The following is a 121,896-nucleotide window of genomic DNA, read 5'->3' on the forward strand; positions in this document are numbered from 1 at the left end:
GCGGCCCGCCGGGCTAGGCCTCTAGGAGAGGTAGCGGGTGGCCGCTGACGTGGCCGACTGCTGGGAAGACCTCCTAGTAGAAGGAACTCGCCGGCGCTGGGGAGCGCGCGACGAGCGAGGACGTACGCCTGCCGCTACGGACGGTAGCGGGCGCAGGCGAAGGTGCTCGGAGGCAGCGAAGCTGGCGCGACGGAGCGAGGCGCGACGATATCGCGGGAGGCGAGCAGGGACACATCCGCACATCTCGGAGGTGAAATTGTGGTCAATGGCAGAGGCCTGACGCGAGGTTGCTTGGTTGATGCTGTGTTCCTACGTGTGACCATGAGAGCTGGAGAGAGAAGACGGAGGCAAGCAAGAAGCGAGAGAAGCGAATAGAGTGAAGGATCTGATTATTTAAGTAAATATGATGGATTTACAAATGAGCAGCTCACACAGGGCAGCAAAATCTTTACAATGAAACAACCGCATATCGCTCTCGACGCTCGATTCCTGAAGCACGTACCTCACAAAAGCATTTACTTAGGCTACAGTGCATGTGTACCCTTTCATTGTGGCGCCTCTACATTGTAATCGGACTTTGGCTAATTAGCAATTTGGTTATCATAGTTGTGAAAATGTTCAGACGCCGAACTTCACATACTCGACTGCAAGCGAGGTTCTTGAATCCCGCAGCCGCCAGGGGTCTTGTAGCCTTCTGTTTATGGCTGGTTCTAGGGATTGCGTGGCCACCACTGTCTGCGTCGGGTTTGCAGTTGGTGGCCAAAGGGAAGAGTCTAAGATTTTTACAGCCAATATGTTGCTCAGCTCTTCTTCTGTTCTTTTTATTGCGAATCATAATCGCTTTGAAATGTGTTTTATAAAGTGTTTCGAAGAAAGAGCATGAATTGAGAGAAATCTAACAGTTATTTTATGCCAAAGCTAAACAAACATAGGCAAAATGTGTGGATCCCGGTACAAGAATAAACCAATAATGCCCATAGCCAAGCTTAGAAGCGTGGCTATGGAAATAGAAGCGTCGTTTCGATGTTCCACGTTTCGAGAAACACAAGGGCATGGTATAAAAATAAAATTAGGCATTATGTTTTAGCCCATTAATAGACTAAGTGCGAGCTTTCGGAGATGCGAGCTTTATATTTTTCGCTTTCATCTTTTCTGCCATATTCTTCAGGCACTCCAAGCGCCATGTCAAGTGCACCTAGTTTTTGAGCGATACCGCTAAAAACGCAATCATATTGTTACGTGGTTTATTTACAGTGCGGGTGTTAGATGCGCTGTTCGTTAGCACATCCAGATCGAGCCAAACCAGCTTCCTCTTCCTCTTCAGCTTCTCCTGCCACCCCTCATCTTCCTCCAATACAGGACCACCGCAGGACATGCGTGACACTGCCCCCTTCGCAGACGAAGCCCGCCGGGCGAGTCAAGGTTCGTCACGCTGATAGCAGTGCTTCATGTGGGCCACGTGAATAAATTTTGTAAACTCAAACTACGCTCAAAGAGTCTAAATAGCATTAAGCACACACAGGGAAGAGATGAAATGAGTCAATAAATCATCCAGATATATTGGCTTGGGCTTTCCGTGTAAGTCTATAAGGAGCTCGGAGATTGAAGTATTCTCCCCATATATTTTTCTAAAATTTTGGTGTAAATTCGCCAGAAGAAAGGGCTCAATTAGAGAGATAGTTCGATCGTTTCTAAAGCATTAGATTGCATTAATTTGACTCTCATGGAAACAATATTCGTACCTAATTCTTCAGTCGGGCACAGTCGCCGCAAACTCACTAGTTTTAGGACAATGTAAAAAAAGGTAACATGAGTTTGGTTCTCATTGTCATATATTTTATGCCTGTCTGCATGCATGGCTGATCATACATAGTACATATATCGGTTATCGGATAGGTGTGCACATGGGCCTTTACGGCGAACATTTGTCTTCGCATGCATCTCAAGAGCTCAGGAGCCCCTTGATTTGATGACGACAATGTATCATGCATGATAACGTCAGTACGATTCTAGTCGAACTGTGCTCATCTCTATTTCCTATTAAGTCGCAATGTATGACCACTCTGAGAGAGAACGCGACGATAGTAGATGTTTTACAAAGCTATCTCTGCCTTTTTCGTGTCTAGAACTAGCGCTGACATCTCGTTAATATGGTGTTCTAGTAGCCGTTTTGATTGTGAACAACACAGTCCGTTGTCACGCCCATCGCGGCGCATATTATAATGTTCTAAAATGGGAGACATGCCACGTAAAGAGGAAGCATGATCAGCGAGAACCTTAGAGAATGGTACTTTAAACAGAGCTCATTTCTGAAATAAATATCTGATCAACGACACGACAAAAGTGACAATAATTTATTCTATTATGACGGCGACGGAATGGCCTGCAGAACATCCAGGAACTTCCTCGCGATGAAGGTATATGGGACCAGTGAACACAGATGATAAGTACCGCAAACAGCACATTGTTCTTTAAAATAAATTAGGGCGTCTCTTAGATGTCTCTTAGGAGGGGAATGACGAGAGCCTGCAGTTCCTCTCCTATCATTTACCACTCATTGTTTGCCTTTTATCGGCGTTCGTTGTAGTGGTACATATAATTGGTTTACAGGAAAAGAAAGGCGCAGTATCTTTCACACTTTCTCCGACAAGTGTGCGTTTGGACAGTACACCATCGTTCCTGTCGTGTGGCGTTCCTTAGAGCGCGTTCAAGTGTGGGATTGCAGACGACAGGAACGCTAGACAAGATGAGATTTCTGGTTGGTCGCTTCGAATTTGGCGGCTGGTGATGTGACTTCTCTGTCGACAAATGAGTTGCGCCGCTCGCGCGGACAGCTTTTGTCGGCGACAATATAAACGAATAAAGGTTTTCGCCTTAATATACGCCTTGAATACCTCCGCAAGTGAGACGACTCTGCACAGGTTATTTTTCTCATTCTGCGCTCACCCACTATAGACCACTTTTGACCGAATGCTGGTCTTTCTAGCAGTAATTATCGCTGCACCGACAGCATTCTACGCCTCCATAAAAGAAGCTGTTTCTTCTCAACATCCACCGCCTATATCTATATATATATATATATATATATATATATATATATATATATATATATATATATATATATATATATGTATATATAATCATCATCAGCCTGATTATACCCACTGCAGGGCGAAGGCCTCTCCCATATTTCTCCACTTAACCCGGTTCTGTGCTAGCTGCATCCACTTGACCCCTGCGAACTTCTTAATCTCATCCGCCCACCTAACTTTCTGCCGCCCCCTGCTACGCTTTCCTTCCCTTGGAATCCAGTTTGTTACCCTCAGCGACCATCGGTTATCCTCTCTTCGCACTACATGTCCTGCCCATGTCCATTTCTTCTTCTTAATTTCCACTAGAATGTCGGTAACTTGAGTTATTTCTCTCACCCACTCTGCACGCTTTCTATCTCTTAATGTTGCCCCTACCATTTTTCGTTCCATAGCCCTCTGGGTTGTCCTCAACTTAAGTAGAACTCTCTTCGTTAGCCTCCACGTTTCAGCCCCATAGGTGAGTACAGGCAAGATTCAACTGTTGTATACTTTCCTCTTGAGCGATACCGGTAAGCTGCTAGTCATAATCTGCAAGTGCTTGCCAAATGCGATCCATCCCAATCTCATTCTTCTTGTTATTTCCTTTTCATGGTCCGGATTTGCGGTTACTACCTGTCCTAAGTAGACATATTCGCCTACTACTTCCAGTATTTCGCTACCTAATGTAAACTGCTGTTCCTTGCCGAGGCTGTTGAACATTACCTTAGTCTTCTGCATATTGATTTTCAAGCCTACCTTTCTACTTTTTCTGTCTAGGTCATCAATCATTATTTGCAGTTCATCCCCCGAGTTGCTTAGCAAGGCAATGTCATCAGCAAATCGCAGATTACTGAGGTATTCTCAATCTACCCTTATCCCTAACTGCTCCCATTCCAAGTCTCTGAATACTTCCTCTAAACAAGCTGTGAATAGTACTGGGGAGATTGTGTCTCCTTGCCTAACACCTTTCTTTATGGGAATTTTGTTACTTTCTTTATGCAGAACTATGGTTGCTGTGCAGCCACTATATATATCTTCCAGCACTTTCACGTACGGCTCGTCTACCCCCTGATTTCGCAATGCCTGCATCACCGCCGAGGTTTCAACTGAGTCAAATGCTTTTTCGTAATCAATGAATGCTATGTATAAGGGCTGGTTATATTCCGAGCATTCTTCTATCACCTGATTGATGGTATGAATATGATCGATAGTAGAGTACCGTTTCCGAAACCCTGCTTGATCCTTTGCATGATTGCAGTCTAAGGTTGTCCTGATTCTATTAGGGATTACCTTAGTAAATACCATATACGTAACAGACAGTAAGCTGATTGGTCTGGAATTTTTAAGGTCCTTAGAGTCCCCTTTCTTGTGAATGAGAATACTTTTTGCGTTCTTCTATGGTTCCGGTACCGTCGATGACACCAGGCACTGCGTATACAGGGTGGCCAGTTTTTCTAGCACGATATCCCCCCCGTCATTCAGCAAATCTGTAGTTATCTGATCCTCTCCAGCTGATTTCCTCCTTTTCATAGTTTCTAGTGCTTTCTTGACCTCGTCCTTCGTCACTGGTGGAACGTCTGACTGTTTTTCCCTACCGCCAATCTCATTACGGTCCTGACTACTTTGGCTACTGTAGAGATCTGTATAGAACTCCTCGGCTACTTTGACTATCTTGTCCATATTAGTGATGACGTTGCCCGCCTTGTCCCTTATCGCATACATCTGGTTTTTGCCTATGCCCAATTTCTTCTTTACCGCTTTAAGGCTTCCCCCGTTTTTTACAGCATGCTCAATTTTGTCCATGTTATACTTCCTTATATCGGCCACCTTGCGCTTATTGATTAGCTTTGATATCTCGGCCAATTCGGTCTGGTCTGGTGGATTGGAAGCTTTCATACTCTGGCGTTTCTTAATCAAATCTTTCGTCTCCTTAGACAGCTTACCGGTAACCTCTCTAACTATCCTACCGCCTACCTCTACCGCGCAGTCAGTATATATATATGGCAAGCATCAAAATGGGCAATTTTTACCCCGCCGGGGTGGCGCAGTGGTTACGACGCTCGACTACTGTTCCCAAGGACGCGGGATCGAATCCCGGCCTCGGCGGCAGCTTTTCGGTGGAGGCGAAAAGCAAGGCGTCCGTGTGCTGTGCGATGTCAGCGCACGGTAAAGAACCCCAGGTGGTCGAAATTTCCGGAGTCCTCCACTACGGCGTCTCTCATAGCCTGAGTTGCTTTGGGACGTTAAACCCCACAAACCAACCAACCAAAATGGGCAATTTTGATGCTTGCCGTACGCGACTGACAAGTAGCCATGGAGAAACTGTGTATATATATATATATATATATATATATATATATATATATATATATATATATATATATATATATATATATATATATATATATATATATCTTGGTGTAAGTGGCCGGACTTGTATACCACAGTAAACTCGTACTCTTGTATTCGCAAGGCCCAGCGACCTAAACGGCCAGTGGGGTCCTTAAGTGAGGACAGCCAACACAAAGCATGATGATCAGTCACTACACAGAAGGACCGCCCAAACAAATAAGGGCGAAATTTGGTCAGCGCCCAAACGAGTGCAAGGCATTCCCGCTCTGTAATTGAATAATTGCGCTCAGAGGACGAAAGCAGGCGGCTGGCATAAGCAATGACGCGGGAGGACCCATGCTGGGATTGGGCAAGGACAGCACCAATACCATGGCCGCTAGCGTCGGTGCGCAGTTCGGTAGGTGCAGAAGGATCGAAGTGCGCCAAAACAGGTGGTGTAGTGAGGGCGGAAATAAGCGTCGTGAAGGCATATGCTTGGTCAGAACCCCATGCGAAAAGTACGTTTTTCTTCAGAAGAGAGGTAAGCGGACGAGCGATGTCTGCGAAGTTCCGAATGAAGCGGCGGAAGTAGGAGCAAAGGCCAAGGAAGCTTCGCACGTCACCTGAGCTACGTGGGGTGCGGAACTCGCGCACGGCTCGAACGTTGTCAGGGTCGGGCTGTACACCATTTCCATCAACCAAATGACCCAGGACTTTGATTTGGCGCCTACCGAAGCTGCATTTTTTGGCGTTCAGTTGAAGACCGGCGCGGCGAAAAACGGCTAGGACTGTAGAAAGTCGATCAAGGTGGGTTGCGAACGTGGAAGAGAAAACTACGACGTCATCTAAGTAGCATAAACATGTTGTCCACTTGACGCCACGGAGGAGCGAGTCCATCATGCGCTCGAATGTCGCAGGAGCGTTACAGAGTCCAAATGGCATCACCTTGAATTGATAGAGTCCGTCGGGGGTGACAAATGCGGTTTTCTCGCGATCCCGTTCGTCGACAGCAATTTGCCAGTAGCCTGAACGCATGTCGATAGAAGAAAAATAGCTGGCACCATGCAAGCAGTCAAGCGCGTCGTCAATTCGTGGAAGAGGGTAAACATCTTTCTTTGTTATTTGATTAAGGTGGCGATAGTCCACACAAAATCTCCAACTTTGGTCTTTCTTTTTGACCAATACGACAGGGGACGCCCAGGGACTGCAGGAAGGCTCAATAATGTTTTGCGTCAGCATCTTGTCAACTTCTTTCTGTATAGCATGCCGCTCAGTAAGAGAAACACGATAAGGCCGTCTGTGGATGGGGCTGGCATCACCCGTATTGATTCGATGGGTCACAACGGATGTTTGGCCCAATGGTCGGTCCCCGAAATCAAATATATCAGCGTACGACAGCAAAAGGTCGGAGAGAGCTCTGGCTTGGTCATCTGGCAGATCCGCAGATATCATGCTTGAAAAGAGGTTCGAATGTGAAGAAGCTGATATATGCTGCTCCGACAGATGCTGAGGCGTTAGAGCAGCAACTTCGCAGTCCACCAAAGGAACCAGATCAGCAAGTGCGATGCCATGGGGTAAAACTTGGGTCGAGCGGCTGAAGTTAAGGACGGGAAGAGAGGTGCGGTTAGCAGTGACAGTCACAACGGTATGAGGGAGTATGATGTTGCGACGTAGAACAACATCGGTAATTGGGCAAGTGACGTATGTGCCGTCAGGAACTGCGGGGAACGGGGCCAGCGGAACATAAATAGCAGCTTCGGGTGGTAGACGAACAAATTCGGCGGATCGGAGGCGGGGCTTGGCATCGCTGGTTTCGGGGCAGTAGGGCAGGTCTAAGCGAAGAAAGCCAGTTGAGCAATCAATCAGGGCAGAATGGGCCGTTAAAAAGTCGATGCCGAGGATCACGTCATGAGGGCAGCGGTCGATAACAGCGAAGAGGACAGGGGTAGTGCGACCGGAAATACTGACGCGCGCAGTGCACAGTCCCACGACGGCAGCGACGCTTCCATCGGCGACACGAACGGCGGATTAAGCGGCGGGTGTGACAACCTTTTTGAGACGGCGGCGAAAGGATGAGCTGAGGACTGAAATTTGGGCACCAGTGTCAATGAGGGCAGTAACAGGGGCACCATCCACACAGACGTTTAGAAGGTTGCGGCGATTAGCGAGGGTCAGCAGAGGATTTTCGGGCCGGGTCGTCAATGCAGCATCACCTCCGGGTGCTTCATTGGTTAGTTTTCCGGAAGAGAGCCCGAGAAGTGAGGAGATGGTGGACGGTGAGGTAGGGGCGAGCGGGACCTCCGGGTCTGAGGCGACGGTGAGCGGCTGGACATGCGCGGAGCTGGCGAGTTAAAGTCACGAGAGCGAGTATCCCGGAAATGGTTTGGGTGTGGATATTCGGCGCTGCGATCTGGTCGAGGTCGAGGTGGCGGAATCCAACGGCTGCGGCAATGACGAGAAATATGGCCGACACGTGAACAGGTGAAGCAGATCGGTCGGTCATCCGAGGTTCGCCATTCGTCCGGATTGCGGTAGCGGTAGCGGTATCGCGTCGGCAAGGGCACAGTTGGAGCCGCAGCTGCTACCACCGGAACGGTGGGTTGGACAGATGGCTGTGCATTAGGTTGGAACGAGGGCTGTGCAGAAGACTGGCCAGAGTTGAAGCCCACGTTCGCGTTGAGGCCCACATTTGCGAACTCCTGGCGAACGACAGATTGTATTAAAGCTATAGTAGCATCTGCCGGTTGAGGAGCGAACGCAACGGGCGCCATAGCTTCTATCTCTCGGCGAACAATTCTGGTCACGTTTGAAGGCAGCGATGGCTGCTGCAGTGTTGGACTGTCTTCGCACGAAGACGTAGCAGCTGTATTTGGCAAGCGGTCGAAGCGGGGAGTAATGCGACGGTGTTTTGCTTGCTCAAACTGCCGGCAAACTTGGATGACTGAATCGACCGTCGGACAGTCTTTGCAAAGCAGCAGATTGTAAACATCGTTTGCAATGCCCTTTAATATGTGACCAACTTTGTCTGACTCGGACATGGCGCTGTCCACCTTTCGGCGTAAGGCTATAATATCTTGAATATACGACAAATATGATTCCGTGGAAGACTGGGCACGGGATGCGAGGTCTTTTTGTGCGCCGAGTTTGCGTCCGATCGGCTTGCCGAATAGATCGCGAAGTTTCTCTTTGCACATATCCCAGGATGTGATATCATCTTCATGCGTCTCAAACCAGACGCGCGCCGTACCCGCCAGATAGAAGATGACGCTTGCGAGCATGAGGGTGGCGTCCCAATGATTGTGCTTGCTTACTCGCTCGTACATACCGATCCAGTCTTCTACGTCGACATGGTCGGTGCCGCAAAAGGTGCCCGGATCACGAGGCTGCGTCATGACGACTGTGGAAGCCGGTGGTGCAGCTGAAGCTGATGTCGCGTCGGATGGCATTGTGATGGTACCAATCTGGCGGCCACTACGGAGATCCAGGTTTCCTACAGGTGCACTTCCAGCAATCCTCCACCAAATGTTAAGGGAAACTTACAAAGCGGTAAAAGCCAGATAACTCTCAGAAGCTCACACCACCAGCACAAACCCAGCTTAGCTTGAGCGTCGTCTTCTTCACCACACCACACCAGTGCGTCGTCGTCATCTAGATATTGCGCACCGTAACAATATATATATATATATATATATATATATATATATACACAGTATATATATATATATATATATATATATATATATATATATATATATATATATATATATATATATACATACATACATATACACACAGTTTCTCCATGGCTACTTGTCAGTCGCGTACGGCAAGGATCAAAATTGCCCATGGTTACCATTACGATCAACCTTTCATTGGAGTTAGCAGAATTAGAGACGTGACTTCTTTTAGGACTGCAGAATTCACCATTACGCCTCGTCATTCAACAAAGACTGAAAAGTGGCACTCCTCCCTTTGATGTCTTTTCATTACGCAAAACTATATAACTGGCCTTTTTAGCTTCGGATGCCCGAAAAGAATAGCCGCAAAGATGCGACCACTTTGTAACACTTGTGGGAAAAAAGAGGTGTTAAAACTGCTTAGCTCGCTAGGTTCTCGCTGCACATGCTAGATTTCCGAAGTGATGTCGTTCTCGGTAGAGGCTCTGAAATGTTATTATTTTTTTTTACTGTCACCGAGATGCCTCAGTGCTTCCAAACAACGTTGAAAGATTCTTTTACGAAATAATACTTGATAATAAGAAAATGTCACTCTAGAAAAACTGAATGCAAAACTGTTGTTCAGCGTTTGACATGTCTTGATGGAAAATGAGTGCTCTTTTTTATTATTATCTTAAGAAAGTCATTACATCTCAAATTCTGAATTCAGCAAATTATTTGTAGTTGACTCTCTCTCACTTTATATTCCTACTGCCTTGTAAAATTTATGAGGTTACCTCAGGCAACAAAGCGAGCCACGGAAGCATCAAAGCCGCTGAGAAATACCTCTTGTTTTTTTTTTTGTTTTTTTCTTATTTTGGTTCTAACGTATCTCAAAATAACTATGGTTCTAACATGCATAAGCAAAGACTCTAAACATTATTTTTTATCCCACAATTTCACTGAACAAGCCTTTAACGTGGGTTAAAATGTTGCTAGCGACAAAAATAAATTAGACTTCTCACACTAGGTGCAAATACCTTGCAGTCATTAAGCACAATAAAGCGCCATTTATTTCTTTAAAATATTCCACAAGCTTCAAATGCAGCTCCCGTAAATACAATAGCCTTACTACTAATTGACCAAGCAGGTGAAAACATGGAACAATGAGGATTTGCAATTATAAATGTTTCATTTTTTTATACGTTTCTTCCGCCATCTATTCCGCAAGCTTCAGTCCTGTATTTGCGGGGCGCTAACAGCGTGCAGATTCTTTTTGGTACGGAGAAACGTTTGCTGCTGGAATGTTCACCCAGCCTTCATAATTTGCTATTTTCTTGTTCCCACGTTGAGGCTGCTCCTAAAAGCTCCCGCATGGGTACCCGGCAGCAAAGTGCAGTGGTGCGATCACGCGTAAGTAATCGAAAATTATTACGACGGACGCGACAAACGAGAATGCATAAATTATGCCCGAGCGCTGATTGCTTGCAACAGTGGAACCTTCTTCGCACAGTACGCTATGCATATCTGCTGTATTTATTCTGGGAATGCGAGGCACGTTACACAGACGCAGGCTGCAACCTTCTGTAGTTTAGTTTTATTTGATCAAGTTGTGAAAACAGTAAACAATACCCAAAAGAAGAATTCCGAATATAAAAGCAAGTCTTGTCCTCAAAAAAAAAAAAAAAAAAGAAACACCGACACGCACTTATCGTTCGAAGGTTAAAATCTCCTGGTTTCAAAGTGGAGTAACAAGGCGTTGCTTGATACAACGCACGAAAATATAAAATACGATTGCTACTTCTTCCGTAAATTACCGCGCTACCTTCTGCTAAAATGCACTCCATTCTTTTTCCGCCTCGAGGGCTTCACCTTCGGCATTCTAAAATTTATTTCATTGTAGTTTTACGCTATGTAGAAGATGAGATTTGTTAATTGGCTTTCGTAAATGTGTTCATTGCCAAGATTACACCTCTGTCTTTAAACACCATTATTGCTTTTTGTGATATTGCTAATGTACAGTGCTACCATGTGAAAGAAGCGTTACTTGTCAAGTATAAAATTTTGCAAGCGAACAATCACCTGATATTTGCAATAAAGCACGCTTTCTTTTTTTTTTTATAACAACGTGCTTCAAACAGTTTAAGGGGTTCTCAAATTGAAGAATACAAAACTTCGACGCGTTCCCTCGCTGCTATGATAACTTGCTTGCACCATACCAGCGCACCCATTATTTTTATAAATTCTTACAATGCATTCCTTCGTTCCTTCTTGATTATTTTGAAAAGGAGGAAATAGATTTAAGGACCTTTCATAAAAATGAATTGCAGAAATATTTTGTAGCTCATTCAACTACCTGTGTAGAACAATCATGAACAACCATATGAATGAAATTCGTGCTAAGAGCTGCCATGTTTTTCAGTCCTTATTGTGAACTGCGACAGCAGCACTAAATACTTTAAATTTTCATGAATGGGAAATTTCTGTTAAGATGTTTGAAAGTGCTAACTTGCACCGCAAATGCGCTGTGACCACTGCTTCCTTGTATGCACTTCCAAGCACTTTTAATACTATGATAAGAAAGCCTTTTTTCCTGAGGACCTTTAACCTCGAGTTGAAAATACACTATTCTAAATTAAAATTTCCAGCGTTCCTAATTTTTTCAAATAGCTTCCAGGTTGGCTTACTCTTAACGTTATGGTGTGATGCTTAGAAGACACCATAACGTAGTGTCTAAAACACTCTTTTAGCCACCACAGCAACGCAAAGAGATCTACTGGGAAAGTGGATAAAGGGCTATATATACAACCAAATCCGATAGAAACAACACCGTATTGAGTTATTTTACTTATCCCTTCACAACTTCCTCTACTAAAGGAAAAAAGGCGATAACACATTCCATTTCCCAATCGTTCCTCTGATCTTGCACAAAACAGAAGGCAAGGCAACATCGAACCAAAAATAGCTAGGGTTGGGTCCGGTTTTCGTTACCACCAGGCAGACGAAAGCTGTACCGAACTGCTAATGCCGCGCATGCGTGTATTCTCACTCATTAGGCCGTTGTGTCCCCGTCATACAGATATATCGACTACGGTGATCAACGCTCGCGCGTTGAGGTTAAAATCATGGGTGTGCATAGCAAGATTTCTGCTGCTATCGATTTTGCAGCATTTTCACAACGGTAACTGACATTCGATACATTCAGCAAGGAATGGCATCCTCCATGTGACGTACGATTATCGACACAGATTTATGACCAAGTATTATGCTGTGCCCTTTTACGCACACTGCCTTGCTATACATACTTCGTTATCTTACTTCCGCAGACCAAAAAGTGGATAATACTCACGTGTTGTATTTTTTACTGATTCAGAAATGTCTGCAGCTCCAATTTAGTGGAACTTTTCCACGTGTAATCAGTTCTGAAGAAGGGAAGACTGATTACTCAAACGTTGAAGTACAATGATGTTTTAATGAAATCATTGACACGTGTATTTTCCATTGAACGGTAATTTATTCAACACAGATGAGCGTTAAGCAATCTGGACACCAGGCCAGTCCCAATAGTGTGTCGAGATACTGTTGCCCTGTCTTTGTTCGATATAACTTAAGCCAATCGTAGCCCCCTTCCTAACGAAACCAAAACAGGAATGTGCTTGCATTGATTCTTGGTCTCTTACATCTTTTCTCTCTTACTGTTTGCTCGAAAGGCTGCATTACTAATTAGCACAGCTCAGCTTAAATTGTAATGCGGTTGCTGCGCACATTTCGATGCTTCAACCCGGATGCATTGTTTAGTTACTGCCAGATATTTTTGGCAGTATACTACTTACTATGTTCCACAAACTAAAACCTCCATTATCCTTATTACAGCCCGATACAATCCTATTAGTACGATGATGCGCAAAAATGAATTATCGATAGACAAGGTAACCGACCATCATCTGCTCTACAACTGCCGAGAGTACATCGCTGTTACTGCGCCGCAAGATATGATAAGGACCAAAAGAGCTCCAAGTGAACTCTTCTAAGAAACCTAAGCATCGAGCAGGCATTCCGGGGTTGTAAAAGACTTGTCTTTAGCGAAGGTTGTACCAGCGGTATTCTGTATTTTGTTGGTGGGTGATGCAGAAGCAGGCTAATTAACGGGCCTGCTCGGTACACTGGACCAATTAACAGCTCAGCTTCGAAGGAAGTTGACCATCGGTTGCGATAAAGATCATTGCATCAAGCATGGCTGAACTTTCGTTCCATAGAGGATACGAAACGGGAAGCTTGTTTCTCTTGGACCAACGTAATGTGCAACACGTATTAAAGAGTTAATTCTGGGAATTTATATAATTAGTCATATTATTTGAAGAGCTTCCCCAAACATTGGGCCCGATGAGCTAAGAGTTTTTTTTGCAAGCATATTTTTTTTTTCTATTTTGAGTTCACTAGTATTTAATTAAATCTTTTGCGCCGTCTCTATTAATACGCCACCGAAGAGGAAGATGACCGCGGGTGAAGAGAGAGCTGGAACGTTCGTTGCCACCATGCTTGGGTACAGCCACAGGTCTGTTTGTAACGCCATTCAAAACTTCTTAATAGAAACAAAACGTCTGCCTTGCTAATATGCTTCGAATTTTTTATCTGTACATATAAATCTTGGTATTCTCCTACTGCGTGCGTTAGTATTTACCCTTTTTTTTTTTGGTTTCTCATATTTACATTTCCTTCTCTATTCCCTAGCAATTATTTCTATTTATTTTTTGAGATGTAGTTCTTCATCTCAAAATCTAATATCTCTGCACCCCAATTCTTGGCCGATCCCCCTGTGTGGGTATATGCCATCAAATTAGAGAACGACAACAACATGAGCGCTCGGGATTTCATCGCCACCTTGATCTAGTGCGGTGCAAGCATTAAAATGAGCTACCTACCGTCTAAGACCTCAAAATTTGGGTGTCAACTTTTGGCATATCTTGAACTTATTTGGTGCCAGAAACAAGGGATACTTCTTCTGATTATACCTTGTGAAGAGTACAAGTGCGACTTCCCCCTTTTATGGATGAGTCTGAATTCAAACAGTCGGTTCTAACTTAAAGACCCTCATTACCTTAAATACCTTAAAGACCCTCATTAGAGGGTATTACATAAGGGGTGGGGCGTACAGAAATGAAAAACAGAATGGGTAACATATATGTGTAAGTTATAAAAATACAAGTTAATAATGAGCTTAAGAAGATAAGCGATGCATTTGAAGAGTTCACCTACGACGAAGCGGCCTTTGCCGAAGAATATGCGACGGTAATAAACTACGAAGGCGTCGCGACCGATACTTTGGATGAACTGAAGAGTCGTCACAATTGTATTTCTTCTACAATGACCTCGCCTTCAAAAAGATTTGCTCAAGCAGCTTGCGTCTCTTCCGAAACACAGGGAGACAGGTTTCTGAAGTTCACCACCTCACCCATCACTGGAGATTCCAACCCGTTGGAGGGCATTTTGGGGACAGTTTGAACACATAATTTATTCCAACGATGGACTCACTGTCATGCAAAATTTTCATTATTTGTGGCTTTTCCTGGCTTCTCTTGAAAGGTGAAGCGGCTTCAGCCGCTGCGAGTCTTCCCTCAAGCTAGGTTGGTTACATGGACGCCATTGTTTTGACGCAAAAACGTATCGACGTTAAACCTGACTGGATTTGGTTTGGTTTGTGGGGTTTAACGTCCCAAAGCAACTCAGGCTATGAGAGACGCCGTAGTGGAGGACTCCGGAAATTTCGACCACCTGGGGCTCTTTAACGTACACTGACATCGCACAGCACACAGGCGCCTTGCTTTTAGCCTCCATCGAAAAGCGGCCGCCGAGGCCGGAATTTGATCCCACGTTCTTGGGAACAGCAGTCGAGCGCCGTAACCACTGCGCCCCTCCCCCCCCCCCCCCCCCCCCCCCCCCCCCCTAGAGCAAAACTAGGTCTTACACTTCAGATGTGGACACCCTTTCGCTCATCTACCGACATCAGGGCATCTCGAAGGCTACACGAACAAGCCCTTACGAACGTCACAAGGCTGGATTTTTTGGCGCACACCGGACATCGTTTTCTGCGAAACCTTGAGACATCCTGCTGCGCACGCTTCCGCAGGCCTTTATAATCCAGTACCACCGTTAACACTGGCGGAAATTGCCGGAAAAATAAGCAGGCCGATAAGTTAATTAGGTAATTATTTAGAGGCAAGAAATGTAAAAGATGTCCGTAGGAGCTGTGAGTAATAAATAAGTGATAGAGGTTAATGAGTGGTTTCAATCGATAGAGGGTGACATAATCTGGTGTCCGAAAATATAATTAGGCCTATAATTTAGTTAGGCAACTAATTAGAGGCAAAAATGATAAAGTAAAGGCAAAAATGGTCTCATTAGCCAATGGCTTTGCGACACATTTGAATGTATCAAATACCAAAGTAGTTAATTAGATCAGTCAATTAGGGTGATGTCGAGGATGTGATGTCACGCAACCGGAAGTAAAGCCGAAAAAGGGCATAGAAAGGGATTGGCGCGAAATTGGAGAGTACCAAAGACTAAAATGTGTAAACAAGAAGTGAATTAGGCAACTAGAAGCAACCAGAAGCAACGAACAACAGCATTCGTGCTTCCGCATTACTCCAATGCAGATTCTGCAATGCTCTTTAATTTTTTTTTTTTTTTTTGCTGCGTGTCCTTTCGGCTCTTAGCAGCCCTAGATCCAGATTCCTTCGCTGAAGTGTTCCTTGGAGCCTGAGTTTTTTTAGTCTTTCCTTCAGATCATTTCACAACGAATATCCGTGCGCTAGTATTCACTGTGTGAGTAATTATCCACGGCCCGCGTTATGGCTCTACGTTTACTCAGAAAACTCATGTCGAGCTTACCTCTTATGGTTGGTACGCTGACGAACATTTTGGCGTGCTACCTGTGAACACATTGTGGGTGGATCTCAGTGGCGGCAAGCCTATAAGATTTCTCCGCGTATTTCACGAAATGACTTGGCCCAGATGGAGCTGACAGCTCGCCTACAAACAGGCCCTTTCTGGAGAAAACTTGTGTCGCTGACAGGTAGCCTTATTGCGCAGATACAGCTCTCTTTTCTCTATCATGGTGAGAGCTGTAATTTTGTCTGAGGAAAGCCTCTCAGTACCTAAGCCCGTCGGCTCAAAGCACGAGGTTGCTCGTTTCGTAGCATAACATGGAGCTTTGTGCAGAACGGACTATGTTTTAAGATACACTGATTGTTAGTCTCACAAAAATATGCTACTTGAAGAATGGCATCAGGAGAAAGCCCGAAGAATACCACAAGCAATGCTGATGAATAAAAATGACCTAAAGCAATACCGCAATTTAGCAAGGCCAGGAAAGGAAAACAGAAAGTAGATAGAAGGCAGCGACAAGAAACTTCACAGAGCTTTGAAGGAATGCTTGCACACTTCCGTCTTTAATAATATCGTCATGCCCCGAAGAATCCATATAGGAAAATAATTGCTGTTAAAATAAGAGCAAACTTCTTTCTTCGTAGTGACTTCCTTTCAGAAATTGAAACATTTTACCAGTAATATATTTATTAGCCTCTTATATCAATACGCATCAGCCACTCTACTAAGTTCAATATTAAAATTGTGTGCTGCTTGAACATATTCCCTCCCGTGATAATTATTTCAAAGTAAGGAGTCAGGATTAACCAATTGGAGCTAAGTTACGAGTTTAAAATGGCTACTTTGAGAACTCGTTTTTTTTTTTTTTTTTTTCAAGTTACAAATGTTTGCTACATATAGGTTTACATTGTGTTATACAGAAAGGAATTAGTGATTGGTTTTTACTTTTTCTTTCTGCTTTCGTACTTCAGTCATAAAAATTGGGTTTTTCTTTTTTTATGTATCGCGAATGCAAAGAATACTTGGTGTAAAATAAGGTGGATTCTATCGGGATTCTGTGCATGCTGCCCCAAATTAGGATTGCGTTCTGAAAGCCGCACGTTAACCCATATTGGCAGGCTTTGTACGTTATTGAGTTATAGTTGCAGGTCACTTCCCTGGAATCGCAATGGCTAATATTCCAAGCCTTTATTTCCACTCGTGTATCTGCATTGGTTTTTCACTCGTGGTTCGTATTGGTGTGTCCGTTGGGGTCGCATTGGGAATTTAAACGAAAATAAAACACCGTGACAATTACAAGTGGCCTACGTGAACGTAAGCAGTAAAATGAGCACAGTGCAACTTGACAGTCATTGGTCAGTCATAAGCTCCATCCTTTTCCTGTTGCCTTGCCAAATTGAACGATCCGTCGGGGAGAGTTGCGCATTGGAGCAGCTTACTGGATTTAGTTCGAATTACCCGCGCGAAGTCGCGTGGCTGTGAACTCCCGAAGCAGCATTCCCATTACGAACGACGTCACAAACAAGAAAGATCGTATACAATGTTCTTGGTAGGTGGTAATGCGTGTATGAGCGCTTTTGCACTTAACAATTACGCACACAATTCCATTTTAGCATGCGCAGAAGTAGTAGTTAGTGCACCTGGGATAGGAAAATAATGAAAATGATAACATGCGGCTTTTTACTTCTTGAATTCATCAGCACACATGGCGATAAAGGTCTAACCCCTCTCCCCTGAGAACACCTTCCCATTAATCGCAACCAACACTCTCTCAGGCCCCAGTGCAGCGAGGCACTACTAAATGCGCGCTTGAACATGCGGCAACTCCGACCCGCACACCTCTCACGCCATACCTTCACAATATATTTTCAGTCATTCTTTTTTCACGTCGCTATCTTTGAAGCTGGCGAGTAAGTTAAGCACTAGTTATTTAGCAATCCTTGCATTAATGGTCTACCAGTATTTCGTTTAGTAATTGCGTTACGCCCCTATTTGCCGTCTCGTGCTCGCTCAGTACAGGTAAGGGTTAGCTGGAGGCAGCATTCTTTACATGGCATAGCTCTGAATACCTCTTATATTCTCTGCAAAAATATTGCATTAAATGCCACCCCATTCCTTGATGTGAGGACCCCCGCTGGGTCACCTGCCTGACACAGCAGCGTCCCCGCGTTTCAATAAAAATATTTTCTGAAATCACGATCAGAACCTGCACTGGACAAATGCGTAAGTCTGAGCGTTGCTGCATTGACCGCGATATGTGTCAGCGGGATTTCCTGAGTGACAGATACTGGTGCCTGTTCTTTCTCGTAAACTAATTATAGAACGCCGGTGAACTTTGATGCGTTCAGCGGAACACTGGTTGTGTTCGACAATGGGTGCGCGATGTGCCTTGTTCAGCAGCAACGCAGAGGCTTTTCACATTTCTGCACGGCTGATTCTGCCTTACTCTCGGAATATTTAAAACTGCAATTAGTTGAATGTCTTTCATTACACACTTTCTAACCATTCCCGCCCATTTTGCACGCAAATCATTCCCTTTCCCACTCGTTCACATTCGAACGTTTCAAATTTTCCGCCACCGGAAGTTAGGCCTACGTCACCGAAACTCGAGTACCACGTCACCCCCTCTTGAAGTCGGCATTACCCCTCCTGATTTTTTCGACGTCTGATCGACTTAATTGGCTGTAATTAATTAACTGATTAACCCAGATTCACCTTCCGATTTTCCATACCAGACTTTTTGATGATCTATCGATGCACCTTTTTTTTTTTCTTTTAAAGTTATTCATTCGAAAGTAATTGTGTGGACAAGCTCTTGATGACATGAATTTGTAATTACGCATTTGTAATTACAACGCGACCCTGCTCAGTACCGCCGAACGAGCTCCCTGTCATCGCAAAAGTGGTACCGAATTCTGTGTGTGGCATTTTGTTTCTTCCCAATAAGATGCAAATATATAAACAAACAAATAGGTACAGGTATTGAGGAAGAATAACATAGTGTCTGTCGGAAGAAGCTTTTTAAGGATAGGTGGACAAGGTTTGCTGTTTACCTGTCAACTGAAAGCTGGAGCAAATGATTGCAATGGCAGAATACGGTAGCTTTAAAGCAGGCAGACTAGACCTGGTGAGAATAAATAATCAACACAAATATGACGAAATGATTGCACCTTTCAGGCTGACACATCAGTCACCATACTAACATTTTATTATCTACTCATTGTGCGTGTTTGGCATGAAACATTTCTCCTGGATATGCCATTCCATTTCCTTGAAATGCTTGCAGCCACGGTATCGATCTGAGCAGTGGAGACGCAAATATAAAGAGCGCCTGATAACGAAGCAAGCTGAATAAGTATTCTAGTCGAAGATCTAAAAGACTGTGTGGGGCGCTGCCCTATTTATCTCAAAGGGACATCTATGTCGACAGCTTCACTTCGAAAAGCCTCACCTTGCATGCTTCCGTAAACAAGGGCCGCTGATTTCTATCAAAGCTATACAATTACTGTGGGGAAGTGCGCAATGACACTTCGATCAAAAAAGAAAGACCTTGAAGAGAACAAAGTGTTCGGCAAGGCAGCATTACCGCTACTCCATTATAAAATTGAGTACGTCCCGCCAATACAAGCTTGTAAATCGATCAGTCAAAACAACTAAAAAGTAATTAGAACAAGTGGCATACCCACATTTGTCACGCTGCATTAAAAGAGTGCACTTAAAGCCCAGTCGCTGACACCGAATTATCTGTTTACCATCCTATTGTTGGGCTATTGCTGTGATCGTAATGTCAGTATCACTATGTTAGGGCGTTAAATAACAGGCATGCCATGATGGGATGACGAACGTTATTTACAATGTAGCGATGGTGTTTAAACATCATTCCAATGCACGTTTGGTAAGAGAAAGCAAAAATTAAGAATTCTTTGTGAATTTTAGTAAAAGCAGCAAACTTGAGGCTGACGAATGCTAGCAGGTTATTAGTTTATTTCTTGTCAAATGGAAAGCGTGAATAACCGCATTTAATGCACAAGATGAAAAACAAATAAAAATGTTTCACTGAAACTTCGAAGTCCCGCGTGCAGTCACAAATGTACCTACATGCGTTTTTACGGTCGCTTTTCTTTTAGACTCTCTCTACGATGCAAAACATGACTATAAAGCGCTGGATAACATATTTTCGTCATACGTAACTTTTGTTTTAATGGAGTTGAGAAGTATTATTAAATAGCCAAACTGAAAATTATTTTCACCGTGAAATCAATTTCGCATTATCAGGTGCACTGCTGAAGCATTGCTGAAAAGTGTTCTGGGACCAGCATGAAGTAAAACATTGTACTGCAATTAGTGAAGTAGGTAAATATTTTTGAACTTTCCTGCATTCCAAGGTAAGTGTTTTTTAGGAAAGCAGACGGAATGCTAGCGTTTTAATTGTTACTAGCGTTCGAAGTCATGTTACACGTCAAATATATCGCTAGGTACTACATTGATATCGTGCCATAGCGGTGACATTCTTTTTCCTGCAAGTCCTTCAATAACAAAACAGAGCACTCAAAAATATTTAGAAGTAGACATTTGCTGCTGCTATTCGCACAGCAGCGCTATGAAAAAATGCATGAGCAGAGCAAAAGCCAGTCTTCGCTGACAACACATTCTGATTCAGCTGCACATCACTCGAGGAGTAAGTAGGTCCTCAGCAACAACCATTACTCTGTTTTCGTCGAAAGTTTTTTGCCTGAATTGGTGGTTTATTGCCTCCAAAGTGTACATGACCCATTGATGTGCTGAACGTGATAGCAAGAAAACCTGTGGGTATAACTCCCCTCTGAAGGTCCAATCATTCGGAGGCTTGTTTCCGTATACGTTTCAGGCGGGACGTGTTGCCGGGGCAAGAGAAAGAACTAAGTGCTGAGTAGCGTTCTGAACCCAAAAGAAAAGGCCGCCTTGATGAACCGTAGTTTCTTTCCGAAAAAGGCCTGTGCTGATCATGACTGTGTTTCGTTCCCACCTTTACCAGATCATAAAAGCTCTGTTTCCTGTGAGAATGAGTTCTTCTGTATTTTGAAACAGAAATCTGTGGATTAAAAAAAAACTTAAATTTTTTATTTCCGTAAATACGTTCAGAAACCACCGACGTCAAGACCACGCACCGATAAGCGCGTACATACATACACACACACACACACACACACACACACACACACACACACACACACACACACACACACACACACACACACACACACACACACACACACACACACACACACACACACACACACACACACACACTCACACACACACATGCAGACACACACTGACACACACACACACACACACACACACACATGCACGCGCATGCGGACACAGCTCCCCAGTACGCGTGTCTTCTTCCCGTGCGTGTGTGTTGCGCTCTGTCAAAACTGATCAATCACCAGCTCGCCCAAGCTCGTTCCACATTAGCATCGATTTATGCTCAATATCGTGTATGCCATGTATTGTCAAATGATCAACATGATTCACGGAATGAGATATTTTGTAATTGGCGCAGGCCTCTTACTAGAATGCGAAATCTGTCTTCAAATTTCGAGATATGTTACATATATAAACCGGCTAAAGATAAATAAAATTTTATTTAAACTTTTCGGACGCAGGGGTCACATTGCCAAATATATGCAAATGCCTTGTGCTGCTCATCACATACATGACAAAAGGAGATGCATTAAATTTTGGGACCTTTTTAGTCTTAACAAAGCCTCAAAACAATACCAAGTTTTAGGCACAGATATTGCTTCTAAAGTTATATTTTTACTAGATACACGTATGACTGCCATGGAGCGTTTCGTGGGCAGCAATCATGAACTTTCGTTTTACTCATTTTTCTAACAAGGTCTGTCATAATCAGCGAGCATGCATACCTAAGCTTACGAAGTTCCGGCTTGCTGGTCTGTGCAGATTACTATTCCATGTGAGCAGAGTGCCCACATTCGCTGACGTGAGGGTTAAGGACGGCCCAGTAGCGTTGCACGCCCGAAATGGAAGACCTTAAGTATGGTCGATACAACTCCTCAGCACTGACCCAGGTTGAAATATTTTGCGCTGAGAAATGAAGCTAATGCGTTTCACCTGTAGGCGTACTTCAATCACGGAGTGGAGCAATGCACTCAACCCATTGAATCGATCTCTCAAAGTCGCACGCTCAATGCTACGGTGTCGCTTGGTCAGCTGCTGCTCACTACGCAGTCACTAAACCAACTCACGTTTCCCACTAAGATGGCGGCAATGCACCTTTATAGCAAGGCGAAATGTAATGGCTGGGGCCCACGTTTAAGTCCTAACTATTTAATATTCCTGCACAAACAGAGCTCTGGGGCGAGTCGTGTAAACTATAGCGCCGCCACTTGTTTCACCATGCGTACCTGCTTCGAGGTGACGCCTTTTAAATCGGATTAACAAACCAAGCATAACAATACGACACGCTGCCAGAATTAAAGTGCTGAATGTTTACACCTGAACAAAGAACTTATACGAGGTGTTGATTTCGGGGTTCTCCTATTTGCGAGGTTGTAATCCTAGTGCAGGCAATTGGGAAATGAGGTGGAATGAGCGCGTAAAAATGCAAGGAGCTTGCTTTCTTTTGCAAATGGTAGCATGCACCAGCCTATAAATGGTTAAAAAATAATTGCTTTTTTTTTACTGTGCTTCAATACACGCTTCGCCATGGAAAATAAAAAGGTCAATGTTCAAAATTGCACTATCTCTGTCCTTGTGAAAGCATCATGATTCATTGTTTACGCATATATTCCAGGCCATGTAATGCTACGACCCTAGCAGACCGCAAACCATACAGCTACTTCGGCATGAGAGGCAAGCACCCCTCCGGAGCTCAAATTGTTCATCAAGAGGCATTCGTAACGCATGCGTCTCAAAATATTCACCGATTTTCGCTATTGACCGATCAGATTGTTTTGCCGACGAAGCTATATGGCTGCTTTGAAGAAATGCCTGCTCAGGTCTTTTTGGATAAAAATACGCATCTTTCGGCGCGCTATTCAGAATGGCATCCTGCTTCAACGCATAAGAATCACATTGGATCGACAAACCATGGAATCAAGAAACGTTATGCTCTTACGTGTCATTTCATTGTAATTTTCCTTTTATCTTGATAACATATTCAGGCAGCAGATCAAAGACTTTCACTGAAAGGAGCAACTATTGCCTTCGCTATAGTTCGAAAGAACGTACCGCCCCACTATCGCCTGCCGTTCGAGGTAACCATGCTTGCCGCTATCTCAGTCACGAAGCCGCTGAGATGCCGTAGTCTGAGATGCGCATAATCTATGCCCGCATAATAAGGAAACCTGCGTATGATGCCCAGACCTTGGAGGTAAAAACTCCGCAAAAGCAATCAAATACCTTTTACCGGCCCTAACAATATTATACTTGCAGTCATCTCGTCGCATGAGACCATATGTGCCATTTTCTTACTGCTCTTATCGAGGCTCACTAGCCACCGTTGGTGGCTTTCTTATGATGAGAAAAGCAGTAAAAAAAATGCATGGGAAGTGCATCGTCTTGTCTGACAAAACTTCGGCGATATCTCGCGTATGACATCCATCAGGCACCCTACTTAGAGGGCGTTAGGCAAGTCTTTGTCGTGCGCTAATGTAACATTGAAAAATGTCTGACATCCCTTCTAACGTGATATAGTTAAATGCCCAGCACTCCGAAAAATCTCGGCTCGTCGTCAGCGTTTCGGCTAACTGTAGCCAGAGCGGAGAACAGCTTCTATGGTGTTTATTACCAACTTATTTTCCTTTTATTGGAACGTTTTTCTTATTCTGAAGAAAATGGAGGGCGAATCGTCTATTGGTTCAGGGGAGGTGAGAAATAGATTGATGTGCGTGAGTGAGGCTGAGACCACGGGGTTTTCCGTAGATGGCACGGCAGCCAGCGCAAGAAGCGCAGGACTGGTGGCAGCTCGGGGCCGTAGATTAGAGGAAGGTCATCGAAAGTGAGGCAGACGTTCTTGGGAGCGGTTGGTTGGGCATCGAGGGAGCTGAAGCCTGTGTTATGTAATATGTGGTCTGCATTTGACGTAACAAGTTTATTCCATATTTGAAGAAAACACTGCACAAAGTTTATGTGATCATCATTGGATGATATATGATCAGTCCTATTATCGTCAGTCGCGACGTAAGTGCCCCAGGTTTCATTACGCGACCCACCCTCTCCCTCGCATCAAGCAACAAGAAAGATTTTCACCGACTAAATATTGAAAAGAAGGGCGAAGGGCATTCATGACTAGTCCTTTGTCACCATACAGATATCTGCGTGCGCGTGCAAATAACGCAGCGATATGTAATTCAATCATATATTCGTGGTATATTTTCCTCGCGTTCCTGATTTATATTAACAAAATTGATGAGTTCGGTACAGATGTGGCCGCGGTCCTCAAATAAATGTTGCCACCGTCGCCCCTGCCTGGCGATCTCTACAATGGTATGGATATGATCGATATTAGAGTACCATTTCCGAAAACCTGATTGATCCTTTGCTTGATTGCAGTCTAAGGTTGCCCTGATTCTATTAGCGATTACCTTAGTATAAATACATTGTACGCAACAGACAGTAAGCTGATTAGTCTGTAATTTTTAAAGTTATTAGTGTCCCCTTTCTTTTGAATGAGGATAATGTTTGTATTCTTCCATGGTTCCTGTACCGTCGATGACACCAGGCACTGCGTATACAGGGTGGCCAGTTTTTCTAGCACGATGTCCCCCCCCCCCCCCCCCCCGTCCTTCAACAAATATGTAGTTATCTGATCCTCTTCAGCTGATTTCCCCGTTTTCATAGTTTCTAATGCTTTCTTGACCTCGTCCTTTGTCCCTGGTGGAACGTATGACTTTTTTTCCCTACCACCAATTTCATTACGGTCCTGACTACTTTGGCTACTGTGGCGATCTGTATAGAACTCCTCGGCTACTTTGACTATCTTGTCCATGTTCGTGATGACGTTGCCCGCCTTGTCTCTTATCGCATACATCTGGTTCTTGCCTATGCCCAATTTCTTCTTTACCGCTTTAAGGCTTCCCCCGTTCTTTACAGCATGCTCAATTTTCTCCATGGTATACTTTCTTTTATCGGCCACGTTGCGCTTATTGATTAGCTTTGATATCTCGGCCAGTACTATCTGGTCTGTTGGATTGGAAGCTTTCATACTCTGGCGTGTCTTAATCAAATCTTTCGTCTCCTTAGACAGCTTACCGGTATCTTTTCTAACTATCCTACCGCCTAATTCTACAGCGCACTCAGTAATGACATCTCTGAAATTATTATTCATTGCTTCTAGGGTAATATCGCCATTCTCGGTTCGAGATCCTGAATTCTTCTGCCCTACCCCTCACCACTAATTCGTTGATGGGCTTCTTTTTTACTAAACTATCGTGTTCCTTCTTCAGATTTAGGCGAATTCGGGACCTCACCATCCTGTGGTCACAGCATCGCATTTTCCCGATTACCTCTACATCTTCCATAATGGCGGGGGTTGAGCACAGTATCAAGTCAATTTCATTTTAGTCTCCCCGTTTGGACTCTTTCATGTCCATTTCCGGTTTTTCCGTTTGCTGAAGAAGGTATTCATGATTCTTAAGTTATTGCGCTCTGAAAACTCAACTAGTAACTCCCCCCTGCTATTCCTAGAACCAATGCCATAGTCACCTACTGCTTGGTCTCCCTCCTGCTTTTTCCCTACCTTGGCATTGAAGTCGCCCGTTGGTACAGTATACTGCGTCTTTACTTTTCGCATTGCCGATTCCACATCTTCGTAGAAGCTTTCAACTGCCTGGTCATCATAACTACATGTAGGTGCATAGGCCTGCACAACCTTCAGTTTATACCACTCATTAAACCTAATTACGATGCCTGCCCCCCTCTCATTAATACTATAGAATTCATCTATATTACCCGCTAACCGCTATATACCTATTGACAAGGAAACCTACTCCTAGTTGTCGCCTCTCCGGTAAACCTCGATAACACAATACATGCCTTTCCTTCAGTACAGTATATGCCTCATTCGGCCTCCTAACCACACTAAGCCCTATGACATCCCATGTCATACCCTGATTAAAGCGAATAAAACGTTTCACATGCAAGCAAGCAGAACGTGCGAATGTGGTACCTCTACAACGGTGCGATTGAAAGCGGTGTGACGCGACGTGTGGGGATCGAATTTTCAATAGGAACAATTCTTGTGTTGTTATTTAGTGTGAATCGATATTTGCGGGAACAACCTAGAAACGCTACGAAAGATAAACAGAAAAAATTACAAAATTAAAAAGCAATGAGTTGTATAACGTTAGCACCTTAAATAAGGTATTCCTTAATATCAGTCAAGCGGAATGCTAACTACGTAATGTGAAGAAGACTTTTGCCCCCGACATGGGCCTGCGAACACAGCCTTAGAATATACACATTCCGGAACAGACGACTAGCAGTGATAGGGCAATCCGATCTATCATGGTCTCGCGCTCAATCGAGCTTTTGTGGCGAGCGCTCTGGTGGCAGATAAGTCCAGTGGTTTTCTAGAATAGAGGAAACACCCATCGTGCCTGGCCGTACGCAGTAAATGACCCTTCATCAATTCATTAATTTTATTCATGGCAAGGCTTTTTATTAGAACGTAGCTCTGGCTGCTACCATTCTCTAAGGTCATTCATCTGCGCAACCTAAGTACCGCTCATGCGCCAGTTTCATCTGTGCCTCGCCATACCTGCACCGCGGTTTAGCTCCTTCGGCTCACCGCCGGCTGAACCGCGAGCGGCGTCAGTCTGGCAATTACATGACTACCTGCTGCGTTGTGAACTCCTCCTCCGCCTCGCCGCTAGTTTAAACCGGGACTCTCGCTGCCATGACAGCTTCTGAGAGTGCATATAAGCTGTTTAACGGCAGCTGCCTTCCTCTGTCTAGCCATGGAGGATGCTGTACCTGAGTCGTCGATGTGTAACACTCTCTTGCAAGCCTCAAGATGAACCATACAATTCTGATGATGTAGCCCATCGCAAGGCCTACCGCGCTAGGCATAAGAGCTTTGCGCTGGAGTGGTAAATATGGCAGGGCCACCTTCTGGGGGCCAAAAGAAGCTGAATGGGTAGGTAGTACAACGGCGGTTCCCGCTTTGTCCACAAGCTGTACCGGCATTAACGTCTATAACTTTTTTATGCGAAAGCCTTTCTAGGCTTCTGGTGCATCGACAAAAAGTGAGCTCCGGACGTATCAGGAAATGTCCGCCGTATGAAAAGATTAAAGAAGGAAAAATGATTGATAGTGATAGTGATTCAGAGATGTTGCAATCAATTGGTAGAGGTTATAATGACTAACAATGAATACTGGCTTGTAATGACCCATGTCCAACGATGACCTGTAACGGAAAGTTGGGCTGTTTGAAAGCTGTTCAGCACTTGTCCATGTGTATTTCTTCCGTCCTTGTCTAAGTCTCGCTGTTCTTCTTCAAAATGGCATACCAACTCGCCCAAGCATCAGTTCTAACTTCTTTAATGCGTACACAATACGGCCTGTTTAACTGCGCCGACATGCCACTGTGCTGCGATATATACCCAGTATAGTGTCATATGTAAGTGAGCGATTTCGTTTACCTCACTTGAACCTCAAAAAAATTGCCATTTACTCTCGTGAGACTTTAAATGTATTTTCAAACCGAAAGACGTATTGGCCAAAGTGATGCCCGAAGAAAAAAGGCACAACCGGCACGACCGAGAAAATCCTCCGTCTCTGTTCCCATTTTCCAGCTGAGTGAAAAATATTCTTAGAGCTCTTAGGAGGCATCGATGTATTTGTATGCCTTTGTTTTGTCTTCTTTAGTATGACGTAAGATGAACAGCTGCATTCTTCGCAGCGTCCCTTCTGTATTTCTCAGAAAAGGCCACGCGCGGTCCTTTTCACAAAAGTATGTTTCCTTTCCCTATTCCCTCTCTTTCTTTGTATTCTCTCTCTCTTTCTTTCTGTTTATGCTTTCTTTTTCTCATTTAAATCTACCGCTGTAGTCGCCTCGGCTTTAAATGCACGCAGGAACGATCGATAGAAAGTGGAAAGCCCATCGGAATTTCTTCTGTCGCCACTGCCGAACAAATATAGTCACCATGCCCTTGGGAGAAAGTAGATGTTCAAAGCGCAGTTGCTGTCGAGACAAATAGTACCATAGTAGAAGGATGCGCTCTTGCAATGACGAGCAGGAAATTACCTGCAGGGTGGAACGTCCTGTGCCTGCGCAGGATTCAGCTTGCTGCTTCCAAAGGCTTTTCCCTGAAGGATAGACGCAGTCGCCATGCTTGAAGGCAGCGAGTTGCGCATCGAGAATTCACGACGCCGGCTTTAAGGCGCTACAAAGAATTTCATGCCGCAGTTCTCCGGCATTTCCTACCCCTGCACTCTTTAAGAACGAGCACGAATTCGAGTGCCCTTGGGAATAGCACCGCCTCATGCTTTAAAGTAATAATGCCCTGCGTGTATTACACTTAAACAGAAAAACAAACTAATTCGTAAGCTATTCAAAAGATCCGCTATAGTTTACTCAATAGTTTGGCAGCAGAAAGGCATTGCTCATAAAAGCTGCTTTTTCATTATTGATACATCTCTCTTTATGCTTTCGCAATTATCCATTTCTAAGCAGAGGTTTTATAAACGTATTTAGTGCAAATGGTTTATTGCTGGCTCCTTTACACTATAGAATCATGGGCTAGCCCCGATCGTCGATCAGTTCAAAGCGATGAATATCCTGCAAAATTTTAATGGGAGTTAGTTATGTTGTCTGATCTGGACCTAGTGTAAATAAATATGTGATTATACTCATCATTTTATAAATTCTATACCTGGTTTTCTGAGTGTGACATACCTCTAGTTTATATGTGCCTCCCCTAACATTATATTGAATATGACTGGCATGGGGGGGTATTCACCCTCATTTCAGGCTTGATCATCAAGATTCACATTTCTGCCAGATAAGAAGTAATTAGACGAACCGATGATTTTTTTATGGCAAACGCAAAACCGGCTAGTTGCTTCCCACAGGCCGTAAATTCAACCAATGATAATTACAATTGGAACCATCTTCTTTCTGACTGCGTTCTAACCATCGTGTGTCTCTTTCAATAACTCCAGGGGACGCAAGTATTTCAAGCGAGCTGTTTCTTCAAAAGGACGTCAGCGCTGCTAATAATAGCGATCAACATACTAAAGTTTGCCGAGTATTTTTAATACCGAATTCTGGGGTGGAGGAAACAATGTTTGTACGAATCAATGAACTTATTTCCATAGGTAAGTTTGAGCCCCCGTACTTACCCGTTTTATATGTTATCGAGGTATATATTCCTCTTTGTCACTAATACGTGCATTAAAGCTCTACAGAGTGCGCATCTCTGTACCTGAGTAAGGAGACTAGGCTCCCTGAGAGCGGCTCTGTCGTGCCGGTGGTGGGATACAAAATAGTCGTTTCTTAAGAATGTAGTACTGGTTACTTCGCGAAGCTTTTTGTAATAAAACAATGTTGGCGCTTTGCAGGTCGCGAAAATCTGGATTAAGTCAATTCTTTCAAAGCATGTAATTTTTTTTTCCTGAAGTTACCAATATTACATATCACTAAAAATGTGCTTAATTAGTTTCTCAGCTGGGAAAAAAAGTATCTGTTGATGACGATAGCCATATGCAAACTCTCAAAATATTTTGCCTCGACTTTGGTGCCTAAATACCACTTAATCGAAAGCTGAAACTGGATCCTGTTTGCGAAGAAGAATACTCTGCCTGCTTGCGGAACGTGGGTAGCATAAAAACGCAGCCGCGTGTTTTAGGGGTGCTGTTGGCTAGTAGAGAATGAAACAGTTATGTGTGCAGAAAAAATTCTAAGAAGTCGCAATACCGAGGCCATTATGTTTGTATAGTTTAAGATGGTATATTATCAGTGAGGCGCGCAAAAAATGTAAAAGTATTGCATCGGATCCGAACAAAAGTTTCCGTTTCGACTCACTCTTTTATCAGTTGGGCTGTGTTACTTGCAGCTAAAAGCAGCTACAGACTTTTATCAGTTTTTATTTCTTACATTAAAGTACACTATTTTACTACCAGACTATCTCTATTCGTATAAAAAAAATGGCACCAGAAAAATATTTCTTATTCACGTGGACATCATTTATTTAAAATATATTGTTCCATGATATGAAGAAAAAATGCATGATTTTTTATGGTGCCTCTTAGCAGAATTTAGTTTCCTTCATATAGTGCCAAATACACTCTTTGCTACTACTCACTATATATATTGCAAAAAAAATTGTATTTTGCCTCATTGAAAAGGTAATTTACAAACAATTGTGCGTGGTACATCCAGACACTAAGGACCTCGGTATATGCTTACATGAATACACGAAGTACGTAGGTTCTATGTCGTTTAGAATTGGGCCTTAATAGCGAAAGAAAAAAAAAACTATTCGTATAGATGGAGGCCGTTTCTTTTCTTTTTTTGTTTTTGCTGCCAGAAATTTCATTAACTTAAAGCCTCAGGTATTAAGCTGCTTTCTACCGCACTGCCGTCAACGCAAAAGGAAAAAAGAACCATCGTTTTAAAGTTCAGTCATTTTTTCGGCGTTCGCTTGCAGCACTATTGCTGGAGAACATTGCAATGGGCTTATGCTAGACGCAGCTGTCATATCTGACGCTTTCTTAACAAAGCAATTTAACTTCCAGCTTCAGCCAACTATCAATTGCAATACACCAATTAGAGATGCTCTACAGACACAGAGCAAGCAGGAAAGAACTTGCATCTCCAGAATTGAAAACCAGGCGGGAAATCTTTGCTCCGGTGCCAACTAAAGAAAATGACAACATGTAATAAATCTCAGTTGGGTTTCCACCTAATCAACCTGTAGACATGCTTTCTTGTTTGCCAGCATAGTAACGCGGACACCAGTGTAAGTGGAGATTTATTCTGCCTTTATGAAGTGCCCGTAATTAGGCATTTGTTTTCTTCTATACGACTTACACTTCATTAATGTTCTACAACATATTTAAAAATGTCGTACAAGATCCCCTAATGTAAATTATAGAAAATTATTTTGACTACATGTGTTTTTTAACTACTTTTTGTACTGCTTGTTTTAAATGAAGTCGAAGCTGTGAGGTTCATATAGAGCGTAGTCCTGTATTGGTCTTTGTCCCATAACAAACCCATACAGGTTATCACTGTCGCCAGGCTAGGAGCCTCGACAACTACACAGACGCGTTATGAAAAGTATCCTTCATAGCTCTGCCATGACCCTAACATATCTCCGGATACTAAAGAGCTGCTTTGACTGGCGAGTTCATCTAATCCTGGGCAAAACAGCGCTGCAGCTATCGTTGAACAATCCAAACTTCATACTTATGACATATGCATGTGCGTTAAAATTTGCTTATCAAGCTGCAACAAGACATTGCTGAGGTTGCATAAACCCAAATTTTTGCAACAGTGCCAAGCTATAATTAAAACCTAATCTCCACCAGAGGGTAAGACTGGTGACTGTACTTGTTATATATATCAAACAAAACTGAAAAATTCTGTTCTAGGGATTGGAATAGCGAACTTGTCGCGATGCACTCGGTCCCTATCCTTTCCTTGCAATACTTGCCGTGAACGTTGTTGTTACTACGTCTACCGCTCCGATCAAGGATGGCGCTGGCAAAAGCTGCAAAGGTTAGGCTATATGCAAAATAACCTCTTGAGGTAGAAGATCGAACACAGCCGCTGTAGCTCAGTTCCTAAAGGGCCGCACGTGACATGCGCAGGTGGTCGTGTCGGATATTATCGCTGGTCTAAGGTTGTTTTTTCCCTCTATTTTAAAAAGAATTGACCTTAGGCAAATGTGGTGACACTCATTTTGTTTTGCTTACCAGCGCTATAAATTAAACATGAAAACAATACTTCGTGCTTTATTAGGATTTAACTCCCGTTCCCTTCCGTCATATCCAATGCGATGAGATTTTATCTCGTTTATAAAAACGTGATATACCAGACGCCAGACAAAGAAAACCTCAGAAAGGACCCTAAGAATATGATTCATATATATAAGTGAATATGGGTATTATCTGCTTTGTACACTAATCCTGGTGGGAATAAAAATGGTTCTCGATATGTGTCCCCCATGTAGAGTACGTGTTCGTTATTTATAGACTCTACACGACGCAGAAAGCTGCTAAAAGGGCCACACATAAAAGGGTTTCGATTCTGTTGCGCAGTCTCGCTAAGCGAATTAGGCCAGACAGAAAAGAGTGCGACGCGGCGTTTTTTCCGCTGCACACAAGCCTAAAACGCACGATTCCTCGTTTCCCTGCTTTCATTCAGGGAGATAAAAGGGTAGAGATGGTACATTCTTGAACAAAGCGTCCTTGGGCCACTGTGCAAACGTGGGTCGCATTAAAACCGAGGTCTGACTGCCTACTCACTATAACGCATACATAGCGATTCTCCAAGCTCAATTTTGAGGACACATAATAAAATACAGTTTATTTTTTATTCAGAATACAATGACGAAATAACCTACAGGAGCTCAATTAACGTTAGGTATTCCTAAACTCGGCAAACTTTCATTTCGCTCAGAGCATGTTGGAAGCTTCCACCGCCCCATTTCAAAGGGGGCGCTTTCATCGTGGGGTTACAACAGGTATGAGGTTTTGAGGGGTATTTGGAAAGGATTTATGGTGCCCGGATTTACTTTCGGAAATGCGGTTTTGTGCCTAAAATCAGAAGTACAGTCGACATTAGAAATAGATCAGAGAGCCGTTGGACGATTTGCACTAGGTGCCCACGGCAAAACCACAAATGAGGCGGTACAGGGAGATATGGGCTGGGCATCTTTCGAAGTACGGGAAGCTCAGAGTAAAATATTATATGAGGAATGCCTGAGGAAATTGGACAGTAACAGATCGGCAGCTAAAGTATTTAAATACCTGTACTTAAAAAGCGTTGACTCACAATGGAGGAAAATAACTAGGAAACTAACTAGTAAATATGCTAGTCACAAGGACGGAGAAATAAAGAGCATTAAGCAACAGGTTAAAAACACAGAAGGTAAAAATTGGATAAATTTTATGGAGAAGAAACAGAGTGTGGAATTATACCGAAAGTGGAAAATGCAGATCAGGAAGGAAGCTTTCTTTAATAACTCAAGAGGCAGTGCCCTACGTTTTGAAGCTAGACCAGGGTGCCCTAGAACACGCAGCTGCAAAAAGAAATTTAACAATGAAGATGACGCATGTGCTGTATGTGGTAACTCCAGTGAAACAATTGGCCATATTATACTCGAATGTAATGGTATCCACCCGGACGTTGATGCAGGCGCAGTAACTGTTCCTGAAGCTCTGGGGTTTAGAGATACCGGTGGCCGGGTGAATAAACCGGCGGTGGAAACTAGCAAAAAACGACTGGAAGATTGGTGACTTAAAAGCAGAGAAGGGGCATAACGTTAGTAATATAGAAACAAAAATTTAATAAATAGAATGATGGTTTAGTTAACCAAGGAAGAAACGACGTAAGAAAGGAAGAAACGACATAAGAAACAACTAAGTCGTTATCATAATTTTCGCCGAGCAACAGAGAAAATGGTGCATTTTTTTTTTCTTTCGGTATTTTTTTACTACATTAAAACCTTTATAGACCATGTTTACAGCAGTACATATTGCTGCAGTTATCTTGCTGGCCGAGCCTACCGTTCTGATTTTCTTCCCTCATGATGTAATGCACAAGTAGGTGAGCGACAGATCTATAACCCTAAAGTGTAGATCCCATGGCAACAACCTTCGGGACGGTCAGTAAATAGGAGATGAGAGCATTTTGTCCCATGGAACCCATCAGCTACTCTGAGTGACGCTAGTCTAGCTGAGTGCACTGATGACATGTGTACATTGAAACGAGGTTCAGTTCGAGCTAGCTTTCAGACTTGTGCCGAGCCTCGAATTTGCGTTCTCTTCTGCATTTCAATAAGGTCGCCGTCTGAAAGGATTAAGCCACGTTATGGAGCCATGTGACATGAGAACTACGGCATGTCTTGTGCAAAGCAATAAGTTTGCGAGTTCTGTGCCAGAGCAGAAGCCCTGTAGACTATGTCGACAACACCAGAATTATGCGTCTGCTCCTGACGCTAACAAGGCCAACGGCCAAGGCGTGAGCCTGGGTGGGAATGCGACCGCATACTTGGGACGAGCAGAACAGACACAATGCATCTCTACGTCATTGTCGCCATCAGCGTTATTATCCTGGCTGCAAACTCTGCAGGGTAAAAACCTCTCCAATATCTGTCTGAAAAACCCGGCCTTATACTAGCTGCGACCACCTAATCACCGCAAACTTCCCAATCTCAACCACTCACCTAAGGAGGTGAAGTAGCTACCCTGTTATACTGTGCCCTTGTCTTAGAATCATGTCCGTTACTCTAACTATCATCGGCTATCTTCACTTTGTCATACATGTCATGCTAACGCCGATTTCTTCTTGACATCAACTAGAAAGTCACTCACTCATGATGAGGCTCCAAGGTAGACCGACATATAGGTGGTGTGTACACAAAATCGAAACCACTCAGGGAAAGTCTAAGGCGAAACTGTCTTCTTCTGGACTCGTCTTCATCTGGGAACATTTCAATGCAAGTCCACTCTGACAAATTGGATAGGGGACTTAGGCTCCTCCTCCCTAGCCCTTTTCCGGGGTCCTTTCATTTTAACCCGCGTTAGCTCTCTGTCCCTATTCGGCTCACTTCATTTATCCTCAACTTATACTTCTTTCTTTCTTTACCTAGTGCGTTGAAAGCAACTTGAATTGCAAAATCAGAGAGAGAACGAGTATATGCACCGATCACGCCACTAAAACGATCGTTGTCTGCTTGCCTGGCGTGCTTCGTACGAATCAAGCTTTATGTGTAGTTTATGAGAGTGTTTGCTCCACATTCTATATGCTGCGTGTTTTTGGTTGTGGATTGGTGGCAACGAATAAGGCTAATAAAAAACCAAAACCCTCATTGTGCTTGCGGTTGTGCTATTATAACAAAATGAACTCGCCCATATGGACAGTTCTTTAGTGCCACAGTGCCATTGACGTTATCGCGTCGTATGCCCTTAAGGGGGAGCTTGTATGACCCATATTTTCCATAAGCATGAGTGCAATTATGACATTTGACATGGCAAGCTGTTTATCCCAAATGTACACTCTTTTAAAGTATCGAAGGGATTATATTCACCGGATATAAATAATTTGTACGAGCCTCTTGGTGCTCTGGTGCATAATAACCAATAATACATCGAGTTTCCTTCGCGCTAGCCAGGTCATCTTAACAGATTATACTTACTTCGGAAATAGGAATGGTGAGAACGTCCTTGCCCTAACATACTTGCTTCCTGCTGTCCTTGATTCTGCGGCACAGCAGCGCCAGAATGCAGCCGTTCGCACGACAACTTTAAAAACGTAGCCGGCAGTGCGAGTCTTATCATTTTCAAACATTTACTTGCAGAGTGTTTCACTAGGCCCTCCAGAGTTTGAATCAAGAATTTTAGCGAGTCACTGGGGTTTATGAAAAAAATTCTAATTCAGTTTCTTTAGGACCTGTTCAAAGAATTTTTATACTGACAGCCGTAAATGAGTCAAGGTTCTCGACTGCTAACAAGCGTTATCTCTTCTTCGATGTAATGTCTTCTTCTACACAAAAGTTAACAAGAGATGCCCCGCCGGGGTGGTGCAGTGGTAAGACGCCCGACTACTGTGCCGGAGTTCCCGGGATCGAATCCCGGCCTCGGCGGCTGCGTTTCGATGGAGGCGAAACGAAGTGGCGTCCGTGTGCTGTGCGATGTCAGCGCACGTTAAAGATCCCCAGGTGGTCAAAATTACTCCGTAGCCCTCCACTACGGCCCCCCTTTCTCTCTATCCACTTTCACTCCCACCTTCATCCCTTCCCTTACGGCGCGGTTCAGGTGTCCACAGAGCAAGTGTGACAGATACTGCGCCTTTCCCTTCCTATGAACCAACCAACCAACCAACCAATGCGCCGCAACTTCCCCATGCATTCGCTTCCGCGCTTCGTGAATGTAAACATACTTCCTCGAGAAGTCGTGGAATGTGTCCGTCCACACATGCCATGGATTCCTTGGGCAAATAACGACCAAAGGCACACTTGGCTCCCCAGAGAAAAGTAAACAATGCCAATGAAAATCGCAGTTTGGCTCTGTGCATGTCACCGAAGTGTGCCTCTATATCGGGAAAGCCTAAATTAGCTTCTCGCAAACGACGACCGATCGAAACCAGCGAGGAAGGCAAGCGGGCGAGCCAAGAGAATCCGGTCTTTAAAGTGTCCCGCATCCTACAAGAGACTCCTGTTCAGAAACAACCTGCTACTTCCGGCGTCTGCAAGATGAGATTCTTTCCAGAGTCGCTTAGCCGAGGCGTCTAGGACCCGTCTTACTAGATCGTTTCCTGCGTCCAGGTTCAGAGCATATAGACGTCGTTTGGAGCGCAATGCAAGCGTTCGCTGAGGTGTTAGCTAGTGCAGTCTTCAGCTCATTATCTACGTTCTCCTAATATTACTTGGGAAATAGCATGGTAACCTGAAAGTGATGGCAGGGGTAATGGGTTATCGATTTCCACTAAAGTGCTGAAATAAATTTGCTAGCCCATTATTTTGGTTTTCAGCTTAGCCAGTCTTCGGTAGAGGGAAGGAGGAATAAAGCTTTTATGACGAGCAAAGTGTAGAGGGCGTCAGAAGGAGATGACATGCTAGCTCAAACTCCTACTCAGCACACTAACGTAAGAAGGGACAAATCAAGATGAAAGCAATAAGAAAGCTTTGAGGACGACTAATGAACCATCAGAGTTAGTGAATGGAACGACATAGATGCAGCAAATGAAGATCAACCTGAACAGACATACGGCATATTCCCTTAACGAGTTAGCCACGCAACTGTACCACAGTATGTAATAGACCTAATTTATGGCAGCTTCCTAAGAGCTTGGACACTGCTGTAATCACTTTCTAAAAAAACAAACAAATAACAGAAGGATTAACGACGACGAAAAATTTCCTCGCTTTTTGCGCAGCTGCTAACGTCAGGCAGATTCACTTCACAAGAATACGGAGTTTTCTCTATTCGATGATTGCCAAGAGTTACAAAATTTTTTTATATAAACATTAGAACAAAATATTTTATGTGGTGTGGGGGGCGAGGTAAGGGCACTCATGCTTCAACGTTAGGAATAATGTGATAGCTGTATTGGCTCCTGTCTGCTGCTTTTCTTGTGAATCCTCCTTGGCGTATATCCACTTTGCTGTTCGCTTAATATCTAATCGTTAAATCTTTGCCTCTATTATTTCGAAGATATTCATTAGCATGCAGTCGAAAGTAAAACAATTGACTTTAAGCCCTCATTGCAACTAACGTGGGGTGCAGGGACACATACTTCCCTCACTTTTCTACATTTATTGTAAGTTTACTAGATAAACATCTTGTTCGCTGCTTGTCTCAGTAAACGAAGGGCGTTTACCTAAGCATGTTGGCTTGAACCGCGAAGTTGGGACGAGGATATGCGGTGGTGCAGAAAAAACTGACATCATTAAATTAAGCGACGAAACGGTCGGTTCAAAGAAAAATTCGCTTAAAGCTTGCCTAGTAGAGAACTTAGCTGGGGTTTAGGTTTAGTTAAGCCCGGTAGGTTGCGAAAGCAATAATAACAGGGCAACGTTATGGTTGAGCTCATAGTGTAACCAGTTGTGGTCTACCATGTTAACCGTACGATTAACACAGGACACACCTTGGAGGTTACTGTTGTTCAGCTTCATTGTTTATACCCATGAAGACACTTCGGTGATAAGCGAAGTAGTGAGACTTCTATCCTTGCCGACTAGTTGCATTCCTACGTTCTTGACTGCAGCGTGAATACGTCGACAAAGAGTCTTCACTGTTCAAAGCGTTCATTACATTCTATTCAGAGTCGTCACCCGTTGAGGATGACTCAAGAGAAGCGCGACGAGCTCGTCTAGCTGCATCTTGAGCGCGCCGTAGCTCGAGACGCTGTTCCCGTTCTTCATCTGTCTGTGTAGCCCGCTGTCGTTTCCTAACTTCATCGAGAAGGCTTGACTTTTCTTTCTGTTTATCAGAATGCATAGCAAGTGCCTCAGCTGAGCAAACACGAGCATTTATATACCCATCGTTTTCCACCTCTCACCTGCGAGAGAAGAGGTGACAACAGCGCTTCCACTTGGTAGCAGCGCGGCTCCAGCTGCAGCGCGCCGTGCCTACCAACCGCCGCACCTCGACGACTCGACTTCGTAGCCCATCTCTCGCAGCTGGTATGACGTCAAAGTGACGTCATCATCTCATCTCCGGCGCGCCGTGCCTACCCACCGCCGCTACGCGACGACTCGACTTGGTAGCCCATCTCTCGCAGCGGGTATGACGTCACAGCCATCTAGGGTCATTAACGGTCAAACGTGCCTACGAACCGTGGCTACGCGAAGGGTTCAAAATGGGAGTAGTATTGCTTTCGCAATAAAAACAGCCGGAGCCCCATGTAAAATTTCAACATCGCTTCGGTGAGTTGCAGTTACGTTCCACTAAACCGGGCATTGAACTGCTACGAAATGTAAAAAGTTCTTCTTAACGCTTTGCACATTTTGGTGCCCATCCTCGGCGGAAGACAAAAACTACGCTTTCAGTGAGAGCTATTTTCTTTCATACTTCGTGCTCCTTGAAAATTTCCAAGCAGCACTGTTAGCTTCAGTGCTTTTCACCACTTTAAGCAACCGGGAATATGTGTAATACAGCAGAACAAGCAAGATTGCTGAACTTGTTAACAAGTGCCATTTTCGCTAGAAATAAATCTCAAAAGAAGGGAGTTGAAAGGCTATTGCTGAGCGATAGAGCCAGGTGGACCATTTTTGACATCTGAGAAGTCAAATTAGAATAATTCAATCCCTTAGCCTGCATAATGCTATACTATACTATGCTGAAAGAGTTTGGAATTATGACAGAATAGAAGCATTGTTAACCAGAGCCGTAATCCCGCTGTAGCGGCTGCCTATCGTGCCTACGGAACAAGCCGTAAATGACGAAATTCGAGAGCATTACAACGCTACTCATTTTTTTTGGTTACAGACCTATGCTGTATAAGCCATAGGCGTACTACAGAGTGCACGATAAGTGGAAAGCGTGATGGTCATGTAATGACAAGTATTATTACACGCAGTAGTATTCTAAAGAGCAGAAACCGTTTTAAGATTCACCAAATATATTCCTCCCAGAAGTACAAAAGTAATTTGATGAAGCCTAAATGGGTATATTATGGCCACGTTAACACAGTCTGCATGTTACGGCCACTGTCGTTCCACGTATCCGTAAGTATCTTCTAAGCTAGTTAGTACAATTAGAGTACTCATAAGGTTCTTGATGTGAACGCCCCAGATTATTCCTACCGAATAAAAAAAGGACCACTGGGAAAGCGTTCAAGCTATTGTAGCGGCCGGTCTGGAAAAGAAGGCAGCGCTTTACATTGTTTATATTTTTGTTTATAAGGTATCCAGTGTGGCTCTCTTATGTAAAAAAAAGGAAATTCAGGCATAAATACTAAAGTTCTTGAGAAGGCAAAGCAAAGTGCTTACCTATTGAACTTTATCCCTGATATATATATATAACTTACTTAAACAATCATCTTCCTTGTTAAACTTCACAAAAGAAAACTCTTACTTTCTGACTTTTTTGAACGCATGTGATTATTTCTCTTTTTTTTCTTTCGTTGTGAACTGGTTATGTACACTGCATGCTTTGAAATTGTTGTCTTGAGTTCCTCTAATGGTTCAATTTATGAATTACTGCTCTTGTTTAGTATTTGCATTACATCCCAACCTGTCACCGATTACTTTGTGCTGCTCTGTGCTTGGATTGCTCGTTAACTGTGGGGCCTAAGGCCTTGGCAAATGATATTTATGGCAACTTTAGCCTCGTCCCTCGCAAAACAGTATTTGTCTACAAATTTCAATAAACAAGAACACTGACTGGGACGCAAAGAAAATTATAAACGGTCAGTAACATTCAATCACCTCGGTCTAGTGGAAATCAAGAAGAAGAAATGTGCATGGGCAGGGCATGTAGTCCGAAGAGAGGATAACCGATGGTCGCTTAGGGTAACAAACTGGATTCCAAAGGAAGGAAAGCGTAGCAGGGGGCGGCAGAAAGTTAGCTGGACGGATGAGGTTAAGAAGTTCGCAGCGGTCAAGTAAATGCAGCTAGCACAAAACCGGGTCAATTGAAGAAATATGGAAGAGGCCTTCGCCCTGCAGTGGGTATGTCAGGCTGATAATGATGAGGATGACCATCACTAGAAAAATGATAAAATGCCGCTTGCAGGTTTCGCGAAACCGCTGTCGTTGTCGTCACTCTATTCAAATAAGACAATCTCTCAGTGATCATTTTTTTTCTTTAATTAATGACCATTCTCTTGTTAATTTGTAAACTTATTCCTTATTGCTTTCAGAAGCCACCAGTGAATGCCTAAATGTTTCTAATTATTGTTGCGATGCTACAGGGTGGTCGAAAAGGTGTTCATTTTACTGCACTGTTAGTGCGAACATTTTATGTAACCTTGATCATTAAGTTTTCGTAGCCTTTTGTCTGAGTTGTTTTTATTCAATTTTTTCGAGGAAGAAAAAAAAATGAAAAACAAATAAGTAGGGGGCGGAGGAGGGGGAGGGGGGCTACCTTGCCTTCTACTGTTCTAATTTTGCATTTTAAGTCATATCTAGTTTTTTTCCTTAAAGTAATGTCTTCAGGACGATCTCTCTTTTTTCGTATGTTGCTTATCAGCAATGTATTTTTGTGGCTAAGCATTGTTTTGACGCCCTATCGTACAGAACATTAGAACAATGGTAATCTTTTAATGGACTCTGAGACAAAAAGGACCTCTTCTCATTCTCCTGAGGCACAACGGTGTGATGACCTCACTGATCAAGAACCACGAGTGATGGCTCCGTATTTCGCTTCAAACAGCGACACTGTAAGTTTATAGACTAAGCCAAAAATGTCCTCGGCTGTTTTCTTTTTTCTTTTTTCGCACCTGTAATTGTAACATCCGGAAGAAGCATTATTTGATTACTTCAAATTAGTTCGGAGCTTGACAGTAGGCTATTTTTATTGATAATGTCAGCTACAGACGTTATTTCTCTAGACGGTCAGCAAACAATTTACTGCCGAAACGAAATTGGCTTTTTGGCTCTTCTTAAATGATGTGAATCACGGAAGCTGATTATTCTGCTTATGCCATCTCCAATTAATTGCATCGCCAACGCAGGCACGCACTCTTGAAAGGCCTGAGAAATCATGATCAATGTCCTCTGAACGACCTCTCAAGGGAGCGAAATCCCAAAAGGGCACCAAGGAAAGCAATAGGGACCGAGCTGAGTCGCAAACGTACAACTGGCAGTTTGGTCCACCGAGTTCCCGCTGAGAGGATCCAAAATATGACAAAAAACCACTGCTGTATAACGTAGCAGCCACTTTTAAAGCTGCGTGTGTAACGGTCACTCGACCGTGCTGCTGATATCTCGTATTCTAGGTTCTAGGAACAGGTTTTTGTTTTATATTTTGTGTTTAAATTACCCTGATTTGAAGCAATTAAGAGAGCATATATCTTTTCTACTAAATTTATATACATTAAAGAGGGGCACGTTGAAGACTTGCCTTGTGTCAGCGTGAGTTCCTTAGGATATTACAGTATTGTGCTATATACAGGATATTTCTAGTATAATGGTATTTTCCTATCCTCAACTCTTGTATGTCATCTTTCCCCGTAAAAGAGAACGGATATTCTTCTCTATTCCCTTTGTCACGTGCCAACCACAGCATGTGACAGTCACATGACGTGAAATGTAAGACAGCTCTTCCGTGTAACAACCACAGTAGGCGTCACGATTCTCATGTCACTTGCCATCTGTCATGTAGTTGAGGTTTAAAAAACAGTGTGGACCTTTCGCCCGCTCCTGATGCTTACGCATTGAAATGCATAAAGTGTGTTCGTCGTACACTTTACTTACACACAACCTACGTTAATGGATAATGCCGCCAAAGAACTTGACACCACACTCTTATGCGCCAGTTGAAAGATATGCAGCTAGCACATGACCGGGTAAATTAGGGGAAAATGGGAGAAGCTTTCGCTCGGCAGTGGGTATAGAACGGCTGATAATTATGATGATTGTGGTGGTGGTGGTGGTGGTGGTGGTGGTGGTGGTGGTGGCTGAACGGGCTCACTGCCTACGCCATTGCTCCAAAGTTCGTTTTCAGCCTAGAATCCTGCATCGAAAGGACTCGGCCCGAATACGACTTCTCAGCTGCTATAAACGACAAACGACATTTTTAAAAAAATATTTATTGATTTCTTTCTATACACTGATGTACAAATATGAATCGTTTATACAGAGGCATTTATCACAAAATAATCATAACACGGTAAAGAGTGCGGTTCTCCCGTCGAAAGAGCGCGCTTAAGTACAAGATTTTATTGTTTCGCAAACTTCGTGTATGAAGCATAGATACAACGCCGTTATGTATACATAACTAGTGTGACTGAATATAGGAAGTCTGATTGCCGAACGACGGTTGCATTCCCAAGAAATCAGTTTCCTGGTCTCCATACAGCAGAAAACGTCTATAAGTGTAATGCATGCGTATTGGGTGTTGTAATGTGTAGGGTGTTATGGTGCGTAGGCAACTAAGGCCATAATGTGCCGCATGTATACTGAAACTCTTAGGGAAACATGATGATATATGATGTATATCGCCTCAGTGCATCTTCAATTTGTAGGTCTACGCCCCTTATGCAGCCGCAGTGAAGGCCGTTTGCGGGGCTTAAGTTCACGTAGCCCCTGTGCGTGTGTTCTGGATAGCAGGAAAAAACATGGGGCAAAATGCATACCCCACTCGCCCCTGCATTTTAAATTTTCCACCGTCCTATTGCTTGCGTTCTGTGCACGCCTGTGATTTCTTGCGAAAGGGCGCTAGTTTTGAAAGCAAAGAACCATCGCATAGATGCGTCAGGCGTGGCTAACACACAACACGTAAGAAGCAAAGGCCAGAGAAGTCTCACGTGGCTTCGTTTTGCACAGTTCACTATTCAAATTGTGAGCTGCTCGCCCTATATTATTTCTTTGCCCAGAAACGAGGCTTAATTAATTTCTTACCTACCAGTCTTAGTATTGAAAAGTTGGGAAGTATGGTATGGCACTAAGCTGGCAGGAATGAAGAAAGAACGCAGTAATAGGAATTTCCTCACTGCACGTAATATGAGTCTACAAAAGGTAAAAATGTGACCATTGTCCACGTTTATGCAGCAAGAACAAAAACAGTGTGCAAATTAAAAGCAAGGTAACCAACTATAATGCATCAAAAAATTGTGATACTTTTGTCCAGCGAAAATTCTGCAATCCCATGTTACTATCAGTAACTAAGAAACCTTTTGGCTAGTGCCAAAGATTCTCCTGCGTTACAAGTTACGCAAATGCAGGATGCTCTTTACTCCAAGAGCTGACTAGTCCACATTACTTCGCTCCTTATCATAGCATTTTCACTAGCTAGCCATCGTTAATTCGAATGGCGGGTGGTCATCGCTTGATGATTCAGCAGCTTTGGCTAGATGAAGTCAGATATCGTGCTGAAGAAGCTTCAAAATACAACATTCAAAAGCAACAAACAGGAGACCATTACCAGCGTCGAAAAATAAAAAGCAGAAGCGGTTCTAAACTTTAGTGAAACCCAAAGCACTAATTGAGCTCGGCTCATAATCACAGTATATACAACATAGCCTGGAGAAAACCCCGCCAAAGGTAAGGTAGAAGTTTTGGGCTAAACAAATACTTACATACATGTTGACATTTTCCTTCTCTTGCCATAAGCTGGCAAGCAGGCTCAACTTGCCCCTCAAGCCCCTCAAGACGCTGCAGTATTTTGAAATACTGCAGCCTCTGGACCTATATCTTACCTACTAATTTATCCAGCCATATGTGTTTCGTTCTTTCATCCCAAACTTCAGAACTATCTGGGACGCATACAAGAAATGGGCCACAAACAATACTTGCGCCTAACACACTCGATCTTTTACAAACTCGTCAGCGGCCGCCGTTTTTTCAGCGTCTACACAGTCTATTACCGATATGAGGAGAACTTTACATAACAACGCCGCCTAGAATGCTCGATGAATCCTGGACTGAGTAAAGGCCATTTTTAAGATTTTAATAGACACCAGACAATTATTCGTTCAGCTGAAATTCGGTTCACCAGAGTACAACTTATTAGCATATACCCCAGCTTTCTAAACAGCGATTACTTTAGTTATTATTTTCCTTTTAAATTTTTTTCGGTCTGTCAAAATATTTTTTATCGGCACCATTTAAACTTTCGCACACAAAAGCCTAATTTCTGTCTTTATTTCGGCGTACGACTTGATAACTTCTCACCGCTTCCAGTGTTTTTGTCTTTCGTATTGATCCACATATAAGCTAAAGCATCGTGAATAAATCTTGATTTTATGTCTTAACGCCATCATCCTCGTACGTCCCCTTCCAATATACACTACGCCTTTCATGCTCACTGCAGTGATCATAAAGCAAACATCACTCTTACCCAGACTTCATGAGCCAACAAAATATGGCATTTCAATTTCAAACCTTTTTTATGCTATTATGCTGGCAACCACGAAGTCAAATCTCCCGTAATAAAGACACTCATACACCACGCAGTCAGTCAGATAGCACGAAATGGTGATGAGAAAGTTTATAAAGTGCTTTTGCAAGAAACCCTGGTAATCGAACTTGTAATGACTTGAGGAATGAAGCCTACTTAAGACACAGTAGGCGCGAAATGAAGAGGTTGGCAGAAAAAAACATAACCCAGCAAGATATTCACTTCAAAAAGGTCTTGCGCAGTGCAGTTCACATGTGGTCGCCACGCATTAGTTCAGTGAGCTTGTCTCTTGCAGGCAACATTGATTGCTGGCACAATGGATCCACGTTGTGGGTGATTATATGTTGAGCTTGTCCTCGTATATAGCAATCACACACATTATTCCAACGCCGGCCAGTACACCGATGTTCTTGACGATGAACATTTTGAAAGGACTTTTCCCTTTGTACTGCTTGAGCTCTGGCAACTGTACATCAAAAGAGGCAAACGATGTAAGGTTTCAAGCAATGTCAAAAAGGGCATCAATACAAACTAAAGGATACAGAAACTGATGAGGTTGCTTGGGAATTCTTTCGTAATTCTAAGAAAGGGGATCAGTTTAGAAAAGCGTATCTTAAAAGCAATGAATACGCAATAAATGTTTATTTTATGCCAAAGCTCCAACTTAACTTTAAAAGTTTTACGACCCCCAATAGACAGCCACATAAGCTAGATGGACTTTCTTTTCAGAGAGTACACCGAGATCAAACTGTACTGCCCATTTTTCGATCTGTGCGATCAGCGCGGTCATAATCGTGGTGGTGACACGGGTAGAACACACTCGCTAGTGGCGGTTTCAACTATTTAAGCGCACCTGGCGACTAATGTTCATAACGGAATGGCTCCCTGTGCCCTCATGCGGCTCGATAAGATACGGTGGTGGCAGAGTTGTGTAAGGCGTCGACATCAGGAGGTACATTTTTGCCGGTGGCGTTGGAATCACATACAACAACGAAATTATTTTTTTCTCCAACGCTTCAATAGGCTTTTCTCCGGCCGCTTGTTTCAAATCCAAATGAAAGGCAGTGGGAGGCTTTGCTGGCAGCTCTGACCCGGAGGCTCAGCTCTACCTGGTCACAAGAGCTCGCAAACTGGCGGAAGCCAGTGGTGCTCTTGACTGGGGTAAACCAACCGTTCATCAGCCTCGACTGAAGAGGCGAAGATAAAAGATCCCCATGCATTTAATAAAGTTTTAGTTACTCACTCTCCGGCCGCTATGAAAGCAATTAGAGCGAGCGTCTAAGTAGAGGACAATGCGTTTTGTGGAAGTTTCCCACACCCTCATCCTGACCTGACGAGCAAGTGCTCTACTGGAGAACTCGGTGCTACCTTTTTTACAATGCGGTAACAAAGCTCGTCAGCATCGCCGCTACAGCGGTCCCTGCCAGGCCCCGACATGTTCCCTGACCATGCCTGTGGGATCTCCGTATCTTCCTACTTTTCAGCGGCGGTCAGTGGCGGCTAGCACCGACTCCGTCTGAAACGCAGCCAGTGCGAGTGACTGCTTCTCTGGCCAAATCAATGTATCGCACAAAACGAAGGTTAATGAAGCGTAGTTTGGTGCTAGCACCATAGAACTACTAGAAGATAGGGGATGAAAGCCTGCGATTTGATTTGCATGTTCTTTCGCTAAAATTTATTTGCCACACTTTGGTTGTTTCGTTGGCTCGTAATGATGACGCGTTTTATGCTTTGCTCGTGTCACTCGTCGGGGTTCAATAATGGCTCACGAACTCCATTAGCAAAGAGATGTGAATTTTGAATTTTCGTGTAACCTTTAAGCCTGACCTATACTCAGCACTGCATGTTTTTAGCTACATACTGTCAGTAAAAAAAAATAAAGCCGACGACTTCAAAAAAAAATCTGCTCGAACACCAAATAATTCCTACAATTTCCTGAGAATGATTTCCAAAAAAAGAAGCTAAAACTAAAAGAATTTTGATGCCTGCGCAAAGCAGAGACCTCTAATGGTTCTCTTTAAAATATAAATCAGCGAAAATGCATGAGCTCAGACAGTACAAAAGTAAGGAAAAAACTGTGCAGGTACGCTAAATCTTTATAAGAGCAAACACCTTGTCTATTTACAAGTTCTCTGGTGAGCGAAACCAAAACGTTTATTTAGGAAACCTCCAAAACTATATAATTTTGAAATGCGCGCTTTACGGCAGAACATTTTAGGCTTCTCTTCGCCTAACCGTATCCGGGATTGTTTTCGACAGCAAATGAACGGTACTCTGAACCACGCGCGACAAATTCATCGCCTGGTTCCGCACTAAAAAGAGAATGTGAAAAAGTAGGTGATATTAGACAAAGCACCTATATTGGCTTCAATATTGCTCGGGTTTAGTGGCGTATACTAACAGACCTACTGTAATAATCAGAACTCGTAAGAACTAATAAAATGGAAGTTATAAAAATAATTGCTATATAACATTATTTCACTAAACGCAAATCTGGCAGATATCTTGCGTATCAAAACATCGACGCTTTTTCGAAGTTAACCCTTTTTCTCAATTCCTCTTCACTAAAACCCGCAGTTATAATCCTATGGCGACCCTGGTGCATTCCGAGCATTGGAATATGATCACCATTTTGTACATATAAACATCTGCGAGGTCCTTAAGCACGAGAAATGTGCGAACGTGTAGCTTTCCAAATTTCCACACAGCAAAAACAACAGCTGGCGCAGCAATTCTGAAACAATTCCACGTGTACTCACCATGTCTACAAGTGCAACATAAAGAAAGATGCCTGCAGTGACGGTCAATATCCAGTCCCTGGCAGCCACTTCTTCTCCCAACAAAAATCCAGCATAGAGCCCGCCGAAGGCCGCTAATGCAGACATAAAGTTGAGAAACAGCGCTCGACGATAGCCCAGGCCAGTGGAGATTAGAACCACGAAGTCTCCTGCGAAAAACGCAATCATGGCGTTATGCAGATCGTCGCGCGCGAGTTGGTAATTAGCAGTGCTTTAAATAAAGCTCTCTGGACAGGTGAAAATTGTGTAAGTGCACTGGCACTCTGGCTGTGAAACGACAACTGAGAAATATTTTGCAACTACCCTTGCTCTTCATGTTCTCTGCAGGCAGTATTGTCGGAAGTTGACGCATCATAATCCACGCGGGACAGGGCTGTTGAGTAGTTTTCTTACCGAACTCGTGAGGAAGCTCGTGGCAAAAGACTGCCAACGAGGTAGACAAGCCACTCTTCAGACCCGACGAAAAAGCAGCGCCGATCGCCAGGCCATCAGCAACATTGTGAATTGCGCCGCCGATGATCACCATTGTGGCCAGCGTTGACATGCCTGCGGGCAACATTTGGCATGAGTTCAATTTTGTACATTTGCCCTGTTCCTTAAAATCAGGCGCCAAATAAATAGAGTCCATCGATATTTTCTGAGTGTTTATTTCAAGTGTAATTGGAAGCTTGCAAGGCCATAAACTAAAACAAAGCGCACCAACATACTGCTACAAACAGTAGTTAAACATTACGTGAGGGACAGTGTGAAAGAAGCAGTGTCGCGTAAAAACTTTTTTGCACAATTCTTTTTTTTTTGTTAGTTATCTTAGACTGCGCTATCATATTTTGCGACCGCTTTACAAAAGCTAATACTGCTATACTACAAAAGTTATAGAGAAGAGCTGCGCGTAGTATTATATCTCTCACAGATCTTTTAAGGAAGGCGACTCTTTCTACCTTGGCGCAAGGAAATCGTTGCTAATGTCTGATATTTTTATATCAATTACTTAATAACCATTATGAACCTTACATAAATAAAATTATATATTTCTGTTCCGGATGCACCCCTTGCTAAAGCACAACCTAGCTATAACCCAATGTTCCTCGCGTGGAAGCAGCTTCAAGTAACCAATCTTCCCCCGAAAAATAGCCGACTTGAATTGACTCAAAAACAACGTTGTTTCAGCACCAACTCCGTTGTTCTATACGGAAGTTTAAAATAATCCTTTTTCTTGTATTATTTGCTATTTTGCTTCTTCAGTGTTATAATTTGTGTATTAATTTAGCTTTGGTTATTAAATGGTTTGTACATTTTTCTACAGTGTTGTTGATGTCAGCTGCGCCTTGTGTATTTATTGTGGCTTCTATTGTATAACCAGCGCTCATGCAGTGCATTTTTCTACACATGTCATTGTTTTACATCACCCTTGTGCCACCCTGCTGAAATCACCATGTGGTGATCGTATTAACTATAAGTAAAATATCCATACAATGAAAGACAAAAAATAGAAGGAATACTCACCACAGCAAAGTGTTCTTGACTTTAGAACCGGGGCTTGCGGGCTTTCGTCTACCGCTAGTGAAGGCGTGCTCGAGCACTGCGCCTGTACAACACAATAGTAAAATCTGTTACGACACACACGTAGGCTGAACCACCCTTTGTTACTTTGCAAGATTGTTAGATGGCGACAATGTCTGTACCATGCATAACTCGCATTACTGCGCTTCCTAAGACCGTTGAAGATGAATATCATGCTATATTGTCAAAGCGTCCACATTATCACTAGAGCTCTTTGTCAACCGTAAAATGTTTCTCGTCCTTTCTTTCAGAGAAAACCAGCAGCATGTCACTACACACCTGACCCACCTTCAGTAGAACATCAGGTGTCCTACCTCCAGACCCACAGCAGAACAAGCATCTTTCGACGGCCTCAGAGCGGGTGGCGGCTTCGTTCACGGGACCATATTCGGCAACCACAAAGTCAACCACTTCAGCAGAGCCGCAGCGGTGATGGAAATGGAAGGGAGCGAGGGGATGCATTTCGATGACTGGGTCGGGGATCTGGTCGGTGCTCGCAGTTCCACTGGCGTTTTGTCGCCGCGCTTCCACACGCTACGATTGCTCTCATGGCTAAAGAGCTTCGAACACGGTTCTCTTCGCGAGCTTTGCCCGATTTTTTTTTCTTTTTGTGATTTTCCAAAATACTTTTAGCGCATTACTTGAGCCAACATGTTGAGCCTGCTTGCCAGCTTATGACAAGATAAGGAAAATGTCAACATGCAAGTAAGTGGTCGAGCATTGACAGATGCCACAATATGTGTACATTTTTTGCGAGGATAACTTGTTTTTTGTCCTATTATATACTCATATGCCACATTCAGCCTTTGTCCAGTAGTTAGCGCTGGGCAATTGTGGATAAGGTTGCTCTACTAAATTTATGAATTCGGGCTCTAGAGTATGAGCAAAACTTATAGCGCGGTTCCCCATGACAATACAGGCCGTGATCGTACATTAATTCACAACCGAACTTAAAGTGCGATGATTGCAGCCATTGAAGACTCCTCAGGAAACGAATGTCATGAAAACTAGCTTCATTAGTTTGGCCTGTTCTCTTAAAATACCAGAGGCACTGTGTAATAGCTCGTAGTATGGTTAAAATAGGACTGCGCACTTTAGAACAAGAACACCTTGAAGCATACTCTAGCTACATTTACTCTCAGTTGTGGTCACTGTATCGCACTGCGTACATCCTGCGTAGGAGATCTTCGTACTAAAATTAACTTTGTAAACAACTTGGTTTTCTCCAAGCTGAATTGTCTTTTTTAGCCCCGAAGGACAGTCCAAAGTAGAATAGAAATTATTCATATAGTACTCCTTACAGCACCACTACGACGCTGCATCCATATCACACCACCAGCAAGCCAGCACATTCACTGTCAGTAGCGTATGTAGAGAGCGATTGCGATAACCATAAAGCTGCTGGTTCACTTCTTAAAAGTGTTTTACACATATATATATATATATATATATATATATATATATATATATATATATATATATATATATATATATATATATATATATATATATATATATATATATATATATATATATATATATATATATAGTCACCGATAACTAATAAGTTAGACTGAAAATCATTATATCCTGCCTGATTTTTACAGTAGGAGCTGAAACCGTCCGGTTCTTTGAGAAACGCTGAATAGCTTAGGTTCCTAAAATGTCGCGAAACTATGCGCGAATTCTCTTCTTGTCGATATTTGTTTTCGAATTGCCTGAAGAAGGGCAATTTCCTTTACTCGAGTCACTTCGAATTACAGACAAGAAACCCATCAGTAAAATTTCTCCCAGAAAAGCAGAATCTCCAACAGCATTTCCGATCAATAGAAAGCCTCTTGCAGAGGATTCTCGAGGTTCTTAAATCTTTTACATCAGGTTATAGATTAACACACTGCACGTTACTCCAGTAAAGATGTGAATTCCTGTGAGACTTCTTTTGAAGTTTTATAATTTATTGGAGTTGAAATAATATAGCTCACATTATCGAAAATGTCCTGGCTAATAACGCTGAGGTGGATTGCAAAAGAGGATCCTAAATGTTTTAAATAAGAAGTAACTGAACATTAAAAAGACGAAGATCATGGCGTCTTGCCCTATCAGGTCCTGGAGCATCAATGGACAAGAAGTGGAAGCTGTGACAGATTTTCTGTTCTTGGGCGCCAAGATTACCTCGGAAGGAGACTGCAGCCATGAAATTAGGAGACGCCTGCTTCTGGGAAAGAGAGCAATGGTTAGCCTTGACCGCCTAGTAAAGAGCAGAGACATTAGTCTGCCAACCAAGATCCGTATAACCCGTGCTATGGTCTTTCGAGTTGTGATGTATGGATGCGAGAGTTGGACTGTGAAAAAGGCTGACCGCCGAAGAATTGACGCGTTTGAATTGTGGTGCTGGCGAAGACTCTTAAGAGTTCCTTGGACTGCCAGAAGATCAAATCAGTCGATATTGTCGACCATAAACCCTGACTGCTCATTGGAGGGTCAAATTCTAAAGTTAAAGCTCAGCTACTTTGGTCATCTGATGAGAAGAGAGGAGTCGCTGGAGAAAGATTTGATGTTGGGAAAGGTTGAGGGTCGCCGGAGAAGGGGTAGGCAGCGAACGCGATGGTTAGATGGCATTCTCGAGGCATTGCAGATGAAGCTATGTGATGTTAAGAAGATAGTGAAAGACCGGAAAGCGTGGCGTGACATGGTCCATAGGGTCACGAAGAGTCGGACACGACTGAACGCCTGAACTGAACTGAACTGAATGATGCAGTTCAAGTTAAGCAATGCGAATGTTAAAAATCACGCCCACTCTATGCCACATAATAGGCAAAGAACATAACACCGCCGCTTTTCCGACAGCAGAAAAAAATGTCCGTTGTATAAAATTGAAACAAACTGGGATACAAAGTTACTTCATTTCGGATTTCCTTTTTCTTTTCGATTTTATTCGTGAACATAGCATGCTGTCATGTACAATCGCCACACCGCAGTAGCTCTGTCAACACAAGGAGGTGGGATCAAATCCTTGCAACGGAAGCTGCTTTTCAATGTACATGAAAAGCAAGGCGCCCGTCTACTGTGAGACGTGAGTGCACATTGTAGACCCCCAAATGATCGGAATTTCTGTAGCCCTCCATCCAACGTCTCTCATACACTGAGTCATTTTGAGAAGTTAAAGTCCATAAACGGACCAAACCGCTGTCCACACTAGTGCAATACAAAGTTCGCATCGCTATCGCATCAGTATCTGCAGTGATAGTTGCCTAACCTGTTCAAGGGCACTGCTATCTGTAGACAGGCCGTGTTGAGTAACAAAACAACTTAAGGACCTGGAAAACAATGTGAAATACTAAATAAACGTTTCAAGAGTACTCAATCAGTAAATACCCTAGTTCATTATAATTACTGTGAATTTTCTTGTGCTCGCGCTCCTATAACACGGATCGACTATTACTTACCAGTTCAATGCTGGACTCAGTCTTCGATGACACTTTGGTCATGTGAAGGTCCTCGGGGATGTTTTTTGGAAGATGACTGTGTCCGTGACCGTCGCTCTGAAATAAATTAAAGGCGTTATGCAAGAGCGAGGGTGAGGTGCCGAAGTTCAGAAATGCTGCAAGTGAGGTTACCATCACATCTTTAAACTACCTGTCTGTAGACGTAACATCATTGACAACTGAAGTACTGAGGGGCACAAGAGCTTGAGTGATGTAATGATGGCATCCTATGTAAACTCACTTCTCGGTCGCACTTGAAGTAATATATCAGTTTAGCCCAACAAACCTTCGATTTGACTACAATGAGCATTTATTGCACAGGGATGTGAATGCGGGCCTTTGAAAGTGCAAGTTGTGATTAAATGGACCTGCAAACGCATCAAAACTCATCGAAGTGATTCCGGATTGGCACTGCTGTTAACTGACCACGGCGTATTGCCTGATGGTTGGCCTGTTCCTGTGCACTATTGACGCGTTGATGTGCATAGAGCAAGGGTATCGACATCATTAGACCTTACATACCTCTTCACCGCCAAATATGGCACTCAGGGCCTCGAAGATGAAGAGGCCGTAAACAGCTCCAATGAGACCGAGCTGCTTCCACATGTACTCGGGAACTAAGGTGTCGTGGTCGTGAGAGTGCGAATGGGCCCCCTCTCCGTGACCTTCGTCATGGCTGTGCAGACCAAGCACCTGGAATAAAGGAATAAGGGCGCTTTGTTTCTTGCGAACAAGTTCCGCGAATATGGTCAAAAGAAGTGTGTGGCGCGTGCGTGTGCGCGCACGCGTGTGTGTGTGTGTGTGTGTGTGTGTGTGTGTGTGTGTGTGTGTGTGTGTGTGTGTGTGTGTGTGTGTGTGTGTGTGTGTGTGTGTGTGTGTGTGTGTGTGTGTGTGTGTGTGTGTGTGTGTGTGTGTGCGCGTGTGCGTGTGCGTGTGCGTGTGCGTGTGCGTGTGTGCGTGTGCGTGTGCGTGTGCGTGTGCGTGTGTGTGTGTGTGTGTGTGTGTGTGTGTGTGTGTGTGTGTGTGTGTGTGTGTGTGTGTGTGTGTGTGTGTGTGTGTGTGTGTGTGTGTGTGTGTGTGTGTGTGTGTGTGTGTGTGTGAATAAGTGGGTTGGTGGGAGGGGGGCGCACGAGCGACAGTGGTAGAGCCGAAAACTGTACTCAAGATCTTCAAGGACATAAAACTTTGCCCAGGTATCACTATTACCCTTTTCTACCCGGCTGAAATATATTTCTCAACAAAAAAAAAATGTGATTCTGTGGTAGAGTCGCTCGTCTCCCAGGAACAAGGACCGTATCTAAACAATGTTTTCCCACATGCAGCCGATGTATTCATACATCGTCATACATTAGCCATAGTTTCATGTGGTCGGGAAAATAATGGCAACCCCTTTGCTATTACCGTTGCTCACAATAACTCAACGGCCAGCGAGCCGATTGCGTGTCGCTTTGTCCATATCGATTCTCGTACTTCGAAAAGGCGGATCACGCAACAACTAGCCCGATCCACCACCCCTTTATATTATAAGCAAACTATGCTTCCCTGAAATTGCCATTTCCGACCACCCATGCGCGTGCATTCCGTAAAAATAGTGATGAAACAACAGATGAAGCATTTATTCCAATCAGTTAGTGCGTTGGAACGACACAACAAGGTTGTGTCGTTCCGCTCATTACTTGAGCATTGCAGGTGGTTCCAGTATATTCTCAATGCAAAATATTTCTGAACACATAATTAGCATCATGTTCTATTTCGAACATCAAATGGTGGTGGTGCCCGCGGGTACAGGCTAACGGATATTTGGTCTCCTGACGAGTCCTAATCCCCGCATTGCATGTCGAAACCGCAACAAACATCAGTACAACAAAATGTGCTTGACAAAGATCTTTATGGTTGTCGCTACGGTTGCCCGAGTAGATGCTTAGCTTGTCAAGAGCTGTGTTTTTTCTTCTTTCAAGAACATTTTAGTCTGCTTCCAAAACACCAGAATTTGAAATACGCGCGCTGTACGTGGCGCATGGAATCACCGAGATGGCGCAGCGAGGTGTCTGGACAGGTCGCGGCAACTGGCGGCAATTTTGCTAAGCAGTTTTCTTTCTGCAGCGTGTTTAGTGTACTGCTCACGAGGGCACGTCACTTTCCTCATAATTTATGTGAGAAAAAAAATTGTGATTTCGGGTTTGAGCCGCAAAATACTTTTTCCTTGAGGATGACACTGCAGGCAAAAGCTTTACGCCTTCTCTTCCCCAAAAACAAAAGCGGAGTTGTGAACTGATGTATCGGGGATATGAGCTAGGTATTGAAACGAACAGAAACTGACCAAAAAATTGATAATAGTGAGTTCCTGCTGACATTCGTATATCTCAATATCTAGTACGTCTTTAAAATGATGTGCTAAATGTAGATCTGGGAAAATTGCTTCCTCCCTAAAGAATAATAAAATATTTATAGCAATTCTGATCTGAAACCTGCCATATTGTTGTGCGACTGAAACATTTCTGCACATTTAGTTGTATTTATTCAGGGCACATCGCGTTTGCAAGATAATTCTTTGAAGTGACATAGCGAAGGGTTTATTGTATCAAGTACGATGTTCAGTTTTTGCACTTTTCCTGTCTTCCAATGCATATCACAAAAGTGGCAAATTATTGGGCTTGTGAAAAATACAGCGCTCCCGCAGACATTTTCCTGTTTCAGGAAAGCTATCTTAGAATTTATTTCCGTAGTAAATATAAAATTTCGCATTATTTGTACTTAAAAGAACAAAATTACGGCCGATTTGTATAGTTAATCAAATGCGAAGTAGCACTGCTTAGACGCGGATTTGAGCACAAGCTGCTTCATGACGCGGCGAGCAGTTCGGAGCCGAAGTCCAGGAGCCCCGCGCGTGCACGTCTGCTGTCCGTGAAGGCTGAGGAGTGATTGATGCGAGGGGAGAGATGTCGTAGTTGAGGACGCGCGAGCGACACACGACACACCGCTGCTCACTCCGGAGATACACGCTTGTGCAACGCTGCCCAGCGACGGCCGCCACGTCCGCAACTGCACACGCCCTTCTCTCACTGTCTCTCTCACTGGGTGCATCTATGCGGCCGCTCCACCCCCCTCAGTGTTAAGTCGCGTGATGAGAGCGTTGCCATTTCCTTTTCCTCCTTTTCAAGTTCAAATAGAGATGGATGGACAGAGAGAAAGAGAGAGTGAGCGGTTTCGGACAGACATCGGCGAAATCCGTGACTGCGACTAGTAGTGCTGCGCACTAAAACGCCGGAATCAACGAGTTGATAGGAGGAATTAGACGGGGAAATAATGACGACGGCAAGTGCTCTGCATGCTCAGACTTCATTTTCTTTGCCGCTTTCAACGGTACAGAGCGAAGCACAAAGCTTTGCTTCAGAACTGCCGCTCGTTTAGGTTTGAGGCAAGTACGAAGCCCCGCTCACCTGGGGTATGAGGTGCAGGAAGGCGTCACCAGTCATGGTGCCGAATGAGAGCCCGATGAAGCCCATCATGATGTAGTAGTAGGCGTGTCGTGCCAAGCACGGCAGCAGCAGCACGCCCATCAGCGAGCACAAGCTGATAATGAACACGGATAGCGTCCCGTAGCCGTACACTGCGGCCAAAGTACGCACAGATTATAAAGCATGCTGCACACAGCAACCAGAACCCTGTGAAGCAATACCGCAAGCTGCATAATTTTCCTGCACAGCTCTCATTGATGCACCAGTTCGGTCACTGTGCTGTTCAAAAAATAATTTGCACTGTTCACCCGCGCCGGTGATAGCTCGCAAACGGAATAGTGTTTTAGCGATCAACTAAGACATCGTAGACAGCAGCTCCTAATTGTAAAACAGACATGCAGTAAGCCGAAATCAGTTGAAATTGAATCGTAAGATAATGCGGTCTATGTTTCACACAAAATTACTGTATAAATCATATGACCTTAACAAATCTTTAGCCAGGATAAGAACCTAAAATTGACCATGTAATCGGTAGGCATAGCTGATCTTTCTAAAACGCTGAGACAATAAACACTCAAAGCATATTACATTCAAAACCGTGAGACTAACAGCCCAGATGCTTCAACAATGGCATGACAAAGCCAAATATAATATGATAGTTGTAACAAAACTGCGAGGACATTTCCGGTTTTTATTCACCCTTTATTTTGGTTTCCGAAGTATAAAAGGAATACGTGATCTGAAACAAATTTTCAAGACTCTCATCCGTTGCCATTTTAGTTTTTTCGTTCGCTTCCTCAGTCTTTGGTTAGGCGGAATTCGGCAAGCATTCCGCTGAGGACCATTTCTTTTATTTAGTTTGTTCTCGTTTTATGAGAGACGAGGTTCAGTCCTAAGAAACCCAGAGCCTGACTCCAGCGTTCCGGAACTTGTCGCGGATATACTAGACAAAGCCAGCAACTGCTGAAAGCGCTGCTTTCTGCCTACTCAATTTTCGCGCCATAACTGCTCTAAATTAACGAGGGGAACAATAACGACGAATTGAAAACACCTTTACGTGCTGCGTCCATGAAAAGAGTAATCATGCTGCATGGTTTTCTGCATGTAGTCATGAAGAGAGGATTTTATTGCGCCCTTTTAGCTCCAGGTCTCTGCGAAACAACGAGAAATCATATCCTGATTTTTTCAGGACATCCTGTCTTTAGGGAAAGCGTAATAACTGAAATGTACGAGTGACAGAATCTAACTTAGCAGCCCTAGCCCTTTTTGTAAAGACGCTCAATATGCGCTATACGCAATATTGGGACTTTTTAACACGTCACATGATTATTTGACACTACGCCCAAATTTTCGAAGCATATCATTGAGCCCTCGTGCGAAACATTTGACTCACGCTCAGCAGTGGACGGCCTCTGCGTTTCCCTGGCACTGTGGAGGCAGACGTCACTGACAGCTTGTTGGATGAGCGCTGGACACAAATGGAAGAACTCGTGTCTACTGATGGTGCCGTTTCCCGAAAAACCGAACTGCCGGATCAGCTCGCGGGGTGTCCAGCACTGCGGCCAAAGAGAAAATGCTCTTAAGAAAACCACACGGTTCAGGTTCGCCTCTAAGAAAGTCGCTCCCAAGATTTCAGCCTCCAAACTGTGAATCAGTGCATAGAAATCAGGCGCCCGCATGGCAACTTAGTCTTGTTCTGTGCTGGCTGTACTGGAACCTATTCATGGCGATGTAAACTAGGCACTAAAATGACTGATCTGACGTCGCTATAAACGAGGCCGTCTAAACGTAGCAAGCTGTCACTGTGGATAGATAGTCATCTCTCTGAATGGACAGCAAAGTGTGTGGGTTTTTTATCTGTACGACAAGCGAGCTGCGAAACCAGGTAGTATATTCCTACTGGGTAGCATGGTACTTTTTTGTTTAAACTGCCTATGGATGTTGCACATAATTATTTATACCTTTAGAGTGACCCAACAGACGCCGCTTCATTCGTACTCAAGGTGTTCTCTCGTTTTGCATAATGGTCCAGTGCTAGCATCAGAATAATTGGAAACTCTCTGGAAGTACCATGCAAAGGCTACAAATCGAAATACATATTTGAAAATTAGCCAAGAAAGTTGGGGGAAAGTTGAAACATTATAACATAACAGCGTTAACAGCTAGTTAATGGCCCCCGGCTGTGTCTCCCCTTGTGGATTCTCGCTTGCGTACAGTGGTTTAGTTACTCGCTTAAAAATTAATCCTTTTATTTGTGCTTAGATTGCTCCCATATACTTATTAACATACACTGTATACAATCGCATTATCTGAAAGACCATGCACCCTACTTATATATAAAGCGTCCCTTTAGAATATACCTGTGCGGCCTAGGGTAGCATGTATTACGGAGGATGGAAGGGTCCCGGAGAGCTCGATTTCCACCCCAAATCCCAAAGCTTTCCCAAAGCTATGCAAATCGGCAGCTCCTGGCAACTTGGTCACCTGTCCGCTACCCCTTTCCAGAGGCATACTCGATTTTCACTCGCAAAGCCGACTCCGGCAATACCATCACCGAATTATATGAAGAACGGGGCGAAAACGCTATCGTGTTGAAAAAGGGCGCACGCAAAGGCGCCGCAGGTATGCTTACCTTTGAGGCAGAACTGTTGTGATTATGGATGTCGTGGTCAGGTACAATTGGTACGCTCCGTTTTATTCTGATCAGTTCGCGGGCGGGAGGATGCGGAGCCCTTCGTCCTTGCGGCGACCTATTCGCGCCCCGCCTATGGCGGGCGTTGGAATCTTTGTGTTCATCGTCATGGTCACTGTGCGCTTCGACATGGTAGTGGACAGGTTGGTCGCCGCGGTCTCTTTCACTGAAAGCCGCCTGTTCAATTTCTGCGCTTCTGTGCGAATGAGTATCAATCGGGCTGCTGGACACTGGAGGCGTAGACGTCTGATCTGTTGTGCTGCTGCTGTTCTTGTCCTGGTGGTCATCATGGGCCGGATGTGGACGCGGGCTATGTTTATCGTGGTGATGGTCGCTACTGGGATCGTAGTCGTGATCATGTTCATGTTCGTTCCCGTGGTGATGTTCGTGATGGCTCTCGTCGTCGTGGTCGTGAACATGGTCGTGGTTTTCTCCATGCTCGTGGTCATGCTCGTGGCCAGAGTGATGATCGTGGACGTGGTCATTGTCGTGGTTGTGATCATGATCGTGCTCATCTTCATGGTCATGGTCATGATCGTGACCATCATGATCATGCTCATCACCATGCACATGCTTGTGCTTGTGGCCGTATGCAATCTCATCAGACGCCAGGCGCAACTTCTTCAGCAGCCTCTCCAAACCTGAATGTTCAGCAGAAAGAAAAAGTTTCTTGATCAATTGTCCTTTCAAGTGTATAGGCCCATACTGCCTTATCTGAAAATAAAATCGAATATAAAACATTTAAAGTTAAGTATGAGTTATGACCACCGTGTTAATGAACACCAGTTTCAAAGAACTTGTGACCGCGGTTTAGTTTGCTGGTTTCCGGCCTTCGCTACATATAACGAGCCAACGGCTGTTTTTTTTCTGTTTTTTCTCTGTAAAGGAAAAGCATCCTGGTGCAAAGAGGTTTGATCTGAAAGCCTATTTATCTAATTCATTGTATGCTTAGACTACTTGGATATGGCGTTTTTCCTCTCTTTAGCTGAATATTTATTACAAACTGTGATGAGAAAGAAGTCCACGAGCAACATTCCAGTCAGTGGCATCGTGATCGCTGCCCGTGTTGGACCTGACTGTGTTCGCTGTCGCTGTGTTCGCCGCTGATCTGCCCAGCACCACCACCAAATGTAAGATTGGGGTTTATTGAGGTACTCGGACAGGGCAGATCAGCGGCGAACACAGCGACAGCGAACACAGTCAGGTCCAACACGCGCAGCGACAACGATGCCACTGACTGGAATGTTCCTTGCGCACTTCTTTCTCTTCACACAAAGAAATACTGTTTTATGTACATTACCTATTTGCAAAATCATTAATAGGCAGTACGACGTGTAGCCGGGCATGGACGCTTTGTCTTCTTGCACGCGCTGTTAAAATTAATAATGGACGCTTTGTCTCATAGCCCTGCATATTTAAGAAGTTGTAGCAGAGCTGTTGAAGTGCAAATTTTGGAGTGCTTGTTTCCTTGTTACGACAAACATAATATAAATAATGGTTAATTCTGTCACTGTTCTTTTCGAGTGCAATGACAATTATTGGAGTATCGATTAGTTTAACAAGTTTTTGTCACTAAAAGCCGTTTTCCATTAAAACCACTTCTATAAACCCATATTGCCTAGACACTGAATTGTTTTAAAACAAATATTAGACGAGGCATCGCGACATCACTGTCCCGAATGTGTGCAGGAATTAACTTAAAATCTGCCAGAAAAAGAAGTCCGTTATCTGTGCGATTAGTTGCCAAAAAAGCTTTGCCAAAAAAGCTCGACTTTCGCAATGGAGGGGTATAGAGTGCAAAGTAGAGCTACGTAAGAGCTATCGCAAATCCCATGTGGTTAGAAACAGTTGGCAATGATAATTCATCTAGTAATTTTAATGTACATGAACAGCTTCGAAAGCGTATACGTACTGAAGATCAGAAGTTATTTCTCTATTCATGTAATAGAACGCATTATCAACGCGTGAAGCAATTGTTAAGAACATTTGCAGTGTTATGTTTAAACGCATTTCTAAAACCAAATTTTTTGTAGTCTTGATAACATCAACAGTTTTCTTAACGACGGTATCAAGTATGATTACACTGCTTTAGTTTCTTAAAGGTTGGATATGAACCACCCGATTATTGAAGGAATACGGAGAGACAAGGGAAGATCACCTTGCTGTGTCATCACTTCTGTTGAATTGTCACCGAAGCGCTTGAACAAGTCTTCAAGGAAATCCGTTACGGCATCTCCTACCTCGATGCAATGACCTGAACGACAAAGGCAAGAAAATACGCTGCCGTTAAACATACCTGGGTCACTACATTTCGCCGTCCCTGCTTTGACACTCTACAAAAAAAAAATCATGCGGCTTAACACCACGACACCTTACATTCTTCATCACAAAGTGGAATTTAAAGTTCAAATCTTGTCACTGAAAATATAAATAAGCTTGAAAATTTAAATCCACTGGTCTCAGTTTTTTATAGAATATTTTTTCTGGAGTGCGAAAGAGTAGCCGTGACAGTTTATTGTGCTGCTCGTATAGGTTACCCAAACATAGAAAGGGAATGCTTGCTGCTGGCGCCTGTAACAAGTTCCAAGCTTCCCACTAATTTTCGACTGCACGCTGAGATTTAAGAATAAGAAGGTCAACATCTACACATGGGTTGGCCAAAGGCTGAATACGAAAGCACAGGAGGGGCGATGTACCCAACATGCAGCAGTCGCGCCTACTCTCTAACGTGTTGGATAACCCAGCCCTTACTCTCTCCATTCCAAATTCTTGAAAGGTTTCACAGGCGCGGCTCTATAGCGCACAATGCCTGTCAGAAGTTGATCTTAGAAAATGATCGATTTCCAAGGGAATCTTGAAATTCTGCTGCGTTCTGACAGACTTGCATTCGGCGGCAGCATATATTTTGTCTCACATTTTTTTGTAGAATAACAATGTATATACTTAATCGCTCGCTTTTTCTCACACCGCTGTCTAGTTTTGTTTTGTTTTTTGCCAAAAGCTTTGTTCTGGCTTGGAAATCTAGCACGTGGAAACAAGGCCACATGCTAACGGAACACACGAGAAAGGTGGAGGCCTTGGTGCAAAATTCGCGAAATAGTGAGAATCACTATTCTTACCAAGCTGTAAACTTGAAACTGAGACGACTTGTGCGCGCCTCTAATTCCAGTAAGCAATATAAAAATTCAAGCCAGGGGCAACCATAGGTACATTTGTAAATCAGTTTGCCCTTTCTTATGTGATGATGTAATGTGTTGTTTCAATCCACAACATTCAGATGAGAGGCAGGACGTAAGGCAGAGCACTGGGCTATTTTGGACGGCCTGGGAGTCTGAAGCGCGTAACGAAGTCTTGAACGCGTTTACTTTGTTCGACTCCGCTGAAATGAAGATGCCACTGTAAAAGTTAGACGCAGGACTTCGAGAACGTAGCCGAAAATCACTGAAATCAAGGCTCCACGGCGGCTTTATTTGCTTTTCAGCGCCAATTTCATGTATCTCCCATTTCCTCTTTGTGCAATAAGCACAATTTGTACTAAAAAGAGCATAACACTCTCTGGCATCTTCCGTGCTCACAGAGAGGCTTATGGAAGAGAGCTTCATCATACCCTGAGCCCAGCTATGCTCTTTGAAATCATTACTCTGAGCTCTAGTTTAGAATGGAGCAATCCACGCTAGACTGTTATTCCATTGAATAGCTGGCTACAGTCCATAAAAATGCTTGTTGTGTATTTCTATATAGCGGCGTGGCTAGAACTTTCTAAATAATGAAGAAACACCGAAAATGCTAGCAATAACATATTAGTTTTATAAGTAATTCAACAGTGCACTGAACGAAACTACGCTTACCCTGAGAAAGGTGAGTAATGACTGTCACCGCCACCTTTTCGACGTACGTCTCTTCGTTCTTCTCGTATGGCACTAAACTGTTGAGGACATCTTCTGCCGTGAAGCACTGTGGAGGTACACAAAAAGCACAAATATAACATCATCTCACTGCAGTAAAGCTCAAGCGAAAATAGCTTTTTTTTATTTTTTGCAACAGAAAGATTTCTTTCGGCATAGTTACAGTAGGTTTATGGGGAAACAGTTTATTACTTCCAAACTACAAATTTTAGGGTGAAATTCTTCGACACAGAGCCCAAATGTGCATCAACTTTGTTACTGCAATCCTCTTCGGCATGGTACACTTGGGAGGTGATAAGTAATATATATATATACTTTCCATATAAACCACTACAGGCTCGACAACGCTTCACGCTCAGCTTTTTTTTTTTTTTTGTGCAGGCTGCTCGTCTGCCTCGGTTTATTCTTTTCTAAAGGAGCACTGCAAAACCAAACTACAACATTAACGCGAATTATAGATCAGGATTACACATTTAACACAAGCAAGGGCCACTAAGTTTTTCTCGGAAAAGCTGTCTGGCGGAGACCTCAAAAAGTGTTTCCTGCTTTTCACCCCCCCCCCCCCTTCCCCCTCCTCCAAACTTTACCTGTGTAGAATTTCCTTGGTAAATCTTGCCTAACCGAAATTGGTTCTATAGAACAATATTGATGTTGAAAAACACAGATTACACGGTTGTCCCCTCAGTCCGTCAGCACCACAGATTTTCGCTCTTAGCCCAGCTAAATCAATCTCTCTCTTCACTTACCGGGTGAACCACACAGTGCTAGTGAACAGCCTATACTCCATGATCCACCTCAGCAAACGTGCAAAGACCCCAAGTGCAGCTGAAAGAGGAGTACACAGTGGTTAAACTTCGCCGTGTGAGTACCGCACCTTGTGTCTGCTTGTTGGCACGTAGACGGCCTTGACGCGTCGCAGGATGTCCTCCAGTCGCGTCAGCCGGCCCGGTGCGGTCAGCTGCAGGGAGGCGCGGCATTGCTCGTACGAGCCGCAGCGCCCCATGTTGCATGGACGTCGCAGATCTGACAGCCGCTCCAATAGAAGGACGCTGAGCCTCTCGCGTTGCCAGTCCGCCGTCGTTCCATTGGGCACGTTGTCGTCGACAATGGGAGCCAAACTGCCAGGCGACAAGCACTGCGTCCACCCCATCAATATTAACATCTCGCCTTACTGCCGACTTGGCACAAAGCTGTATATTCGCGTCTTTTAACACAAAAGCAGTCATAAGTTATTCAGCGCGAAGCTCAGAACTATTCCGCTCAAGCATGCCCATGCTATGGCATGCACGGAGGGAACATGCGCAACCGTCGCAGACAGCGACTTTCAGCTAATATATCTACAGCTAGGGACACTTCATGTCCATTTAATCTACCATCATGCGTTTTTACACCAAATGATGTAGACGTACCCTTAAAGAAGTTAAGTCCAAGACTGCGTCGCGTGTTGAGCAAAAAGTGGTAGGCGCCAAGCTGCAGCGCGACAACTCCTGTTCAGTACCCTTTTTGGTATCATGCTACGGTTTGGACATCACGCTAGTCAGTGCTGCAATCAAGCACTAATCATCATTGCATTGCTTCAAATACGTTCGCAGTTTTTGTTGTCAACTACACGTACTGATTCATAATTGGGATGTTTATTCAAAAATTAATCACTGTATGTCTTATCGCCTTTGAACTTCATTTGCAAAGTAGGTTTTAGGAGCGCGCGATCCCTTTCGGCCTTGACTGGGTCGCAATCACCCGTCATCAGTGGCATCACCCATGACACTACAAAGGCACGATGTAAGGGACTTAAGTCTGCAAAGCTCACCTGGACGCATTCAAAGGCGGAGAGTCCCGCACAGTGAACCTTCTTCTGCAACCCTCGCGCGAGCCGCTCAGCGCCTCCCAGCGGCTGTTCAGCCGCCGCTACCGCCAGCAGCAGCGGCAACGCCAAGCACACAGATCCTCGTCGGCACATTGTGGGCTCCAACAAATGCTACCTTGACACCTGCGGACATAACGAAATGATATTTGTTCTTTCAATTCAAGCTTCATTTGTAGTTACATAAATGCCATCAACTGTCATTCACGTGGTCCTTTGGAATCTCCCTTATGTCTGACGGCTGCTGGCGGCGCAAAGCCAGCGCTATCCTTAGCCAAGATGGCTTCCTACTAAGAGATGCAGTGTGAGGTTCCTCCTGAATAATACTACACAAGGTTTGAGCATTCAAATATTAATGACTCCCTAATTAAATGGAACAGGCATAATTTTTCACCCTTTCCGATTTCATTTCGTGCTCGCCTACGATACCTAAAGCACCTAGTTAATTTATATAAATAATTATCATAACTTTCGCATTTAATTCACCAGCCTCATCGGAAAATTGGAATGCCTCTCCTAGTGGTGTCTGCAATGAAATTCGCAGATTTTTTTTTGGCGGGAGATAAACTAAAGCAGAACGGAAGAGTTCCTACTGGATTTCGTGCGCTCGCTGAAGTCACCTGACCTGATTGGCTGGTTGAAATGGCGTTACCAGACAAAAAGTAACCTTGATTGCGTCCGTGCCACCACGTCTAGACACCTTCACGGAAACACAGCCAACAGATAGATACAATGAATGAATGTCTGATCCTGTGTAGGTAGACGTGTAGCAGTAGCAAAAACAAGCATAATGTAAAAAAATCAACAATTTGCAATGCTACCACACTACCAACAGATATGCAATCAGGTGTGCCAGCGTTCTTTTTTCTAAGCTTGCTGTTTCTGTTCATGTTGTAGAACCTCTTCCCAAACTGCATTATATTTTCTGCTGTTTCGAACACGGAATAATAATGTTGAGGGCATCAGCGTCGCTAAAGGGTACAGACCCATATTTCCGAACAATGCCCTCGTAGGTAGTTCTAAAGATCATTGAACTGGTGCAGACAACACTGCATGAACGCTTTTGATTCGTGGTCCTAGTTTTTTTGTCTGCGCCAGGCAACCACACTGGACTTCCTTTCACAGTTAGTGCAAAGTAATTAACTTATACCTATTGGGTATAGACAATCCCAGCAGGAATACACATTAAGAATCCTAAACCCATCTTCAAGTGCGCATATACCGGCACGGTCAAACGAGTCCACTAAAGGCCCTCGATGCGCTGCAGACCGTGCATCACGCAACACTGTAATCCTCGATCACATGCCCATTGGGGTTCACCGGGAGAGCTTTATTAGCAGGATTCGGCAGCTATGAGTCGTGTTACTGCCAGTCCACTAGGTGTTCTGTTCACCCTTGACGTAGACCCGTCCTTAGAGAGCTGAAGCGTCAAACCTTCGAAGCAGATTACTAAAACAAAATTAGCCACTCAACTACGACTTCACTAACCTTTGTTAGTAAGCGCAATTGTACTGTGTTCTTACCTCGACCGGTGTCAGATGAGATGCCAGCATTTCCGGACGCAACCGGGCCGGCTGTGGGGGAATGCTAGTGCACGCCTCCGGATGAGGGCACATGTAAGGGTTGCAAAACCTGCGCAAACAATGTTATTTATGAATCATAAGAAAAACTTCAGGCAATGAACTTTATTTACTGAGAGTAGCACAACTATATCTTCCATGCTTGCAGCGAACGCAAGATAGCGCATTCGTAGCTAGGCAGGATTGTTAACTTGATAGCTCGTCGACACGGATGCAAGAACCGCCATTTACAGCATCCAAATCGCAACACCTTCTAACAATTTCGCCGCACTTTACATTGTTACTGGCGCAGCTAATGACCACGGATGAGTAATATATATATATATATATATAATTCACCGCAGCGGAAAGTACAGAGAGTAAGGTAATTAATTTCACTCTGCTATACGTCGGCATGTCTGCAACGATACGTTACGATGGAGGAGTTGGCTACATTGAAGAGACAATCAGTTCATACTCAACAGGTTGTTCAAAAAACATTTTGTATGCTTGTTTCCTCACACAGTTACGTCGAGCGAAGTGCGGCGCATCTGACTTTTCAGGCTCACGCGCAACATCTGCGCATTCTGTTTTGACACGAACGTCGTAAGAAAGAAAAAGCACAGGCGAGCCTCTTCCTCATACACTAAAACACTCCAGCGATTTGACACTGTCAATGATAAAATCGCTCGTGAAACTGGAGTACAACTGTTGTTTTGCTAAACATGCTGTAAGAAGCTGAGCGCGCGGCAGCTTTCGCACCGATTCCTTTCTTTTAACTATTATTGGTCTTGAATGATTGAGTTCGGTCCCCCCTGATCTATGTAATGAGAAGGGATTGTTCTTTTTAACATTATTTATTAACTTATTGTCCTATCCATAATTCTTGCGAAAGCTTTCTTCCTTTTCACCTCCTTTGTAACATAAGAAAGTTAACGAACGGGACAAATGATGATGACAAATATGAATTAAATATTGAATTAGAATATGAACTAGCAGATATTGCCCATCTTTAATATCTGCTGTGACTTCATTTGCACACACCGAGGCCACATAAACCTATCTTTCAGGTTTAAATGCTGCAACCTTCGCAAATCACCGATCGGCTGTCGAGCGTCAACCGAAACTGCCTCCACCAACTGTGCAAATAGTGAAATAGTGCAGAAAGGAGCCAAATACCCTGACGATATAGGCAGGTCGCGCTTTCATGTCGAGGCCGGAAAGCCCGGCCTCGACCTGGAGGCTGCGAGGCCGCTTATTCGCAGGCCCAGCCGATCTTTTGAATGCGGTCACGCATGCGGAAATAGATCAGCGGCTCTCATTGCTCAGCGTCCCGTCAGCCACAAGGGCATCGGGACTCAATGGGGTATACCTGTGAATACCGCGGTGACGACTCAAACAATGTCCATATTCCTTTTATTTATACCATAAAGGCTGAAAATTCCAACTCATACACTCCGCTGCAGATAGGTGTTTGGTGTATACACGGTTTAACGATGGAAAGCGATTCAGGGACGCCGCAGTGGAGGCCTCCGGAAATTTTGGCCTCCTGGGAATCGTTAACGTGCACCGGAACAGAACATTTCACAAGGGCCTTGTTTTTCGCCGTTATAAAAAAAAAAAAATCTCAACAGAGGAATTGATCCCGCGTCCTTGGAATTTGCAGTCGATCTCCGTAACCCCTGAATTACCGTGGTGGGGCCTGCAGATAAGTATATCAGTCAACATGACCTTGTTTCGTAGCTAACACGAACTGAAAACGGAACAAGGCGAGTGCTGTAGGAAAAACAATTAGCTGAGGTTTAGTTTGTGATTAAACCTGGAGTTACCCGAGAACAATATGCATGGTTCTTAGGTTCGGCTTGAAGTAAAGACATGGCTTTTGCACATTGTAGTTTACCCTATGGTTTCAACTTTATTATGTCATAGGGGAATCACTTCACGTATGAGCCCCCCTTGCCTCTCGTCTTTGACCATTCTCACTCGGGTGTAGAAGACTTCTAGTGGTATGACATCGTCTCTACGTCGAACGCCGGGACACACCACGGTCACAACGTTCGAACGAACCTAGCAACTTGCTGTTGTTGTTCGCCTCTACCAACTACCGAGTGATCTGTCTTCTTCTTCTTTTCCTTCTTATCCTTTTTGTTCTTCTTCCCTCTTTTCTTTCTTCTCTTTCTTCTTCTTTTCTTTATTCTTTTTCTTCTTCCTCTTGTTCTTTTTCTTCTTCGGACAGGCAAGGCGAAATACTGAGACTGTGGTCAATGTAGCTCGCGCTACAAAAAAACTACAAGACCATAGTACAGGCAGCCGAATGCTAGCGTTTCTGATTTTCATTTCAATAGAGCGAAGACGACTGTTATATGTTGATATATCTTTCATATATTTTCTTTCTTGCGGTTTCTCTTCTTCCCTTCTTGCTATTGCATTCTAGTTACACCATTCGCTCTCTTTTGATGTAAACACCCCGGAGCATAAAATGCTGTTCCTGTTGTGTGTGCGGCGTTCTCCTCCTATTTCCTGTGCCCGGAATGATTACCTATCACCAGTAAGGCGTGTTCCATATAGCCTCAGTCACATCGGGATGGTAAAATCTCACAAACGAGTTGTAAACTGCAGGGGCACAGATTTGTACTGAACACGGAGAAAAATATGTGATCACACTACAGCAGAAAGAAAAGGGGAGAAGTAAGCAACGGCTCAGTTCTGAGCTCTATCATTTCAAAGGAATAATACGAGCTCATACTGCATCACATGCGAATTTTAGCACCAGTAGTTATTAGAGCCCTTATCGAACTTGTAGTATGCTAGCATACTCAACTTAGGAGAATTCTGCTTAAAAAGCAGAACCACCCCCAAACGCGAATCTCTCTGTTACCAACATGCTTCAAAAAGTTTGCTAAATTTTGTGCAATACTCGCAGTTGTTGAATACGAAAGAAAGCCCGAACTTTAATCCTTTCATAATGTTCAATGTATTTCAAAGTTGATGCAATGACAGTGAGAGCAATGAGGACTGCAGCTACGCATCCGACATTCATGACCTGCCCGCCATGTTCCTCCGCGCAAACAAAATTACGTTGTTAAGCACCTTCCAGGACCCGCATGAAAGAAGCAAATTCTAAAATAAAATCATAGCTGCAAAGTTCTGACGCCTCCTGGAGCAGTGAACAGCACCTTGCGGGCGGTCGAAGATTGGGGCTAACTACTGTTCCATTTTGAAGCGACCACATTAAAATACCCTTTTCTAAAACATTCCACGGTCAGTGTCAGCAGTGCGAGCGAGAAGGTATGGGCATGTCTCTTGCACATTGTGATGACTTGACCGAGCACTGAGTGAGTGGGTCGTGCAACGTCAGTAGACCACACGACATGATTGAATTGGCAGAAGCTCCCACCTCGTGTCGCTCGTTTTAGGTGCAAGGGTGAAATCGGAATCGATAGCGTTCGTACGGCCTGGTTAAAGAAGGATGGTCTTTCCCACAATGTGGTATAGTGCCTACCTAGTGCGCGCTAATGAGCATATATATGTTTGAGATAGCCGAGGCATAAATTAAATTACTACTGGTTAAGCACGTAGAAATTTGCTTGTACATAAAGAAGGATCCGCAACGAGATCAGCAGACAGGAGCTATTATTGCGGTCGCATCATACGTTTAAACACTGAGCTCGAATGTACCTGTATTTTTTTTTTCAATCCCATCTTTATGCAGATGATATGCACCAGCAACTTCAACAATGATTATAGGCAAGGGAATGCACAAAGCTGCTTATAATTTACTGCTAGGTACCTAAAGAAATTATCTATATTTTCGTATTGCTTACCAGCCGCAATTCTTACTATGAAACAGTAAACTGCATTTCATCGCAAATTTCTTCGGTCTGGTCAGCCCGTGCGCAGGTGGTGTAATGAAGGGCAAGGCTGACTGCGCGTCAGCGGTGGCGGGTTATACTTCCGCAAATCTGTATGGTCTGTCTTAGTAATTCATGTGACAGCATCGGCATCTCGTTGAATGGGGGAGACAATTCTGTGCTAAAGGAAGTCGACTGCGTGTTGCGGCAGCCTCGCTTGTTCTCGCTACATCTTAACCATAAATGGCAGGTCAGACGACACGTCTTATCTAGGGAAGCAATGGCAACTACTCAGCAAAGACATTTGAAAGTTCTATTCAAAGTTTGCTAGCCCGTTCACAATTTGCTAAAAGGCAGCCAATGTCAAGGGCTTAATTCATTCGACTACTTCCCCGAAAATTAGATCGGCACTCAAATCTGCATCCCAGCAAGCATTTCGATGCTTAGTGTAGCTGGTCATGCAAAAAATGCTGGGAGCCGCTAAGGCACGTTCGAAGAGTTTAGCAGGCTGTTGACGCCATTCCAGGTCCCAGAAACGGCGCCCGTTCGTCAGAACAAGCACATCGTGTAAAAGTAGCCGCCGACGATTAACTTGGTTCAAGCCAAAAAAGACATTTGAAGGCCCTTTTCGGCATGGCTTGGCATTGTTTGGTATTGCTTGGCATGGTTTCGCATGGTTTGGCATGGTTTGGCATGGTTTGGCATGGTTTCACTTGAGGGCTTGGCAAAGTGTTTCAAAGGAAAAGCAAAAGAGAGGAAAAGTATCCGTGTCACCTTTTGGTGGACACCTGCACCTTGCAATTAACGGTACACAATTGGAGGTGCATATGTTTTTGATTCGAATTCCTATCGCGAACCAGCCTATATCCTTACAAGAAGATGGATGTTCAGTGGTAAGTGAAATGGCATAACACCTCCTTTAACTCTGTACAACGAATAGTTGCGTAACAATTTTTATACAAATCAGGGGCACTTTTTTTTCAATCCAGCCACGGTGACGCATTTCAGATGGATTGAGTTGTAAACGATATGGCGGAATATATTTACAACGCGACCATTCTGACTGCCCTCTCAGAACGTATGGGAGAGTAGGCGGATGAGAATAAAGCGTCCCATTTCACCACGGCTTTTCTGTCTTTCTGTCTTAATAATGATCGCGTATGTGTTGATGCCAACTCAAAAACTATGGGTGGTACTACTACCTTTGCCTGGCATACCTACATACTTCTAGCACGCACGAAATTTTCCTTTTTTTAGCTAACTGCGACTGTGATATACCTACATCCCAGCAGCCACATATTGTGGTGCATATATTGCGGCGAAAGGATATAGGCACATTTAGTCGCATTATAGCCGCCTGTTCTGACTTGCAATGCTGAAGCCACGCACGGCCCAAAAATGGCGCCTGTTGCACCACTTGAGCATGTTGAGCACCTTGGATACCCTTCAGCCGTTCCTTCTTTCTCTTGGCGCAATTTACTCTCCTGTTTATGGCAAGGACATAAACATAGCATCTGGGTGCATGAGCCGCCTTATGTGAACATATTACACATTACCATGCTGAAGGTGCAGTCAAGGTTCAGCTCTATTGACAATACTTCGCCTCGCCGAAAGATAAATAAGAAAATGGCAGCAAACAAAGGAGGCAAAAGCGAAAACCAGGAAACAATTTCAGCCCCGCCCAGAACTACTGGTCGCAGTCTTGATATCAGCAAATATCGATACGCGTTTCCCCGACAACGCTGGCTATTTTGTCGCCGAAGGCCGACCGTGGCCGCGGGACGCTCTTTCAGCGCTGGCCTTGATGTCGCAGCGCGCTGGTGGTTGCCGCCAAGGATCAGTGCACTTTCAGCACGCCAGCACTCGCAGCTATTTTGTCCGCCAATTCTTGCCTGGCTCCACGCGCGCTTGTTGTTTGTCGTAGCTAGCACGATTTCGAAGCACATTCACTGTACCTTCATCGGCTTGGTTATCTATATTGCAATGTAAAACAAAATAGACAAACTGGTTTTGTTCGGCCTGGTTTACAGGGTTTAATGTCCCAAAGCGACTCAGGCTATAAGAGACGAATTAGTGGAAGGCTCCAGAAATTTTGACCAGCGATGTCAGTGCATTTTCCTTAAACTGCACTGACATCGTATAGCATACAAGCGCCTTGCTTTTCGCCTCCATCGAAAAGCGGCAGCCGCGGCCGGCATTCCCCCCGCATCCTTAGGCACAATATTCGAGCGCCCTAACCACTGCACTACGGTGGTGGGGCAATAGATAAAATGAGACCAATTTTGGCAGTCCACGTAAAGAATAGCTACGGATGATCACTGTTTTCAACTAGTTTTTAAGCCATTCAGATTGCACTTTTAGTAGTTAAGCATCGGCGCTGAAAAATCTAACCTCTCCGCCAATTTTTCACTATTCTGTCCTAACGTCTTAAACTGCGAACCATATTTTTACCCATTTGCGACACACCGAAATGAATTATATAAAATCAAGGATCTTGATATAGCCAATATAGATTATCCTATCATGCGTTTTAGCAGAACGCGAAAACCAAACCATAGTGCATATGCGATAAGTATTCCGTGCAGAGAGCCTCACATTCAACGGATCATCATCATCATCATCATCATTATTATTATATTGACCCTTAAAGACCCCTACGAGGGGTATTACATGGGGGGGGGGTATTTTATTTTTATTTATTTTTTGTGGCTATGCTTGTTTTGGTGAAAACGAAGGCAAAGTGTGGGGTCTCACTTCTCGGTTAACACGTAAACGTACAATTAGAGCACGCATTTCGAGGTATATATTTCGCTGGTTCGAATCCCTATCAAAAACTAGCCCCCAACTTAACTTGACTTGACTATATTTGGATGCAAAATGATAAGCGAAATGGTATGGCACCACTCGGGGCCGTTACGCATCGGTGTGATCAAGTTACCAATAAACTCGAATTCAAAAACTAATCGACTAATTAATATTTATGTCCGACTACGAGCGTCCCTGTTGCTGGTGGCTCAGATTACAACGCCAGTGAAGACGCTAAGAAATCAGAGACAGCACTAGCGAATCTCTTCCCTAAAAAACTAGGGCATCCGCCTAGACACATTATTCACCACTACGAATTGGTGTATCATGAATAAAATGTCCTTCAACATTCAATCAAGCTTAATTACGCGCACCAGAAATAGCCAAACAGAGGCGTTTCCACTGTCCGCTCCCTTCAAAATGTTCACTGCTCCGCGGCGTCTTGCCCACTAGACGAAAGCCACCGCGTCAAAGGTAGCGCAGCAGACCCGCCGTGGCCTGGTTAGCGTGCAAGTACAGAGTGTCTGAGAATTGTTCTCCCTCGCGCGAAATTACGCTGAGAATGCATGGCATTCATTCACGAAACGGTCAACGTTTGAGCCTTGTGTAGTCCCGTTTTGAACGATTCCCTAATGTCAAGCTCCACTTACTTGGGGAAGGGGCGGGGAAACAGAAAACGAGTGCCTCTCTCGGAAGCAGCGAAGCGAGGCACCTGCACACGTTGAGGCGTGCACAGTCAAAGTGGTCGGCGTCTGTGCGAACGGCGCTGAGGAAGCAACGCGATTCGGGCGGCTTGCGGAAGGCACGGAGAGAGGGCACGTGCCCAGCTAGCGGACATTGGTGTTGCTCACGAGGCGAACTCGTTCGCGCGTGCCCGTTGACCAGACAGACGGCCGCATTGCATTTAGTTGCTGGCTACCGGTGAAACGCATCGGCCAATCCAAGCAGCCAAGATATTTTTTTTTTTCGCGCTCTTGTTGGCAGCACGAGTGTCTCACGAGTGAGTTGCTTCCCACGAGGAAAACGAGCGTCGGACCTCCGTGAGCCACCATCAAGGAAGCTTGCCCACAATAGCCGCAGCAAATGGCAAGGAAATAAGCACACCCTCCGTCTGCGTGAACGCCAAATCACAAAGAGCACGATTTTGAGCGCATTACATCAGTGGAGTGTAGCGCGAATTAATGAAGACAAGCACAGAGAGACTTCACCTGCAGTTCATTTGGAGTGATACACTCTGTACCCACGAAGAGCATAGGAAGACGACACATCATGCGCGCGGAAAATTCGCCCCTAAACGAAATTATGCACGTTTCTTTCATAACGAGAGCCTCTTAGCCTTGTTACCTCACTTCCGGATTCTATTTTGCGTGCTAAAGGTATTAGGGGACACCACTGGGAAGGAACACTGAGGCAATGAAGCCGTCATAACATTCACCGGCGCGTGAATTTGTACTTTGCCCATTCGCGAAGGCTAGAGCGTCGACTTCTGGTTCGCGCCTCCAGACTCTCTGCAAACACGGCTCGAAACGATCACTGAATGAAACTTAAAATGGAGTGGCGGAAACTGCAGGTTTTCTTTTCCTCTACTCCGTTCACACAAATGTTGATGGTTTATGTAATCTGCTCTGTACACAGAACGAAAGATCGCGGGTCGGCAAATGTGTGGTATGAACCCTGGATGCAAAAGACACCCTGTCATCGTGGCGGTGTACGTCCCACACCGCGTGATGAGTGCACAAATAAATAAACACATAATAGAGAAAAATAGCAAATTGTCACGAATATGATTCGCACCCACGTCGAGCACGAAGGTCAGATTCCCTGGCAGCTGCATTTGGCAACGAAACCATCACCGTAACTTAACAAACCACATGTTAAACTGCCCCTTTCTGGGGTTGTTTTTCGCCGTCTTCATTAACTTCCATTCGTACGCACGTCTATCCCAAAGCAAGACCAAGCAAATCCTTGCGCAGGCAAGCCACAATTATTCCAAGGCTTGACAGTACCCCCTTGGGCTTCTGGGATGCGCCGCAGACACTAACGACTTTACGGGCTGCTGTACGTCGCTGCTGTAAAACAAAAAGCGAGGGCAAAGCTCCAGCAAAGCCAACCGTCTGCGCCCCCGTCTTAAATAAGGAGCTTCTACTATTCCACACATTTCGACGGCAAATGTCAATCTATTCACTCTGAATAATGCGCTAGCCCACTAAACTTACTTAGATTTATTTTACAATTACATTTTCTATTATATATTGCAAAACATTTTTTTAAGGCGCTCAGCACTATACAATAACGCTAATCAGCAAATGTAGCCCCTCCGCATTCACTAGCGTTTCCTCACCAAGTAATGATAAATTACTTGCATGAGTTGCCCTTTCTTGTGTCCCGTGCCATGTGAATGAAGACTTGTGCGTATATGTCGTTGCAAGGGCATTCGGGCGAGCTTTCTTTGTAAATATAGAACCTTCGCTCTATAGCTTCGTCGCTTAGTGCAAGCAAGGTTACATTTCAAATTTGTGCCTTAGACCAATGATGTACTGAGTTAGCCAGGAGGAGTTAGATACTTTAAGACGAAAGCCTTTCTATGATAATGTGCACCATTTTCACAAATTGTGACAAAATCCTTCACGACACTACCAATAAAAGAAAAACAAACATATTTCCACCGGGAATCGAACCACTCCCCCCGCTCCTCGATCTGCAGCCGAGCACACAGCCTACTACTCTACAGAATCATATAGGTGTTAAAGATAAAGGAAATCAATAAAATAAACATAGAAACCCGCATTGTGTCTTATAGCAATAGAGTTATCGCTCGACATTCGGCTTAGCAGTGCCGAAAAAGTAAATGTTTCTCTAAAAAAATATACTGTAATATAAACACTACACCCGAGAATGCGGGATCGAATCCCGGCTGCTGCTGCCGCTTTGTCATGGAAGCAAGGCCCCTGTGTGCTGTGCGTTATCAGTGAACATTAAAGATCCCCAGGTGGTCGAAATTTCCGGAGCCATCCACTACGGCGTCTCTCATAACCTGAGCCGCTTTGGGGCATTAAAACCCCATAAACAATAAACCATAAAAACACTACAGTAGACAGCCCCAAGGGCTTTCGCCTTATCGCTCTTACGTCGTCTTAAGTGCCCCTTAAATGCTGCCAAACGCTCGTCAAGTCATATATGAAATATTCACTTCCCGGTATTCCTCACCACAGACCCCCCCCCCCCCCCCGCCCCGCCATTTTTTTATAAACGAATAAGTTCCCCTTTCCTTCTATGTATTCTTAGTGAAATATATGCCTTTGAATGGACACCTGTTTCTACAGAGCAGCTTTTCATCAGGACTTCTAGGCATCGCCACACTGATCGCTGAAATACCATGAGTCCCTGGCGCGGTTGGGGTAGCAGCATAACAGGCTACAGCAGGCCACAGCAAAATCTCAGACATCTCACTCAATCTGCATAATGGTCTATAGATATAGGGTGTCGCCATTACACCAAAACGTCGTTTCTGTACCAACAATTGCAGCTCAATGAAATCAATATGAAATGTCCGAAAAGCTTTTTGTTGCTCTGTGACTGAAAGTATTGCACAGTATATGCTGTACACCTCAGTATTTCGCCTACCGCACTACAGATGTGAAAAAGAGGAATTTTAAGTTCTTCCTTTGAAGCAGCACGCTCGTTTCGTCTACGCGGAACGGCTTTGTCCACGTGCCCGTTAAGATGAGAGCAGCTTCCTATCTTTGATGAAGCATACAAAACGCACTCAAACGACTCCGTAGCTTCAGAAGTAACCCGAGAGCACATGGCTCTCACGCATACAGTGAAGCCCAGCACTTGCTCAGTCGCTACTGACCGCATCTCTAAACGCCCTGTTGCTTTCAATGGCGACCATCAAATCAAAAATTCTGACGATGCCCTTGAAGTCTATGCTCAGTGAAGCTAAAACGAAGCCTATGCTTTTTTTCTCCAATACACAGCTGCACTTCGACAGACTGTTTAATTCAAGTAGAAAATGCACAATCGCATTAGCGCAACTATGCTATGTCCGCTTCTTAAACCTTTCCGCTTTGTGCTTTAATTTCACGTTCGTCAGTCGCAAACATAGGTATGTGCGTTTATTCGGTTTATAGAACTTTAACAGTCTGAGTGACTTGAGTCTTTCAGGAGCTTTGTGTCGTAGGACACCAGAAACTTTCGATCGCCTTGTGATCTTTGATGTGCCCTGAGTTCGCTCAATAAAATAAACATTCAAATCTGCATTGTGTCTTTACCAACAGAGATCTCGCTCGGCATTACGCGGGCACCTTGCGTTTCGTCTCCATTAACCTTAGAAAGACAGTATCTTGCAGATCACCAATGTCTCTCTTCGCGCAGAACCAATTTTTGACGCCAGGAAATCCCGATTATGGTTATCCTATGATGCAGGCAGTCCTCACATTTTAACAATTAATCTCTAATTAAGGGAGTTATTAATGGACCAATTCACAAGGAAAAGCAGAAAGACAACGGTGCACCTGTTCTTGTAGTCTAATGGAGAAGGCTATTCTTTGTTTCAAGACACTGCGCGTTACCGGCCCGCTAAACTGGCCGCTAGGCGAGTGCTGGCGCAACTACCTCCTGCATGTTCAGTATCAGTCAACAAAAAAAAAATCACTGCAGAATCTGCATTGTAGTAATACGAAAGCACGGATGCTGCTGTTGGTTGCTTATGGTTGCTTAATTTACTTCTTGTTTACCCATTTTAGTCATTGGTATTTTCAAATTGTTCGCCAATCCTTTCCTATGCCCTTTTTTGGCTCTACTTCCGGTTTCTGTGACGTCACATCTTTGACATCACCCTAATTGACAGGTCCAATTAACTACTTTAGTCTTCCGTACTTTGAAATTTCGTGTCAATCCCTTGCTATGCCTTTTTTTGGCTCGACTTCAGGTTGCGTCAAGTACCTTCCTTGACGGCACCTTGACTGATTTAATTAACTCTTTAGTGTTTGATACATCTTGACGACACCCTAACTGACTGACTTAATTAACTATTTTAGCATTTGATACATTGAAATGTGGCGCCAGGCCATTGGCTATGAGACCATTTTCGCCTTTACTTTTACATTTTTATTGCGAAAGCAATACTGCTCGCAGTTTGAGCCTTCAGCGTGGAACGGCGGTGACCACCATTGACCATTGACCTTTAGACGACCCCCGTAGACGACCCCAAGCTGGCAGGAGCTGCCAACTTGGGTCTCTCGCTTCACATGGGATGGTTATGTCAGAATCAGCCTGCTAGGCTCCTGGCATTCACGTTTCCCCTATAGGCCACTAAGGCACGTTCATATCGGTTGGTTAAAGCGGGGCTTTATATGTGGGCTGAGGAAGAAGAAAAAGAGAAGAAGAACGCTTGGCCACCCGCAGCTAATGCTTTCGCTCAATATTTGGTTCAGCAACGTTGAACCCTTGTAATTTTCTGCCTGTAATTAATTACCAAATTACATTATTGGCCTAATTATTTTTCGGACATAACATTACGTCGCCATCTATAGATTTTTACCACTCATAAACCTCTACCACTTAACAATCACTCACAACTGCTGCGGACACGATTTTGCTGATGCGGTGGTCGGACGCGGCCGACGGACGCGGCCTGCGGACGCGGTCTGCGGACAGAAATTTGTGAACATAGCGAAGTAATGCTTTCGCATTAATAAACAATCCTTGCGGCGGCCGCTATCTCAGTGAAACCGAAATTCGGATCCCTTTGTGCACCTGCGGTGGCGTCCTTGATACTACCGTGCTCGTAACGCGTTGCCTGAACGACGTGTGGCGGCACGAGGAAAACCCGCCAGTCCAGGGCGTGGCGGCGCAACTGACCTTGCTCGCGGCCGCAGCAATCGACAACCGCCGCTGTGCCCCCGCCTGGGCCGAGACAAGCAGCTCGCACTCGTCAGAAAAGCGGAGGAAATCACCGGCTGCCCACGCTGTTTACACCGGCGGGTCGCAACAGCAGCTCAGCAAAGGCGAAAAGTGCGCGCCGCCGGTTCATCGTCGATGTCAAACCGGACAGCAAGAGTCGAAAAGTCAGTAGCTCATGTGGTCAACAGAGTATCCTTCAATAAAATTCGTTCATTACCATGATGCCACCGACGTTTGACGTTAACCGCGTCTTTTTTGGCTGTACCTAAGGATTCAGTAGAGGAAGTGTAGAGTGTGTTACATCTGAGGCGTCGCAAGTTAGCCTCTGTGTTGTGCAGGTTACCATTCATTCAGTCGTACATAGTTAAGAAGCCGTGTTACGATTATTCTCATGCGAACATCAGCAGCATAGGAGAGCAAGAAAATATGATATATTTTTTTATACTCTCTTTATTACAAACGATTTACATCCGGCATTGCTGAAATATCCTAATTTCGCACTAATATAGGGTGTATCGCAATGCGAAAATAACTTGAGAATAGAATTGACAAGTATTTTTCATTGCAGCCTCCGCCGCCGTGGCTAGGCATCGAAATGTCGAACCTTGTGCCTCAAAAAGAGGACCCTCGTCGCTCAGCCAGTACGGAGGATGGGCGCATATTCTAACTTAAGTGGACTGAAATAGGAGAGCGTGTTGTGCCCCTTACAACAAGAGTATACACTGCAGGCGTCACGGGGTGTCTTACTGGAAACAGGGTGATAATTATATTCAACGTCTTAGGATGTCGCTCGCTCTTGTTAGGCTTTACTGACTGCCATGTTCGCTGGGATGCATCGCTATCTGGTTCAAAAGAGCGCGAATACAATGAAACCCATGCAGCCGTTACACGGTCATAAAGACTCACTTGGAACGACATGTTCATTAAAATTGCCATTGTTCATAAGTTATCCCTCCCAGAAATAAATTGTCAATAAAACAAGGCTGACCCCAGAATAAAAAACATGTTTAACAAATTCAGATATACAACAAAAATAGAACAAAAAAGCATTTTTCAACAAGGCAACACTGAAGATGGTTCGTTTCATAAACTGCGTTTACATGAATGCGACCGAACGCTGCTTGAGCCCATGTCTTTAAACAAAGGACGTGTTTCAAGAATAAAAGCCCTCTGACACGTCCTTTACTACCGTTGCTAATCTTTTCTTTTAATACCCCTCAAAGAACGCGGGCTCAAGACGACTTCTGTCGCATTCATGTAAGCGCGCCCATGTGCTTCCCTGAGCCATGGGTGCCGCTGATAATAGCATAGTTGCTTTACACCTGTTGGTGCATGATGTGAAAAATGCGCACTCATCTCGTGGTCCAGTCAGGCACACCAAGCAATCAAGGTGTGCAAGCTGTGAAAGGGCAGAGCAATGTAAAAGGCACCTTCTACCTCAAGACCCCGGTAGGGCTGCATTTCTTCATCTCGAACCATCTTTTAACTTAGTCAATAAGAACTGTGTCCTCAATAGCAATGTTTTTTTTTTTAAACGTTGTTAATGTGTTATTTTTCTCTTACGCTCTCTTTTCCTTCAAAACAGAGCAGCGACATCGTCGGTATTATGACTTGCTACCGGCCTCCATCTAACTACTGGCAACAATGTCGCAGGCGGTTAGGAAGCATGAAGCATCAATAAATTTCGCTCGGGAGTAGCTCCAGAAGCATATGCTATGAAGGGCGACGTCTTTCACTCGCTGTCTGCGTACATTTCACGTTAAAATAAAACACTGGCCTCCGGGCTGAGTAGCATGAATGCTGTCAGTAGGTTTACCGAGTCGGAAACGAGTATGAGCCGGATATACGAAGAAAAGGAATAAATCTAATTGTTGCAGCTTTATAAGTAAAAAAAATATAAAAAAGCAGAAGTCTATGCATTGTTAAAACAGTTCTTACATTCCGCGATTACTCTTCTAGCGAGTACAATTTTCATTTATTTAACAGCTGCTCGGACGAAAGACCTAAAAGTACCAGCGTATTAGTATTATTTAAATAAAAGCGCATTAATTGAAAATAAATATGTCACAAAAATAATTTGCTTCATGAATTTGTTGAATTATTAATTTACGCATGTCTTACTGACCACGAAGCTAAAAATAATTGAACCAAAAGAATCCATGCACGCGGATCTTGAGATTTTTCAAGTCACTGTACATCACTCTACCCCAAAGACACTTCCGTTTATACTCTAAATGGAGCGCCAAGCCATGTAAATCTTCCTGAACTGAGACATTTTAATTCATATTGGCTATTTTCTCTGATAACATGAAAGAGAGTCCACTATTTCTGACGTACTGAGCAGAACAAAACGCAGTGCTTCTTATCCCAGCGCGGTTTTTTCAAGTACACTAAATATTGTGCACGACCGTTCAAGACAAGAGCAACACACGATATTAAAATAAAATTACCCAGTATTTCAGTTCGAACATATCGAGAATAAATATTTATAAATCCGTAAGAAGCGAAGTCACCCTCACAGACCTGTATTGCGTAGCACCTGTCGATGGAACCAAGCTTCAACTCGCTGTCTTCAGTGTGAACTAGCCGTTCCAACAATGGTAGGAGAGGTATTTGTGCTCCCGGCGTTGACGCAAGTAACGAAGCCGCCTCTCCTGACGCCCGCCCCTTCCGGTAGATTACCGACCGTACTTAAGTTGCCTACTTCTCAAACAACTGGGCCGACGTCCTGGGCATTCCTGGAATGCAAAGGAAAAACAATGCTCGATCGAATGCCCCGCCAACTGGCTCATATTGCTGCCATGGGAGCATCACGTATACTTTGAGATACGGTCAGACTGTGTCAACACGCAGAATCGTGATGGTCTACGAAGTGAGAGATAGGCTGTATTTACGGCCCCTGTCGCTAACAGCAGCAAGGGTTCTACAATCTTGAAGTCGTGCCATTGTTTCGCAATCATGGAGCCCTTGTCGGCTTGCTATCACGCTCGTATCGGTCGGGGATAGATCCGTTTGGCAACGAGCGCTGCCTTCGGAGAAGAGATCGTCTCTCTCTTTCTGGTCGCGTTCCGCCTCGAAGAAGCTGCCGCTTCACTTTCTCTGAGCACTTTCGAAGCACAGAAAGCGTCGCCGCGGGTCAGCCAGGACCTCGAGAGGCGGAAAGCACACGCTTCCTAAAGGGGGAAGAGGGATCCTCCACACCGCGCAGACAGACGGGCGGCCGGTTCTAGAGCGTAAACAGGGCACACTCGCTATGCTCTGCTGATGGTGCTTAGAAATTTGGCTCAAGCTAAATATAGCCCCCGGTGTAAAAACGCGCACGCGTAGCCTTGAATGATCTCCTGGCACCCTTCCTTTCTTCAGATGCGTGCTTTCGTGGTCGCATCTTGGACGCAGGCGGATCCTGGTTTGTTCGAGTGGTTTCTTTGGCTACTCTGCGCGGTTTGCTCTAAGCTATAAACAAGGACCTTGACAGGGTAAGTATAATGTCGCTACGTTAGAAGAAAACATCAACAATAGTCGACATTGACTGAGCATTCACTGCAGTACACCCCAGAGCATTCAAAAACGCTTCCAGCGATTTGAAGTTAGCAATCACTGAGTGCTGTCTAGATCCCAGCAGGGCTTCACCAATCCTTCCTCAACTGAAGCGGCCACGTTACAGAGGTTCAGGTTACACCCTGATTTTTATATGATCATAAATACGAAAATAAAGCCGTGACACTTCTCGTTCGCGTTAGTTCCCAAAAGAAAACGTTAGTGTCGTGTTCGTATAGAGTACTCAAATCCTGTTCTTGCAAGGTACAGAATGGTGATTAATAGGACAAATTTCTGTAGGGAATTATTTTAATCTAAGGCTACCAACAGTAATTGGGTAGGATCGATTTCACGGAATTGCTTTCCATCACGAGCTGGCTGTGCGATCGAATGGTTACATCCCCATCCGTGAGGAACGCGGTAATAGTGGGATCCGGGATATTTCGACTTTTTTGGGTAAAAATAAACCCCAGGTGGTCAAAATTATATATATATTTACACTGTGCTGTCCCTCGTATCCTAAAAGCTTTTTGACGTGAAATAAAAAAATATCCATAGACAACATCACATCCAGCAATCATGAAGTCTATTTACTCAGCGAAAGCCGCGAGTGCTTTTCACTTTTTTAAGGCAGTGGCTAATCTTGGGCCAGAATTCACATTCGTTTCTAGCTATATTTCTTTCAATACATACCGGACTGTGCATTAAATTTGAATTCCCAACTGCTCCGCCGAGAGCGCTAACATGTGCCTTCCTCTAGCGATGACGTAAGCACCACACTGAATTTTTGAAGGCCCAGTAAATTGCACAAAGCTTATGTTCTTACCGTGTAAGCAACACAGAATTAAACTGAGCAAGAATGCTGTGACGGCATATTGACAATATACCTTTCGCAAATTCATCAAAGCGTTCACAGACTTTCACAAGCAGCTGTGGAAATTTTCAAATCATAGCAGAATTAAGCGTTAGCTCTAAACAATACTTACCCCCTGCTTATTTTCATCGAGTTTTCTTGTCATGAGGAAATCAAAAATTTGCTTTGCGACTAAACTCGTTTTCGGTTAGCAGCAAAATTGGTCAAAAATCTCACCATACAATATATCACTCTCTACTTTTACCTAGCGACATAGCTGCAGTTGAGTAAGCGAGAGAATTAATTTGAGCCTCAAATATCTAGCAAATCGACATTTGCACGGCGGCAGAGACGAAACTGGTGCTAGACGTGGTCGGAAAGCTATGCACATATGTTCTGTTCTTGTTGACGTAAACACGTTTACGATAGCAGAGGGCATAAATGACAATAGCTTGACTCGACCATATACCGGATAAATAAAATAACACATCCGCTAAACGCGTACTCAGATAAGTAATGGCCATAAAGGCGGAGCCCCACTGAACGTTGAAGGCCATTTTCACTGCCCAGAATACACTCTTGATGACCAGCACCATCGACCATTTCATCTTTTATTCTTTTTTCCACTATCAGAGACGCCGGAACTAATATCGTCTCGCAAACATCAGGAAACTTGTCTTGGCAGGAAAGGCCTCCGACGTCACATATGCTCGTACCGGCAGCCAAAGCTTTTGACCAGTCGATTGCAACGTTGCCTTGCGAAATCAGCCGACGCTAGTTGAAACCTCACAGCAAGTCTGGTCTGCTCAATGAGGAACAAACAACAGATGCTGGTACGTGCCACTGACAGGTAGCTGAAACGATGTCATGGCCAGAGATTTCAAACTCAACGGAGCTTCTCATTGCCGCTTTGTCTGACCACGACCCGCGACGCGAGCGCAGACATTTTGTAAGCACGTCGCCGCGCGCATCGAAAGTGCTCTTCTCGACAGGAAAGGCTGAAGGCCTTATCTCAATTAAGAGCGCTGTAGCGCCTTATCCTATCAAAATAACATCTCGTAGCCTCAGTCTTACTACGTGCATTGTCATCATTGGCTTCATATCATTCCAGGGTAAGTCCAGTTTGATCATAAACGAAGCATCACAAAGATTCGCACCTGAATATGTCCGTTACCATTCACAAAGCCCTAAGCGCTAGGCCAAACCGCGTACACATTTGAAAAATACAGCATAATGATACCGAAAATCGTTTATTTCTAAAAGGTTAAGTTATTATATTAGGTTTCCACTCCTATACAAAGCGATGTGATATATTGGCTAATGTTTTTGCGGTGTCTAAAGCAACTTTGATAGTTCCTTATAAAAAACGTGGAAGGCTCCCAATCAGCTAATGCCTGTGTGTGGTATATAACTTTTCATAATTTTACTGCATTTTTCAAGCTATATATAAAGGGACTTTAAACCGACTGGTTTCCTCACCTACACTAAACCGATTGAACAATCGCTCCTAGAGTGCTGATTATTAACAAGGGAGTCTTGGACTTCTCGTCCGAGGAGACACTCGGCCTCATTAGAGCTATCATTCCTATAATGACTGAAAAGGTCTGCAAGGTCGCTCCCTAACATTAATGCGGTGGTAGCGCGGCCATAATTCATTGTTTTCTAAAAGAGAGCTGTGAATTCACATACTTCACAGCCCACGCCAAAAATAAAGACCTTTAAAAGGAAGAAAGGTAAAATATTTCGGTTATACAATTGTTATAGAAGAGAATGAAGACTTAAACTTGCGTCCCTTCTACCGCAAAGCGAATGTGCTACCCGTTTCCGAGAGAGCATTTCTCGTTTTCTTCAAGAGAAAAATTACTAGTGTGTGCAGTGCATGCCAACAGCGGAACAATCAACAGACCTTAAAAAGATTTAATATTCACACTTCGGTCCCATAAGTGTTGTTACTTTGATCATTTTGTGTGTTTAAGTATATTTTTGCGACAAGTGTTTGTCGAAGCATGGTAATAAAGAAAAAACTATACGTCATGTAGGCACATACAGCAGCGATAAACGAGGACAATGGGGTTGCCGACATAGCGGATGTCACGAAAATTATGGATAGAGAGTATTTTTGACACGTTTGGTTCAGCGACGGGGCGGCAAAGCGGTGAGAAGAGATAAGACCGGATAAGGTGAAAGCTCCACAGAGAAAAAATCGGAGGGACACTTAAGCTCGGCATTTAAGGGTCTGTCGCAAGAGCCATAATGTCCCACTTAGAATTGTTTTTTAGCAGATCCTTGTGCGCACATGTACCTTGCATCTCAGTTCACCATGAATCCCTAAATCTTGCTTCCATTGCTTAACGCACCGTAGTAAAAAAAAAAAATTCAGTTATGCAAAAGACCACCCAAAATAGATGTACAGCCCAATCTAACTTCCAGCTCGAAGGAGGTACCCAATTTCGCAATTCCAGCCTCTTCGTCCGTGTTATTTGTGCTTTCGTAGTGCAACGCAACACTACGTTAAATCAGTACTCGACCATATTGCCTTCTAACTACCACTTGCCGGAGGCAAGCCTGTGATTTTTTTGCCCAAAATGCCTCCGCAGTTAGCGCGTCACCGGATGTTTTCGTTAACGAAATTTTTGAGCGCTGTCGCATTAATATTCACTGGTTTTCTCACGCAGATCGCTAAGGGCTTCATGCAGAAGTATCCTCTCATTATATTGTGTTAGTTTCCAATTGGGCTAGCCAGTGCGTATTCAAATTTTAAAACGTCATTTACACTGCAAAAAGCCGTGGGATGCTTTGACACGTCCTGTTATGCAGCAACGCGTGGTTGGGTGTGAATAAGTGGAAGCAGAATAAACTAACTGCTGTTCTTGAAATGCCTCGTAATAATCGTTCGGCACAACTATAGCTCAGAAATCTTGACTACTTACAGCACAAACAATATGTCAAGCGCCTATCAATAAAAATCCATAGCGCAGTCTACATTAATCTGTAGATATATCAGAAACTGACTCAAACAACAAAAACTATCCAAGGAAAGCATTTTTTTTTCAAGGAACTTTATTGACAAAACCAAATAAAATATACGAACACTGTTCGGACCGATAGCTCAGTAGGCTAGTGGAAGCCATTGCTATGGAAGCCATGCTAGAATACAATTAGTTTTCTCATTGTTCTTGATGTCTTATTAAAACAACATGATGAAAGTAATGAAGGATGTCTATACGCATAAAGCTCTAGAATAAGCGACAGTTAACGAATGTCAGTATCTAGTATTAATGAAGTTTAGCAAAGAAATCATGGTGACACGTGCGTCGCATGGAGTCCCTATCGTTCAAAGCGAGAGAGGTGTGTGGTCGGTGCGAGCAAGCGGTTGCACTAGCTTGCAACCAAGCATCGTCTTTACGGAGCGACAGATCCGCGACCTGAACTTTGACTCGCTGCAAACGAATCTTCGCGGTACAGATTCCGCCACCCCTTTCTACCTATGCGTGGAGCCTAAATTCGCGTCCAATCAATCAAGCAAGCAAACCACGTGTGTGATGTCGCCACGTGACGTGCGCTTACACTCTGTCTCACGCTGTCAATGATCATTGGATGGAACCAAGAACAGCCCAGTTACAAGTGTCTAGCGGCTCTCGACACTAGCAGCCGCACTGAGCTTTCGCCTCAGCCATGCTCCCAGCCGCATAGAGATAACAGGAAGGAAGCAACGTCTGTATCATAAGCAGTCATAATAACGCGTCATGCGAGAGGTCAACCGTTATCTGTGCATGTGTGTGTGTGTGGGGGGGGGGGGGCGGGGGGGGGGCGGGGGGGGGGGAGTTCTAGAAACGGTAGGCATGTCTCTGTCGGCTAGCCTTATTATTGCGAAAGCAATACTACTCGCACTTTCAAGCCGTCAGCGTGGTTCCGGCGGTAACCACGTTTGGCCTTTGACCTTTGACCTTTAGACGACCCCCCGTAGACGACCCCAAGCTGGCAGGAGCTGCCAACTTGCGTCTCTTGTTTCCGTAGTCCGTAGTGACATCACACCGAGCGGAGAAAAAACTGGAGACCAGCTCGGCTCGTCGGCGTGGTCCCGGCGGTAACAACGGCCCGCAAACATGGCGCGCCACGTGACGCTGTCACGTCGCACCCCACGTGACACACGGGCTGGCAGGAGTTGCCAACTTGGGTTTGTCGGCGTGGTCCCGGCGGTAACCACGGCGCGCCTCGTGACGCTGTGACATTACACCCCACGTGACACACGGCCTGGCAGGAGCTGCCAACTTGGGTCTCTCGTTTCACATGGGACGGTTATGTCAGAATCAGCCTGCTAGGACCCTGGCATTCACGTCACTCCTATAGACCACTAAGGCACGATCATGTCGGTTGGTTAAAGCGGGGCTTTATATGTGGGTTGAGGAAGAGGAAAAAGAGAAGAAGAACGCTCGGTCACCCGCAGCTTTCGCTTTCAGTCAATATTTGGTTCAGCAGCGTTGAACCCTTGTAAGTTTTTTTCGCTTGCGACTGCTCACATGATGTAGGGGAGATCAGGAAAGGAGACTGGGCGGTGTCGGGGGTATAAATATTGGTGTGCGGTTCTGAAGCATACCAACTTGTCTCTAATGCAGTAGAGCTATAAAATATTGCTGGGTGAGACACCACGAAGGACAAGCTGGGCATTCGGTCTCGTGGGTTTTTTTTTTATTCGCATCATACCTGTTAGTATCAAGAACACACATATTTTCTGGCACGCTTGCTTCTTTCCTGGAATATTTCTTATATAACTGGGCAGAGCACATCATCACAATGGAAAACAGAAAGAAGCATACCAGAACATCTTACGTGATAAAACTGAAAAATTCGCTTAGTTATATTCGCTGCTGCTGCCAGAACAGAAAGTCAGTCGGGTGCTACTAACGCGTTTAGGCTGACTTCAGTAAAAAACACACTCTGGACATAAAGCGTTCATGCCATAATAACTCTGGTGCATCTCATCAAGACATGTAGTGCCCGTTGGAACACATGTCCCAACGTAGCACTTAGGGTGGCATTCACCATATATTAGCCCCAGCCTGCGAAATAAGCATGACATTTTCAATACAGTTACAGCATCGGTATCTACTTCACCTACGGAACAATTTCTACGAGGCTGATACCTCTTACTGAGAAGGTTAGTGAGTCGTAAGTCCTACATGAGTGACATAGCGTTTCAAACACCCCAAGGCGCTTATCTGCTAACAATTACGAGCATTTTATTTCACAAAAGAAAATCTAAATGCGTTACACTGCACATAACAGTGCCGAGAAGAATCACAGTCAATATCCGCGAGCCGTATTTTTAATGCGAGAAAAGCCCAATATCTCAGCTTCACACCTGTTGTTAGACCAACTGGCATATTTGCAATTCCTCGCCTAGTAACCTCCTTACTGGCAGCCTTTTTCGCGCTTCAAGCCGGCGATAACATGTTTCACGTCGGTGGCCAAACCTTCAGCATATCGGGTTCAGCCTCGCTCAAGTACCATCCCACGCGTGTGCGTGAGCTCAGTCGACATGCTCTACCAAGCATACCAGTTTACTAGGGCGGATTCTAGATCACGGCCCTGTTCTAATTGCACGTGGCTTCTGCTATCTGCGTCGCAAGCATACCTTATCTTTTGTCGCATAAATCTAGCAACAAAGTCGTCATAGAAGGCAGCGCAGGTAGACTGCGACTAAACAGAGGAAAAGCATGCGCTCACGAGTGCAGCCTGTTTTGGCTGCGGTTCCTGCCTCTGCACCCGTTGGCGGGGCATTTGGGGGCAAGCACATGGGAGCGGCACCATATGCGCACGTGTTGTGGAAACCTGTGTGACTCCCAGTCGAAAAAAACTACAGAAAGTTTTCTGATGTTACGACAGAATTTCTGTGCGGTTTTTGACGGGAAACCTGTTGTGACAACAGAACATTCTGTAGTAACATCAGAAATTTCTGTAGTTATAATAAAAATGTGCTACAGAACTACAGACAACAGAAATATACTACAGAAAAACTACAGAACTACAAAAAAGTACTACAGAACTACAGAAAAATGTGATGGTTACGACAGAACTACAGGATATTTTGTCGTATTTCACTAAAGGCTTTGGTGTTTGTGGGCAGAGGCGGAGAGTATTTGCAAGTAGGGGTAGCTGCGTGTACGTGCGCGCCCTTACAAAAAAGCTTAATGAGTTTCTGATTAAATGGTAATTACATTCCTCATTATGCACATTAATATTTCTATACATTTTCTTGATGCATTTTTGATGAGTTTCACAAGGTAGTTGGCCACCGTGTTTCTGGTTGGTATCTAATGTGTGCATTTCTTGTGTGTTGTTCATGAGTGTTGACCAATGAGCACTTTTGGATAAAAAGTAAAACCTAAAACGTAGCGAAGCACATCAACTACATTAAAAAAAGCTAAAAAATAAAAAAAAATAGAACTAAGCAAAAAAAAAAAGTGCTCCTCTGGCGCGACTCGAACTCGGTACCTTTTACTCCGCAGCTTTCTACGCTAACCACTGGGCCACTCGGGGAGCTTGTAATGTTGGTAACGTATATGCTTCTTATGTCTGGACTGCATTCATAAGATTGGGACATAATGTTTCGAAGCATGTTTTGAAGTGTACAGGCCATTGCGGCTGCTCCAACAATTACAACTTCTTGACCTTTAGAACTTGCATCTAATGTTCTAGATACCTATGCGCACTATTTTGTCCACTGCAGTCATTTTAACATGTCGAGTTTGGCATCGCTGGCAAATTTATCAGCGCTGGCTCTTCGGTGGTTGCTACCTTGGGCGTAATTTTCGCTGAACACGGAGCTGTAGCACGAACCTTTAAGGAAAAAAGTGCGACCAAGCTTCAATACCGGCAAGCGCAGCAGCGCCAACACTATTTTACTGGTAACTAAATCTTATTTGTATCTAAACATTTCGGGAAGCGTTGCGATGACTGAGGGCTCGGCTAATCTATACGCAGAGCAAGGAGCTCGAAAGCTTAAGAAACACGCAAAATATCATGCATTATAAAGAAGGCATTGCTTCTCGTGCCCTGGTCGCGCACATGCTTCCAGGACGGTCCAGTTCCGAGTCAACGCACGGCTCGGGTTACGTCCGCGCGTCGTCGTCGGCGCAGGCCGGGGTACCCCTGCTGGTCGTGCACCAAGCAGTTTACGCGCATAGCATGTGACTGGCAGTATGGTATAGTAGACTACAATGAGCCGTTGCTCTGAGACTCTCTTTAATAATCGATAACGACAGAAATGCTGCGGTGAAAATTATAAACGGATGTTCACTGTTTCTTTTCAAACTTTATTGAAGCACGAAAACATTATGTTTAAGCACTATTACCGGTAATTAGCACTCAAAAAAATAATTTTCCACAGGGCGCGAAACGTTGAGCATTCTAAATTTTTATCAGTATTACATGTTTTGCATCGCCCATGCAACGTGCAATATGCTTCTCTCAGCCTCACGGGTTGCTCGCTCGTGCAGACATTCAGCGCATGACACGGTAACTAATAATCACTTCCCTCTTTCTTCACTTCAGCGCTTTTTGTATTTTGGAACATGACACATTTCAAAATACAAAAAGCGCGCAAATGAAGCAAGCGATTCAACTTGCAGCTTTGAGGGGTGAATTGTGACTTAAAAATCGGTATTAAAATAAGAAACACGTGTGTAATGCTTTCCTCATAACTATCGCATATCATACATTCCGGCGCCGACATGGTTTTAGACACCAAGTGCGGAGGGAAGCAAAACCCTTAGATGAGGCGCCCTGCTTTTCTCAAACCAAAATACACACGCCTGTGCATTTGAAATTATTTCATTAGCAGTGTGTACCACGTCTCTTATGAGTTACTGATGAAGGCCGAAGAAAATTTTCACGTAATGAATATCTCTGTGGTATGGCGAAAACAACACAGCGCAAAGAACTATAGGCCCGCTTGGGTAAGCAAATGACACCACTGGAGACAGATTTCAAGCTGCCGCATAGCTGTTACCTCAGCTGCGAATGCGGAAGAGACGGTAGTACGTCATGGGTGGGGTCGAACATCGCACCCTTGTGTTTACCTTGGCTAGCTCTGCGAGCTATCGCGGCTAGGAAAACGCCAAGACCGCGCTCAGAATACATTAACACGAGAGTATACAGGCCGCAAGCGCAACGCCCTTCCGGAATGCCACTCTCGTTTAATCATCGCTTGAACGGTATGCATCACGCTGTTGACAACGCGAAAATGCTCGAACTTTTTAAGGACACAGGCGGCATATGTAGAAAGCTGGGAATGTTGGTGTTTTAGTTTTGAAGACACAGTATTAGTGTAAAACCACAAAGACGACGAATGGAAAGAAAACATCGCAAAAGCTGGATGCCTAGCGCCTGTGGTGTCTCCTCCTTGTTCTTCGCCGTTGTGGTCCCGTGCTAGTATTAGTATGTATTTGTAGCGAAAATCGCGCTATGCGCGAGCGTATAAACACCGGCCTCGAGCGCAGCCTCAGTCCAGCTTACTTCTTTGATATTACGTACACCCGCAGTCAAAAGTTTAGAGGGCACAGTATTAGCGAACACATTTCATCACCATCCCCAAACGCAGTCTGATACAAATTAATCAAGCTTTATTTTGAGTATGAAAATATCACGGTATATACGAAATTGTCCCTGAGGGTAAATAAAACACGTATTGTTACCAAATTCATATTTACACACATTGACAGCCCGTTTACATGTGGCTGTTCTAAAGTAACGTCCACACAGAGGTGAATGCCACATTGAAAAGCACGAAGTCTAATTGGTGCTTATAGGCTTTAAAGGATCATTTTAACTAAATACAGTGTGGATTTCTTTCTTTCTCTGTGATTTACAAACTGCACAAAAGATTCAAAGTCAGTAGAGCTTTTTCTTTTTCTTTTTTTCGTTTCGATCTAGCTTATTGCACCTTGCTTATTCCTCCTGCTTGAATCGTTTTGAAAAAGAAAAATCTCTTTACTTCCATCACGAACGTCAACAGAAATCGGGAGGCGGCTACGACAGAAAACGCCCCGCATATTAAACACCTCTTCTCGGCGTAGCCATCTGTTATTAAACTGACCACAGCAGAGAACAGGCTGAGACGAGCACTTCGCACCAACAACGTCACGCTCCGGCCAATGTCCTCAGCTCAGCGAAGGACGTTTTCTCGCGCCTACACAAGGAGGCGCACGCCCAGAGGCCTTCAATGCCGTCTCAAGGCGAGCGGCATCCATGCGTAACAGCGCGGAAAGCTAGAGGCATCAGCGGTGCGCTACCTTCCTAGCAGGTCAGCAGAGAAGATAAGTGAGTCAATACAAGTTCAAGGAGCTCTGGCTGCACCGCAGCAGAAGCAAGCTGGCAAAAGATGAAGTTATAAATGCCTCGTCGAGAGTCCTTACTCATTTTCAGCTTGAGGACTAAATATTGGGCTATTGTTACAAAACTAATTTATGACAGTACGGTTTCTCCTTGGCTGGCGAGTTAATCGCCTCTTGTGGCCATCAGACGACCAGTCTGCCTTTTTTGACGCTTTTGCAGCGGTCATTCGTTTGATCATGTCTCTAGAAATACCTTTTCCTAGTAAGACCTTTCCAATTTGCAATACGGCAGGTATTTCCGCGAATAAAGTTTTTCTCTTTCTCGTATTAGTGGCTGAGTAATTTTTTTTTCGAAGAGTTTGCCACAAGGCATAAGTTGAGAAAGGGGAATGGGATGCAGGAGATAGAAAGTTAAAAGAAGGAATGAAGTCCAGTTGTGCCTATGTATTCGAGAAGGTTGGCAGTATAGCGATTGTCCATACCGGCTGAGTAATTAGTGACCTTGACTGCTGAAGAAAATGAGGTGGGAATAAATCACGCAGCGGCGGCGATTTTTCAATGGAGGCGAAAAGCAAGGCGCCCATGTGCTGTGCGATGTCAGTGCACGTTAAAGATCCCCGGGAGGTCTAAAATTCCGGAGCCTGCCACTACCAGGTCTCTCATAGTCTGAATCGCTTTGGAGCGGAAAATCCCTCAGATGAGCCCCAATGTTTGCCTCCTTATAGCACTCAGTTGCCACCTGAGATGTAGGGCTGGCAGGTAGCCTTGGGGACAAAGATGAAAATTACCCATTGTGAAAAATAAAGGCAATAAATTTGGGAAACCGACATAGCTGAAGCATACCCCAACTCTATGTTAAGGCCGCTCGCTTGACGGTTTCCATTGCACATACGGCGTTTTAGTGTCTACAAAAATATCCCCTCGACAAGCTAAAGTCAAATGCAGGGACTACATTCTAAGTACATCACGGGCTAAACAAGTTCGGACTTTCTTATGGAAAAAGGATGGAGGTCACATATGGTATGTCAGTCTCATGATCGTTGTGTCGTTTCGTGAACGTTTGGACAAACAGCGACTGCTTTGAAAGTTGTGGAAAACACTCGAAAGCACCTGTTCCCCGTTGACGACACTAAACGTTGCCCAACATCCATCATCGCCCGGTGTCTTTCAAGCTTTAAGCTCATCAAAACATGAAATTTCGACACCGGTTGCTTCATCTCTAAACTCACCATCTGCGCTCTCAAATCATGGAAATCAGCTCCTCAGCTTGCACTCTTTCCGGCATTTTCTCGAGTGTGCAACTTCATCTGCAATTCATTCTCCCAAAGATGGAGCGTGTTGCTCTTTCCGTTGCCACCATAATGCTACAAGTGCCGTTTATCTTAGTCGCGCATAATACGCGTTTTGTCTATGAACTTCCATTTAGCGTTACTCCTTGGACTCATCACGACGTCTTTGGGCTCACACACTCGTCTGAGGTTTCGAAATAAGGGACACGGCTCACTTAACTCGACGGCAGTAACACGATGAAAGTGTGTAGCTGTATTTGCTTCTCTTAAAATCAGCTATTATTTCCACTCCTGTACGACGTAAAAATCAAACAACTTTAAGAGTACCATAGAGTGGTCTTTCCCGTAATGCAGTGCGTAAAAAGTAAGTCTTAAGTAAATTCTGTCTCAAGAAAGATAAAGTGTGAAAACAGATGTCCTTTATATACAACGTCGCATGATCCAGCACCCTCCAGCAACGTTCAGCACCGCATCCTTTTTCGCGAGTTAACCATCACTATTCAGCAAAACCAGAGAATGACATCTGATGTCAATTTCCGTTATGTAGGCCAGCTTCGTGGTTCTTTTCTGCAAAATTTTATACATGCAGGCAAAACGGGATATAGTCTTAACATCTCAGAAGACGTGACTCACTCCTCACGCCATGGAGCAGGTACGGCGATAGAATCACTGCCACAGCGGTTTCACCTGTCCGGGCAGCACTCGTTCAGGATAACACAGAATGTGGATGAAAAAAGCGCACGGGCAGGCTATTAGTAAACAATACCCTCCAGCGTAGCGTACGTCGATGGGGGGCCGTATATAATACATACATACATACATACATACATACATACATACATACATACATACATACATACATACATACATACATACATACATACATACATACATACATACATACATACATACATACATACATACATACATACATACATACATACATACATACATACATACATACGTACGTACGTACGTACGTACGTACATACATACATACATACATACATACATACATACATACATACATACATACATACATACATACATACATACATACATACATACATACATACATACATACATACATACATACATACATACATACATACATACATACATACATACATACATACATACATAGGAGATATTTTTCATGTCAATAGTTGATATGGACAAGAATTAGACTTGTGGTGATCTTAGGGAGACAGCTATCAATATATATATATATATATATATATATATATATATATATATATATATATATATATATATATAGGGGTAATGAGGGTGCTCGTTATAATATATGAAGGAAAGAAGCCAACAGTCGGTGAGGCCAAGGAAAGCATTGGGGATTGTACTTTATTTCTTTCTTCTACTTTGTGTTTAATTCTCTTTTCCGTAAACAGATTAGATTACTAATTTATGGGATTATCGAGGTAAAACTTGTAAAAAAAAGCAACAAAAAGACATAAAGTACAATCCCCAATGCTTTCCTTGGCCTCGCCGACTGTTGGCTTCTTTCCTTCATATATATATATATATATATATATATATATATATATATATATATAGACATGGTTTGCTTGTTACTAATGGGCCAGAGTTAAATTCAAACAGGATGTCACACAACTTTCCCGATTATCTATTTTATAGATAATAATCGATAATCGGGATAATAATAGATAATAATAGATAATAGATAGAAAAGATAATCGGGATAGTAGATAATAATAGATAATCGGGAAAGCTGTGTGACATCATATATATAAACACCAGATCCAAAAAGAACATAGCTTTTTGCATCCGGGATAAGTTATCTGATCGCATATAGTAAATTGTTGGAATAATTTTCTCAAAGATGTTCAGATACTAGCTAAAGTTACGGCGTGCAGACTGTACGAACTGGTGCTTGACCGGTCAAAGTGTTAATGCCGAGAACATCATCGCTTCTTGCGTGCACGCGCTCATTTTTTGTTAGCAGTTTGCGGCGTCACTTTTGCGTTGTACTCCAATATTTCCACGAATAAAAATGCGGTGAACCTTGTTTATAAGCGCCTTCACACTATAGATGGTCGCTAATAGCACGTACACTAGACCTGTAATGAGCAGGTAGGAGCTTAAGCGCGCCCTCCCCATGACCTTGAGAGAGATAGCACAAGTCAGGACTGAAGAAGTAGTACATATGTTGCTGTGCATTGTCTGTGAAAAGCTCTTGCATTCAGAGTTTCTCATGAGACTATGAATTTGTTTTTTGCATTTGCCAATGTCAAGGTTCTTCCTTTCTTGCTTTTCTTCTTCCTTTTTTTCCTTTCTTTCGTGAGCTCTATCATTGTTTTTTGTTTTCATGTTTTCTTTTTCTGCGTATCAGTTTTTTTATCGTTTCCTTTTATTCCATTCTTCTGTTCATCTATAATCACTTGCACTCGGGCAGGGACAACGCATAAACTACCGCATAAAGATCATTCTATAGATATTACGATGAAGAAAAGGTATTCTAATTAATTGTTCGTTTTATATTTAACTGGTTTTTGTCTCTCATACAACAGCACTTTGTTTCTTGTTGGAAAGACATGAAGCGTAAGTACATATATGCTATTTTCGAACTGAAGTGTTCGAGCAAAAAGAATTTTCTCTATAACTGCATTTCTTATAACTGTACAACGAGTTTACGATGTCAACGATCTGAAAGTGCGGCACCTACATGACGCAAGCCATGAAAGCCACTAGATGACGGCTACCAGACCCTATTTCCGTTTTTTTTTTTTTCTTTGTAGGTTATTTGTCACCCACCCATCTCCTCTGTCACGTACTTCCAAGAATGGGTGGAGTTGCGAACACTTCCTTCGGGTACTATTGAGAGAGCTCTCGTTCGGCGCGTTTTTTCACTGCGACATGGCGAATCGTTCATGCGCTGTCGCTAAGAGGCGAGCGCACCGATCCAGTGCGCGACGACTTGGCCTTTAATGACCAAGTAGGTTCGGTGTAAAATTCTCAAAGGCTCGATTTACCCGAAGACTTGGCACCACGTCGTTCTGTGCTTCCGCGCGCTGTGTGCCAAACCCATCAGGGTAGGGCTGAAGGCACGGCACGTTTTAAATGCCTTCATTTGTTCATGCGTAAAATAAAAAAGAATAAAGAAAAGAAAAGGGAAAGTAACCGCTGAGCGTGCATAGTGGTGAAGCGCGCTTGCCTGGCCATTACGCAAGCCGGATGAGCAGCCCAAACCTGCTGCTTGCAACATGCGTGGCGACAGGCGGCTGCACAGCAAGGGGACGTCGAGATTCGCGCGCGCGTGACGGAACGCCAAAAGCCTCGAGGGGTGCATTAGCTCGGCAGCGTTCGCTGCTCTCCCTCTAAAGAACCACATGTTCGCGGCTTGCCATTCAAATTCGAGTTGCGGCAATTCGTGCACGCGTGCGCCACGATGCTCGCACATTGCGAACGCGAGGTCGCGCCGAGGCAAGTGAGTAACATGTGTATCTAGGGTCACTGCCTCGCGTCATCGGAACGAAAGCGCAGCGAACCCTGCGCGAAAGGTTTGAAGGCAGAAAAGCAACCAACATGACAAGGCGCCGCTGCAAAGCCAGAGTTTCCTTTTTACTGGGTGCACTATATATTCGACTTGAGTAAACCGCCAAGCATAAACACTTTTCTCCGTGTTTTGAAACTCTTTCGGGGCTGAGTTACTGCCCTATTATGAGCGGCGCTATAATTCCGTTAAATCTTGGAAGTTTTCCCGTTAGCAATGAACACAAAGGCGGGTAACTGACGTCGCTTCTCCACCCGCCATAGTGACCCGAGATCCCCGGCTTGAGTAAAAAACTACAGAAAATGTTCCCTTGTCAAACAGGAGGTCTGTGCGGTTTCTGGCGCTGAACACGCTGTGATAACAGACATTTCTGTAGTAATATCGAAATATTTTACAGCTACAACAGAAATGTACCACGGAACTACAGACTACAGAAAAGTAATACACAAGATTCTGACGTTGGCAACAGACCTATAATATATATATATATATATATATATATATATATATATATATATATTTTTTTTTTTTTTTTGGCGCGGTTGCGCAGTTTTTTATTTCAGCCTGTGGCGTCATAATGTAGTTTTCGACGCGTATAAGAGATTAATGTGCCAACGTGACCCTCGTTACGGTGCGTAGGAACTAAGAACACTCACGGCTGTTGATAGTAGGCCTCCCACGCTTCTGGCGTCCTTCCCTCATAACGTAAAAGGAAGAATGTCTTGCTTCCATATATTGTCGCCACGGTCATAACTGTGTTGCATCTGCACCAGAATTAAGCGAGTGACCATCACTAAAGAAAAGAATCCTAACCTTGAGCGACGTCCAAGTGCTGAAGAATGTCCTCTCGTTGATTATTCAATTAGTCGCCTATTTTAACGCGCAAAGACCACGGTGTTGACTATTAAACACTTTGCACAGCACCCGCGGTCCATAACTAGCAACCTTGTGTGCATTAACTCATCAATAAGACAGTGTTGTAGCTTTATCAGAAATTCGATTGCCGTAGCCACTTTTCAACCGGAGAACTGGTTTTCAGCAGCAGAGGGCATGGCCACGTGTAATTTTGCATACCAGATATGTGACTGGAAAAAAAAAGCATATTAATTACAAATAACTAACTTTCCTTCCGAAACATCGTAGAGTTTACGCACATATTATCATTAAGGAAGATAGTGACCAAACAAAGTGTCAACTAGAGACCAAAGCAGAGATTGGTGTCTTTCGTAGACATATACCTGGTCATAAACTGTTGGCCGAAAATATAGGCGTGTAGCTTCTATATTTCACAGCAAAACAACCAACTTCAGCGTATGGCTACCAAGCTTCTAACGTTCTATGTTTCGGGTTTCTTATACCCCTTCATAAACGTAAGGCCTCGGCACAGCTACGGCTTCGAAATGTCCACTTGTAATGTCTCTTAGTAACAAACACTTCGCTCCGTTTAAGACTGGGGCCTTGGTGCCTCGTGCAATTAACCTGGTTCTGGGAGTGCTTGACAACGACGTCACTGCGACACATTCCGTCTTTATGCGTGGCGTTTCTTGCGTCACAAAAGAATGGAACAGGACGGTACAGGTAGTGTCGAGACGCGGAGGGAGCGGCCTTTAAGTGAGGGCAAGGGAAAAAAACGAGCCGTGCCTCGCGATGGCACCGCCGCGTCATTTTCGTAACGGGTATTTCCCATGTCAACGTTGAAAGGCTCCAACCACAACGGCTCAAAACAAACGGCGCTTCGGCCGTGGGAATAGAGATCAGTCTACTTTGGGACAGGTGTACTTGTTTTCGCAGAATACAGTGACTTCTACTAAAGTTGCCACGGGAGAAAAAAGTTTACCGACTGAGTTAGAGCGACGGGTGCGGGAACAAATGTGGAGAGTAGATACGATAGGCCGCTTCAAGCAATATTACTGCGCAATTTTGAACTTCAAACAGCCGGCAAAGTACGGGATGACGGAAGGAAAAACAAAATGGGCTCCTATCTTCTTTTTTTTTCTTTTTTTCAGGGAAAAACCCTGACACTAGGAGATCAAACGGTATTGCGAGTGCCTTATGCATTATAACTTTATCAACGCCTCACTATGAAGAAGAGCAAAGCGACGTATGATGCATACAAGGTTTCTGCGGCCGTTTTTGTTTGTTTTCTATTCTTTCTCACTCAAGAAGACGCCAAAAATCATCCCCGAAAACTTCAAACAGAACAGTTTCACATGAGCGAAATGCAGAAGTATTATTATTTCATTTTTTTTTTTTTTCATTTCTCGAGCTCACCGCCCGGAGAGGCGATGGTTTCGATTTCGAACCCCGTGCCAGGACGAATTTTCGAACTATGAAGTTTTTGACAAAGCTGCCTGCCTTTTCTTTGTAGCCGTATGGCTGAGCTTTGATGGACCTTATTTTAGACCCTTCCAAAGATGGTTCCTTTTGTCATCCATCTTTTTTTAATGCTTGTTCATTGTTATTGACTACAAATCGCAAGCTACACTCAACCTCACAATATCTTGCTAAGAAACGGGTAGGGCTTACAAAGAACGAGCACAAAGTGACGGCTTCTAGACATACACGTACCTGGAAATACCGTCATCATGCGCTTACCTGCAGTGAAGCATGGTAAGGTAGAGATTAGAAGCATTTAATGATTGACCCTGGTCCAGGTCGTATCCTAGTTGATGAGTTCAAACCTATATCGCCCAACACGTGGTCGATATGAGCAATGAGATTAGGCCACAATAATTGACGAAAAGCATGATTAAAATTGGTTAGCTTGAGTTTAGACCCGTACCTGCACTTCCAATACCCATACCCCGTGTCAAAGGCTGAGCAGACGAGTGAAAAGAAGAGCATTCAGTAATGAAACACGATCAATTCTTAACTAACTAGAGCCACTCATGGCGAGTTTTTTGCCACTTCTGCATTGAACCCTTGTGAAAATGGCATTATAGAACTTTGTACCCATGCGCTTGGCTAAGCCACCATTCATCTGTCGAGCAAGAGCCCGCCGTCTCTTTGGATGAATGTGTTTTCATTATGTATATGTCTACTGATAATATTCGATGTCGTTGACTGAGTGGATAAAGTTACAAGATTAACATCATAGCTGTTGCACTAAACCGAGAACATTTGGCTTTGATATCAAGGATTGAATTGTAACGCTAACGACATGCAGAAAATCTTCAGATTTTCCTACGGCATAGTAACCAGTAGTGCACCGAACACCGAGCCCTATAAAATAAAAGTCTCCACTAACAGCATTTGCTGTTAGCAAGCACCGCCGTGGTTTTCTCATAATACTGAGACAGCCTTTTATTATGTAAAATTTTTATAGTCTGATGCTTAATCCACCCTCCGACCAAGCGATACCTTTATATGCTTGCATAAAAAATTACGGCATAGTTGAAAATTTCTGGGCTTCTCAAGCGTGGCCCTCAAGCACTATTAATTATTATTTAATCGATTGACGCGGAGGAAACGCAACAGCTTATGTCTTTCACTTGCCAATGTATTCCAATCTCTTATTCTGTTCCTAATACGGTTCTGCTGTATTCCTGACTGCATTCTTATTCGGTTAATAGACGCAATAGCTTCTTTTTTACAGGCCTTAGAACCCCTTCCAGACAAATTCTTCACACAAACGCCAACGTCAGAAGTTTCCGCCCTTACCGCCTGACATTCTGTCAGGTGCAGAGGGAGAAATCGCCTTACGCATCCCCACCCGCCTACCGCGGCTAGCAGGCGGATGCTCCACATCCCCGCCGATGCCGCCGACGCTGGACAGTTCACGCCTTTATGGCCTTAATATTAATGCATTAAATCACTATGGGCCTCGCGACACAGTATAAACATGAGGCCTATACGGCGAAGAAAAGTTATGCACTAGCCCTACTACCACAACAGCATTGCGAAATTAAATAGCCCGTTTGTCTCCTTAACCAAATCGTACGTTCAACGCGTTGTAGGACCGGAAGAGGACGTGCAACTTCTTCCTTAGCTGCCGAGGGTTTCTTAGAACAAACGCCTCCAATTACGCAGCTACGGCGTTGTTCTCCTGATGACGCCACCGGGTAGAATGCCGTCACTCGGACTTCAAGCGGCGCCACCGATCACGGTGTGTTCTCTTGGGAGGTTGCGCAAGGAACAATTTATTTCGCTATCGCCAGACATATTTCGCAAGTACTAGCGTTTCGTTCAGCGTGTTCTTCTTGCTATTAAACGTGTAACTAGCGACAATGACTAACTGATGCCGTCGAGAGTAAAAGGGTCTGAGTAAACCTAATGGCTTTCTTCGCCTTCCCTCCTATCACTTGACTGGCGATACACACCGCCTGAAGGAGTCCTAAAACAGAGATTGGTCGATTGTTGCTGACGCGCTCATGCACGTTCGTCGCTAGCGAATAGCGCCAGGAGATTCTTTTGCGAAAAAATACACCTGAAACAGTTGACAGGTTACTTCACTGCAACGAGACAGCGCTTTCGCGTGTACGGTGCATCAACGCTGAATTACAAAAAAAAAAAAAAAAAAAAAAAGAAACTCATATTTTTGAGTCAGAGCACCAGAGTTATAGCCTGAAAGCGAGGACCATTCTCGAGAAATTGGCTACATCACGCACAAGTCATATGCAGCTGTATGTCGATGGGAGAAGTTTTCATTATCCAGCAGTTTGTTCTATGATAAAGATGAATGGACGAGCTTCCGGTGCTGCCCCTATTCCACAAAGCAGGGCAGCATGGCGAGTGGGCATGGACATATTAACCGACAATATCACAGTAGCTTCACCGAAGCGAGTTTTAGAAATCCCCTTCTGTTCGCTCAAATAAGTAGTTAATCACGCGAGAAAAAATACATAACTCGACGAAAAGTGTCATTTCAGCATGGCTTACGTCAGTACTTTCTTTCAAAAGAAGGAGAGATGAATTCGCCTACAGAACGCATCGGCTTAACTAGCGATGCACTTCAACTTCCGAGAGAAGAACGCAACCTTAAACTCAAAATAGTTGCCTCCAAGGCCAGCTACGCGATTGCCTCAGTTAGAGGTTTTTCCGGCGAGTAACAGAGGTTCATTGCACTGACGCACATGGGTACAAGCCGGACGCTCATTCCCATACCCATGCGGATCTTCCGAAAGCAACCTTTTCTAGGCGTAGACGGAGTGCACTTTTATCGTAGTGCGCAATCTCGTGTGCAGCGCGGCCGCTTGCTCGCGCGTGAAAGCGCGCCCGGGGAGGGAGCCGCGGAGGCAGTTTGCCGCAACAACCGGTGGGCGCGAACGCGATGCGCTCGGCCGGCGCGGCCCATAAAATAAGCGGCCGAAAGCCGGCCTCTACTCGCACGGCGTTGTCCCACTTTCGTAATCGAAGAAATTAAGCACGCGAATGACAATAGGGGGGAGTGCGCGCTGGGACGCTGCCACTACGTGTTGGCAGTCATTGTAAGGAAGCAAACGAAGGAAGAAACAAACTTGGCGGCTCCTCGCAGCCGCCAAGTTTTCTTGAGTATCCAGCATTTTATCTTCACCCAGGGTAACTGCCCGTGTGACTGCTCGAATGCACAAGAAAGTGAACTCCCCAAGCGCTGTTACCAGATAACTATAGTTTGAGGGCATATTTAAATTGTGCTGCCAAATTTCTGCTTTTAGTCAGCTGTTAATTCTTCCGCATGTGTGCCTAATAACAACAGAATGTAAGCAGAAATATTATAAAGCATTAACTGGGGCATGAAGGGCGGAGAGAAAGGGAAAAGGAGGAGCAAGTTTCAAGGAATGCTCACAAATAAGCCTGCTTCTCAAATTTCTAGCTGACTACGCCGCTGCAGGCGGCATTATTCGCACGGAAGCCGCTGAAACTTGAAAAGGGGCTACACGTAGCGATGTATCAGGGCTCACGGATAACTCGCCCCCAATGCATGACGCGCATCGAATCTGTGCAGCCAGGGTGATAATCGCGCCTCAGCTATGAGTTTAGCCTCCGAAGTTCTGTGCAGTGCTTCTGAAGTTAAGCGTAGAGTAAGCTGCCGGCATTTGCAATTAAGATCACTGCCCCTAAGTTGAATTAGTCGAATATTCACTGGTGGAAAAATGGCATTAAGCTGCTAGGGACAATGGAAGGGAGTCATCAGCGGAAGTCTTCACCGCCAATTTCAAACCGCTCTTACTTGCGGTCAGCATTGACAACTCGCCTTCTGGTACTCCTCTGGTAATCCTCCTGACGCTGTCTCAATGCTGCACGTATTTTTTGCAATGAGAGGGAACGTAGCTAGGCGGAAAAGCGCAGCACTAAATCACGCCCTGCGGCACGAGCTGAGGCCACCGAACGCGTGTTGGCATCTAGTGCCACTGGATGTACGCATTCCTTATATCTGGCGTTTTTTTTTTTCTTTATTTCTGTCTCTGCAAACTCACAGATGTAAACAAGTCGGAGAGGTCATGGCCCGTCTGGCAACCTTACGTTTCTCGGATGGTGGTGCGATACGTTCCTCCTAAGCTAGGTCTATATCAGCCTGTGCATGCCTGAGTGATCATAAAAATGCAGTCACGTAAAACGTGACCAATGCGTTAAAACGGCGAATTATATAGTCCATGAATGTTTTGGAGGGTTTCTCTTTCTTTCTTTGCGAGTCATGCCGATCAGTGGCATGTCCGCTTTTGCGGTTTCGCGCATTGTGAACGCCAGGTTTATGATTGAAAGTGCCCCTTTTAGAGTGCCGCAAAATGATCAACGTGGAATCACGCGATAGAAACACAGAATAAGTGTCATTCCTCGCATGCATGGCCTTCACAGAAGCGCTTCGTATGTAGCTATAGAACAAAGTAGTAATTATGTATGGTGGCTCTTCATTGTGCGTTTTATGAACTTCGACGCTGTACTGGGCTGTAGAGGACAGCCCAGCGCCCTCTCGCTTACATTGTTCGAATTGAATGCTGCCATATTTCTACCTGGATAACAAAGAAAACGCGTTTTAGTCATTCATGGCTGTTGCATGGATTACTCTAGTCTGTTTTTGTTACTAATTAATTCAAAAACTACAAACAATTATTTGGAAAAGAAGACACTGAAGACACTCGTTTCTCTTTATCGCTCCTGCACACCAGGAACGCAGTTATTACCTTGCTGAGTTGAATTTAAAAGAAGTTTAGAAATATAAAATTATAGAAATTATAGAATTCATATTATTGAATTTTCTGGACAAAAACGCAATAGTAACGTCCCTTGTTAAGGTGGCTGCTGTTCATATTCACATCTCGTATTTCTTAAATCATGTCACACGTTCACCGCCAGCTTAATCGTACTCCAAGCATGGCCGCGGGTACATAAACCAAGGGAAGTTAAAGCACGGTAACAAGACTCTTCTGCGCTCCTTCAGATGAAAGATTATGAAAACCGGTACCAAAAGTCAGTTAGTGATTTGAAACTTAAACTGACAAATATTAGCTTTTTTTACAAAATGCTAAAGCGCAGCTTTGTTGGATTTAATTTCAGAAGCACAGCGTACAGCAGCAGAAAGAGAGACGGAAACGCCAAACATGAATACCCTCTGCCCTCCTTTTACGCATCTTTGTTGTTGTGGTTTTAGACAGGATATCTGCGCCGATAGGGGCAATGAGCGACGAGAAAATAATGTTCAAAACAAACCTTCGTTTCATTCCTGCACTGGGGAACCAGTTCATCGTAGCAACGCAATACGGTCCCCTTATTTGACGCTGAAAGTTACGGAAGAATCATGCGCGTCTCTTTACACTTGTCGGCACATTCCTGGCGATTACCTTGTGTAACGAAACGGGAACAAATACGTTCCTACGCAGATCATATGCAGTAAACGTTTCCTCCGAACTGAGTACATCTGCGAACAAAAAGCCGCTGAACATGCAATGTCTTGAACTCCCGCCCTGATATATGTTTTCTGAGGTAGTTCCTGTTCAATACAGCTCTATAATCCTTAGTTAAGCTCGTCTCCTGCTGCACCCAGACGAAAACAGGTCCTCTGGTCGAAATGTTAGCTAGCAAAGTAAAGTTCCTGTTGAATGCTTGTTGGCTTCGTTTTGTCTTCTGCATAATGCCCGGCATACAGCACTTATACGAAAATGCAGTCGCAGCCCGCCAAGTTGTTTTTTTTTTTTTTATAGCACAGATAAAAACGTGCTTATGAGGTCCCTTTGGTAAGCAGCCAGAATTGCTGGTAGGGTTGATGTCACTGCCGAAACAAGATGCAGCATTCGGTTACCGTGACCAATTGTTTTTCCGCTTTAGGAATGGAATAGCACTGACGTCAAGCACAAATGGACGTACATCGTTACGGCGTGCCAGGCGTTCGCAAGCCTGCGGTGTGCGGGTGGTGCCGGACTGCGAGGAAAAAGCGTTCTCCTTGCAGCATTTGCCCCTTATGCACCTAGTAACGCTGCGTGTCGAAGAACGATGAAGTGTTGTAAGAAGGGACGCACAGTAGATTGTTGCTATTTCTTCCTATAATACCGATTGCTTACAGTTGCCAGTTCTTGAACAAAGTGCACACGAAGGAGAGAAAAAAAAAGGGGGTTTGACACTTAACCTCTGGTTTTAAGGGTACGATTCGAAAGTCTTATTGGTTCCCATGCGCGGCTTCTCTTGTGAATCCTCGTTTGCGTAGATGCGTTCGCTTCCACATTCCTTGAAATATTACCCAACAAAGACACAAAGCCCCACTTAACGAAGCGTTATGCACAGAGTCATCCACTTCTAGCTATAACATGGTCACTTCTTTCGAAGCAACATTGCGTCCGACGTAGGCGCATATCGAAGCAAAACGATACATGCATAAAGAGACCTACAGGGGCTGCTTCATATGGTATGCCACTTGGCTTTATTACATAGCCAGGTCGGACGCAATGGTGGTTTAAACAGTGACAACGTATACTTTATTTCCCCAGCACTACGCCGGACATGACATCCAAGCGACTCGGTGGGTTCCAATCTCATACAACTCATCTATTTCAAAAGAGAAGTCATAGTTTATAGTTCCTGCCATTTTGCACATGTCATATGGTCTTGAGCGTCACACAACCCGCCGTCTTATCAATACACAGCCTTGCTACCTGCCAACTACCAGCTGCAGAGACTTGCCTGTGATTAACCGCTCGCAACGCCAACTACACAAGGTTTTCTACAGAACGAAGGCTTAATTTAAAGTTATCACGTGAATAATAGAAAACAAGAACCCAAGACAAATTGTAATACTCGGCGCAAACCATGCATACTAACGACGTTTTTATGCTTCCTTTGTCTGCCAGAGGTGTGTCTTTTCGTGGTGTGCCAATTGTACTATAATATATCTGGAATACATTATTTCAAAGAGCGCACTATGCTGAACATCAACCTTCCGCGTTATGACGTTTCAGAAAAGAACAGGGTATTAAAACGCTCCTCTGTCCCATCTCATACCTCACAGCAAAAATATTAAGTAAAATTGTGTCTTTCGTTTTTTCAGTTCACGTAGACGTAATTGGATTACGTCATTGTTGGAATTAATTGAACAGCATTCACTGCGCTTCATTTCAGCTTTGTGAAAGCACTCATAAATAAAATTTCACACTTGTTTCTCACTTTCACTGTTTTCGTCAGCAATTTGCTTCAATTCCACGTTTGGGTGTCTTTTTTGTATTCACCAAAAAGAAAAAGGGAGGCTCCCGAATACAGCTTCTATGATGTTTCAGGACATAGCGGGAGTCCTAGACGTCAGCTAATTACTGGGCGGGTCAAAGCTTCGATAGAAGCGGCGTAATAGTTTCGAGACTATGTGCCACAATTCGGATTGCAGTTGCTTCAAGCGCAAACCACTACTTCCGGGTGCCTTTCACGCACGTTAGAGCTCCATGCGCACTGATCGCAGATCGCCCGCATCGGAAGTCGGCGGTGATCGAAAATGTGGGGCATGGGCGACACCAGGCAGTGCTTGAAAAACGTGTGCCGGCCGCTTTCAGCGATAAGATAACCGCCCCCGGCGATCGAGGTACATGCTAGACAGCTGTAGCTGCCACGATAGTGGTCAAGACGCGTGAGGATAAAATGCGAGTTTGTGCTTTCTTGTGAAAGCTGGGCGCGTTGGGTAACCCGGTGCTGTAGTTGTGTGTACAGTTTAAAGGTTACCGCTTTAGCGTTGACTTTCTCGGATTAAACTCCTTTAACTCAATTTAGTTTTGCGAACGCAGTAACGAATGAGTGAGATACTCTGTCAGTATGATTCCTATACCATGCATCGTGATGTTTGTCGCTAGCCGTACCAGACTCACTTTCTGAGTTACCAGCTAGCGGTACACAAGCGCCATGTCATCTCGCCTTGGCGGCGCGCGGTGGACATATATTGGCCCACGTGTCGAAGTGCACTCGGCGTCGCGGAGGTAGAGGAATAGGGACTGCTTCGATTGTGCCTGACTAAAGTAGAGAAGGGGGTCGCTAGACCAGTGACTACATACGACAGTGAAAGCAAGAGTAAAAACCTTGCAGCGTAGTCGGTCGTGAGTTTGATATGATATCGCACAACCGCAGGATTGGTTTTAAGCCGGTTGGAAAGATCGTCTGAGGACTTGTTTACTATGCTGTAACGGAAGGTTCAATAGTGCATAGCAATGGATTTGCCATGAGTCCACGTGCAGCGTTTCAGTGAAGAAAGAGTTTAGGAACGGAATCCACGAAGTGTAGCACGCGGTCGAACAGAAGATTAGCTTTCACTTATTCATACCTCTCGACACCCAGGTTATGTCAGTAATATGTTTATTAGACGACTTTAAACAGCAGACCGCAGAAAAATTAACTGCCTACGTCTTCACTTGACTTCGTGACGGCCGGTAGCATGCGAGAAACAACTCTGACTCTGCGGCTTCTAATGGGTAAACACGAGACAACAACTGCTGCACCGCAACCTCATCCCCACTCACCGCCAGAACTGGGCAACCTCGCCGACCAACGTTTAAAGCGTTCAGTAATAAGTGATAAATAAACGGCGACGACAACTTCGTGCCTGGTAAAAAAATTCTTATACAACTATCGCTCAGAAAAAAAAAAAAAAAAAAAAAAAACGAAACCTCATCACACGTGCTCCCCATACGAGTTCCCCGCAGTGAAGAGCGGACAATAAGGGGGAGCAGCTGTTTTGTCAGCTGTACTGCACAAAGGCTTCAAAGCCAACAATCTATGGCAAGGCGCAAACAACACAGACAGTCCAGCACACCTACGCTATTCTATACCGCAAAGAAGGCGTGGAGGCTTACATTCATCAGTAAACGCGGATACTTTACAAATACAAGCATTGCAGCGAATAATACCATTTAAATTTTGCCGTGAGAAATGAGCCTATTGTCGACGTCGTAGACGTTTCATCAATAGTGCGGCACCAAACGCGTTGTAAAACTTCGCATGAATTTTGGTGCCAGTCGGAATGCTACCGGCTGAACATCAACAGCAACCAAAACAAACAGGCCTGTTTTGACTGATGCCACACGGGCTCACATATTTACAGCGCATCTCTATTTTAATCGGCAAACGACACACATAGGGTTCGACTTGCACGCTGCTTTAGATCCCGGCACAACATTATCTGGGGTAGCTAGACATCGCTACTCTAACCCTCGCGAATGATGAGCAAAGAGATTAGAGGAGAAAGCCTTCAGATTACTTTCTAAGTATAATACAGCATGGCCGGACTACAACGGCTACAGACGCTGTCAGTCGAATAAGGCCAGCCTTAGCTAAAGTTCACAAATACTTGGCGAAACATACCGGTCGAAAAACAATTCGGCCCTTTTCAACTTCAGTCTTTTAGTTTTTTATATTGCCCCACGTGGACCAGTGTTCGCAAAAGCCCAGCTTCTTTATTTGTTTCCCTTTTTGTTTACTTTTTTGCGCAATACCAAATTAGCACTACCAGCTTGTGGCCCGCTACAGTCGATAATGCCGGTGTAACCGCAGAAAGTGACCTTGAGCACGATACAGTTTACCTAAAGAGAAAGAGAAGAATTGGAAGCACGCCCATGTTGGATAAAAGACGACCACTCTTCGCGGCAAATATAGGCAATCCAATTCCGGGTTTATAATTTCTTTTCTTTCTTTTTTTATCTTTTACTGGACGCGCTTGCACTCTCTCAGCACGCGGTGTGCGCGTGTCGGAAGGAGTGACGCAATACGATAATCTCTCCGCTCTCTGACTTTTTCTCTATTCTCTTTATTTGCCCGAGGAAACAGCCCCGCGGTGCCAAAGGTGTAGCGATATATAATAGATGTTATATCTGCACCGTCATTGGGTCACACCTTCATGTCCCGACTGCCTAGAAACACTACTCAAACCTTTCTCGCCGCATGTTTCAATGCACTTCAGCCATGCTATCTGCACATTATTGCCGTTTAGTTGTGCTCAGTGCGCCTCGGATATGCTGCAAGGCCAGCTGACCCTCGCGCGGCAAGCCTGCTACCAACAGAGCGGCTGAAAAAAAACTGCGAATAAAGAATGCTCTATCTCTCTCTATCTCTCGCATGTGCGCGCGCGAGCGCGCGGGGTTTGCTGTTGATGCTGAGAGAAATGTGTTTCAATTCAATGATGTGACCGGCACGGGGGCAAAATTAATATCTGTTGAAAAGAAGCCTTCTTATCAAACGTGTGCATACGGCAATCAGACAAGCGTATCACGCTTCCCATTAAGTTGATAGCGGTGCACTTACCACCAACTATCACTGTTAGTAGTGTCAAAGAAAGTAACCACGTGACGTAAGATGAATTACGAATGGGTGGTTGTAACAACAGAAAATACTGCCTATCCGCATGCCGAAGTTCATAGCGCAAGAATCATTATAGAGTAAGTGCAAATACAATGGATACGAAACCTTAACATGAAACATACGATCTTGCCTTAACTATAGAGAGGAAAGCTGTTTCTCTGTAAGATTTCTTTACGACAAATTATCTACAAAAATTGGATTCTTTCAAACCTGACGGAGAAGTAGAAATAGTTTTTGTTTTGGGGATCGGAATCGAGAGCACAGAGATTTTCCTAGGGAAACCGTTAGTATTGCTGTAGCGCGTATCTACAATCAATAGCGTCGATGTTGGTTAGGGAGCGTATTTATGCCTGAGGGTCCGCGCAGTCGGGGCGGAATGCGAAGCACCGCGAAGGAGAGGGCAGGCATTTCGAAGGGGAGAGGGCGCGTTGCGTTCCGGTCTCCCGGAATCGATGTCCCGCTTCCTGGTCGCCGGCTTCCGGCCGAGCTTTTGTCTGACCGCACTGACCTCTTTCCTCACGGTGGACGCCCAAGAGAAAGCGCTCCCGACCGAACGTGTCCTTCTGATTTACGCACCCTCCCCCGCCAATCGTTGTCTCCCTCCCCCTCTTTCTCAAGCCAAAAGCGGCCGTGGTGAGTACGAACATACCAGTCAAACGTGGCCTGCCCCGTACACGACATAATTCAAGCCTGTGGCTGCGTCACCCCTAAAAGGTACCCGCTATGCCGCGCAACCGGAACAGATATATGGAAAATGCTTCTGCACGATCCCACGAAAGCGAAAGGAGAACGCTGGGAAAGGCGTGAAAGCTACGCGACGAGGAGACGTGGCCCGATGTTGGCGATAAGCGACCTCATCCATGTACCTTCCGTGTGCTCGACCAGCGCACTATAATTCTGATTAACCTTATTCAGAGCGGAAGCGAGTCTTGGAGCTTAGCGGAAATGTTTCCAGTGCTGTCAGCGCATTATTTTACCAAGCATCCAGCTTTAAAGTTCGCCTATTACATCAGGTGCAATATAAAATATGTTCACATTTAATTGCAACAGTGCAACTTCCGTGGTGCGAAAAACCACTTGTTCTTAATGTCACTGTACGAAATGGAATCTACTCCAAAATATCCACAAATAGCTGCCGAAAGGAATTTATGAACTATAATTAATGTATAGCTTTCCCGTTGTGCATCCAGTTACGTAAGGATGCATGTATTCAGAGGAAGCGGTCATTTAATTAGAACCGCAATTCCCTAACGATCACAGTTCAGTTCGTGTGGTGCAGAGAAGTGCAAAAACTTTACCTTGCATATACGGGAGAGCGAAACGTAGACTCAGGAGCATTGTCCTCGCCTTAATCCCAGATCATTGATCGCCGAGCAAAGCCCTTACCATCGACCTCCAATCATCTGGGACAGCCACGGTAGTACAGAAAATTTACTGCTCTTTCTGCGTGACTCCGCGTCCTGCCAAGCCACATCTCCATTCGTTCTTACTCGGTACCATCTCAATCGCAGGAATCTACATCAAGGCCAATTAACCATTCGGAACTGCAAATTACAGGCTACCTGTTTGCGTTGTATACTCTATTATTAGAGTTCTATGAACATTTAATTTATTCCATCTACTTCTTACTCGGTCAATCAGTGGCTTTTCCAACGGCATCATCTGATCAGGCATATTCCCCTTTATCGCGGACATAATACACCACTGTTTGTTCTACGAGGATCACGTTCACCTGCTTTCAAACTCCCTATTCTTGTGGCGTGATTGTGACTCGCATGTGTTTCGGTGCTTCGATGCCGTCGTTCTACGCGTCGCTAAGCATCACGGCCAAGAAGGACACAACACCACCACACGATAGAGCTGGCACCGTTCCCACTGTTTCAAGGTTACTCCAAGCTTTTCTAACTATTGCATAAGTTACGCATTCGTTTTTGCTCCTCCCTTTATTCAAAAACTAAAGTTCGGGCAATTTCATCGATTTATATGGGTGTTGTTTCAGATCACGGCGATTCAGAAAGTTATTTTTGTCCCCACAGATGCCCCTATAAAGATTCCCCTAGAGCAAACTACTGAATGACAGTGTCCTTTCTGTGGGTATTCTTGTGAGACATTTAGCTCGAACATCAACATGAGTGACGCCCTCATCTTGACACGCAACGCTTGGTACGCACGCTGTCTAGGTGTAGCTTAGCCAGCATCGTGATGCAAATAGGACAAGTATAACTGGTTTCGGGTGCCCCACGCGTAACTCGGAAAGGCAGTCCCGGCTTGAAGTAAAGTGCAAGTACCCCGCAGGACAAATAGTGTTGGAGATGGTAATGCAGCACTATAGGAAGGTAGTTGCATAATAAGCACTAAAGAAGCGTAAGATAAGATATTCGCAATAGGAAGCTTTCATTTCGCTGTCAAGGTCTCATCTTTATTCGTCTTTTGAGTCACTCGCATTGGACTGTCTCTCTGCCATCGCACAAAAGGGAAGAGAAAGTAAATTTTCTATTTACTTTTGAGCAAACCTACGCGGAAGAGCGGCCTACGTGACGCAACGCTGCCTGCTTCGCGCCTCAAGGGACACCAGTCTACTCGCTACGATTTCTCATTCTGCTTCGAAAAATTGCAGGCGCTCCAAAGCCGTAATTTGCATGCTCACGTGCTGCGAGAGATTTCGCACTTGACAAAGAACTCGACTGCTATACTTTAAAAAAAATAAAAACCTGCTCTGTGTGCAATCCGCTCACGGGCAACTGCCCTTTTGCTGAAAACAATTTTACTGCACATGTCGAGCATTTTATTGGTATCTTATTACTACTTCAATTCTTTAATCGCTTCGATTAAGGCTTCGATTCTGCTCACTAGTGTACCTCTACGTGCACTGCTTTTTGCTGTGTCCTTCGCACACTTCACATCGATCATATTTAGTGACACTTTTTTTGTGTATATTGTTGCACTAAATAATTCACCGTAATCTTTTATGTAGAAGTTCTTCTAACTACAAATGCTCATTTATGGTTTTCCTAAAATTTTATATTAGCGTCATTGTTTTTCCCAAATTTGCTATTGTGATTTTATTTATATTTTCTTTTTTTTTTTTTGCACCTTGCGAAGAACTAAAATATATGCACTTCGGGACTGGGCAGCGCGGATATCGAATTTTTTAACCCCTAACGGCAGCAACCGTGCTTTTATTCGCCTGCTTCGAAGCACTGAACAAATATCTGTGAAAAATTTCCAGTATACGCGAGCGAAACTAACGGGCCCCTGCTATGCGTCGTTTACTGGCATGCCCCTACCGGCACTTCAGAGAGTCCTAGCATGCACTAAGTGAATGCTCGTGGAAGCCTCATGCGTTGGCGAAACCTTGGCGAATTCCTCGACGATCCTCGCACCAGCCTCACTGCCATTCCTGCAAGCCAATCGATCAGAGCTCTCATTCATCATCTCCTCTCTTGCTGGTCACATGACCTGCTGAATGTTGGCAGGCCGCTTTAGGATCCCGCCCATTGTTGCAGCCATGCAGCTCGAAGATAACACCTGGTCTCATTTTATCTCCAGGCTTATGACCGATGCATAAGAAAGTTGTAACCCGATAAAGTGATTTTCACAAACGCAAGAGCTCTTGTAGCAAGCAATTATTGCAGCTGCGTTAAAGTTATTTGAACGCATAAGCTCTCATTCATGTTCTCAATCTACAGCAGGTAAAAACAGTCACTGCTAAAAAAGGTAGTGTCGCTCTATGGTTAATTCAAACAGGCAACTGGACCCCTTAGGCAATTATCAAACTGTCCACTAAACCAAGAAGTACGACTTCATCACGCATACTATATGTTCCTTTTCTAAACTGATGCATTTGGCGCCAAAAATAAACAGCAAGCAATTCGTAAAACGCTATGGTTTTCAGCACGTTCAGTGACATTCAGAAGTTACTGATGTCTCATCGACCATTAGTTTTCAGGAAAAAAAAATATTTGCAGTGGGGACATGGTTTGGCATGGTTTGCACTCTAGGCACATAGCATGGCATTAAGTGATACGACATTAACTTATCAGATTGTGCTTGACAGCTGCCTGCAGGAGGTAAACAATGTAAGCTTGCTGCTGCGTTCGCCGTTATCTTTCGAAGAGCAGCATATGTGCAGGGTGATTCACTACTAGCTATAACATGCCAACTGCTTTCAAAGCATCATTGCGTCCGATCCGGCCATTCCATAAAGCTAGGCGGCAGGCCATACGAAGTACCACCTCCGCGTCCCACTGTGCATATATCGCTTTGCTTCGATAAACGCCTGCATCCGACGCAATGCTGCTTTGAAAGAAATGACCGTGTTATACCTAGAAATGCATCACCCTGTACGTGCACAACATCACCACAAGGAGGGCAGGAGGAGTTATGGAGCCATACTTTTTATGAAGGGGGGCACGAAAGGGTACCAAATATATTATAACAACTGGGATTGCTGCATGGAGCGTTAGAGCATAATTGACTGAACTGATCAGAACCCTGATAGAGGCGCAAATAGTTTACGTGTTTGACTGATTGATCTACCGATCGATTGGGACTTTAATGGCATTTATAGAGAAAGTTTGAGTTTGACTTAATTTTTACGTCTAAATGTAATGGGCAAGTAGAGGACTGCAACACGGCTGTTTGGTCGAGCATATATAGGTGCTCTCAAATTACGAACGTTTTTCCCTCAAGAAGATTTCTCTGACACCATTCTAGAAGGAACGTTTCCAAATACTGACTTCGCTGACGAGTTCGCTATAAATACACGGCCTTTCCCAAAAAAGGCCTCGTACCGGAAAAAAAATTGTTTAGTATATGATTGCTATCCGTGTGAACGAAGACGCAATGACTTTGACCAAACTGTACGGTTGAGTTCATTCAGGAGCCATGTCAGATTTTTTGCTGCCGAACACAGACCTAACAGAACATTATGCAGTATTATATTGTCCTTATCTACGAACGTGTTTTTGCTTTCTTTTTCATTTCATAAATCTCCCTAGCCTCAAGTAGACGAAGACAGTCGTCTTGGCAGGCCATCTTTTATTGCTTTCAGCGACCATTTCGTTCTCTCTGCAGAACTAACAGAATTCATTTTCACATATATATAGCACTGCTGCCTTATTTGCCTTGTTTCATGCTTCATCAGTATTTGCACAACGGCCTGGCGAAACGACGTGTATTTTCATAGCCAATAATTATACTTTGCCCTTCGGAGATAGATAGGCATACCTGCTTGAAAAGTGGCTCTCAGCGCCCGGTGTGCTCCTCAGCTATTTCTTAGGTTTCAGTTTTATTTCGCAAGCTGCTGTTCTGCAACAACGGTATTATTTTTCTTCTTGGGCCGATCACAGCTCTAATAAGCAACCCAAACCATTTTCTCCCGGTTTCGAACGCATTAAATGCTCGTGCTAACTAACATCAACTTAAAAAGAAATCACGCATCACATAGACGACGACTTTATTTCCTGAAGCCCCCGCAGAGTTCTTAGCACGCTTTCTCGTTCTAGCGTCACCGATTTGCTTATGCTAATGCGACAGTCCTTTTCTGAAAAAAATGTCGCAAGTATGAGAAGTCAGCAATCGGATATTGGGACACCGTCCTCCTTTTCCGAAGAGTGCACCTCTACGGAGCATGAAAGTGGAAGTGTGTGATGTCGACACCGATTGGTTCGTATCTCAAGACTAATATTCCCTACAGCCAGATGTTATCGTTATTGGCAGTGTGTGTAGAATTCTACATAATTTCGCAGGCCACTACCAATGAACTAAGGGGAGCACCTGTAGTGACGCGTAAGCACCGCGCCCTAAAACGTCCAGAAGTGAAGGAAAGGACGCGCAGCGTTGGCTAGAATGAACCCGTCTGTCTGCGACCCTAGTGCAGGCAACATCTTCTTCTGCAGTTGATAGAATTGTGGTTTCGTTTGGCTTATGGGGTTCAGCATCCAAAAGCTACTGCGGCTATTACAGACGCCGTAGTGAAAGCTCCAGAAATTTCCTCAGCGAGGAATTGTTTAACGTGCACTGACGTCGTTCAGCACCCATGGACATTGCTTGTTGCCTACATCGAAAAGCATCCGCTGCTGCCGGGATTCGATCCCGGATCATTTGGCACAGTAGTCTAGCGCCATAATCACTGCACCACTGTGGCGGGGCAGTTAGCAGAATTGTGCATGATGTTTTCATGCAAGCCGCAACAAATTCCGTACCGGTTGGTAATGCTACGAGCAGCTGCAGCCCACGAAACAAAGAAATTAGGCTTTATTTCGCGATTCAAGTTTTTTTTTTTTTCCTTTCTTAGCAGAGCATGCGTCCCAGGAGCTCTTGACCTTGACAGCCTCTTACTGCAAGGTCTAATGCCGCCTGAGTCTCACGCGAAAACAAAACAGAGTTTGCAATTCTGGCTTCTTCCGGAGAGTTCAGTCCCGTTGACCTCGGTGAGTCAAGTAAAGAGCAAACAGTGCATAGCTTAGCATATCTATTTCAGTATCAAGTGACATCAGTCTCCGTGCCGGCAATCTGAACAGACGGCGATCGAAGTGTCTCCAAAACAACGCACCGAATTACTGTAAAAATTACAACTGTCGTAAGTATGAAGGTGAGCTAATGGGAAAGCAAAAGATGCAGGCAAGCACTTCTTTCCATAAAATACAAATGCACCGAAGACTGCTGAAAGCCTATATTTGTGGCTGAGAATGGCACTTTTTCTGACGTCAAACCACTTCGTACAAGCTTATGGCTTTCTTCTGCCTGCATTTCTTCATCGCCCTGACAACCAAATGCCTAGCGACAAGTAGTATAATTTGTAAACTAAGGAATATTATGAAATGCCGTTAAAAATGAAAGTTAGTATTATTGTCATGAGCAACATGACCATAAATGGGCAAGCACGAATCACGAAATAACCAAAGGGAATTGTAGACCTAACATCCAGGAGGCGAATATCACTTTCAAGGCTTTTGCATACCCCTAACCGCATGCGAAATATATTCTACCGCCTTATAGTCACACTTGTTTCTTTTAGCACCTCTGCATTTAAAACCATGCTACCACATTTCACTCTGTTTGCGTTGCGACGGCAACAAATTGCAATATATTTCCACCATGAATTCCCCGAGCAATCTGATATTTAATAATGTCTAAGTTTGCTGAGATGGCAGAGCCATGCTATCTTACTTAGCCAAAATTAAACAATATTGCTTTATGTATGAGCCCGTATAACTATTAGGCATACCACGCACGCGTGCACATTTCATCTGACATGATTATTTTGTTCTATGAGAGGAGAATAAACTGTTTATCTTTCTCTCGCGCGCGCTATTTAAAAAGTACAATTACAAGGATTTCACGTCCACCCCACAAAGCACAGACCTAATGCGACAAAGAATTCCCCCCCCCCCCCCCCCCTGAAGTTTCGAGTTGTATACCCGCGTGTGCCTCGGGACCATGCGCGACCTTATAGAAAGTAGCTCACAACGCTAACCTATCAATTCAACGTCAGCAGCGTCTACTTCTCTCGGCAAAGTGCACTACGAAAACACCTCAGTGGCACACAACACGCTTCCTGTACGTTCTAACGACACATTCGAATGCCTGAAGCGATAACAACGCGGTTTCACCAGCAAGTTCCCGTAAACCCTGCGAACGGCGGAGGGAGAACGTGTCAGTTTTACGCACCTGGTCTTGAATACCACATGCAGCAGGCCTGTATTGACAGTAATTAGGCTCCTGATACCCGGCCAAAAAGTAGCGACACTGCACAATTTCACAGAGAAGCCGCAGTACAACATCGAGGGCATCGAAAACAACCATCATGACGTCAGCGAAACGAAGCAGACAAGCACATCAACCGCACTGTCACAATAGTGCCTTCCCCGAGCACTCTTTCGCATTTGTGCAGAGCGCACTCGCCGTTGTGGACACTGCGTACAGCAACCACTGAGGTCAGCGAAAAAATAGACCATTGGAATAGATGCTGCAGACAGCCATGCGCCTACGCACACGCTCCGTATAGTATCTGCAAATCGTGACGCTCTTGGGCCGGAACACTTTCGCGACTCGCGCCGCGAGCGTCTCAACTCACCGGCGACAGCGTTGTATCCGAAACGGCTTGGCCGTCCTTGCGAGGCAAACGGGGACAGGGCCTTCGGCCGGCTCCACCGGCGACGCAGCAGCAATGGCAGCAACCGCGTGGCCCGCGCGACGGCGGCAGTGATGGTGAGAGGGTACGGAGAGGGCGAACCGGCTTTGACGAGCGTGGCTGAATATCCTGGCGGCGCAACGACGTCGAGTTCGAGCAGGGCTTGGAGGCGCACCCTGCCGGACGGAAGTCTCCACAGATGACCGCTGGGTCCACCGTAAGACAGAGCTTCTTTGGTTCTTTGTGCAGCTGCCGTCTCCTATGCCGTTTCTCACGTATACCATCTCACTTATACGCGCTATCTCTCTCCCTTTCACATGCGCCGACAATTACACGGCGTGAACATGCCAATTTTCGAGGCGTCCTAGAAGAAGCGTGTGCTTCTGAGAGGGGCAATTTTCTGTGCACTCAGCCAATGCTCGGCGGGGCCTGAGTGCTGGCAACCATGTCATTAGAATATATTGCAGAACGACTTTTGGAATGCGCAGAAGGGTTGGGCTATACGCATACCCTTCTGCAAGAAGGTCAGTCGTGCCGGCAACCTGTTCTGCAGGAACTGGAGCACTTCTTACAGATGTCCTGGAGCTCTCAGAAAGGTTTCCATAACAACATGCACAGTGGGAGAAAGAAAACCAAGCTTAATCACTTTATATCAAAAGCGTGTACTGATTTATTCAAATATTTTCTGTGTAATTAGGTACGATATCGAAATCTGCTGAGATGTACAGTTCCTCGATGCGAAAGTGTATCCGGATACAGGGCTAATATTGAAATTATAAATGAAACATATTAACCGATTTGACCTCGTGCACAAAATTAATACTGTAAAAATTAAATGCTGAAGAGCGGTTGTTTTATTGGTTTAGGATTTCAGTTTTGCGCTTTAACTGATTTAATTGTGATGACGTAGATATTTCATGTGAGAGAATACCTCTGAACAAAGGCAGTGGTGCCGCTACATGCGTTCATGAATGTTTCCTAGCAATACTTCTCCTGGGCGAAATACATTTGGAAAGAAATAATAAATCTGCGAAAACCTTTCTGAAACTTTGATGCGATTACCGTGCCTCTTACAAATGCGACCATTTCACTGTTGTAGTTCTTGTCCACAGACACAGGACAATCCGCAAAAATGACGCGTACTACAATGATTATGTGCTTGCTTTCTGGCTGTGTGTATGTGGCATGTGGGTGAGTGCAGATATGCATTCGTGTGGATGTATGTACCGGATCTTCGGACTGCGCCTGTGCATCTTTAAATATTTTTACAACGACACGAGTGCTTCTGGTATTCCGTGATGCTGTCAAAACATTCATTTTACCACTACATAGTCACGCCACTATGGCTCAGTGTTTAGGGAGCTCAACTGCTGATCACAAGGACGCGGGAAGGATATCGACCACGGTGGCTGCTTTTCAGTGCAAGCGAAACGCTAGGCGCCCTTGTGCTGTGCTATGTCAGTCCAGTTGAAAGAACCCCAGGTGACCAAATTGGAAGAACCCTTCGCTGTGGCGTGTCACCTCTGCCTCTTTGGAACTTAAGCCTTATATACCATGTAATACCTAAACTTCAGCAAAAGAGCAGCAGTATGTCGGAATAGTTATCAAAACATTCTTTCAGTACCTTTTATGAGCTATAGAACTGCACTTGCTTTAAAACAATTTCTTTTCGGATGTTTGTCATGAGATTAACAAAACAGAATTTGACGATGACGCGGTGGAAAAACGACCTCGTCATACAGGGCGTGCGCTCTTGATCTCGTGTTGGGCCGGAAACCTACCGGAGTTTTCCCGGCCGTACAAGCGTATTCGCTCGAGTTACTTTGAATTTTCCCAAGGCTAAGAGGCTTCCTAATCTAGAAATGCGATGCTTCGGAGGGATTCCCGCTCCTTTCGACTAATATTTCGATACATGCTGTTGTAAACATTGGCTGGTTTTGTTGGAAGTATTACACTTTTCCGTGTCAGTGGCCGGGGCTTATCTCCAATGCCTGCCACGCCACCGTATTTTTGAAATACCATTTCCTTCTTTCTTTTTCTAAAATGCTAGCAAGCTACACCGTTTCTCTAGCATTGCAGTAGTCTCCATCTTTGCGTTTGGGCTATCAGTTGCCCCGATAACTCCACGACATCCAGTTGAAACAGCATGCTTAGTTATTTATCACTGGAAAGCTCTCAGTAGGCCTGCTGTCTACACGATACGGCATAACAGCAAAATGGCAGAAAAGAAAACTAGCAAGTTTAGGTCATAGAGAGAGATAAAAAAGAAGCATCGCCTTGGCCCCCTCCTTCCGCCTGGGAGCAGTATCATTGCACACAAGATTGAGAGTTCGAGTATCTGAGATGCGGCCGGGTTTTGATCGAGGCAAAATGAGAGAACACACGCGCAAAATTCCTTTGGTGCGCGTTAGGAAAACGAAAATTATTTTAGAGGCAACCTTTTGCCCCATATTTAATACCTAGCTTCGGCACCTAAATTCCTGAACTGCTTGTATGAATGAGCATTGATTCCTTCTTCTTCCTCTCGTTCTATCCAGGATCCCCAGCAATGTTCTTTCTCTTGTTCTACTCTGAACTGCTTTTAGGCGTTTACACTATGTTACATCTAAGTTCGTTAGCCTACAGCTTGGCTAACAGGCTCAGATACTACACATAAAACGCAGGAAATAAATATACCCACAGACTTAGCCCAATATATGAGAGTGCAGATATAACCCCTTGTGGTAGGCGACCGCCTTATTGGAACTGCAAGTCCTGAGTAGAACCTACTTAAAATACGACGAATAAATTACACCTCAAAACAAAAAAGTCGCCGCCGTTCTTGTTTGTTTTATTTTGTTGTCTGGTTACCAGGTGTCTGACTCTCAATATACGCAGCTATAAATGGCGTGGTGCAATACGCATCGTACAGGTGCATTCTCATTGCGGAACAAATCTTTTTCAAGCATCCTGTGCGTCGAGGTCGCCGCAACGCCTTTCGCTACGGCCGCCCACGCTAGAGGCGCCTTTAGAGCCGCTTCGCGACCCTGCTCGGTTACGTCTTCATCTCCTTGCAGCGGGACTTCTTAGGTGATGAGCCTATCGCAAACAGCACGCCGACGCAATAGTACGCGTTATCCTTCGATGCGACACTCGTGATGACGTCACACCTCTGCTACTCTCTCCTTGTGTACAGAGCAGGGGCTCACGACCGGGCTCAACGTAGCCGCAAGTGTTAGCCTCGGCACACCCATAACTGTGTATAATATGCGTACGGGCACGTACGCACACAAATGTCAGCATAAAGATGATCTTAATATTTTCGCGTAGTTCATCGAGCTTATTTTATTGCAACAAAGTGCAACGGGCTGGCGTGTATGCGCTTTCCTGTAGTTCAACAGCAAGGATTTGAAGACGCATGCGGTTGTTCCCACTTCTGGTTGATGTTGCCATTTTTCATGTGACGACGATGCGCTCAATGTCAACGCTTCCAAAGCATCTCAGTAAAAATGCAGCCTCTTTCAGCTGACCTCTTCTTGAGCAGGGTGGTAACGGCCTGGTACCATGAGCGCGCTTTCTGTGCATGTCTGCTTTTCTTTTCTTTAGAAACAATGTTTGTCTAAATGAGACAAACAGCTCCATTCTGGCAACCGGTAGCTAATCGCAGAGCAGAGTCGAATGAAAAACAGCAGTGAATGGGGCTAACTACATTTCTTTCATTGCGTCCTTGGCCATATCGGTCCCCGCTTTCACCACGACAGGGAAAGCGCCTCCGAAGAGTTGTAAATTAGAACGAAGGTCGCCGAAATCAAAGTGCACGTCAACTCGCGTTGATTTACCTGAGGAAATGGTAGCCGTGTGAACGTTTCCAAGCTACAGACGTTGGTGCTCCGTGCCCTTTTGGTCTGTTGGTTTATTGGACTTAA

At 44.4% G+C, this 121,896-nt stretch overlaps 2 protein-coding genes across 4 annotated transcripts; both read right to left on the bottom strand.

The window, feature by feature from the left end:
• Window positions 1-618: 618 nt before the first annotated feature.
• Window positions 619-8,848, bottom strand: LOC146185281 (uncharacterized). Its single transcript, XM_084607791.1, has 2 exons — window positions 8,207-8,848; window positions 619-735 (listed from the first exon to the last, which is right to left on the bottom strand). The coding sequence occupies exons 1-2, from the start codon at window positions 8,846-8,848 to the stop codon at window positions 619-621; spliced, it is 759 nt and encodes a 252-aa protein (XP_084463917.1).
• Window positions 8,849-42,361: 33,513 nt separating this feature from the next.
• On the bottom strand, window positions 42,362-118,118 carry LOC146185282 (zinc transporter ZIP10-like). Of its 3 annotated transcripts, XM_084606225.1 has the most exons (16): window positions 117,935-118,118; window positions 81,097-81,311; window positions 65,975-66,083; window positions 64,398-64,577; window positions 63,462-63,722; window positions 62,531-62,636; window positions 60,841-60,936; window positions 58,623-59,323; window positions 57,384-57,546; window positions 55,973-56,142; window positions 53,055-53,225; window positions 52,494-52,589; window positions 48,991-49,072; window positions 47,881-48,033; window positions 47,449-47,636; window positions 42,362-45,155 (listed from the first exon to the last, which is right to left on the bottom strand). In XM_084606225.1, the coding sequence occupies exons 4-16, from the start codon at window positions 64,545-64,547 to the stop codon at window positions 45,027-45,029; spliced, it is 2,466 nt and encodes an 821-aa protein (XP_084462351.1). In that variant the 5' UTR covers window positions 64,548-64,577; window positions 65,975-66,083; window positions 81,097-81,311; window positions 117,935-118,118; the 3' UTR covers window positions 42,362-45,026. The 3 variants fall into 3 exon arrangements, with proteins under 3 accessions (XP_084462351.1, XP_084462350.1, XP_084462352.1); XM_084606224.1 differs by lacking the exon at window positions 81,097-81,311; XM_084606226.1 differs by lacking the exons at window positions 81,097-81,311; window positions 117,935-118,118 and adding an exon at window positions 117,529-117,684.
• Window positions 118,119-121,896: the final 3,778 nt, after the last annotated feature.

This window comes from Amblyomma maculatum, chromosome 6, assembly GCF_055883805.1.
Source record: "Amblyomma maculatum isolate TAMU_Amacu chromosome 6, ASM5588380v1, whole genome shotgun sequence".
Classification (NCBI taxonomy): Eukaryota; Metazoa; Arthropoda; class Arachnida; order Ixodida; family Ixodidae; genus Amblyomma; species Amblyomma maculatum.

What these genes read in the sequence shown, in the direction of transcription:
- LOC146185281 (XM_084607791.1), bottom strand. Translation starts at nt 8,848, where the DNA reads ATGCCATCCGACGCGACATCAGCTTCAGCTGCACCACCGGCTTCCACA. An exon ending in AGCCATCGCTGCCTTCAAAC is followed by an intron (nt 736 to 8,206) that starts GTGACCAGAATT and finishes AACCCGACGCAG; the next exon opens with ACAGTGGTGGCCACGCAATC.
- LOC146185282 (XM_084606224.1), bottom strand. Translation starts at nt 64,547, where the DNA reads ATGTGCCGACGAGGATCTGTGTGCTTGGCGTTGCCGCTGCTGCTGGCG. An exon ending in CATTACTCACCTTTCTCAGG is followed by an intron (nt 60,937 to 62,530) that starts GTAAGCGTAGTT and finishes TTTGTCGTTCAG; the next exon opens with GTCATTGCATCGAGGTAGGA. An exon ending in CGAGCTTCCTCACGAGTTCG is followed by an intron (nt 47,637 to 47,880) that starts GTAAGAAAACTA and finishes CGTTTTTCGCAG; the next exon opens with GAGACTTCGTGGTTCTAATC.